The sequence below is a fragment of the Delphinapterus leucas genome, chromosome X (assembly GCF_059928025.1).
Source record: "Delphinapterus leucas isolate spDelLeu-1000000601 "Yukka" chromosome X, BTC_Dleu_Yukka2, whole genome shotgun sequence".
NCBI classification, from domain to species: Eukaryota; Metazoa; Chordata; class Mammalia; order Artiodactyla; family Monodontidae; genus Delphinapterus; species Delphinapterus leucas.
In genome coordinates this window covers 2,683,571-2,823,123 of record NC_143150.1, presented here as the reverse complement: position 1 = coordinate 2,823,123, position 139,553 = coordinate 2,683,571, and the positions used below count along the sequence as shown (strand labels likewise).

Below are 139,553 nucleotides of genomic sequence, written 5' to 3'. Positions count from 1 at the left end.
GGGGCAGCTCCTGCGGAGCTGGCTGGAAGAGACGAGGCCCTGAGTAAAGCGCCAAAGGGCTGCCTACCTAACGGTCTAACCTGCCTCTGCCGGGCCAAGGGCTTTGAGCAAACTGCTACATCCCTGGAGCCCTGTCTGCCAAATATTATTCAGATCATTCACCGGGCTAGTTTGGCACAAGTGATGATTGTAAAACCTGTACGGAGGTCACTAATAGGATGGCACTGGCTTAGAAGGTGCTGAGAAATGTGGGTGGATCTGTAGGGTGGGCTCAGAAAGGCCTGAGAATCCAGTGGCCCGGGTGAGCAAGTGTTTGCTCCAACACTGTCTCCAGGCCCGGGACCAGGGCCTCTGATCCTGGACTGGGCCTTGGGTCCCAGTAGGGGAGGGACTGGGATTTGGACATGCTCTTTGTGCCCTGTTTGGGGCTGGGATTAGCATTCAGAGGAATGAAGCTCAGAGGCTAAGCTAAGGCCAACCAGCCAAAGGCCATCTAGCCATAGCCAACCAGCCAAAGGCCATCTAGCCATAGCCAACTAAAGGGGCTCCCAGTATGGGCCCATGTGGTGCTGATAACAAACCTGTAGAGACTGGGCCCTGCCAGAGAGGCAGGGACAAGACCCAAGGCTCGATGGCACTGCAGGCTGTTCAGGAGAGGGTGCCCCATGCCGCTGCAGCGCCAAGGACTCCAGAGGTCCCTGTCCTGTTAACATGACTGTCTGACTGCTCAATTTTCCAAAGCCAGTTCTGGCTCAGACCACTGGATGTTGAGAGGCTGTTTTCGGTGTGGAGGGGCCCAAGGTAACCTTTGACATCTATGGCCGGGGGGTTCCACGCGCACTCTGCTCAGCCTCTCCCTGGAATGCCTCCTGTCCCCTTTGCCTGGGCTGGCAGCCTGGCCAGTTGAAGGTCCCGCTGTGCCCACCCCCAAGCTCCCACTGTGCCTGCTTCCTCTACCACTGGCACTGGCCCAAGATTCCTGGCTCTTATGCCTGCATCCGTCTAGACTAAGGAGTCCTCCAAGACAGGGCCCACTCAGAACCTCCCTGTGACCCTTGAATTGCCAGTACAGGCATTGGCACCCTGGAGCCTACCTCTCCCCACCTCAGCATGAGTGTTCCACAGAGCTGAACTAAATGGAGTTGAAGAGCAATACAGTAATGAGAAAGTAGTAATTACCCAGGGCCTAGCGGTCTTCAGGGGCCAGAGTCCAGCACCCAGTCGGCTGAGCTTCCTACTCTAGGGTCTGGAACTGAGTGAGGGCACCTAGGTCAGCCCCTTCATTGCTCAGATAAGGGGCCAAGACTCAGGGAGGGCTGAGATTAGTCTAAGAAGAAAAGCCTATTCATGAAAGAATAGCTATTACAATGATAATCCCATCCTAGAGTCTTCTGTCCAGCTCCTTCTAGAAGTCTGTGCTGAGGAAACTAGTGAGGGAGGGTAAGTCACAGGAATAAAGCCCTCACTGGCCACTGGAAACCAGATGGGCACTGTTACCAGTTGCCTTGTGTTCCTCCAAAAGACACGTTGAAGCCCTAACCCCCAGTACCTGTGAACGGGACGTGATATGGAAATGGGGTCTTAGTAGACAAGCAAGTTGAGACGAGGGCATTCAGGGGGACCCTCATGCGATAAGATGATGTCCTAATGAGGAGAGGAAAGAGAGACACACATTGCCATGTCGAGACGGAGGCAGAGCTGGGAGTGATGCGGCCACAAGCCAAGGAAAGCCTAGGGCCACCAGAAGCTGGAAGAGGCAGGAAGTATTTTCTCCTAGAGGTTTCTGAAGGAGCACGGCCCTGCACATACCTTGATTTCAGATTTCTGGTCTCCGGAACTTTGAGAAGATAAATGTCTGTTGTTTAAAGCTCCCCCGCACCCTGCCCTGCGTACGGCACTTTATTGTGGCAGGCCCAGGACACTCCTATACGCGCTTTGACACTTATCTCCTAGTAGCCTCACAGCAAGTCAGGGACAGAAGCCTTGCTTACCTTCCCATTCCAAAGTCACTGCTGCGCCCCAACCGTGAGTAAACAGCGCTCCTCGGCTTCGAAGCACTCCGGACATACTAATTAACTCTCGGTTAATTTGGAAGAAACAATGTGAAGCTCTAATGACATCATCTCCATTCTGTGCCCAGATCTAGCCACAAGTGAAGTCTGGTGACTGCTGGGCTGTGAGCTTCATCTTGTGGTAACATGTTGTACCTTTCACAACCATCCCTGGAACAGCAGTCTGGGAGGCCCCTCTACCCCTCAGCTCCACGGGCTTCAGAAAACCGCCAGCTGTGGGCACTCTTGGTCAATCAAGCACATGTGACCCAAATGGGTTCTGTGATTAAGCGTGTGTGTGTGTGTGTGTGAGAGAGAGAGAGAGAGAGAGAGAGGAAGAACCACAGTCCTGAACTGTTCCACGTCACTGAAATGGTCTTACTGGAGGTTCTAAACAACAGCCTACAAAAATTCAGGTGTATCTTCAAGTATTCCACCACAGGATGGCCTTCTGTTGTTCTGCGACCCTCAGGGTCTGGGCACCCCCTGCCTTGTAGAACCAAAGAGAAGAATCCCTCCACCCTTTATGTTCAGGACCTCAGTGGGTGATCAGTACTTGAGCTGGGCAAGTAGCTGCTTGCAAGGCCTGGAGGCAGGAGCCTGCCCTAAGTCAGTGGGGAGAAACTCAGACCAAGGCCCACTGGGCATAGCAGGGAGGGGCAGGGCTGCGGCTGTCCCCACAGCACTGGGGGCCCCAATAGATTAGACAGTGGGCACGCCACTGATTAACCTGGAGGAGGGAAGCAGCCCTGGCCCAGGTCTCCCTGACTCCGCACAGGCTCCCCTTTGTCCCCCACCCAACAACCAGGGGCTCCGTGCACCAGGCGGGTCTGGTCCTGCCAATCCCCACCAAACACTAGGCAAAGGCTTCCGGCTGCCCTCACCAGTGTGTCCCAGTGGGTGCCCTGGGATACCATCGGTGGTACAAAACCATCGTTGTCCAATAACAAAGGAAGGAAGGCCATCCCTGCACAATTCTTCTGCCAATCCTTCAGATTATTTTTTTAAAAAAACAAAAACTCCAAGTTTGGTGCCCTTGTGTTTTTTTTACTTTGTACTGAAGCAAAATAGACACTAAAAAGAGTATGCATATCATACACAAGTGTGCAGCTTGATGTCGGCTCACAAAGAGGACACTATCTGTACGAAAGCACCCAGATCAAGAAACAGAATATTACCAGCACCCCGCAAGTCCATCTGCCAGGTCCCCTCCCTGAGGGGAACCACTCTCTTGATATCTAGTAGCAGACATTAGGTTTGCACATTTTTATGTATTACATAAATGAAACCACACGGTATGTGCTCTTATATGTCTGGCTTCTCTCACTCAGCATTATGTTTGAGAGCCTCATCCATACATTTGTAGTTCTGTGGAAATGCTCTGATGGGCATTGGGTTGCTTTTGACTATTATAAATCATGCTGCTATGGATATTCCTTGCGTGTGCCTTTTGTTGAACATATATATGCAATTGTGTTAAATGTGTACTGTGTTAGTCTGCTCAGGCTGCCATGACAAAGTACTACAAGCTGAGTGGCTTAAATAACAGAAATTTACTTCCTCCCAGTTCTGGAGACTAGAAGTCTGAGATCAAGGTGTGCACAGGGCTGGTTCCTCCTGAGGCCTCTTTCCTTGGCATTTAGACAGCTGTCTTCTCCTTGTGTCCTCACATGGGCTTCCCTCTGTGTGTGCCTGGGTCCTCCTTTTCTCTTCTTATAAGAAGTCATATTGGACTAGGGCCCTCCCTAGTGACCTCATTTTTACTTAATTACCTCTGTAAAGACCCTGTCTCCAAATACTACAGTCACATTCTGAGGTATGGTGAGTGAAAACGTCAAGATAGGAATTTGGGAGGAACGCTATTCAACCCATAACACTTCAGAGTGTTTGGGATATACTTTTACCTCCTCTTTCCCTGGCCCCCACTCCCAGCTTCTATAACGGTCAGAGAACATGCATATTAAACTTTAGTAGACAAGGTCAAGCAGTCTTTTAAAGTTCTTGTACCCATTTACCCTCTCTCCAGCCATGCATGAGCGTTCTAGTTGCCCTCACATCCTTGCTAACGCTTGGTATCCTCTGTCTTTTTGTTTTTTGTTTTTGTTTTTGTTTTTGTTTTGTGGTACGCGGGCCTCTCACTGTTGTGGCCTCTCCCGTCGCGGAGCACAGGCTCCGGACGCGCAGGCTCAGCGGCCATGGCTCACGGGCCCGGCCGCTCTGCGGCATGTGGGATCTTCCCGGACAGGGGCACGAACCCACGTCCCCCGCATCGGGAGGTGGATTCTCAACCACTGCGCCACCAGGGAAGCCCTCTCTGTCTTTTTTAATTTTAGATCTCATGGTTTTAATTTGCATTTCCTGCGAACTAATGAGACTGACCACCTTTCCATATGTTGAACCATTTGGTTATGCTCTTTGGTGAAATACCTGTTCAGATCTTTTACCCACTCTCCTATTGGGTTGATTGTCTTTCTTGTTGATTTATAGTAGTTATTTGTTTAATATATTCTGGACGAGTGTTTCTCTGGATTTCTGTGTTGTGGAGATTTCCATATCGGGGGTGGCCTTTCATTTTCTTAACAGTGTGTTTTGATGAACAGAAGTTCTTCATTTTCAAGTAGTTCAATTTATCCATTTTTTATTTTATACTTTGCACTTTTCTTGTTGTGTTTAAGAAACCCTTGATTACTCTAAGTTCACAAAGATATTCTCCTATGTTTTTCTTCAAAAAGCTTTGTTGTTTTATCTTTCACATTTAGATCTGCAGCCTGTCTGGAACTAATTTTTTTATGTGATGTGCAGTGGGGATTCATCAGATTTGATTTCCCAATCAAAGTGATAGCCAATTTCTCCCCTGTGTAGTTACACTTTCCCCCCTTACAACTAATAAGCAATCTGCAAGAGACACTTCAGGACCATATGCAAATAATTTTCATGAAACTTGCCCCCCTTCCCCCATATTTAGCACCCATTGATGATTTTTGCAATGATGATTTTGCAAAATGATGAGAAAAGTGTTTTTAATGTCGTGTTACAGACAATATTTATTGGAAAATCCATCCTTTTCCTACTGCCTTGCACTGTGCTGCTAGTATTTCACTAGGTCCTCAAACACTTGCTAAATCTTCTATCTTTAACAATAAGAGAGCAGACCTCAGCCTTAAAGCATTCATCAGATAATAATATTTTAGACGATTTGTCATATTATTTCCTTTTTATTGTAATGTTTCTTTTTATGGCAAAAATTGGTGAAAATAGCATGCAAGTGACTAAAGGGTGGGCAATACTGACCTCCAATAAATGTTCTAGCTCCCCTGTGGCAGGTACCCCCCAAACACCATTACTTATCAGACACATACTATAAAAGGACTACATTTATTATGTTTAAGGAAATGAATGAAAAACTTGAAAAATATCTACAGGGAACAGGATTGAAATCATATGAAGTATATACCCTGTGACAAGAATGCAATTAAGCTACAAATTGGTAGCAAAAATAGCTGGAAAAATTGTGGCATGTTTGGAAATTAAGCAACATGCTTCTAAATAACTGTAGGTCAAAATTTCATAATAGAAAGTTGAAAATATTTTGAATGTTTTGATAGGGAAAATACTACATACCAAAATTTGTGGGATACAGTCAAGGTCGTTGCTTAGAGGGAAATTTGAGCCACAAATGTGTGTGGTTCAAAAAGAAAGAAGGCTAAAATTAATGAGCTAAGTATTCCTCTCAAGAAATTAGCAAAAGAAGAGCAAAATAAACCCCCCAAAAGAATGAATGAATGAAGAGAAGGACAGAAATTAATTAAAAAGAAATGACCCTCAATACAGAGGGTTAACAAAACTAAAATTTACTCTTTGAAAAGACTAATAAAATTAGCAAAACTTTGGTGAGATTAATCAAGAAAAAAGACAGAAAGCCCAAGAATAGAAAAGAGACTGTAATTTTAAATGCTATGGACTTTAAATGATAATAAGAGGAAATTATGAGCCAAAACAGAAAGTTTGAAATAGAATACAATTCGTAGAAAAAAATGCAACTTAGAAAAGTCCAAATAGTCTTATAACCATTTAAAAATTGAATCAGCAATTAGAAGTCCCCCAACCCCGTGATGGCCAATTTTACGTGCCAACTTGACTAGGCTACAGTCCCCAGTTACTCAATCACTCTTCTAGGTGTTGCTGTGAGGGTATTTTATAGATGTGATTAAAGCCCATAATCAATAGACTTTAAGGGAGATTATCCTGGATAATCTGGGTGGGCCTGATTCAATCCATTGAAAAGCTCTAAGAGCAGAGAGTTCTAGCCTGTCCTTCCTCACAGCCTGCCCTACAGATTTCGGGCTTCCTAGCCAGCCCTCAATTCCTGACAATACATATCTTCATATATCTCCTACTGACTCTGTTTCTCTGGTTGAACCCTGACTGATACACTCCCCGCCCAAACACAACTTCCAGGCAAAGATGGTTTCAGTAGTGAATTCTATCAACCATCCAAGGAAAAAATTCCAGTCTGACAAAAACAATACTTTCCAGAGACTAGGAAAAGAAGGAAGCCTCCCTAATAGGAACAGAATGGAAAAGAAAAATGACAGACCAATCCCACTCACCATAAATACACATGCACACACACACGCACACACACACACAAACCCTCAACAAAATATTAGCCAAGTGGCCACAGTCAAAGGATCTTATATCATGACCAAGTGTGTTGGCACCAGAGTGAAGTTGCACACTGGGTCTTGCAGGGCCAATTCATATTAATGTAAGTAATGAAATTCAATTTGGGAAGTAAGTAGCACACCAACAGTTAAACTTTCTAACGAAATGCATTTGAACTCAATGCACGTCCTTTAATTACCTTCATATCCTTGGTATCCTTTCCAACTTCCTGAAACTCCACACGCAGTCCTCCAGGGTTATTTGTTTGAACCCGGTGAGGTGATAGATGTGGAAGTTAGGAGTCCAGGCTCTGGAGACAGCCCAGGCTCAAATCCTACCTCTACCATGCACTAGCTGTGTAAGCTTGGGCCTCCATCTCCTCAACTGTAAAATGGGGATAATCATAGAATTGCCCTCAGAGGTGAGGTTTCAGAAGTTTCTCCTTTTTGGTTATTGAAGTTCAGAGGAGACTAAAATGTCAATCTCAGACTGGATTTAACTCTCCCCTCCCCACCTCCTGCCCACCCTGGCTGTCTGAGACCCTCCTGCCACTCTACCCTCTTTGGGAAAATTAAGGGATGCTGGCACTTTCATGGGTGGGGGGAGGTGTTGTGAGTTCTTTTAAGGGTTCTTTGGGAGCATCTCCACTGTATTGCTACCTTTTGAACATCTCAGTGGAAGGTATCTGGCTGCCACTGTTGGTGGATGCCTTTAGACTGTGAGGACACTTAATGCCGCACGTTTCATTTTCAGCGTGGGGCTAGAAGAGTGCCCGGGTCTTAGTGGGAACAAATCAGTCATTTGCGAATAGTCCCTGGGAGCAAGCAGGTCAGAGCTGCAGGCGTCCTGTTCCCCTCTGCTCAGGCTTCCTGGCAACCGGATGAGTCTTGACAAATGTGACTGCTCATGCCTGATCTCTGACCCCTGCTTCAAAGGCTCTTTCCTCATGGGGGCTCCCTTTCAGTTTAGCTGGGCGGGGCTCCTCCCTGGCCTTCCTTATCATTCTACACACTCAACCCTCCCATACTGCCCAGCGGCCATCGCAAGCTACCTCTGCCCGCACACACTTGGCCTCCACCCTGGACAGTGCCTCCGAGCCCCAGCCCCGTAATATCTGAGTGTCAGTCTTCCCCACCTGGTTGTTGCACAGGCCCCTCAGTCTCACTCCCTTCCTCAGTTATTTCACGAGGCTTCTCTAAGTCCCGAATAAAAGATTTGTGCAAGCAACTGAAGCAAGCAGGCACCCTCTCTGTGTCTCTCCAGTTCCCGACCCAAACCCCCTCTGGGCTCAGCCCATTTCTTGTTCTAATGCCCCCAAACACCTGCCTCTCTCTTTGTGGATGGGCCAAACGGTTCAGCTCCTCTGAACCTAGGGAGGACAGGGCTGGTGGCGGTCTCCCTTGTCAAAGCTGGGAGTGGGGGCCAGGGAAAGAGGAGATGAAAGTCTATCCCAGCCACATAGGAATGTTCCTGCTGCTGCAAGAAACCTGCACCAAAGTGGCCACAAGATGAGCTAATTGAAGACAGACAAATGTGACTCCGCTTTTACTTAGTTTTACATGGAGTCTTGATTTCATAGTGAGGGGGGCCTTGGAAAAGCTGCTGTGAGTCCAACTTTTACATGTAGGGAATAAACAGCAAAGAACCTTGATGCTGGTGGCGTTTCATCGACAGGAGACTTCCCACTTCCTTCCCTTTCTCCCTCTCTCCATCTTTTTGCAAACATCGACCGAGCGGCCCATGTCCCCTGTGGTGTAGCCAGGGGCCAAGACCTATGACCTGAAGGAGCTCTCTGCCACCCCAGGAGGACGTGATTTCACCTGCCATCTCTGTCTCCTCCTTCCCTGAGGCCTGAGGCTAAAGGGAGCTTGGAACTTCTTTGCAAATGGGTCTCTGCCGTGGCCAGGCTCCCCTGAAGTCCACTCTTCCCACGACCATCTCTTTCACTTTTCCCCCAACAGCCCTCTGCCCGCTCCCAACTGGCACTAGTTCTTGCCTCAGGACTCAGTGACTTGTTGCAGTTTTGTCTCCCGTACGAGACAAACGTGCAGGCCACCCGAAGCCTGCCTTCCAATGTCATTTCCCTCTGTCCTGCGTCATGGGGAGAGGGCAGGGGCGGAAGCTCCAGGAGCGCCTTCTGGGGTGACGTCATACAATCCTATGCAATTTTGATATTTTAGAGCAAGTATGTATGACTTTTAAGATGTAACTTGAAAAAGCACAATTTAACCTGTTTTAATAAACATACCAAGTATTTACTGGGCTCCTCCAAATATTATCCTCACACAAGTGTTAAGAGTGGCCAAACCCAGTAATCATGCAAGGACAGCTGAAGGCTGGTTCTGCCTGCCGCCCACAGTGGGGGAGGGGAGGGAGGTGGGCACGGTGAAGTCCCATGCACTTTGTGTTCTGTGTGGCTGTTCCATTAAAGGGGAAGTATATGTTCAAGAGAGTGTCACTTCCTCCAAGCCACTCCCTGGGGAGGGCCTGCTGGACCACCGCAGATTGGACAGTGATGCTGGGACACCTCCAGCTGTGACTCTACCTTGACTTTTGAAAATGAGCATTTGCAAAATGGCATCTCCATTTTCTTTCTATACTGGAGATGATTCCACTCCGTTGACCCAACACTTACTGAGCACTGAGTGTGTGCCAGACCCCGGGCCTGTCGCGAAGAGGGGGGGTATGAATGGGAGCTGGTTTCTGCCTTCTAGAGCTCACGGGCTGTGGGGGAAACAGAGGCAAACCACACGACCACCACGTGACGTGCTCTGTGAAGGGACTGAGCCATGTATGTTGACCTGGCAGTGGCCAGTAGCTCAGAGGGGCTACTGTGAGGAGGAAGTAGCCCCTTCTCGTGGCCCTCAAGAAATGGCAAAGTACCTTCCCACTCGGCCCACACAAACCCACTGCCTAGACGCAGCCGCTCTGATCATTTTCATGTGAAACCTTCCAGAAATTTAATGATGTAGTTTTTGAAAATCACTTTTTTAAACAAAAAAGAGATACGCACATTTTTCTAAAAAATCAAACATCGCAGAAAAACAAAAAAAGAAAGTAAAGGTAACTCAAAATCCATCTCCTAGAGATACCAAGTGTTAATATTCTCCAAGGCGTTTCTCAATGCCTCAGACAATGTTACAGAAATGAAATCACGCTATACGTGCTGTCACGTATCTCATGGAAACTGCTTTTTCCCTCTTGTTCAACAATATGTTTTATAGGCATTTTCCATGGGGTTGAGAGAGAGAACATGTAGTTGCCACCTGAAGATAAATGCCAGTAACTCAAAACCCACAATGAGCTAACACTTCGTATCCTTTACGTTGGCAACCGTAACACCTCTGACCACACAAAATATTGGTGAGGATGTGGAACGCTGAGCGCTCTCGGGCACTGCTGATCGAAAGGAAGATCAGTGTTCCGTTGTGCGGTTGAATATGCACGTACTCTATGACCCAGCGTTTCCACTCCTGGGCATAATATGCCCTAGAGCTGTGGATCTCCAAGTGTGATTTCCCCACCAGTAGCATCAACATCGCCTGGGATCTTGTTAGAAATGCAAATACATTCCTAACCAAATTGGCATCTCTGGGGGTGAGGTCCAGCACTCTGGGTTTTAACAAGCCCTCCAGGGGATCCTGAAGCCCCCGAAGCATGAGAACCACTCATCTAAAGAATCTCTTTCCCATGTGGTCAGATGTGTACAAGAATTCCCGAGCAGCCTTGTTCTTAACAGAAAAACCACCAGATAGTAGAGATGGGGAGAAGTGGCCAGATTTCTGTATCCCCAACTTCGGTGGGGACAACTGTGGAAGGAACAGGTTTGGAGGGGCCGATAAGGAGTTTCATCTGGGACACCAAGTATAGTGCCTAATAGGTATGCATAGAATAGGCCTTGGGATATAGGAATCTGAAATTAAGGGGAAAGGCCTGAGTTGGAGATGTAAATTTGGGAGCTGCCAGTCTTCAGATGGTGTTTAAAGACACGAGATGGATAGAAAACACCATAAAAATGAATATCATTGAGAAGAGTTCCAAGGACTGAGTCCTGGGACCCTCCGAAGTGAAGAGGTTGGACAGGGTGGGGAAAATGAGAAGGGGTCAAGTGAAAAGTGTTTCCAGAAGGAGTGTTTCCTGTGTCCAATGCAGCTGACATATCTAGTAAAATGAGAACTGAAAGCTGACCATTGGATTTCGCAAGATGGAGAGCACCGGTGGCCTTGACAAGAGCCAGTTCTGTGAAGTGCTGGCCACGAGATAGAGGAGTCAGAGACAGGAAGTGTAGATAGTTGTCTCCAGGATTGCTACAGAGAAACGGACAAGGGAAATAAATGGAGAGTAGCTGGAGGGGAAGATGCAAACAAGGAAAAGCTTTCTGATGGCAGGAAGAATTACAGCATGCTTGCATGCTGATCAGAATGATCCAGCCAAGAAGAAATAATTGATGATCCAGGAGAAAAGGAAAAAAATGTTAGCGGGCCGTCCCCGACTAGGTGGCAGGAGATGGAATCAAGGGCCCAAGCCAGGACAGGCCATCCCAAGTACTAGGACAGAGGGCAGAAGGTGTAGGTAATGGCACTGGCTGGTGGGTAGACGTTTAGATGCATCACATTTTATATAATATACATATATGTCATTTCATATATATATCAGATAATAAAAAGATTTTTTTTAATTTTTATTTTTTTAATTTAATTTTATTGAAGTATAGTTGATTTACAATGTCGTGTTAGTTTCAGGTGTACAGCACAATTAATCAGTTTTATTTTGTTTTCTTTTGTTTTTTTGGCCACGCCGCACGGCATGCGGGATGCGGGATCTTAGTTCCCGGACCAGGGATTGAACCCATGCCCACTGCAGTGGAAGCGCGGAGTCTTAACCACTGGACCGCCAAGGAAGTCCCAGAAGGAATTTTTTTTAATTTATTTATTTATTTTTGGCTGTGTTGGGTCTTTGTTTCTGTGCGTGGGCTTTCTCTAGTTGCGGCGAGCGGGGGCCACTCTTCATCGCGGTGCGCGGGCCTCTCACTGCCACGGCCTCTCTTGCTGCGGAGCACAAGCTCCAGATGCGCAGGCTCAGCAGTTGTGGCTCACGGGCCCAGATGCTCCGCGGCACGTGGGATCCTCCCAGACCAGGGCTCAAACCCGTGTCCCCTGCATCGGCAGGCAGACTCTCAACCACTGCGCCACCAGGGAAGCCCCCCAGAAGGAATTTTTGAACGTTGGCATTGCTAGGTCAAAGGGAGTCTTCAACGTTCTTTTTGTTACGTATTTCTAGAAAGGTCACAACAATTAATCCTCCCACCTCTAGGGCCCCTGGGGCCTGAGGGTGACCATTTCCCCACACCTCAGGTAACCCCGGGTTTTGCAGATCTAATTTAACTTTAACTTCTCTGAGTCTGTACTTGTATTTCCTTCACACGAGGTTAATGGAGGCTTCTGCAAGCCTCCTTTTGTGAATTGTCTGTTCCCTTCTTTGCTGGCCCATTTTCCTATTGCTCGCTTTGAAAGGAGCCCTTTTTTATTTTAGGAAAATTAAGTCTTTCACTGTCACATGCAGTGCAAATAACTCTTCTTTGTTTGTCATTTGTCTAACTACAGTTATGATGGGTTTTGCCATACAGAAGTTTTTAATTTCTCTGTCTTTTCTTTTATGGTTTCTGGTTTTCATGACATACTTAGAAAGGCCGTCCCCACCCCAGGATTCCTTCTAGTACTTTTATGGTTTCATTTTTCTTTACATGAAATTTCTGAGCCATCTGGAGTTTATTTCGGTGTGGAGCATGAGGTAGGAAATCCAGCTTGTTTTTCCACATGGCCAGTCGTTCCAACGTCATCTACTGAGTGATACACTTTTAGTTCACTGATTTGAAAAGCCAGTGTATTATTTGATAATACACTACATTTGACATGAACATTTATCCCTTCTTTCATTCATTTGGCAAATATCTCTTGTGTGCCCGCTCAGGAACCCTACCAGGTGCTTGGGTGAGCAGGTGAGCATGAGACATGTTTCCTACATCCAAGTGGGAGGGAGGAGAGAGACAGGAGACAGTGACGCTGCAGGGTAATGAGTGCCGGGTCTTGGTGGTTAGGGATGACTTCGTGCTAGAGGTTTGCACATAGTAGGAGTTAACCAGGGCAGGGAGACCTCAGTCAACACTAAGGTTTGGAGACAGAGAACAAGGCTTATGTGGGGATCAGCAAGAAGTCCAGTGTGACGGGACCTTGGAGCTTGAGAGTTGGGAGAAGAGGCTGGAGGGAGAGAGGGAAAGAGGAGTGTCAGATGGTACCCCAATTCCCAGCTTGGAGAACTGGGTGAATTAAGTCACCGCATCGCTCAGACTGAGAGCACAGGGGGAGATCGCTCTGGCTGATTCGAGGAGAGTAGATGCAGCAGGACAAGAGTGGAAGCCAGAAGACCAGGGAGGAGCTGAGTGAGAGTGGTGGCTTGGAGTAAGATGGCGGTGGCAGTGGAAGCGGGCAAAAGTGGTCAAGCTCTGGGTATATTTTGAAGGTGGAGCCGTGATCAGGACTTGCTGATTGATTGGCTGTCGGAGATGAGGGAAGGAAAGAAAATCAAGTTTGCCACCTGGGCCTTTGGACGTGCACATCTGGGAGGTGCCACTGATGGAGATGAGGAAGACCTAGAGAAGAGAGGTTTGGAGGGTGTGGAATAGGGCACAAGAGCTCTATTTGTATGTCTTTAGTTTGAGTCAACCCTTGGACATTGTAGGGAAGGAAAAAGGTTTCCTCGACTTTCTCAGGGTCCCCGGCTAGGTCTGAAAATTAGACTGACAGAGAAAGATTGACAGGAGGAAAGCACACACGTCTATTTCACATAAGCTTGGGAGCCTTCATAAGGAAATGAAGACCTGGAGGAACGGTCAATCCTGAGTGTTTTGATGCCAGGTTTGATGAAGAGTTTGAGCAAAGTGTAGTAAACTGGGGGGAGCTCAGCAAGGCCTGTTCGTGTGGATTCTTCTTGGCATTACCCCTGTCTTAGAGATAAGGATACTCCTTCTCTCCAGGCATGGGGAGGGCACCTCTTACATGAGGGGCTTATGACCTGCTTCCAGGGAGAAGGGCAGGAGTGTGGGGAAGGTCAGAGAGACCTTCTTGCTTCTGCCATTTTTTCAAACTCCTTCATCTTAAAATATTCAACATGCCAAGGTGCCATGTTTGGGGGTAGTGTGTCTTGAACCCCACCAACGCCCATGTGGTGATTTCATTGAGCATCTCTCCATGTAACAAGCTCTATTGTTAGTACTTTTATCTGTTACCAGTATAACCTTCACAACAACCCCAGGAGGTAGATGCTGGTATTCTCACCTCCTTTGTACAGGTGAGAAATGGAAACCTAGGGAGGGAAAGTAACTTGCCCAAGGTCACACAGCTATTAATTGGCACAGCCAGGATTTGCACCCAGACAGTCCCGTTCCAGAGTTTGTGCTCCTAACCTTCAATACCTTGGGGGAAGTGGAGTGTCAGGGAAGCCAAGAGAAGCATGTTTTTCCAGAACAAAGGAGTGATCAACTGTGGTTTAGAGGTTAAGCGAAGACAGAGGTGTGAGCACCAGGTTTGGCAACATGGAGATCACTGGTAACCTTGACAAGAACGATTTTAAGGGAGAAGTAGGGTTGAAATCCTGATGGGAATGGGTTTATGAGAGAGTGAGAAGAAGCAGGGACAGACAGTGTAGACAGCTCTTTCATGGAGTTTTGCTCAGTAGAGGAGCAGAGAAATGGGACACTGACTGGAGGTGGGGGTGGGGTCAAGTGAGAATCTTCTTTTTTTAACTTTGAAGGGAATGCTCCAAATAAAATGGACCTTCTTATGATGCAGAAGAGAAAGGGATAATTACAAAGGCAAAGTCATTGCGGAGGTGAGAAGGGGTGGGATCCAGGAATTTACATTGGCACCATTCTGCACGATTGTGTGAACTTTGCCAGCACCTTCATCACCTTGGGGCAGGCAGGAGGAAAGCAGATGGTTAGATCTGTCCAGATTTGATGCAGTGTCAGGTGGAGGTGACAGAGGGACAGCAAAGCAAGGGAAATTCAGATGTTAGCAAAAGAGGTGTTGAAGTGATGGGCCATTGACTCTATGCTGGATAGGGAGAGAAAGGAAGGGAAGTAAGGGCTAATGGGTGGGAAGAAAGCAGACCAACGGACAGGAGGTCCCCACAAGCTGGAAAGATAGCTGGTGGTGTCTTTCATCAGGAGGTAGCTGAACAAGCCCAGTAGAAAGAGAGGAGACAGGGGTCAGAAAGTGGGAGCCCCGCATAGAGTCTCCAGAGGTGGCAACAAGATGTAGGCTTTCTCACGTGCAGTGACGTCACTGCAAAGACTTGACTGAACGTTGGAGAGTGCGTTAGCCAGTTGGCCTGAGCCTCGAAGGAGGAGAGGTTTCATCCAAGGACAGACTAGTCTACCCCAAGGTAGGTGGGGTGTGGGAGAAGGAAACGCCTCCTTTGGGTCAGGTTATGGGGGGGGCACCTCGCTTAGTGGAGGGACCCCGGCTTCAGTTAAGGAGGAAGTTGAGAGCTTCCCTCTAAGGAGAAGTGAAGCAGCTAGAGTGGCGATGTCCATGGAGCTAGATGTGGCTATTGTGACTGAAGAACTGAAGGTTCAATTTTATTCCATTGTAATTCATTTAAATTTAAATAGCCACGTGTGGCCAGTGGAGCTCTACAGAGGTGTGCTGGGGAGGGAGCTGCAGTCTTCAAGGTCACAAAGGGGGCAAGCGGGGGAGAAAGGGGAGCGGTAGAGGGCACAATGCCAGGGAGCCTAGAGCCATGTGGTCAAGTTCCTAGTCCCCAAGTACAGGATACTGTCTACGCACACAGGGAGGCTTCTGGAAAAACTAAGGTGAGTCTCGGTAACCTGGCGCTCCCGTGTGAAGGAGTTTCAAGGATCCACTGCATTTCCCCTTCCCAGGTGGGCATTGCCCAAGTGCAAGGTCAATGCTTGACCCAAAGGAACAAATCAGCAACTCTTGGAGCTGGACAGACCTTCAGGTGGCTGTAGCCTCGGCTCCTCCCACGAGTGGTTTAGCCAGCCCAGGCTTAGCAGGGCCCCTGAGCAAGAGAGTCCTCCCTCTCCAGACAGATCTAGCTGTTCAGAAGTCAGTTTCCCCGTGCATCCTGCATCCTCGGCTAGGTCTCCCAGCCCAGGGCCCCAGTCAGGTCTGGGGGCACCTTCCTGTTTCTTGAGCAGGTGGTTGCTTCCACACCTTTCCTCTTCTTGGCCCGTGATCACAATGCCCAGGGGGCATCGGTCCTGCCAGAGGGTCCTGGGGGCCTGGGCGGCTTCTGGGGCAACAGTGGGGTCCCTGGGGGACAGGGCTCGGGCCCAGCTCGGGGGAGGGCCTCCCAGCAGGACCAGACAGCCTCCGGATTCCCCAGGCTGCTGAGCTCAGGGGACGAGGGGGCGCTGGGCAGCCAGCCCACTTTCTCCTCCTCATGATTTCCCTTCCTCTTCATCCCAGGAGCCTCCTTGCCGGCCAACTGTGCTAAAACTCCGGAAAACCATGGCGGGGAGGTTTTCCAATTAGAACATTCTTTTTCCGATCTGTGGATGATTCTTAAAGCAGCAAAAAGCCATTCTTCAGGGCATGTGGGGATTATCCGCCAGCGAGGCCTTGGCTCGGCTCGTGCACTCGTGCTCCGGAGGCCTGGCCTGGGGCTGCTTCAGAGCCAGAGACAAAAGGCAGTCTGCGTTCCGGGGGCATCAGGTCACACAGGCCAAGACTGACGGCTGAGCGTCTCCTGGGCTTATCCAAAGTAGTAGATTCAAAAGGGAGTGGGGAGTCCAGGCTGCAGGGGTGGGAGATGTCCATGTGGCTGGGGAGGCCTGCCTGTACAACCTTCCTGCTCCTGGTGGGGCCACTGTCCACAGAGCAAGAAATCCTCAGGTGTGCATTCTGCCCCTTGGAGCTGAACTGGTCTGCCTTCCCTACCAGACTGGGAGCTACTCCAAGCCAGGACTGGGTCTGACTGGTCTCTGGGTGCAGTGGGGCTTGCAGTGCAGTGGGGGACAGGAGGTCCTAAACGGGGCATTTGGTGAGCGAGAGTATGTATGTTTGCCAGGGAGGGGCGGTTCAGGTTGAGGGTAGGGCTGGGGCCCCAAAGGCAAGACCGGGCAGGCGGGGTCTCAGGCCATGCACTGCAGGGTTGGACCACCTCCCAGCAACACAGAGAGCTGCTTACAGACTCAGAGGTCTGGCCTGCAGGTTCGGGGCTCCGCAGGGGCCCCTGTGGTTTACAACCATGCCTGGGGACCCCTGCCCCGAGGGGACCCACCCTGCTTGGAGCCAATGGAGTCACCCAGCAAGTGGAGACTGGTTGAAGAGCTTAGGAGGATGAGGTGTCAGGGCGGGCCCTAGCAGAAGGGAAGGAAGGAGGGGATTAGGGTGCAAACAGAAGCCCGGCCCTCCCTACACGTGAACCTGAGAACCCTAGCTGGGTGAGGGATCCATCCGCAGCAACTGGAGCCCTGGTTTTAGTCCCAGTTCTGCCTCAGACTGGCTGTGTGGCCGCTGCTGCATGCCGTCCCTCTCTGGACCTGTTTCCCCCTTTGCACCATGACAGGGTTTGGGTCAGCTGTTGGTCTCCAGTCCCCTCCAATGTGGGGACACTCTGCCTGTGTTGGCTTTGGGGCCTGACAGTCTTCAGGGCCTCACCCACGGTCCTCCTCCCTAACCTGGGAACTCTTCGGCTAGACTGGCTTGCCTACATTCTGTTCCCAGCCCTGGAGATCTGAATGGGGCCATCCTGGGGCTGAGGAGCGCTGGTGGCCACTTCTTTCCAGACAGTCACCTGTCCCCATGTCATCTGCTTGCTTCCCGAAGAATCTGCCTCCATTGCCGGCTCAAGGCTCATGGCTCCCCTCAGCATATAGGGGGTCAACACCTGCCCATTCCTGCCTCTACCTTCCAGGCAGCCCAGCCTGACCCTACCCTCCAGCCCACCCTACTTAGAGGCAGCACTTGTAGCCTCAGAGCAGGGCCTTGCTGAGGGCCTGCCTGTCGTGGGGAGACTGCTCGAGCTGGGGGCCTTCGGGAGGACTCCGCCAGAGCCTGGGCGGCTGGCCAGCCTTGGAGCTAGAGATGGGTGTCGAGGCACAAGAGGAGCTGAGAGTAGAAAAGGACAGGGCCAAGCTCAAGCCAGACAGGGGTAGAGCCCAGTCTGGGGGCAGCCAGCAGCCACAAGGGTCTTGGCCCTCGAGCTCTGGGCGAAGGGGAAGTTCATGACGGAGCCAGTGTTATGGGTGGGAGGTCGCCACCAAGGGGACATCTCGTGCAGGGGCCTGCTGGGACGAGAGCACTTGCTGTGTCTGGGTCCACGTGCCCGAGGGCAAGGAGTCAAAGAGGAGGCTGACGGACTCTGGCTGACGTGACTTCGGGTGGCCCTGGCAGGGGCGGTGGGGGCTGTGTTGGGGCAGTGAACAGGTGGGCAGGGCAGGGCAGGGCAGGGCAGGGCAAGGCGCTTACCATTCGAGTCAAACCCGTTTGCAGGCAAGATCAGATGCAGGGCCTGGAAGCCTGGCAGGGAGGGAAGAGTTAAGGAAAGGCTGACTGGCACTGTCATGGCAGATCTGACCTGGCAGGGGCTGAATCACCCGATATATGGGAAGAGCTTGAGACCCCAGAGCAGCCCAGCCCAGGGCAGCCCTCACTCACTGGCCGTTGGTGGCTTTGAACAGCACGCTTGCTTGTAGTCTCCAGCTGGCTAACCCAGACTCAGGGCTCGGGGGTGAGCTTGCCATTTCCTACTGGTGGCCTTAGAGAGAAGGGCCACCCTCTGTCTCGTCCTTCCCTTTACTCCTTCACCTCTTGTCCTCTCCATTCTACCTCTTTAAGCTAGGGGCTCTAGAAGGGTAAGGGGGCCCAGAGAGGGGGGAAACACACGCTAGGTCATATAGTGAGTATGTTTCGGAGCGAGGATGCCAAGCCAAGTCCATGGCCACCAGCAGCCTGGGGTCAGGGGTCTGGAAGGCGTTAGACACTGGCCACCAGACTGGAAGCAGAGAAACGTTTGCTGGCAAGAGACACAGATGAATTGAGGTGACGTTATACTTTATATACGATCCCCACCCTCACACCCCACACACATATTCACACAGACACAGGGCAGTCTCCTCCCTACGTGATAAAGCCCAAGAATAACAAGGACAGCTTCCTGAGTTTCAATCGCCTCTCAATCCCCTCCAACCTGCCATGTTGGTTTCCATGTCCCAGTGATGACTCAGACAGGGCCCTACCCTCCCCAAGCTCATCATCTAGAACAATAAAAGGTGACAGCCGCTATGCTTGATTGATGTAATCAGAGGGAACTGGGGGAGCACACAGAAGGAAGTGATCTTCCCCCCCACCCCGAAACCCGGGTGGCCTGTAGAGTCAGGAGAGGATTTACAGACACTTGAGTAAAGTTCTGAAGAATGACTATGAGTTCACTAACCAGACAAGGGGACAAAGGACATTCTAGGGAGTCTGAGTGGTGCCAGGAGCAAAAGCCTCAAGGAGACAGGATGTATTCAGAAGGCGGAAGGAGGTGAGTGTGGCTGGAATGTATTGAACCCAGGGAGAGAGTGGCTGGGTCTGCAGAGAGAGAGGTCGGCACAGCCGAATCCTTGAGCCCCTTAAAGAGTTTCCTTTCATCTCGAGAGCAGTGGGAAGCCATCAAAGAGCTGCAGGCAGTGGAGCCACGTGTAGTCTTAAAGTGACTTCTGTGTGGAGACTGGACGGGGACAAGGCAAGACCGGAGGCAGGGAAACCACCGAGGAAGCTGATCCTGGAGCCCAGGCCTGGACCAGGGTGATGGCAGTGGGCACGGAGGGAAGTGGATGGATTGGAGGGCCCTCTAGGACATCGATTTGGCAGGGATCGATGAAGAACCTGTTGGTCCATCGTTTTGATCCTGTCATCCCCATAGGCCAACTCTGTTCGTCTCTTGGACAAGCCCCACAGGTAGGATTAGGGGCTTCTTCTGACGCTCCCTCCATCCTAGCCCCCAGCCCAGTGCCTTAACCATCACAAGTACTCCGCAAGCATGACAATGACACAAGTACTCCAAAAGCAGGACTGAATGACACTTATCAAACTGCACTGGCCCTCGGGGTTTGCCTGTGTCTCCCCACCCAGCTTGTGGGGGTGGCCTGGCTGGCTGACAGGATGTTCACTGCAGTGTCTTGGGAACCCCAAGTCCCCCCCGGGATGGTTTTCCAGGGTGAGAACTTCTCAGGCGCGGCCGGGGAGCAGGCTTTTCCACTTTTTTCTCCTTCCCGGCCTCCGGGACTTCCTGCATGATCTCAGCCGACAGCCCCCAGCGCCCCCCCTCCCCGCCCCTGTCTGGGATCTCCATCTGTAAAATGGATCTAGGAACAGTAGTTCTCGACAGAATTAACCCGCAGCATCTGTGCAAGTCATCGCCCCGAGCGGGGGCCAGATCGCGTCGGGCGCGGGCAGGGGCGCAACTGGGCAGCCCGGGCTCTTCACGTGGCGGAGGCCTCCCAGCCCGGGGCCGCGAGCCCGGAGGAATTTGCCTGGAAGTTTTCCACCGCGGCAGAGCCTTCCGGAGCTCGCTTTGGGCTCGGTGCGGGGAACCCGGGCCTTGATTTCTCCAGTAGCCCCGCGGGGCGGGGCCGGGAAGGGGCGGGCGGGCCGAGGACACTGGCGGGAGAATGCGCGGAATGTGCCAGGCGCATCTACCTACCCCGGGAGAGGGCAGAGGAAGGGGGCCGGCCGAGGGGAGGGGCGAGGGGCGAGGCTCGGGCGCAGGAGAAAACCTGTTTGTTCTCCTGCGGGCGGAGCCCAGTCCGCTCCTCCTCGCCGCCCTGCGCGCTCCACGCCGCGCCTCGCACCCCGCGTCCGCTGCCCGGCCCGGCCGGCGCTGCCCACCTGAGGGAGCCCGCGCCCCGCGCCCGCCCGACCCTCCGCCCGCCCCGCGAGCTGGGCACCTGTGCCAGGTAGGACTGTCGAGTCGCCGTTGGCGCGGCCGGCAGAGTCAGCGGGGGGAACCCGGCCAGTGTTGAGCCGGGTGACAGGGACAACTCAGGACCTCAGTTTCCCCATCCATAACCTTCACCCTCTCTAAGCATCCCTCCCGGGCTTCCGCCGGCTGAGGCAGGGTACTTAGTTTTCTGGTTTTCACTTTGAGCAAAGAGACTAAGGAGAGAGGCACCTAAGGCTGGCCTGGTCCCGGCGTCCTCACTCTTTCTGGAAGAGAGGGTTTGATTGTTAGTAAATGGCCTGGAGCCAGGGTGCTATCTCACATCAGCTAGTTCTCCCTGTGTCCATTTTATAGATGAGAAAACTGAGACCCAGAGTCCAGCTCACCCTGGAGCCCAGAGCAGGAGGCTCACCGGTTGCTTGTGATGAGCATGTGCTGGGCACAGGGCAGTCCCTGAAGGGCCACTGGGAAGGTAGCTTCTCAGACAGAAGGCGCCGAATCAAGCGCCGCTGGGTGTTATCGACGGGATCTGCAGTGAGCAGGCTCTGTGGCTGGATTGTTTCATGGGGGCAGGGGAGCCAAGAGCCTTGTCCTCTTTGGAAAGGCAGAGTGATACCTCTGCCTTGGAAAGAGACTGAAAGCTCAGCTGCTCTGTCCACTCTGCTGCTTCTGAGCCGGGGGCACCCAGGCAGCAGCTCCACGGTCCAAGGGATAAGACACTAGGTCGCTTCCCACCCGGGGCTGCTGGGGTCTCAGATGAGGTCGGTGGTGGTTGTGTCTGGGGTTTGGGACATCTGAGGCGCAATAGGAATTGTGTTCGCACTGAGCCATTTGCACTTAGTCTTGACATCGTGGAAGGCCGCATCTCAGGACCACTCAGCGAACCCTGAGAGAGAGCCCCTCACAGCCCACCTAGCGGTGGTTCAGGCCTCTGGCACCTGGACCCAGTCGTGCCTGGGCCTCATGGCCTTTTGGACTTCTGATCGTGGTACCTGGCTGGGGACAGGGGGCAGGGCCCCATGGGCCAATAGGCCTGGACAGTGGGGAGGGGCTCTGGGTTCCCACTCCCTCCTCACCAGGTCACTTAGAGCTGTGGTGGAAGGCGGCAGGGGGCGGGGGAGGAGTGTCCTACCTTCCCAGGGCCTCCACTACCTCATGCATAAAACCAGGGGCAGCTCAGAGGCCCTGCTCACCACTTAGAAGCAAGTGGCCGGGAGATGGATGCACAGACCAGGAGCCAGCTTGCAGGTAGGCCTTGGTACTTGGCCTGTTCACCTCATCACCCCTGGGCCACCCCAGGATGAGAAGGAGAAGATCCACCTCACCTGCCCTACCCCCACTTTCCATCAATTCCCAGCCCCAGCCCGTGTGCCTTCCTGGCCTGGCCTTGAGAAGCCGGGGCCGGGCTGGGGACTCTGTACTCAAGTGTGGGGATCTGATGAGAGGCACCCAGCACAGGGCCAGGCACACAGTAGGTGCTCTGGATCTGTTCATCTCCACCCTCTGGACACGCACAAGTCAGCGACAGAGGAGGCATAAGCACGAGGGGCTGTGGGGGTCTGGGGTAGGGGAGGATCAGAAAAAACTTCCTAAGCCCTCTATGTTCCACCCGGAGCTAGGCAGCGGGGCGCTGGAGAGAAATCAGGTGCAAGCCTTGCCCCAAGGAGACAGGCCGCTCAGTAAAGAAATTGTCCAACCTCCTTTCCTCGTCAACTCGAGTCCAGATTCCAGACGGAGTGCAGTGACCCCAGGAGCAGCCAGTGCTTCACCTCAGCCTCCTTCAGCCTGCCTTGCGTTTCTGCTTAGCGCCCCTGTGGCCTTCTAAGACCAAGCAGGACAGAGACTCTGGGCCCCCAGCAGCGGGCCTGGGACCTGGCTACATAGACATTGGCACCCGGTCCCCAAACTGCCCTCAGCTGCATGCCCCAAAAAGTTTCAGATCTGGCCCAGTGCACTCTGGAAGCTGGAAGCCTGCCGTCTCCCATCCCCACTCAGCCTCCACGGCTGACTGATCCCTTTGGTCTGGATCTTGCTTCAAGCCACAGCTCATAAGGTGCCAGCTCATGCGTAACACCAGCTTGCTTTCTGCTTGCTGAAAGCCAGGCCCCCCTGGCATTGGACAGGACCGTGAGCAGCAACCCACATAGCGCCCCGGGTCTTTGGGCCCCTAAGGTTGGGATCCATCAGGGATTCTGCGTTCATTCCTGCTGCGCCCGCAGAGAGCTGGCTGATGCCAGGACAAGAGCAGCCATGCAGGGACCCATGCGCCTGAAAGTGAGGGTTGTGAAGTGGCGACGGGAGATGGCTGGTCGTAGGGTGTGTGATGGGACACAGAGGCGCCTTTACAGCCTAGCGGTGAGAACGCGGCTCGGAGGTCAGACTGCGTTAAGACACCAGCTCGGCCACTGTCCAGTTGTGCAAACCTGAGTGCATCACGAAAGCTCTGGAGGCCCCAGGTTGTCACCCGTATGCTGTCAGAGCTGTCCTCCTGCAGGAGCCGTGGTCGCCAGGAGTGGGGTTGAGGCCGGATTGGGAGGGTTGTGGCCTCCCCACCTGAGGAGAAACTGTTTTAAAATCCCTGCTAGTCTATGCCGACGATGCATACTGTGTCTACCCACAGTTCAGTGATTTGCTACAGAGCACTTAATTCTTGGGTCATTTCTGGATGCCTACTAACATCTGATTTGCTTTCTTTGACAATTTTCAATGTTTTTCTTTTTAACTTTTATCTTGGATTAATCAAAAGCTCACAGAAAAGTGGTAAAAATGGTACCAAGAACTCCCTTATCTGCATCCCCCAGTGTGAACATTTCTGATCGTTTTCTTCAGGAAGGGGGAAGTTGACGTGGGAGTACTTGTGTGACTGTCACCTTCCAGTGGTCATGGCAGGGTCAGGAGGTGGGCAGGGCTGGTGTCAGTTCATTTTTCCAAAGGGAAACTGAGGCACAGGGAGGAACTCAATACTCATTTGAGGATTAGGAACAGAGCCAGGCTACCTTATCTCACAGATACGCACGTCCGTATTTGGCGCTGGGGCCCAGGGCGGACTGAGGGCTGAGGAGGACAGGGGTAGGGAAGCAGGAGGGGCAGGGCTGGGTGGAGAAGGGACTGGAAAATGAAAGGACGAGAGGCCCTGTGGGTGTCATTCTCAAAGTCTAATGGGGGTGGGGAGAGCAGGAATTTGCAAGGTAAGCACACGTCCCCGGTGACCTGGATGCCAGAGGGACCCAGAGGCCACTTTCAGAAACACTGCCTAGGCTTTTCCTGTGGGGAGGGTGCTCACTTCCCATTTCAAGAGGGAGCCGGGAACTGGGGCTGCTGGTGGTGGCAGCCGGGGTGGCTGTGGGGCTGTGTGGCACACCCTGGGTCCAAGAGGAGGCCTGGCCTCCAGGGCCACCGGTGCGCAGGCCCCACGCTGCTGCTGGTTGTCTCTGGCAGCCCCTGGCCCTGGCCACATCTGTGGGCACAGCTCGGGTGCTCGGTCCAGCAGCCTTGATCTGGTCCCCGTGATCACTGGCTCAGCTCGCCACTTTCTGTTGACTAGGTCAGTTTCCCACGGAGCTTGATGGCGCAGAGAGCAGGCCCGAGGATTCCCAGCAGCAGAACGGGTACCCCTGGCGTAAATGCTTACCTCAGGCAGCGCCCGCTTTAAGACTGAAAAAAGCAAAACAAAACAAAACAAAAAACCAGGACTTGCCTTATCACTTCTGCCCAGTGAGCTCCTACTCATTCTTTCATTCCTTCAGACGGCCCGAGCCAAGGGCACCTTCCTGGGAAACGCGGTGCCGCTCTAGGCTCCTGTCTGCCTGTCTGCCCAGCACCTAGCCTGGCTTCTACTTTCTCTAAAGGCTTATGGAATAAATGAATATGTGGCCTTGGGAAAACACTTTCTCCTCTCCGGGTCTCCATATTCTCACCCAGAAGTGCGGACAGCGATAAGAGGTCGGGGTGGAGCTCAGGGAACTCTGGGTCTGGGCTGGACAGGAAGGTGAGGAAGGAGGGGACTGGGAAGGGAGAGGGCAGCGCCACTCGTGATCACCTGTGACTAGGACAGAAGGCATCAGCCTTGGCCAGTGTCAGTCAGGGGAAAATGGAAGGGACTTCCCTGTCACCGGGCCTGCTCTGGCAAAGGCTGAATGGGTGGCAGTAGAGAGGGTGCAGGGGTATTCCTGGGGTGGGAAGAGTTGTGTGGGGTGGAAGTGGGCTCCAATGACCCCTGGGTCCCTTTCAACCCCCTTGACTGTCTGTGTGCTGATATGGACAGCATCTCTGCCCCACTGGGATGAGCTTAAGACCACCTTGGTTCCGGGCTGCAGAGACAACTGGGGTGTGTGGTGGAAGGGACAGAGCTGGCCCAGGCCCCACAAGACGGCTCCTGGGCTTTGTCTGGGCCCCTTCTCCTGGCACAGCAGGGGAGGTCGCGGCCCTGGGGATAGCTCCTGTACGTGGCTCCGGCAAAGGGTCCTGTGTGGGGTGAGGCCCGTGCACGGGCCCTGCTGTCCCCAGCATGTTGGCCCCGCCCAGCCCCCTGGCCTCCACAGAGACATCTCAGAGGGTCCTGCCGGAACCTTGCTGGCCCTTGAGGCCAAGCCACCTCTGAAATGGCCCAGTTGCCCGAAGCAGTCGCTTGTATCTGGCTGGCTGAGAGCTAGCAAATGGGCACAGGAGTGGCGTGTGGCTGGGTGGCTGTGGCTCCTTTTGTCCTCTTGGGGTTCAAGCTCCCCACCGCCCGGAGGGAGCTGACCAGCCTCAGATGTCTGCCTCCCAGGGCCCCTCTGGTGCTGACGCCGAGAAGTCTAGATTCTGGGGTGTTGGGGGTGGGATGAGGGGAGGTGAAATTCCAGACTTTCATGCAGAAGTCATTTACCTGTAAAGCACATTTACAAATACTCCCCCCCAGTCAATGCATTTTTTTTCCATATTACATTTTCCCTCTCTGGAACCCAAGTCTCCTCCAGCTCTTTTTTCCATGTGGTACGCCTCCTTCCTGCCACCCCTTGGCTTCCAGGCAGGAGGCCTGGGACTGGAGCATCACGGGCCGGCAAGATGCTCCACTCTGTCGCTCGCACAGGCCAGAGAGGCCAGCCAGGGCTCCTGGGAGCTGTGTGCTGTGCAGCCAACTGAGGGGCTTGGGCATAACCCAGATGCTCAGCCATCGATCTGGAAGGCCTCTGAAGGGCCCCTTCCCCCTGGACTGCTGCTGAGAATCTCCGGATCCCAGGAACCCCTGGAGGAAAGCAGCCCGTCTGCTGGCTGTCCTCTTGCCAGCTGCTGAGACTGGGAATCAGGATGTCCTCATTCATGAGACTTGGTCTCAGGAGACTGCCTCATAAAATGGGACGTTTGATCGTTCCAGCCCTTTTGGCCTGGGGAATCAGGTCAGCTGACCCAGTGCTGGCTTAAGTCAGCCTGGGTCCAAACTTTGACACTCAGCCAAGTGTGTGCCTTGAGAAAGGACTGGACGAGGACACCCAAACAGGGGTCCCCAGCCCCCTCATACGTCCTGCCTGGGGCCTCAGCGTCGTTCATCTGGGTCCAGGCCTTTCTTAGCCCAGCGCAACCTGGGCCCTCCCTACGGTGCTAGACCTTTGACCTCCGGGGATGTTGCAGAGGAAGGACAGGAGGCTGTGGCCCTGGTGATGAGCCGCACTGAAGCCTGTGCCTTACCCCCACGGCCAGGTGCAGGGGTCAGCGAGCGCTTTGAAACTGGGGCTTTATCTTCAGCCGGAGGGGGTAAGTGACATGTCCGGTGACCTTTTCTGACAGAGCAGGACTTGGACTCCGTGTCTCTTGCTCTTTCCTTTGCACCTGAGTTGGAAGAAGCAGCATGTGCGCCCCTCCCGCGAAGGGACGGATGTTGGGCCTGGCCGGCTCACCTCTGAGCAGGCAGTGTCCCCACTGCCTCGTCAGCTTTTGTTTCTGCTGCCCCCTTCAGGCTCAAGGGGCTGCCAGGCCAACTGTGGAGGGAAGCTCTCTGAGGACGGACAGGGTGGGTGAAGGCACCTGCTGCCCGTTGGGTAGAGGCAGGGCTCTCCAGCAGGTGGGCTTTGACTACCTTGGTGTCACCCGTCCCCTGGTAATGCAGACTGCCCCAATTCTGGGACACCTCATTACCCTGAAGGACCTTGAGAGGGGCCTCTCACGGGCACTTACACACTAGGGAGGACCCTTATGTTGAAGCTTCAAGGCATTTGCTTGAAACACACCCAAAGAGGGCCCAGGTGTCTCTTATGGGAGGTAGCCACCATCAGCGGGGCAAGTCTTCCGGTGGGTAGAGCTGTTGGACAGGTGAGGAGGGGCACGGCCTGGGAGGTCATGCACAGGTGTCCTCCCTCCCTCCCTCCCACCCCCTTCTCGCTGCCGGTGGCAGCCCCCAGGCTGAATTGGGCCAGGAGGGAGGCGTGGAGGGACTCTGGCCAGGCTGTTTGTCATAGAGGGCCAGAGGGGACAGGTGTGACAGCTGAGGTCCCCCTGGCAGGTTTTGTTTCTTCATGGTTTAGTCATGACACCCTCATCCGGAGCCAAGGCCCCGTGGAAGGAAGGAGTCTCCTTCCTCCCAGGCCAGCTGTCTTCTCTGAGACCCCCCGACAGCACCCAGCTGAAGGCATCAGAACTGGCTGGGTCCGCCCGTCTCAGGAACAAGCTGCTGGGAAGCAAGGGACTTTTCACCACCTCACCTCTTCCCTCCCGCCCCAGATAGGAGTGCTGTGTCTCTGCTGAAGTGATGGGGGAGGCCATATTCGGGGCCCTGCGGCTGTTAGCAGTCCCTGCCCCAGAGCCGCATAAAAATGCTCGCAGACAGAGCTTTACTGAAACATGGCCTAAAGTTGGCCCAGCAACCAGCCCCCGGGGGGCCCAAAGCCTCAGTGACATCTTCCAGATGTCCTCGTCACATCTGTATTTGGTCACTGGGCTTGGCTGCATGGGTCACACTGTGACCACACCTAACGAGTCTGCCCGGAGCTGAGCCGTGGGCTCTGGTGCCAAGAGACAGAATTGCGTCTGATCCCTGCCAGCCAGAGATGGGGTCCCGCAGAAGGTCGATACATGTGAGGAAACACAGCCGGGCTTCCTGTCAGCTCCCTGGGTGCAGAGTGTCACAGCTCACCTCTGGGGAAGAAGCCGTGCCCCTCGCTCTTCTGCCAGTGGCGCACCCACGCCTGCCTGTTCACAGTGGCCAGCGCCCAGCATACACACCTGCAGACAAGCCCCAACAGCCGCGCCCTCTGGCTGCAGCTCCTGTGTGTGAAACGGTGTCCTGTGCTCCTGGAAAGCACGGCTAAAGGTGTTTTGTTCCTCTTCCATCGCACTTTACCTAGGAGGTCCCTGCCTGGCATCCAGCGCTGGCCCCACTCATCTCACTGGGCAGGGACCGGGGGGCGGGGCTGCCCGCATTCTCAGGCCCGTCCTTGGTGTCCTTCCTGTTGTCTGGAAGAAGCCAGCCCGTCCCAGCTGTGCCGGGGGGAGCCGGGAAAGGTGTGGGGAGAGCAGCCCCAGGGGAACTTGAGGGCGCCTCTGGGAGATGCCTCCTGGGCTGAAGCTCGGGGCCATTTGTCAAGTTGGTAGCTGCAAGGGGAGACGCACAGAGGCCTGCTTGGGAAAGTGGATGTGCACGACATGGGGTGTCAGGCAGGCCGGCGATTCTAGAACACTTTCTCTGAGTTAGTTTTCTCATTTTGGAGGCACAGCACGTCCTTGTGGGGTGACAGGGTGACCCCTCCTCGCTGCCTCTCTCTCCATCTCTGTCTCCTCACACATCAGCCAAGCAGTTGCGTCACTGTCTGCCAGCTCTCCCGGGTCCCTCCCTCATGCTAGTCTGCCTGCGTCAGCTCTGTTGGCCTCTCATGCCACCAGGCTCGCTGTGGCCGGGACCACAGGCTCCGTGCACGCCCCTCATTGGCTCCTTGCTTCTGTCTATCCAGTCAGGGCTGGAAGCCCTTTCCCTGGGAGTTAGCACGGGAAGGGGTCCTGCCTAGTGAGGCTACATCTAGTGAGGATCCAGGGGTGTGCCATGAGGGATAGCTGCGGTAGAAGGTGGCACGTAAGCCACCCGTTCCTTTGGTGGCCCAGGCCAGGCCCTTGGGCAAGGCGATGTGAGAATTCCTAAAGAGTCAGAAGACTTCTCCCTCTCAAGGTAGAAGTGGGGCCATCGTCCTGAAACGGCACACAGAGTGGCTGCCCTGACTAGACCGGTGCTCACGTGGGCCATTTGGGAGGTTAGGACACCCACCAGCATCCAGACACCAAGCCACGGCATGGGACAGAACTGGCACCAAATTCCAGCGAGTGGCACATGCTCTGGCTTGGAGGCGTCCTGCCAAGAGGAGACCCGGCGAGTAGGTTCACGGGCTTGGTGGCTCAGCACCACTTCACAGATGAGGCTTAGAGAGTGGGACAACATTGCAGCCGTGTGAGGCCCCTTAGGGACGAGGAACAGAGCCGTGAGCCTGTTGGGCGGGGTTTGCTCTCAGGCTGGGGGTCCCTTCCTGATGGCAGGCCTCGTGCACCAGGAGGGCCTAGGACGGTTTGGGAGAAGCCCAAGTGCCCAGACGAAGAGGAAGACTGGAAGGCCTGGGCAGCTGGGAGGCCTCCTGCCCCACTTTATTTATTATTTTTTTTGCGGTACGCGGGCCTCTCACTGCTGTGGCCTCTCCCGTTGCGGAGCACAGGCTCCGGACGCGCAGGCTCAACGGCCATGGCTCACGGGCCCAGCTGCTCTGCGGCATGTGGGATCTTCCCGGACCAGGGCACGAACCCGCGTCCCCTGCATTGGCAGGCGGACCCTCAACCACTGCGCCACCAGGGAAGCCCTCCTGCCCCACTTTTGAAGGCAGCTGGAGATGGAACGTTCCAGTGATGTAGCGTCCATCTCGCCTCTTTCTCCACCTTCTGTGTGGGGTGAGTGGGGAGGTGCAGAACAGTTTCTCTCTTCCCATGTCTTCTTGAATTTTGCATCCTGCGTCTCAGGTGCAAGCCCTGGGCATAAGAGACCTTGGCACGTTGGACGTGGAGAGGGTAGAGTCCGGGGCTGCAGGGCGAGGACTGCCCAGCTCAGAGAGGGTGCTGGAGTCAGGAGCTCGGAGTTGGTAGTGAGGCTGAGAGTCCAGGCAGGCACCGTGTGCATGGCTGGCCTGAGTCCAAGAGTCTCCTCCCTGCAGCAGGTGTGAGCCAGCTGCTGGGGCCATGTGCCTTGCTTTGCAGGAATCATACTGGTGGTGAGCTGCCTGGACCCCAGGATTTTGCTCCGTGATGTCGTGTGTGGGGTCAGCAGGGCTACTGTGCAGCCACAGCTGGGGCCCAGATTCTAGCTGGGCCCACCACCCTCTGAAAGTGTTGGAGGTGTGGCCTGGGGCCAGTTGCCCAACCTCCCCGATCCCAGTTTGCTCACAGTGAAGCAGGACGATGGTATACTTACTGCTGGCGGGTTGCCCTGATGCCTGGACTAGATGCTGGCACCCCACATCCCAAGGCCCCATGGATGGGCAGGACCAAGGCTCCAGTCAGCCAGGCTGGAGGGGGGTGGTGTGGATCCTCGATGCCTGGTCAGTTCTCCCCAAGTGAGGGAGGGAGCAGAGAGCCTGCGCGTGCAAAGTGCGTTCGTTCTCTGCTACTGTGTCTCTTGTGTCTCTGAGCCTGCTCCCAAGGGTGCTTCTGCAAACTATTTTTGTATATGTCCTTTCAGTTGTTTCTTTTCCTGGGCATTTTTATGTAAATGTATTTTTAAGGAAATGGAAGCATCCTACACATCTGGTTTGAAAAGCTGCCTTGCATTTTTAATGATATATGGAAACCAATATACCTGAAGGCTTGTTGAATATCGCATATATGAATATCATTTGTAACGGGCGTGTGTATTATTTGCTTGAACAGTAGATCATAATATGTTTAAATACAACTATTGGGAATTTAGATTATTGCCAAATTTTCACCATCATATTCTACACTGGAATGACACCCTCTTGTATACTGTGTTGTACTTATGCCCTTGAGTCCTTAGGAGAGGTTACTGTGAGGGCAACTGTTGGATCAATGGGCTTGCCCTCTCCAAAGCTTTTGACACACGCGGAGACCTGTCCTCCAAAAAGATGCCCTGACTGACCTGCCCTCCAGCAGTGTTTGAGAGCCGCCCAGGAAATGCCCTCCTGAGTGGTCCACCCCCCATCCTCCAAAGCTGCTCTTGTCTGCAGTGAGGGTTTTCTGATTGCCCACGGATTGGGCGGCTACTTTGCCCTGCTTTCTGAGAAGGGTCAGAGGAGGGGAGTGGATGGTGGGTCTGAGAGGAGACCTGGCTCAAAGGAGTGGTGGCGCTATTGGATAAGTTAGCAGCACGGCCCCCGCCAGCCTCCAGCCCAGCGGCATAAGCAAAGGCGCGGGGATTGACTTGGCAGGGCCGCGTTCCAGGGATGCCGAGGCATGTGGTCCGCTTGGAGCGCACTGTTGACATTGAGGTGTGAAAAGTGGCTGGGTCAGGGGACTGGGGAGTTTGCCCCCAGTCTTGGAGACAGTGGGGGACCAGCAGGAGGGATCAGGGGCCGATGAGTGCTGCCAGAAGGAGGCACAGATGGAAACCAGTGGACCAAGGAGGAAGGCAGAAGTCACTGCAGCCTGAACCAGCGCTGTTGTGGGGAGGGAAGGCAGGCAGTGAAGTGGAGGGAGAAGCCAGCTGTCCAGCCGGGACATAGGTTCAAATGTCATGTGTGCATCCATCTGGCTGGGACTCATCACCTTAAAGTCTCCTTGCCCTAAAGCGCTGCGTTCTTCTTCAGTCCCATGAGAAGACTCTACTTCCTGACTCAGATTTCTTGTTCCATGAAAAAAGACATTTGACTTCTGAGATGAGGCGTCGGTCCTGGTCTTTGTCTGGCGAGGTGGGACAAGAAGCTGTAAAGCCAGCCCTTGCTGTGGGCTCTCGGGTGCGTCCCTGCCCCTTTGGCTTGGGAGTCCCCAGTGGCCCCTCTGCCTCTGTCATTCTGCATGTTCATGCATCTGCCCTGATTTTGGAAGTAAGTGGCTTATTTGCTTCTGATTTGACAGAAAATTTCTAGGCAACGTGGCCAACAGGCTTGTTGAGGGGAAACTGATGAGCTAAGGCCCAGAGGACGTGAGGGACTCCCCCAAGGCCACGCGGTCAGTCAGCAGCCCCAGGAGACGGAGGGGCCGAGATCTCAGGCGGCCCAGTGGGGCCATTCCAGGGGCTGCCGGGATGGGGCAACTGGGCAGTGTGGTCCGACGGTCACCTATGGAGTGAGCTCTGCTCAATAGAACTCTGACGTGGCATCTTTGGTGCAGGGCTAGGCACGCGGGGCTCCCGTTCGCAGTGATGAGGTGCCGTTCCTGGCACTCAGAGGGCTCGGGCCTGCTGGGCTGCTCGTTCGGTGCAGTTTATGGGAAATCCAGCTCTTGCTGACGGGGCAAATTTGGTTTCCTCTTGGCCCCCTGCCCTGCCCGTTTTAGTATGCCCGTGACCTCCGTGAAAACATTCCCGGGACTCTGCCAGCTGGCAGCATGGCCCGGCTGCTCAGGGCCTTGCCCTGGAGGGGCCCAGAGGGTGGCAGGGCCCTAAGAAGGAGGTCGCTGTGCCTTAGGACTGTGTGGGCAGAGCCAGGGCCCCTGCTTCCTGTCACGCCCACTCGCTTGAGCCTCCAGCCCCTCTCCTGAGGCCCAAGGGGCTGGCTGTGGCGGGTCACTGCTTTGACTAAACCCGTGCTGGGCCAGTCCCATCCTGGAGAGCTGGCTTCCTCACCCCAGCGCCTCCTGGAGCTGGAAGGTGTCGGGGACCATGACGGCCCCCCCCTTCACGGGCCACAGAAGGGCAGCGCCTGGCTCAAGGGCAGAGAGGAGACAATGGGGGAGGGCAGGGAGAAAAGACAGAGAGAGGAAGAGAAAGCAGAGCACAGGACGTTCCCTGCTTCCCCAACATGACCTCGTGCCCGAGGGTCACTAGGAGCTGGCAGTGGGGCCCCAGGCTTTCCCCACCGGAGATGGACCCAACCCCCAAACCACACGGGGCTGACACCTCCAGGCTGTGCTTGTGCTGATTAAGGACCCGCGAGGGTCTCTCCCAACAAGGATAGGTTGAGAGTCACGGCGATCTTTGCTGTCCTGGGGAGTGTTGGGCAGTTGCAAGAACATTGGTGCCTTCTGTCCTCACAGCAGTCCTGAAGGGTAGACACTGGGTCAGGCTGGAGAGGTTAGATGACCCGTTCAAGGTCTGTCAGATGACGACTAAGGAGTGAGAGAGACGGTCCCCCAAAGCGACCGTCCCCCAGCCTGTACCCTTCCTTCCCCCATCCCTCCTCCTGGGTCCACCAGTGTCGGCCACTGCTTCCACCCCTCCCCTACACTCGCTGGGCGGGAGTCTGGCCATCAGAGGTCTCTAAGAGAGTTGGTGGTCTGCCTGTCTCAGCCATCTCTCCAACAGAGAGCCCCTGGCAGGCCATGCCATGCTTCCCAGTGTGCGGCCCAGCGGCGGCCTCTGCCCAGACTCCACCCAAAGGACAGTCTGCATGGTCTCAATTTGCCAAGGACCATACGGTGACCCACGAGCCAGTATAAATGCATGAAGTGACAAGCCATGTGCTTGCCTTTGCCCCCAGGAGCCCTGTTGAATCCACCGAGAAGGGACGTTCAGAGCAAACACCATGAGTATCTCAGCTCTCAGAGGAGGCAGCAAAGGTGAGGCCTGGGTGCCCTCTTGTCCTGGGCTTGGTATGTGGCTGCCTCCTTCCAGGCCTGCCCTGCAAGGCCACAGCACTGCCTGGGCAGCCGAGTGACAGCAACGTATTGGGAGGGCTGGAGAGGAGGCCTTGGGGTCCTGGGGCTGGGCTCCGCTTCTGATGCTGCCCGGCCTTGCCGCCACCAGGGAAGCCTCTCCCGCCAGGCGAGGAGGAACGCAATAATGTCCTCAAGCAGATGAAGGTTCGGACCACGCTGAAGGGGGACAAGAGCTGGATCACCAAGCAGGATGAATCGGAGAGCCGCACCCTGTAAGTCCAGGAGGCCAGGAGGGCTGGCAGCGACAGGCTGGGCGTGGGGTGGCGCTCCATGGGCCACACTCAATCTAAATCACAGGGTGAGAAAGGCGCGGCTGCCAGGGCGTGCGTGGACACACATGCCTCTGCAGTGTGGACGCAGGCCAGGGAAGGAGAAGGTGAGACGGGAACGGTGGGCCAAGTCCCTGGGGTACATGTAGTGCCCGCCCTCTTTTGTGTCCCCTCTTTCCTCAGCGAGCTGCCCTCGGGCCGGAGTCGTGCCATATCTTTTTCTTCAGCTGGGGAGGTCCCGAAGGCCAGGTAAGAAGTGGTGCCCAGGTGGCCGGTGGGTGGGCCCTGCGCTGCAGCCTTTGGCGGACGCTGAGTCATTTGAACTCCACAGGAAGGACGGCTTTTCCACTCTGCTCCTTCTTGGGAAAAGGAGTGCAGGAGTCACTGGGTCCAGATCCATGGCTTCAGCTGTCAACTGGGATCAAAATTGTCACTGAGCATAATAATAAAGTCTTAGCTCCAAAATGCTAAGTTCTGCCAGAGCATATGGGATTATAAAAGCAAATGCGCATTCTGCATTCTGCATAATACACATTATCAGGCACATTTTTTTTTTTTTTTTTTTTTTGCGGCACGCGGGCCTCTCACCGCTGTGGCCTCTCCCGTTGCGGAGCACAGGCTCCGGACGCGCAGGCTCAGCGGCCGTGGCTCACGGGCCCAGCCGCCCCGCGGCATGTGGGATCTTCCCGGACCGGGGCACGAACCCGCGTCCCCTGCATCGGCAGGCGGACTCTCAACCACTGCGCCACCAGGGAACCCCAGGCACATTTTTAGAAAGGCAATACCCACAGGTCTGGACAACTTCAGTTTTATGCAAATTCTGCAAGCTCTAAGACGTGCTTACTTGTCACTTTTTTGTTGTATCAGCACAGCGTCCCAAGTGCCAGGGGAGACTCACACACTTGCCCCAACTGTCTCCCAAGTTCAAGATGACATATCTTGACAGCTGGCCGAGGGGAACCAGCTCTTCTCTCTATTTCAAGGACTTTTGCATAATGGCATCCAGGGAGGCTCTGAAGGGTGGGCACATCCTGCCCATATGGGGAGGAACTACTCCTGAGAAGTGCGGGGTTAGGGTTAGGGGGACCACGCAATTCAGGCTTGATCCTTGCTTCAAAGAGCCAGCAGTTAGCAGTTGAGTGCAGGGCCAGTGCCTTCCTGGGGTGGTGGTACAGGCAGTGGCAGCAGCTGGAAGGCAGGGGTCCAAGTTCACTGCTAGCCACAGGGGCTCCCTCCGGCAACTATGCCCTTGCCCGTAATCTCTCAATGACTCAGCACCTGTTACCTGCCAGGTCCTGTGTTGAGCACAGAGTACACAACCCTCTCCTCAGGGAACTGACATCCTAGCCAGGAACACGGGCACATCCTGAGTAGAGAGATGAGCGTGAAAGAGAGAATTGCGAATTGTGATAGCGGCAGTTGGCCAGAGCCTGAGCACAGTTCAAAGATAATCTATTCGTTGGAGAGTATGTTTACTTTGGGGGTGCAGTTCTCAGCCTGGGCTTTGGTTTGGGAGTATATTTGGAAAACACGTGGGATAAGTGACCTTTCTTTCTCGGGTTCCACTCCAAGTGTTCCTGTAACTTGGTCACCTCCAGGAGGCCATGCCCTGTTAAGGACAGGGTCCATGGGGATGGAGAACACTGGGGCTCTGCACTGCCCTCCCAGCTGCTCCAGCCCCAAGCTCCCCTATTCCTGGACAGAAGAGCCATCTGCCGAGTCTTTGTCTCCTGCCTCTGATCCCAGAACTCACAGCCCTGCTTCCCCAGCACTACCAGCTCTTGCCTGGCCACACCCCTCACCCGAGTCCTCTGAGCCCCCTCCCAGGCGGAAGGTGCCCAGCACATGGAGTCTAATGTTTTCCAGGCACTGACCAAGCCCTGGCCGTGCCCTCCGGTCCCAAACTTCCATCAAGACTTGTGACGTGGGCATCACACGGGCTGGGGGAGGGAGGCTCAAGCAGAGCGGGAAGGAAAGGGCGGCTGGCTCCTGCCTGGGCTCTGCCCTCATGAGTCTTCCTGGAGGGGGCTGGGCAGAGTAGGGCGTCAGATCAGGTTAGGGGCTCTGCCTGACATCACCTCAGCCCCAGACCTCTGAGCACAGAGCCTCCAGCCTGAGCTGGGTCAGCTCTGAGAGGGGAGGTGAGGAGGGCTGTCAGAACAGGGAGAAACCAGACTTTGGAGGGGACAGCTCTGTATAAATGCCCTTCCTGGGCACCTGCTGTGAGCCAGGGCCCAGAAGAATCGGCCTGGGGTACCTTTCTTGGGGGGCATGAGGGAGACAGGCAGAGCAGGACAGGTAGCCCAGCTAGGGGTGCAGGCGTGGCTGGATTTCTTGGGAAGCAGCTGGCCACTGTCGCTCCCCTCGTTCTGCCTGCACTGGGACGCCCAGCAGCCAACCCACTTTGCCGTCACTGGGCAGCCTGGCTTCACACCATCCCTTCTTCTCCCTTGGCAGGCCCCCGAGCACGAGGGCTCCCACCGGCTATATCATCCGGTAGGTGACCACAGGACCCTGCCCACCTCCCCATGCCCGCCCGCACTGCCCCCAGCTTCTCCCAGGGGGGCTCACGGTGCTGCTTCTCCCGGGCTCTCTTTCAGGGGAGTGTTCACCAAGCCTGTAGACAGCTCGTCTCAGCCCCAGCAGCACTTACCCAAGGCCAACGGAGCTCCAAAACGGTGTGTTCACAGGGTGCTGGCCAGTTGGCCCGTGAGAGGTGTGAGGGCCCAGGCCACGCTCAGGCCAGAGAGAGTCCTCTGCCTGTCACTGAGGGGGTGGGGTGGTGGGTGGCAGGTCTCTTCCTGTGTAAGGCAAGGCCCTGGACCACTACCAGTGCCCTTGTCCTTGGGCCAGTCCTGACTGGCCCTGGTCACTGAGACAGAGGCACCGGGAGGAGGCTGGGTGGGAGCCCTGACTCGCTGATAACTGCACTGAGCTGTGTGCTTTAGGCCACCTTCTTCCCAACGGGCTGAGCTGGCACCAGGCTGAACCTGGGCTTCATCAGAAAAGCAGGACCAAGGTGGCTGAGTCTGTCTGTGGCAAGAGGGCTGCCCTGCACAGCTGTTCTGGGTATCTGGCAGGGCTGAGAGCAGAGAGGAAAGGGCGCCAGCACCCCCGTCCACCTGCCACATGCCCGCTGGGCCATGTAGGCAAATCTGGAAGCAAGAGGGCCCTGCGGGTGGACTCACAGAAATTCCTTGCCTCTGCAGCGCTGCCGGGCCTCCCCGCCCCTCCTCCTCTGGCTACAGGATGACCACAGAGGATTACAAGAAGCTGTGAGTATGCAATCACAGACTCAACTTGGTTCCCTCCTCCAAGGACGAGCCGGAACCCTGGGCCCGCTGAGGGCAGCTGGCTGCTTGCCTCTGAGCACAGCCAGGTCTGAGCACAGCCCAGGAGTGCAAGTCCTGTCGGCCTGACATCCCTGCCAGTTGCCACTGTGGCCTGGAACCCACCAGAGGTTGACAAGCTCCAGAAAATTGGACAGTGTGCACATTGTACTTCTGATCTGAAGCAAAGCAGGGGCTGTAGGAAGCTTGTAGAAGGAGCTAGTGGGTCTGGAGAAAGTGTCATGGGTCATGGCCCTAGCTGTTTCCTGGGCTGGGCCGAACTGGGCTGGCACCTGGTGAGCCCAAGCATGCTGCTGGCCCTGGCAGCCAGTCACCTATGGGCACTTGGTGCCTAACTCTGGCCTGCTTCTTGGATATAAACCTTTGGGATTCCCTCTGGAGCTCCCCTTGTGGCCCCTGTCCAAGCCCCTCTCCTGTGTGCCCAGGGCCTGCATTCCCAGGGCCCCACGTCTTTATATTGTTTGTCCCTTGTCACCATCATCCAGTGACACAGAGCAGCTAGGGAATCTTTCTGGAGAAGGGATGAGGCTTGAACTGGGTCCTGGGGTACAGTAAGGGTTGGAACAGGGACAGATAGCAAGTGTAGCTTTCGAAGAGAAAGAAGCGGCGCGAGCAGAGTCAGGAAGCCAAGCCGCTGAGGGGGGCGGCCTGTGACAGGGAGCAGGGGCAGACGTAGAGGGAGGAGGGGTCATAACTGCCAGCTTCTTCACCCCCCCCCCAGGGCACCCTACAACGTCAGGCGCAGCTCAGCGTCAGGGGCTGCTGAAGACGAGGAGGTGCCCTTCTCTTCTGATGAGCAGAAACGGAGGTAACGGTGCCTGCTGGGCGTCCCGTGGACCGGGCGGGGCTCAAGTCTCTGAAGCCTGGTGCACCACATGCGGAGCATCGGTGCTGGTCTGTTGGCTGGAGGGTCGCTGCCAGCACAGGTGGCACTCCTGGAACCCCAGAACTACCCACTCAGTGCTGGGCCAGCCCAGGGGACCCTCTTATGAACCTTCTAAGAGGGCAGAACCTAGGTAGTGAGGAATTTCTATAGTTTGTTAAAAAGGTTCCTGAGCAAATTGGACCAAAATAGGCAGTGCATGGTGCCCTGGGAGAAGCCTCCTGTATGTGCCTGGGGGCAGGGCCAGGCTCCAGAGGTGCCCATGCCCCTTGTCCCAAAGTGAGGGTTGGATGCTTGGGCAGCAGCCCGGCTCCGAGCTCAGCCTGCCCTCACTCCCAACACCTGCTGGCCCCTCCGTGACTTAGGAAACACACCAAAGCCCCCCACGCTGAAGGCCCAGCAGACAGGCAGTCCTAAGGGCAGAGTCAACAGTAGCAGGGGTCCCCAGGCCTCGGAGGTACCGGGGAAGAGCCGAGAGCTCCAGAGCCAGGCTGCCGGGCATCAACTGCCCACTCTGCCGCCCTCTAGGTGTGGGGTCTCGGGCAGCTCCCTAAAGCTCCCCCTGCCTCCCGAGTAGCTGCCTGGCTAGGCTGGCAGAGCAAGCCCCTCCTCATGCCATCAGATGCCCCCTCCCTGTGCCACCCCAGGTCAGAGGCTGCCAGCAGTGTGGTGAGGAAGACAGCTCCCCGGGAGCATTCCTACGTCCTGTCGGCGGCCAAGAAGAGTGCCAGGTGAGTTGTGGCTCAGCCACCAACCCGCTCCCTGCTCTGGGCCACTTCCTTTCCCTTCAGGGCTCTGGTCTTCCTCTGGCTGGTGACGGGCGGGTTGAGAGGGCCCTCCTAACCAGGCCTTCTGGGACTCTCAGATCTACTTTCTGGAAACCTGAGAGGTCTGACTGCCGCCATCAGGGTAGGCAGGGCGCTGGGAGCGATGTCACCTGTCTGTGGGTTCTGCCCAACTTGTCACCTCTCTGCCTTCTTCCAGCAGCCTTGCCCAGGAGACACAGGCCCCGTTCATCGCAAAGAGGTAAATGTCGGCAAAGGGAAGGTCTTCCATTGGCAGGGGTGGAGCGTGGGGAGAGCAGGCGCAGGGTGGGATGCGGTCACTGTCCCTGAGTAGAGGGAGTTGTGAGGGGCTGGTGGCTTCTGTTTGGAAGCCAAGGAAGCACGTGGGTGGCTGTGGTGGCACATAAGACCCTGGCAACCAACGCTGCATAGGCAGGAGCTTGGCTGAGAGAACCCGGCCCCCGACCCAAGATGGAGCTTTAGTGTTTCCAAGGCCTCTGGGGTTTTGCAGCAAAAGTAGCTACTGGGCTACAGAAAAGTTGTCCCTTTGCCCTGTTGCCCACCCTACCAGGGGTGGGCCGGACAGTGCCTTGGTAGGACAGATCATTGGGCTGGAGTCCAGAGGCTTGTCATTGGGAGCCCCTGCCTGACCAGGCCCTTGGAAGTGACCATGACACTGGAGATGGACCCTAAAGGGTGAACAGGGTTCAATGGGCCATGATCGGGATATCAAGACACTCCAGCTGAATGAGGGAGGGATGGCACCATCAGTTGACAGGACATCTTCTGGGAAAGGGGAGTATTTGGGGAGGAAAGGGAAGAAACTTCTGGCCAGTTGAAATTTAGGGGTATTCTACTGGGTAGAGAGGGAAGATATCCAGATAATGCTGTCCTCCTCCTGGCTGCATGAGGTTCCTGGGACTGCGATATCAGAGTACCACAAACCGGCACTTTGCGGGAACTGGCACAAGGTCCAGGAACAGATTGTCTCCCAGTTCTGGAGGCTACAAGTCCGAGATCAATGTGTGGGCAGGCTTGGTTCCTTCTGGGAGCTGTGAGGGAGAAGCCTTCTCAGGCCTCTCTCTCGGCATCGGCTGTTGCCGGCAGTACTTGACTTGTAGACACATCACTCCTATCTCTGCCCCCATCATCACATGACCTTCTTTTCTCTGTGTGTCTGTGTCCAAACTTCCCTCTTATAAGGACAACAGTCATGGATTTAGGGCTCACCCTACCCCAGTGTGACCTCATTGTAACTTGATGACAGATTGATTGCAAAGACTCTATTTCCAAATAAGATCACATTCCCAGGTTCCAGAAAGACATGAATTCTGGTGGGATGCTATTCAACCCAGTGTTCTGCCCTTATCCCAAGCTGGAGTTGCTAAGCCATGAACACCACTGAAAGAAAGCATGTCCTTCAGGGTCTGCAAGCTCCGGGGCAGCTTCGCAGGCCAAAAGTGCCCTGAGGATAGCGGTGCATCTGTTTCTCTTCTTGCCCAAAGGGTTGAGGTGGTGGATGAGGACGGGCCTTCCAAGAAAAGCCAGGACCCACCTGCTCTGGCACGATCCCCTCCCGGCTCGAGCAGGTAATCAATTGCTCATCTCTGCCCAGGGCTGGTGACTGCCAGGTCACCTCCCTACAGGGCCTCAGGGTCAGTGTCCCTGTATGCCCAGTGACAGGATGGGGCCCAGAAATCAGTAAGGGCCTCTCTGGCTGGATGTCCTGGGGTTGAAAGGCGCAAAACAGCCTGGTCTCCTGGGAGACAGTGCTTCAGTCTTGTCTGTTTGGTGCTTATCTGTGTCAACTTAACCCTTCCACCACTGAGTCCAGTGGCAGCCGCAGCATCCCGAGGAAAGGTACCAGCTGTGGGATGTGAGGGGGTCTGTGGCCAGGGCACTAGCCCTGCTATTCTCAGGTGGGTGCCAAGAACTGGCTCTGGCCTCTGAGGCCACCAGGTGGGAGGGTCTGGCAGCGGGGTGACAGGGCAGGGACAGGCTGAGCGTGGGTAATCTCACTCCAGGTGGGGCTCTGATTTGCCCTGATTTCTGAGCCCCAGAGTCTCCGGGCAGATAATGGCTCTCTCTTGTCTGCAGGCCAAAGGCAATCAATACCTCCTTGTACTTTGAGCTGAATCATGCTAAGTCCTGCCGACGGTGCCACCGCCTCTGGGGCTGTTACAGGTCTTGGAATTGCCACTGCATGTCCCACACGCCCCTCCCCGACTCAAGCCCCACAACCATTTGTATGTGACCTCGGTCCTTGGGGCCACCTCTTCTGTGCCAGGAGGGAGACAGGACACCCTAAGAACTTTTGAACAAGTAGGAAAATTTGAGAGCTCTTCACGAGGTAGCACTGATGGGACATGGTGATTGATAGAATATGGGTGCTTAGTTTGCCAGAGCTGCTGTAACAAAGTACCACAAACTGGGTGACTCAAATAACCCACTTATTGTCTCCCAGTTATGGAGGCTGCAAGTCCAAGATCAAGGTGTTGTCAGGGTTTCTCCTTAAGACCTCTCTCCTTGGCGTGTAGACGCCTGTCTTCTCCCTGCGTCTCTTACAAGGTCTTCCTCTGTGTGTCTGTGTTCTGACCTACTCTTCTTACGAGGATATTAGTCGTATTAGATTAAGGGCCACCCTACTCAAGTATGACGTCATCTTTATTATATCTGCAACGACCTTATTCCAAATAAGCTCACGTTCTGAGGCACTGGGGATTAGGACTTAAATATATAAATTTTGGAGGGGACACAGTTCAGCAAAAACAATGCACGTCTCTGAATTCTCCTTAATTTCTCTTTTGGATAAAAGAAAGCGATTAATGTTGGTTTCAGATGCCTTCTGAAAGAACATAGGAGGAGGAAGTAGGTTGTGCTATATTATCATTTGAGAGGCATTTTAACATTTATTCCAGAATATTCCTTTGGATGTTTACTACCCGTCACCTGCTGTCATAGCAAGATGGCTGTCCGTCCTGCTCAGGCTGCCATAACGAAGTCCCCCAAACTGGTGGCTCAGACAATGGAAATGTATTGTCTCACAGTTCTGGAGGCTGGTTTATGGCAAAGTAGGAAAGGAGAGTTTCACAGCCTGGTCCCCAGGCCCCTCCGCAAGCGTGTCCCTGCCCCATCCCCCTTGGCTTGGGTCTGAAGGTCAGCTTCTCAGCCACCTAGGAGGGGCTCCCCTGTCTAGGCACCAAACCCTTTAGGGACTTCAGAGGGGAGCAGAAGGAGCGCCGCACAAGGATGCCCTGTCTTCCTCCGGACCCCTGACCTGCCTGGGTGCCTCACAGGCTTCTCAGCACCAAGTGTACAAATCTGAGCTCCTGTCTCCACCATCATCCCCCTCCCCTCCCCCCTCCACCGCCCACCTGTGGCAATGGCCCTCCCTCCAGGCGCCATGGGGCTGGTTTCTTGGGTTCAGCTCATTTCCCCACCTTCCAAACTGAGCTCACTCAGATACCTTCTGTCAGAGAAACTGGCCTGTGTGAGAGCCCCAGGCCTGGCTGCTGCCCCATCACAGCGCCGCTCAGGCTTTCTTGGCTCTCTGCCCCACCTGATCAAGGTGGGGCCTGGAGGCTGGGCCCCAACATGCTGCCTGGCAGAGGGGCTCAGGAGCAGTGAGTAAGAGCACAGCTTCTGGCACAAGGCAAAAGCCTGGCATTGCCCTGTACTGGCTGTGTGACCTTGAGTAAGTCACTTTACCTCTCTGTGCCCCAGTGTCCTCACGTGTGAAATAGGGAGCAGTGATACGTACCTCCAGAGACCGTCCCAAATCCCATATGAGATAGTACACATAAAGCCCTTTGCACATTGCCTGGGTGCTGGTGTGGTTGGGCGCTTCCTGATTTGCTGGGCCCTTCAACAAATTGAGAGACCAACATCGGCACCTGCTGGTCTCAGAGGGAAATGCCGCTGTGGGTGCCTGAAAAGGAGCTACTGCCTCTGTATGAATTTGCTGGGGCTTCCGTGACAAGGTACCAGAAACCGGGTGGATTAAACAACAGAAAGTTGTCCTTCCACAGCTCTAGAGGCCAGAAGTTAAATGAAGGAAGGTGTCAGCAGGGCTGTGTGCTCCTCCGAGGGCTCTGGGGTAGAATCTGTTCCAGGCCTTTCTCTCAGCTTCTGGTAGTGCAGTCAACCCTTGGCGCCTCTTAGCTTGTAGATGCATCCCTCCAACCTCTGTTTCTATCATCACGTGGTTGTCTTCCCTCTGTGTGTCTGTGTTCAAATGTCCCCTTTCTGTGAGGACGCCAGTCATATTGGATTAGGATGCATCCTACTGCAGTACAACCTTATCTTAACTAATTACCTCCGCAGAGACCCTATTTCCAAATAAGGTCACGTTCACCCAGATACCTGGGTTAGGACTTCAGCATATCTTTTAGCGGGGACACAATGCAACCTGTAAGAGGTTCACCCCTGGAAGAGGTGCCATTTGAGCTGGGCCTTTGAGAAGAAATCGCTCAGGAGCAAGGTGCTGAGGGACAGGCGCCAGCTGGGGTCCCTATTTCCTCTCTGCCATAGCTAGAAATGCCAGGGAGAAGGTATGCTTTACTTGCCTGTGACGTCCCCAAGTGGGACGTGTCCTTGTTCCCTGGCACCACGTGCTTTAGATGGGACAGAGTAGCGACAGCAGCCCGGGGCTTTACGCTGTCTTCGTGGTTATCATGGAGACAGGCGCAGATCAGAGCTACCTGCGTGCACCAGGCCCTCGCTGGTCTTTCATGTGCAGAGAGGCCCTGTCTCTGGCAGCCCTTCCATTTCCTCTGGTCATCTGCAGTGTCCAGGAGGGGCAGAGATGAGCAGCCCACTGACCTGGCCTCCACGAGCTCCTAGTCTAGGTTGGAGCCAGATGCCACGGTCAACTCCAGGGGGACTACTCGGACGACTCAAGTCCCTGTCTCCACCCTGTACCCCCCACCCCTCCTCCTCTTGGGACCCCAGAGTGTCCTTTCTAACGTGCCAGGCTGATCATCTCAAGACCCACCCCGAATCCCCACTTCAAGCCCATCTTGTGGCTTCCCTTTGCCGCACTCAATCTGGTCTCTGCTTTTAAGTCCCCCGCCAGCCTCCACCTCCTACCCTTATATGCCCGCAGTTGGCCTGGGCTGGCCTACTCCTCCATGGAGCTTTTCGGGTGCCTTTGGGGCTGGATTTGTGCACAGCCCATGCCACTCAGCCCTCATCTTGCCCCCTGCTGGGCTGGGGCTTCACCAAGGCAGACCTGGGGCTCACCCCCATCTGTAGCCCAGTGGCCAGGTGCAACCAAAGGAAAGAGTGAGTGTCTGTGATGTGGACCTGGGTAGGTGTGGTTTGGAGTGAGGGGGAACCCCAGAAAGCCAGGGAGTTCTAGATTCTCTCCAGCCCTAGCCATCACCACGGCCCGATTCCTGCTGGGCGTCAGGAGCTGCAGTGGGGGCCCCAAAACACTGGAACTGGAGGGCTGTGTGCAGTCACCCTTGGACCAGCCTCTGAGCGCAGGAACCCTCAAAGGGACCCTCTGGGGGCTGAGACTGTCTGATCCTCCCTGGTCTCAAGCTCACCGGCATCTTCTCTCTGACCTTCATCCCCTGAGTCTCCCACATGCCCCTTCCGCTGGCTCTCACTCCAAATTCGGTCTGTAGGTTTCCTGGGCATTTTGTTCATCACCCGTTCCCATCAGCCCCTGAACTCACAAATAACCACTTTGGATGCTGCAGTGTGGCCACGGGCAGGGCGCACCTCTGCAACTGATCAGCAGCACGGTCTGAAGGGGGCTGGGGTCGAGGATGGGAGACTGGTGAGGGGGTCCTCCAATGCCTTTCCTCTGGGACCTGGAGGTCAGTGGCCCGAGCTCAGCCCAAAGAGGAGACAAGAGAGAAAAAACAAGGGGGAGGGGGGAAGGCAATGGGTCTGGGTGTCCCACTGCACTAGCCAGGAGGCTCCTCAGAGAGGACACCCTTGGATCCCCAGCACAGATGGAGAAGCGGAGGCCTTTCTTACCACCGACTCTCTGACGCTCTCCTTTGGTCACAGCGCAAGAGGTGAGGAGACTGTCCGCCTGCAGATCACAACACCCGGGGCGGGACTCCGCCTGGTGGCCCCAGACCCGGAAGAAATGAGGTACAGGGGCCCTGCTGCTGCCTGGGCTCCTTACACACGATTCTAGAGTTGGGGGCAGCAGGGTCAGGGTGCAAGCGATGAGGCCTGGGGGCTGGTTGGTGGGAGGCATGAGCCACCTGGGTTCTCTGCCCCCATCCCATTTCACTCCACAAGTCCTGGGGAGCGAGCACTTGGTCCATGGGAGACCAGACCCGGCCCTGGGGACCCAGCGGCAGCCACCCCCCGCTGAAGTTGGGGGAGGCAGATGCAGACACAAGTGAGACGCTGAGCGTGTGCCAGGAGCCCCTGGAAGTGATGGTTCACCCTGCTGGGCCCTGTGGATGGGAGCAGCCAGCCGTGCTGGGTGGAGATCTGGGCTTTGCAGAGCCCCATGAAGCCACTGAAGCAGCTGTGGCGGGGGGAGGCACCAGGAACAGGGCAGGGTCACTAGGTCAGCATTGACAGTTCAAGGGACAGGGGAGGGGGTCGGGGGGGCACAACCAGCAGGGAGCACGGCAGGCCCAGCCCCTGCCCCAAGGTAGGGGGCAGACAGTCAGGTAACATGCAGGCAGGGTTCGGGGGGCTGGGAGCTGGGCCCCAGGGAAGCTTGGGTGGGGGCAAAGGGAGATGCGAGCAGGGAGGGGCCGCTTGTTCCCGGAGGGGCTCTGACTCCTGATCATTTAGCTACTCACCCAGCTCACAGCAGTGAAGCCGACAGACTAGGACCCCACCCTGTGAAGCCAGCGTCTGGGGAGGGAGGCCAGAGCATAAGCCCAGGCTAATCCTTGGGGCGGTGGGAGCTCCGATCTCTGGGGCCGTTGACTGTCTTCACTGGCCCCTCCCTCTCTACACCCTCGCCGCAGTCGGGCACTGAGTCCTGTCCATTCTATTTTAGAGATATTTCTGTCCCTAGTGCCTTTCCCCTGGGGCCAGGCCTCCTTCATCACTTGCTCCATCCCAGAATCTCCTTCATATTCCTACCTGGGTGCCATTTCTAAAGGGCAGCAGTAGTCCTATGCCAGTCCCTGGGGGAAAACCCTGCAATTCCCCCTCCCCTTTAGGCTCCGCAGCCTGAACTCTGTACCTTGCCCGGCGGGGCTCATCCACCCCCTCCCCAGGATCCCCTCATACACCCTTCCTCCCTGGGCTCTCCCCACCAGCCTCCCCCAGCCCCATTCGTCTGTGCAGGCTGTAGGATGCCCTTTCCCATCTGCATTTTTCAGTCTCAGCTCAGATGTCTCCCCTTTGTAGCACCTCCTTTACTTGTGTTTCTTTCTGAGGCAGCGCCTATGAGGGGCTTTCCGCGCTGAGCTCATACAGCGCTGTGTTCATCCCTCCACCAGAGAGTGTTCCACACGGAGTCACAGTTGTCCACTCACAGATGGCTCTGCCCCAAGGACTCCAAGCTCCTGGAGAGCTCAAGGCCTGGCTGGCCCAGAACAGGACTGCAGGAGCATTTATTGCTGGAATGATTGAGAAACAGGGGCAAAGTGACCCTGAGAGATGCGGCAGGAAGCCAGGCTGTCTCTCAGGAAGGCCTCCACAACCCATAAGGCCTCTGGCATTTTGTCTGGGAGTGACAAAGCTATAACAGCCCTTGGAGATCCTCTGGAGCACCCCTCCCCCACTTTCCAACAGGAAAGTCATGTTGGAGAAAAGGAAGAAAGAGGGAAAGCTAGAATTCACTAAGCCCTGCCCTGTCCCAAACAACCTAACACGTGTCCCCATGCAGGATGTAGATGCAATCACTATGCCCATTTTACAGATGAGGAAACTGAGACCATGAATGCTTAAGTAACTTCCTCAAAGCCACATGGCCAGGAGTAGGCAGATCCATGACTCCCACCCCACTGCCTGACTCCCTCCCTGCGCTTTTTGCTCCATAAGTCACTACAGTAGTGGGAACTAAGGGGAGGGGGCAGGAAGGGGTGCTATAAATACTTAGTACTTTACAAATGACTATATGATGAGTTTATTTGTAGGCATCCAAATGCAAATTACCAGGAGGCTTTTGAGGGTTTCTGGTTGAGCTTTGGCAGAGAGATCAGGGCTCAAGAGATTTCCATGTTCTGTGCAGAGGGATGAGAGCAGAAATAATGGGGTTCAACGTCGATATTTACATGGGGTACAAAGTCAAGGGACTCGAGGAGAGAGGAGCCAGCAAACTGAGCACAGATAGTATCGTGGAGGTGGCAGCTGCCTGGTCATTCCCCTGAGGGCAGCTGGTGAGGGTGGTCAGTTCTGGCCATGTTGAGGGTGCGGTGCCTGAGGGCCAGTCCCGGAAGCAGTGAGGGTACGGGTCAGAGCACAGAGGAGAGGTGGGAACAGGCAGACGTCATTGGCTGAAGAATGACAGTTGACGCCATGGGAGCAGAGCATTCAGATGGAGAGGGATGCCAGGAACACCAACATTTAAGCCAGTGACACAGAGTCATGACGGACGGATGGGGGAGAGAAGACGGGAGTGGCCCACTGGGTCAGTGGTCCTGAATGGTGAGAATGATGGGAGTGTCTCTGTTGGGTTTGACAGCATGAGGCTCCCTGATGACCTCAGAGAGAATAGAGGGAGGTTGAATCAGGGGTTAGGATCAGTCTTACACCGTAGAAGATTATAGTCTGGAACTCTGAAGTCAGACTGCTTGGGTTCAAATCTCAGCTTTTCCCCTTGTTACTTGTGGAACTCGGGGCAAGTCACTCCAGGCTCTCTGTGCCTCAGTTTGCTCATCTGGAAAGTGGGCATGGATAAGAACAGTGACCATGTTGTGGGGTTGATGTGGAGAGCTAATGCATTCAGAGTCATGAGAATGGGGTCTGACCCTCAGTCAACAGCAGCTGTTGGTAGATTTTGATAATTAGCCAATCCTGCAATGTCAGGCTTTGCGCTCTTTGGAGAAAGCTGGCATTTGGGGATGAGGTAACTGCCCCCACCTAAGTATGGTTGGCTGATGGGTAGTTAACTTACGTTTCTTTCTACCATAGGTCTTCCCCAGGCTCCAAAGACAACGAAGCCCCCAACCCCAGAGAGCCCAAGAGAGACTTGACTGGTGAAAGGGCCTTTAAGGGCCTTGGTGCAGACTCTGAAAGGTAACTCAGTGCAGGGACACGGAGCCCATGTGGCCCCCCCATCCAAGGTCAGTGGATGGAGCTGGGACCAGGACTGTCCCATTCTTCACTGTGTCCCCGGTGTCAGGGGCAGTGCAGGTCCTCAATGAATATCTGCTGAAAGAATGAATGAAGGAATGCATGAGGCCTGGAGAAGGGCAGGCCCCTGCCAAGATTCCTCAGGGAGCCAGCTGCAGAGGAGGACAAAACTCTAGGCCAGCAAGGCCGCCAAGCGGGAGGTTTCAGGAAGTCAGTGACCAAAGGATTCGTGGACCCCAGCAGAGGATCTAACGGGGCCTTCCAGGGTGGCCTGTAGGCGAAGGGAGATGCGGAGGGGGTGCAGGGGTAGGAGGCAGAATGATAGCCGGGGACGCTGAGTCCAGAGGGGCTGCTTGTGCGCCAGCCACCCCCACAGCCATCCCACTGACCTGTCCTTCAAGCCAGACCAGGGGAGCCTGGGGATGGTGACTAGTCGCTCACAGTTGGGCACTTCCTGAACAGGAAGTAATGGATAAGAGCCCACAGCCTTGTCTGCCGGCCACTGTCTTCTTAGTGCGCAGCCCTAGGCCCTGTGGAACCCCAGCACTGGAATGAGGGAAGGGGACCCAGGATTGTTCGGGGAGCCTGTCTCAGCCCTGGGCTCTGTTTCTTGGCTCCACTTTTGCTCCCAGCCCATCAAGTTAGGAAAAAAGGCAGAAATATTGCTGATATCAGCTTGGCTTCAGTTGGAGCAGTGCAGGGTGGCCACTGAAGGCGCCCGCTCTCAGGACATATGAGTTACATTCAATGGAAACCCAATCAGCCAGCAAATGTTTCTCTTCCCACAACAGATCAAGTGATGGCAACGTGGGATCCGGAGCCATGGGCTCCACACCTGAAGGCTTGGCTGGAGCAGACATCAGCTCTGGGAGAGGAGGGTGAGCTACCTGAGGGAGGCCCGTGGCCCCAAGTTGTTGATTCTCTCCTGTTCCTGGTCAAGTCGCCACAGCTGCTTGGGCTCCTGGGGGTGGGGCACTGGCCATTTCCCATAGTCCCGTCTACTGCTTCTCCCATCTCTGGCACTCCCGCCGCCAGCACATCCTTTGTCCCCGGACTTTCCACTTCTGAGATTTACGTCATCCCTTCCAGAAGCCCCAGAGCCTCCTCCACCTTCCTCCTCTGGCCAGCTCTGCTCTCAAGTTCAGTGAGCGGAAAAGCAGTGGCCACAGTGAGACAAAGTAGGAGGCAAGCGTGTCTAGCTGGGCTCTGACTTCTCGGACCTGGGTAGAGTCAGGGGCCATTTTCTCAGGTGATATGCGGAGTGGCAAGGTCCCACTTGTCCCCAGGTGGTTCCAAACCAAGCATGACTCATCCCTGGGGACAAAGGTTAGGTGTACAGATGTTGGCACAGATAATTCAGCTGCAAGCTGTGCTAGAGCCCTTATGGTTCAGAACAGATGGCCAGGGAGGAATGGTGAAGCCGGTGTCTACAGAGAGCCACCAAGGCACGCTGCCAGCCGGCACCCCTGCCCTACAGCAGTCTGGCCGAGGAGAGAATCTCCGCTTTCCCAACTGGCCCTCTCAGCTGCCCCTACTCGCCCAAGCCCACCAGGAGCCCCTTGCCCTAACTTTACTAGTTTGCAACTGATGCCTGGACCGCCAAGGCCCGACTTCCAAATCAGGAGCACAAGCCAACACGGGAAGAGGATGACAGGCCCCAGCGTCTGCCCGCTGTGCCTCAGCCGGTGCCGGGAAACGCCACGGGGCCGGGGCCTCGGTTCTCTGAGCTCCCGCTAGTGGGGAGGACTGTGGAAGAGCCCGACACCCGCGGCCTGCATCACGGTGCCGGCCAGCACGGTCCTGCAGGTTGACTCCATTCTCCGGTCCAACATGACTGGGCCAGAACATCCTTCTTGCCTCTGCCCCCTCGCAAAAATGAAGTCTTTGCTTTCTGCATTGTTTCCTTAAAATGAAGCCAAAGCTCATATTAACTTGCAAAATTATCTTAATATCTTCTAGACTTTTATGACTTTTAACAGTCTTTTACATTGTCTCTTCTATAGACAATGATTTTTAAGAGACTTGCTTTTATAGTCTTTGCAAAGAAAAGGTTGTTTGTCATGAAAAAAAAACACCCACTCTCCTTTTCCATTCATTTTTATGAGTTTACTTAATAATTGAATTCAGTGATTATGGTTGCAAGTGCAACTGGTGTAAGTGGGTGTGGAAACAAACATGAGGAACTCTTAACACGCATGCTATTCAAGTGGAGGGTGCAGGCTCGCACAGGTAACTGCTCGGCATGCTGTGAGTCACAGAGAGACATGGAACTCAGCCTATACCTGGGAAGGCTGCGTAACACAGCACCCACTGAATCTGTATCAAGTTGACGGGCACAGACGGACTGCAAAGGGTTGCTGCTTCTACAAATGGCCACAGGGCCCAGTGATAATCACAGGAGCACTTTAGCACATGTTGGGGCCCAGGCATTTTTCTAAGTACTTGGCATCTATTGACTCATTTACTCTTCTCAGAAAATGTATGAGGCAGACACAGTTGTCACCCCATTTCACTGATGATCCAACTGAGGCCCAAAGAGGTCAGTTGATGTGCCCAAGGTCACATAGCCAGAAGCTTAATAAAGCTGTGATTTGAGTCAGAGTAATGTGCCCCCCAGGGAGTGTGCACTTGACCACGAGGCCACGCTGTCCTGGCGTCACTCAGCTGTGGGGTGTGAGGGAGTACTGTACTCCAAGCATCCATTTGAGGAACTCCTTAGTGCCCATCATCTGTTGGGAACAGAAGCCACCCTCTCGGGGGGTGTAGACATAAAGACGCAAAGTCCTGAACCAAGACCGGGCTTGGCCTCCTTCCACAGGCTGTGCTCACCTGCTGTCTTTACCCCTCTGCTGGATGATCAGGAGGTGCCCAGTGCCAACTCGCAGCCTCATAAGCCCGGACCAGCAGCCACCAGGTAAGGGTGGGGCAACTGCTCAATGACCAATCCCATTGCCAGACGGCCTTAGGCTTCATCCTCACGTCCAGCACCCCAGGGTCCCCCTTGAACCTCTCAGCTCCATGGCATCTTCACATCAGGTGATCACTGCAGGACAGAGAAGGCTGGGAGGCGAACCCACCCACCAGGGGCAGTGGAGGAGTGGGTACAGGTGATAAGTCAGGGGACCCAGACAACTCAGCACCTACCCAGAGGGACCCAAGCTGAGGTGGCAGAGAAGAGGGCATTGAGAAGTGTAGCTTGGGAAGAGACCCTGCTAGGAGAAGTCGGTGGGAAGAATCCCAGGGACAGCCAGCCGGCAGCAGCGGGCTCAGCCCCAGGGAGCGTGTGGAGGTGGCTGGAGAGGTGCAAAGGTGCAATGGGAGGAGGTTGTGCATTCCCAGGCTGCAGGTTTCTGCCCTATTTCCTCTACCAATCCACCAGTGGGAAGTGGCCATTTTGCTGTGGGTGTGTGCAACATTTAGTAAGGAACGATCGTTCTAGATTCCCACAGAGCCCCGGGAGGTGTAGGTCATGCAAGGATGCTGGAACCCCAAACTAGGAGGACACTTCCCCAGGAATTCCAAGCTGGTCACGGCCAGATGTAGGTCCTCCTTTCCTGTGAGAATGCAGCTGGGAAGGGGAAGACCTGGGCTCCAAGTCTCCTTTGGTCTGAGGCTTCAGAAGGTCTGTGTGCTTCCTCCTTCAGCTCTGGTGCCACTTCTGCCTCTGCTGTCCTGGCTGGCAGGAAGAGCAACAGCCCGGCACACCTGGAGGACATGGAGACGGACCCAAAGGGGTAAGGCATCAGCTAACAGTGCTGAGCTCGTGCGGTGGAGAGAGGCGGCTCAAGTGTACATTAGCCTTTGGCTGGGAAGGTGAGGCCAGTGAGGCCCGTGAGCTGGCCCAAGGGACGTGGCGAGGGCTGAAGCCCCAGCTGGAAACCTCTGGCCTCTGCCAGGAAGTCCTCCATAGTCAGGAAGTCGACCACTCTTTCAGTCAGCAACTACTTGGAAGGCACCTGCTCTGTGCTGGAGACGAGTACACAGACAAATCGGACAGGGCTAATGGGGGGCAAAACCTGGTCCAGACTGGAACAGGGGAAGGGGGCCCCAGGACAGCCTCATGGGAGAGGTGACTTTTGAGCTGAATCTTGAAAGGTGAATAGGAGTTCTCCAAGCAAAGGGTACAGGATGTACAAAGGACTCCAAATAACCTGGTGTTTACTGGACACTGTAAGTAGCTAAGCGTGGAACATGAGGTTTGTCAAGGTAGGCAGGGGCTGATTGGCCTTTTCTATCAGATATCGTTAATAATCACCACAGCTACTTCACTTTGGGGCACCTACTGTGTGCACAGCCCTGTACTCAGTGTCTCATACGGCCCTCCCCACAATCATGTGAGCTTTGTGCCTAACTATAATGAATAACAAAGGACTGGAAGTCAGGTCTCTGTGACTCCTGGGAAGAACAGTGCTTTGAAAGAAATAGCCGGGGTGCTAAGATAGAGAGTAATGGTGGTGAGGAGGGTACTACTTAGATGAGTGGAGGAACCAACAACTCTAGGAAGAGCAAGGAGTAAAGAGCTGCAGATAGGGAAACACAGACTTAAAACCCTGCTTCGGGAACACGCTTAGCAGTTCCAAAGCATAAAGTAGCCTGCCCGGTGAGGGGGACCATAGATGGAACCGTGCCCTGGTAAAAGCCATGAGAGGGAGATTGGATCTTCTTTCAAGTTTTAAGCCAGAGAGGAACACGGTCTGATTTAGGTGTTTAAGAAGTGAGTGAATGTTTGCAATTTCACACCACATTACAGCTACGTTTTTACATTTGTCACCCCTACATAAACTGTGATGCTGGGGGTGGGGTGGGTAATGGATCTCTAAGGTATGAGGCCCTATTATGTGACTTTTTTGTTTCAAATCGCCCTGACAATTAACAGAGTGAAAACAAAAACTGACACCTATAGTGCGCTCTGCCAGGTGCTTTACTCTTGCCAGCAATCCTGTGAAATTGATAAGATGGGGAAACTGAGGCATAGAAATGTTAACTGACTTGTCAAGGGATTCCAAATGGCAGAGCTGAGTCGCAACTGAAGAGGTTCTAAGAAAAACCCCAGGAAAAACTTTGAAAAGCTAGTTTATGAACTCTGTTCTTTGGAGCCTATTCTCAAGACCCAGAACCAGTAACTGTCAGATGGTTAATGTGTACAGCATGCCATCTGCACAATCGCGTGTAACATTCCCCAAACCTGGGGAAGGATCTGGCTTCTTATTACGCAGTTTGACAGTGGAGGAAAAGGTGGGCTCCTATGAAGAGCAAAGTTAGGAATAGAGCTCAGATCTGGCTAACTGTAGAGCCCAGGCTTAGAACTAATTTTCTCTGATTAAAAGTTCGCAAAATCAAAACAAACTTTCTTGATCAGTGTTTCACAACTCTGGCTGCACTTGATAATCACCTGAGAAGTGGTTTGTTTTTTTTTTTTAAGTATCCTGTGACCCACGCGGAGCGATTTAGATTCAATTGTTCTAGGGTAGTGGTTCTGAAACAGGGGCATCTCCCCCACCTCCAACCCCCCAAGAGTCACTTGGCAATGTCTGAAGACACTGTTGATTGCCACAACTGGGAAGAGGGTACTACTGGCAAATGGTGGAGACCAGGGATGCTGCCCAGCGTCCTACGGTGCAGAGGACAGCTCCCACCACAGTTATCGAGTCCAAAATGTCAATAATGGTGAGGCTGACAAACTCTGTCCTAGAGCTGTCAGGATGTCATGGGAGGCCAGGAGATTCTGCAATGGGAAGGAAAAAAGGTGGACAGAGTCCCCACCTGCTCTGCGGGGAACTGCGCAGCCGGCACAGAACGTGTGCGCTTGCGCACGAGCGCCTGCACGAACATGTACGCCTGCGCACGCGCGCCGGGACACAACGTTTGCGCCTGAGCACGCGCGCCGGCACGCACGTGTGCGCCTGCGCACGCGCGCCAGCACGCAATGTGAGCGCCCACGCGCGCCGGCACGCACGTGTGCGCCTGCGCACGCGCGCCAGCACGCAATGTGAGCGCCCACGCGCGCCGGCACACACTGTACGCCTGTGCACGCGCACCGGCACAGAAGTGTGCGCCTGCGCACGCGCGCCGTCACAGAACGTGTGCGTCTGTGCGTGCGTCCCCGACTCGCGCATACCTGCACGCTTTTGGGTCTAGACCAGCGTGAGCTCGTCCTGTGTGCGCCTGCGCGTGCGTGCCCCGGGAGGGTGCGCGTTTGCGTTCAGCGAGTGTGCGCCTGCGCTCGCCGCCATTTCCTGCAGCCGCGACCTTGGTCCGGTGTGCGTCGGGAAACGGGACCGTCCACACAGCGAAATGGCTACCGTGGGCGTGAGCGGCCTCGGCGGCGCTTCTCCCGCGGTCGTGCCCGCGCCTGCCGCTAGATGGCGCGCGAGGATCACAATTGGGCCGGGCCGCCCGTCTCGGGCACCCTGGGCTCTCCCTGCCCTTCCCCCGATGGCCTGGAGGACGTGGGTGGTTCCACCGGCCTTGGGGCTGAAGCAGACCCCCCGACCACGTGTGCACCCTCGCCGCAGTGCCGGCGGAGGCGGGAGAGGGGAAGGGAGCTGGGTGCCCGCAAGGAGCCAAAGGGGCTGTTTGGCGGGGTGCCCTGGTGTCGGTGGTCTCTGGGCGCTGGCCTTCAGAGCTGGCCGGGGCCAGGAGCTGTGGACACGCGGGGAGGGCGGCTCGACCCTCCAACCACGAGGGACCTCGGGCGGAGATGCCTGCTCTGGGCGCTGGGGCTCCGTGGGGAAGGGGCCTGTTTCCTAAGAGGTGGGGGAAGGAGGGGAATGGGGTGGGCAGGGACCTCCTGCAGAGCAGTGGAGCTGTCCCAAAGCTGAGGAACTCTACCGTACTCTAACTTGGTTTGCTTCATCACAGTACAGGTACAGGAAGAGGTGGTATAGCATAGTGAGCACGGACTCCTGTGCCTGGGCTCAAGCCTAAGCTCTGTCAGTTACTTGCTATGTGGTTTTGGGTATCGTACTCATCTGTGTGCTTCAGTTTCCTTACTTGTAGAATAGTGGCCTAATAGATCCTACCACGCAGGGTTGTTGTGAGGGTTAAATGCGTTTGCATGTAGGACATTTCCTGGCACAAAGTACTACATAAATGTTGGATTCTCCTTTTATAAGAAGTTACAGCCAAATAAAGCAGTCCCAGAGGACTGTCTCTTTCCACCAGAACTATTTAAGGACACTCAGGAAGCTGGCCTCTGGTCCCCTTTACCAGCCGTATTGGCCTGACTTCATTTAATAAGATAGATTAGCTCACCTTCTCCCCACTAAATTTGCGTTATTAGACTTTCCATCTAAAGCATATGTTGTTTTCCTCTGTGTTGCAAGTCTGGGATTTTCAGGTTTCTGTTCTCTCTGCATTAGGAACAGGTGAACTTTAACCACGTTTGTTCACCGCGGACAACTGTCAACCATTGGAGGAGTGTGATGGAGGTAGCACAAGAGTCGAAGGGGCTGTGTTCTTCCACGTAGAGAGTGTGATTGTGTCCAGAATTGTCAGTAGCTGTATTAGGTTCCTGGATCTTTGGTCTGGTTACAGCCACAAGTATTACCTTCCCTATCTCTAAACACTTGACTTCCAGGCAATTCATTAGGGGCCTGGAAGACCTCTGGGTTGTTACACTGCTCAGCAAGACTTCCTGTGTCCATGTGTCGCAGTGGACATCCAAATTGCTCTTTGCTGAGAATCTTGGCTTTATTCACAGACTTGGTGAGGATAACTTCTATTACCGTAATTCTGTAGGGGATATGGGTTGGTACAGGACTCCGATTAAGTCCATGGTAAAGCTAGCTCAGGGCTTCCAGAATTGGGAAACAAACTCTTAAGGCCTTCTTGGTTTGCCTTTAGCTCAAGCCTGTATGTCACAGGCAGAGGTGGGGTGGGTGTGTCCGGGCACTCTGGGGTAAGGGGCTGGCACTATCTGAGGAGAGCATACCCTCCGAAAGGTGTGAGCTCCACTCCCCTTGCTATTCCAGCTTGAAGGCAGCGAGCCTGCCTGCCTACTAGGGGATTAACTTCCATGAATAGAGCCCCAGGGCTGGAGGTGGCTGGTGGTGTGATCTTGTCCTTAGATGGCCCCACCAGCCATTGGAGGCAGGCTGCTGCTGTTAGGAGGGTTGAGATCGGGATGGGCCAGGATCAAGGTGATGGTGAACTAGACACTCACCTTTTGGAACGCTAGCCTCATGTTCTCAATAATCTCACTCAGTCTTGGCCCCGGCCAGTGGGCATATGACATCTTTGGTGCTTGAGGCCACCAGGCAGCAGCGCCGTCCCACGGGACGTGGAGAAGGCGGCAGCACTGAGAACAAGGCCCTCCGAAGCACCTCAGGGTGGGGATGGTGATGGCAGGGATGTGCAGGGGTAGCTGTGACGTGAGGCCAGGAAGGAAGGAAGAGCTCCCAAAGAGCTTGATGCCAAGGACAGCAGGGAAGGCGCTCCCCCCTTGCTGGACTGAGGGGGTGACAAAAGCATCTGGGCTCAGGCTTCGTGTAATACACGTGAGGACAGCCGTTGTTGGTGGGAGGGGAGCAGCGGCGCTGGGGTCCCCCTGAGGAAGACACGAGCTCTCCCCGAGGTGGGGGCCATGCCGGGCTCCTGTCTGCCCCACCTCCTGGGAGAGGAGCCTGCTATGGCCACGGGAGGGGATATCGGTGTGTAGTCGGTAACCAAGGGCTTATTTTCCCTCAGTACCTTGGCTGATTTTGAGGAGGAGAATGTGGTCACCAAGGTGGGAGACGCCTGGCAGGGGAGGCCTGGAGCCCAGCAAGATGACCGGGGAGACCCAGCTGCACCCACCCATAAGCCGGCAGACCCCAGCAGCCCCGAGCAGCAGAGCAGCCCCAGGAATCCTGACCAGCACCTGGAAGTGGACAGCCAGGCCAGCAGGTAAGGGCCACTCTGTGCTGGACTCCTGCCTGCCTGAACCTGACTTTTGTCAGGGCCCGTAGCCCAGAGCAAGCCCTAACACGCTAGGCATGCCAGCTACCTTCTGCAGGTGTGATGGGCTAGGAGCCCATGGGAGGCTGACAAGCAATGAGTATCCCAGGGTAGATCTCTGTGGCCTTGAGTTTGGAGCCACAGCACCAAATCTGTTACACCAAACCTGACAGAGAGAAGGTGCCCAGAGAACCATGCTATCTGGTAGCCACAAGGAGCGTGAAGACCTGGCTTGGCAGAAGGATAGGGGTGCTTTGCCATTCATGGGGCTGGAAGATTTCTAAGCTGTGCCTTGTATGGTACCATTTCAGAGTTCTCTTAGCTCTACAGAGATCTTTGCCCAAAGTGGTCATGAGTTTGGGAATAACCCAGAGACGATATACAAGTACTTCATATGAACCAGTTGTAGGTAGCGGCCATACACACACTGAACACGATGGCCAGGCCCCCAAGCACGCCCTCAGGAAGCAGACAAATACCACAGCAGTAACAGCACGGAAGGAACCATTAGTATTTGCTGCGTGCTGAGAATGTGCAGGCCTCCTTCTCATGCTTTATGTGTCCTCACTCATTTAGTTCTCACACCAACTGTATGAGAGAGGTGCTATTATTGTATCTGTTCTATAGTTGGGAGGCTGAGGCGGAGGGACGTTGAATAGCTGGCCAGTAGTCACCCAGCCAGGCAGTGGCCTAACAGGGATTAGAACCCGGGCAGTCAGCCCAGAGCCTGTATTGCTAATCACTGTGCTATATCCGCTGCCTCTCCTTTTTTCTTTTCTTTTTTTTTTTTTTTTTTGCGGTACGCGGGCCTCTCACCGCTGTGGCCTCTCCCGTTGCGGAGCACAGGCTCCGGATGTGCAGGCTCAGCGGCCATGGCTCACGGGCCCAGCCGCTCCGCGGCATGTGGGATCTTCCCGGACCGGGGCACAAACCCGTGTCCCCTGCATCGGCAGGCGGACCCTCAACCACTGCACCACCAGGGAAGCCCATCCGCTGCCTCTCCATTTTTGATAAGCCGGCTTCTCCTTGTGCTTCAGGTCTCCTTGCCCCCTCAGCTCTTCTGTCCCCTCAACTATCATGCTGTGTATGGATCAGAGGATGCCAGACACTTGCTATAGCTGTTCAGTCAGAAGTGGATGCTGTTTCCTTCCTCTTGTACTCAGTCGTCTTCTGACTGTCTGGTCCTGTACTTTATCCCCCGTCTGTCTCTCCACGTTCCCATTGGGCCTCCCCTCCCAGCCCGTCCACCTCCTTCAGTCTGCATGGTGCATTCCTGTGTCCTAGAGTGACATAGGACTAGGCACAGGGTGACTGGGCACATTGAGGCAGGGTACCTCACCCAGCCTGGGGTGACAGGGCAGGTACTCTGGGAATGGCTTCCCCGAGGAGAAAGTAGTGTCATGTGCAAAGGTACGAGAGCGATCAGGTCCACGTGACGTGGTCTGGGAAGATGAGGCTGGGAAGCTGGGCAGGTGCTGTCATGATTGTTCTCTACCCTCCCCACTCTTAAACGAGTTGAAGTCCTGGGCACTGGATTCCAAGCCAGGGGCTGTGTGCTACGCCGAGGGGTGGAGATTCAGAAAAACCATTATACCTGTCAGTCTCCTGCTTCTTCTTATGGTAGGTGACTTCCAGAATGAGGTCCATTCACATCTCTTCCTTGGTGACACCTAAATTCATTTGTCCCTCTCTCCCTCAGCCTTGTGCTCTCCAGAAACTTCACTGGAGGTTGGGGGCAGGGAGCTCATTCCAGGAAGGGGCTGCCCCACCCACTGAGGAGGTGAGCGGGGCTGTGTCTGTCAAGTCCTTGCTAGCCCCATAGCTCTGCTGTAACCAAGTGAGTCATAGGCCAAGGCCCTTGGCTGCAGGGATAGTTCTGGGCACACACTGGAAGGCTGGGGTTTTGCCACCAACTTACAATGTAACCTGGGTCACATAGCCTGGGTTTTCTCATCTATAAAATGAGTACTTCTACCCATTGATCTCAGGAGCCTCAAGGAACAAACAGCTGAGTGATTTTCAAGGGTTGTTTAAAAAACGTCAGCGTTCTTTTAAACTCTTTGAAGTGGCAGTCTCGGCATTAGCCCCTGATAACCCGGCTGGACCCTGGAAGGCACCAGCTCTCAGTGTCGACACCCTTGCTGCTCCCTCCACTTCTTTCAGGGTGAGGAACCCCTCAAGCTGTATGGTCACTGTTACTGTCACTGCCACCTCTGAGCAGCCTCAGGTTTACGTGCCAGGCTCCCCAAGTGAATTGGAGTCTAACTCAACCAGGTAAGAAGGGACAATCTGGGAGATGTTCTGTGGGCTATTCCCTCCCTAGAGCTAAAGGACTCGGCTTTTGTCCCACGTTACTTCCCTGATATTAGCTCTAGTACCTGCTCCAGTTCTCAGCAGCCCATTGGTCGAGGGGCCACAGAGTGTAGCCCAAGTTCCCCTAATATAAACTCCTGTGTGTGGGCCTGAACAGAGTCTCCCAATGAGAAGCTGAGGTGGCACTTCCTAGGGCTCTGCCATCCTTTGGACCTTGCTAATGTTTCTTGGGGAACATGCTTGTGAAGTCCAAAGAAATCCCTTTGAGGTCAGGGCCTATGTCTGTCTCTCTCACGTTATCTGTTGTGAGAAGAGGCGCATAACCACTGCCTCACCTGAGCTTCTGTCCTCACCTGCCATCTTAGAGTGCAGGAAGGGAGCCATTACAAGGAGGCTGAGTGAAGTGTGTGTGTGTGTGTGTGTGTGTGTGTGTGTAGGAGAGATCAGAGGAGCGCCTACTGCCATCAAGCCAGCAGGCTGGAGTGCAGAGCATGAAAATGGGGCCAAATTTGGTGTCATGGTGAGCCCATCGAGAGGTAGACCTTGTTCCCAAAGTTGCCAGGGGCTTGTCCAGGGTGAGGCAACTTCCTGAGCTCACCCTGGAGCTCCAAATGTGGGAAGGGAGAGGTTGGACTGCTGCTGGAGATTTGACAGTGTAAGATGAGGCTTAGAGGTGATCTCAGTCCCAGGCAGAAGGGAAGCAAAACGTGGTCAGAGAGGAGAATGGAAAGTCCACTGGACTGAGGTCTCAGGAGGGTAGCGTCCCACCACTGGCTGCGGGGAGCGTCTTTCTAGCGCTCTCACATCCACACACAGCAAGCTGCAGTCATGGGCTTTGAGTTCAGCCCGAGTCAACAGTGGGCTCAGCACCAGCACCTCTGCGCCCAGGCATTCCCATGAGCTCCTGCACTTCCTTCAAACAAAATGGGGGTCCTTCCTGTCCTGGACCCCTGCTTTGGGTCAGGCCCAGTCCCCTGGAATCTTCCAGTATACCTCTTTCTGTTCTGCTGTGTTTTTTTTCTACAGCAAAGGGATTCTCTTTATGAAGGAGTACGTGAATGCTGGTGAGGTATCTTCCGGGAAGCCACTGTCTTCATTCTACAGCAGGTGAGAAGTCCCAGATCTTTCCATGTCACGGCCTTCTCCTGCCAGGCCCTGTGTTGTCCTCATTCCTGCATCCCCAGTACCTCATTAAGTACTTCACCCAGAGTACCTTCTGTGTAATCATTTATTGACTAGGTAGATGATTTAATTGCTCATGGACAAGATTTATGCGTTTCCAGACGTTCTACCTGACTCGGTGCCTTTGCACTCCCCTTTTGTCATTAACTCATCCTACACTCCACTTCCAGCACCAGCTGTTTCTGCCTGTATTTGTTTCTCGGTAGACTACAGGCTTTCTTTTGTGAAATCCTGAGAGCATCACTCATGATAGAGCTGGTGAGGCCCCTAAGAACCATCTAGTTAATTCCATCCTGTTCCAGAACTCAGAGCTCCTCTCTTCAGCTCGCACGCTCCTTCCAGCATGCCAGGCTGCCTCATTTGAACACACATTGCTTGCTTCCGGATGCCACCTCAGCTGAAAACTAACCCACACTGAGACAGTGTATTCCTGGGATTTTTTTTTTATGACACGTCCATCACCCCACTGCTAGGGCGAGGATTTTAGTAACAGAGAGGTGCATCCTGGCCTTATTTCAGGATTGGGCCCCTGGGGACTCCAGACCAGCTTTCACTGCTGCTGCGGAATGATGATCATGGGCGTAGGGGTCAAATTCAAGTGCCTGCTCAACCCCCATTTGTTGGGTCATTTTGGAGAAGATGCTCAACCTTTATGAGCCTCAGCTTCTTCACTTGTAACTCCTTAGAGTGATTTTTCCTAGTAGCTTTATTGAGATATAATTAATATATCATAAAATTCACTCTTTAAAGTGTACAGTCCAGTGATTTTTGGTATATTTACAGTGTTGTGCAATCATCACCACCATCCAATTCCAGGACATTTTTATCACACAAAAAGGGAACCCCAGACCCATTAGCAGCGCCCCCAGCACCACAAGCCACAGCCCCTGGCTACCACTATTTTCTGTCTCTATAGCTTTTTTCAGGGAGGTGGTTTTTTGTTTTTGTTTGTTTCTTTGGGGGTTTTTTTGACATGCCACGCAGCATGTGGGATCTTAGTTCCCTAGACAAGGATCGAACCTGTGCCCCCTGCAGTGGAAGCTCCGTGTCTTAACCACTGGACCGCCAGGGAAGTCCCCTTGTTGTGGTGCCATCTAGCGTTTGCCTCTATGAACTCTGTCCATCTCCTGGTTTTTCTTCTTCCAGTCCCACCAGTATTTTGTTTAATGGGGCACTTAGAGTTGTGTAGTCCAGCGTGTTTTCGCCTTTTGCTTTACCTTCCAGGAGGCTTAGAGGTAAGCTTAAATCTCAAAAGAAATCAGAAGCTGGGCTGAAATTCTGGCTCACCCCTTACTCCAAGCATGACTTAGGCAGGTCACTTAACCACAGAAGGTCATCACACAGCTCCTGTTAGCATGACAGCTTCACTAAGCCATATCCCAGAGCTTGTAGCTAGTTGCCCTTCCCTGGAAATAGTTCTTTTGATCATTACTTTTTATTATAAAAAGTCATATTATTGAAAAATGAAGATGCGAAAAGGAAAAAAACAAATTAAAAATCACCCCTAATTCCACTGTGTAACCCAGCACAGTATTATGTTGGAATGTTTCCTTGTTTTTTTTTGTTCCCATTCTTAGTTGATCCCTGCAGTGAGTGGGCCCCTGGCGATTGTCACATTATAACCGAGGGCCGTATGAGGGGAGAAAAGCCATGGTCCTTTTCGCACTGGTCCGTGAAACTGACAGTTCTCCAGAACCCTAGCCACCCCCTTCTCATCTTCCTCACCACAGCAGGTCTTCTTTGCCCCCAGTGTAAGAGCTCTTCTCTGAGAGAATTATGCCTCGTTGGCACCAAGTTCATTTGGCATAACAGATGATGGCTGGTCATGCAGAGTCATGTGTTAATCAGAAAAGCATTCTCCACTCATGACTGCTCTCCTCTCTCCCATCACACTCCCTGCAGCGTCAGCAGCATTGAGGACTCACGCAACATGGAGAAGAAACTCCCACATGACAGTACTCCATACTCTGAGAGGTAAGTCTGCTGTGTTACCAGGGAGCTCACAGGTCTCCAGAAGGAGAAGCAGGTAAGGGAGATTTACATGCTGAAAGTCCATTTGCTTTTGTCTGCCGCGCTGCTACTTCTGGTCCATTTCCAGATGGGATGTGTCACACCACAGCATAGGGCACTGCTTCCCTCATCGGGGTGTCACACTTGTGGCAATGAAAGCCTTTGAATCCAGCTAAGACCAAAGGGCAAAAACAGTGAGTTAGTGGCAGAGCTAGGGCTAAACCCCAGGGCCCTGAGTACTCCCAGGTAAGGGGTGTTTCCACTCTGCCATCTGACTAACCGTGGGCTGGGACTGGTGGTGGCAAAATAGGAGGGAGGAACAGGGCTGTGACGAGGGCAACACTGTCAAGAGCCTGAGCCCTGGACCAGCAGCAAGGCAGGCAGAGACTTTTGACAGGTTCTGTCTGAGGAGGAAAACCAGGGGGTGACTTGAGGAACAAAGGCAGGGATCCTGGAACTGGGGAGATACTCAATCTACAAGTCGGTGTCTAGGACTTCAGTATGAGGTCCCAGCAGGCTCTACAGCCACACTGATTTTGTGATAGTCCTTGGACCCATGCTGCCTCTGTGATACTCCAGGTAGGACTCAGTGCTCCCAGGCATGAAGAGAAGGGCCATCAAGACAAGGGGCCAGGTAGAGCATACAGAGACGTGTCTCCTGTAGGAGAAGACGTATGTCTTCCTATTCTAGGTGGGAACAGCCCCCCAAGCAGATATGCTAGGCAGAGGGATAGAGACAAACAAGCTGCCTGGAATAAGAATCAGATCGCGGTGTCCAAACATACGATAGAGAGTAGGGTGAAGATACAGGACTGGTTTCTGGAAACAATGTGACGGTCTACAGTGGGCTGCGGTCCAGTCTGGCCCAAGGCTATGTGGCCAGTTCACAGCACAGGAAAAGATGGCAGGCTGGGAATCCTGGCAGCAGCCTAAGCCTGGCTGCGTCAGACCACAGGACCTGGCTGCGTCACAGCAATAGTCTGCGTACCAGCCTGACCGCGGATTCTTGTTTTTCATTTCCCAGAACAAGTGGAGGGGTCTGTACTTACTGCAACCAGGAGATCGGAGACTGTCCAAAGATTACCTTAGAACATCTCGGCCTTTGCTGCCATGACTATTGTTTTAAGGTAAGGAAGACAGGTGGTGCTGCTGAGAACATCATCCAGAGCTGGGGAGCCTTTATGGGTGCAGAGAGTGTGGAGAAGGCTTTATCTCTGTATGAATGTGCTCCATCTCAAAGGCTGTGCAGAACTGGGAGCTGAATGGGCTCCCAAGTCAAAAGGAGTACTATGTGCTTAATACTTTGAGGGAAACAAAAGCGTTCTTCTGGGGAAAGACTATTCCCAGCAGACAGCCAACAAGCGCATAGGCCCTGGGGCAGCAGCATGGAGTATTTTAGCTCGCATGGCTGGAATGACATGAGTGAGGGGTGAGTGGTAGGAGATAAAGTCTAAAGGATGGCTAAGAACTGGATCATGCAGGCCTTTCAGGACACAGAGAGACTTTGGGTTTTATTCTGAATGCAGTTGGAACCTACTGGATGGTTTGGATGGTGGAGAGACAGGGTCTGACTCATGCTTTTCAAGGGATCCCTCTGACTGCTAGGTGAAGGAGCGAATGTAGAGGGGCAGGAATGGGAAAAGGGAGATCAGTTAGGAAACTGCTGCAGCAGATCAAGCTAGAGAAAGCAGTCACTTGATTAGGGAGTTGGCAGGGGACATGTCAGGATGGTGCCTGGATCGGGGATACTGTTTGAAAATAGAGCTGGTAGGTTGTGGCTATGAGAAAATGAGAGGAGTCAAAGGAGAGTGCAAAGTTTGGGGCCCAGGCCATTAGCTGAAAGGATGGTGGCACCTTTTACCGAGAAGGGAAGGACTAGAGGGGAGCAGGTTTGAGCAGAGGGAAGGCGGAGATGAGTGAAATTGAAGATGCCTCAGTGAGAGCTATGTGAGGAGCTCACATGGTCGTTTGGATATGTGAGTTTGTGTTCCAGGGTAAGGCTGGAGCTGGGAGTCCGCAGGGCATGCTTTTTCCCTGAGCCATCCCTGACCTGATGAAATCACCTAAGGTGTGAGTGGGTGGAGAAGGGGGCTGACGCTGAGCCTTGTGGCTTTCTAGCATTTAGAGGTTGGGAAGAGGAGGGGGTCCACGGAGGAGGGTGAGAAGTAACACAGAGTGCAATGCCCCAAGTGACACAGTTTCTCCGAAGACTGCATTGGTCACCCTGTCAGTGGTTGCTGAGAGATCAAATGGGATGAAGCAGACAGTGGGGCAGAGGTGCCAGGCATGGGTTGGTGCAGGTGGGAGCAATACAGTAGTGAGCAGACACTGATGACACAGGAGAAAGAGATGTTGATGGTGATCATGATGTACGTCTGTAGGAGAGAAAGATGGGTACCAGTTGACACATGGCAGGAATAGGAAAGGCCAAATCTCTGCGTCACATACAGAGAGGTTCCCAAGTTGGCTGGTGGAAGAGTGAAGAACTTCAGTACTTGCTTCTGTTTTCTCAGTTGATTAGAAAACATGATCATCTATGAGTGAGGGTGGGCAAGGGTTGTTGGACACTCGAGAAGAAAGGGGAGTCTGTGAAATGTTGTCTCAGAGACAGGGAGGGTGGATGGGCTGTGCAGAGCCCGCTTGAAGGGAGGGCTCGTTCGTTCCTATGGAGACCGGTCAGCACGTACTGTGTTGTTCCCTAGCCAGGCTCAGCCACGAGGGTGAAGCAGGGGCAGTTGCATTTACTGGGGCGGAGATTATGCCAGGTGAGTTGGCAGTGTTTGGTCTGTGTGCAACGGAACAGTAACAGTGAGGCGGTGAGCTGGTCCAGTAACGGAGGTTCCAGCGGTGGCAGAGACCAGCCAAATAAGCTGGAGAACATGGAAGTCAAGCAGTGGGGTGTATGACTTATTGGTTGTAACGAGATCTAGAGCAGCAGTTCTCACTCTGGAGTGTGCATCTCACACTTGACCAGCCCCTGAAGGGCTTGTTAAGACACAGAGTGCTGGGCCCCAGCCCAGTATCTAACTCAGTACGTCTGGGTGGGACCTGAGAATTGGCCTCTCTAACAAGTTTCCAGGCAATGCTGAGGCTGCTTGTCCACATAGAGTCTGGCCAGAGCAGTGGCCGAGGTAGAGAGGGGCCCAGAACATTGGAGGAAAGGAACAAAAGGCCACGTGGTAGGAAGCTCTTCCATCTGCGTGGATCCAGAATTGACTCAGGAGTGCTGCAGCGAGAGACTGTGACATGTCATTTGGCAAAGAACATTCTGTTTCCCTGATTCCTGGACTTACGTGAAAACTTATTAGAAACTATTATGAACAATTGCATACCAATAAGTTGGACACCCTAGAAGAGGTGGATAAATCCTTAGAAACGTACAACCTACCAAGACAGAACCAAGAAGAAATTGGAAGCTTGAACAGACGAATAATAAATAAGAAGATTGACCCAGTAACCAAACACCTCTCAACAAAGAAAAACTCAAGGCGGGGTCTTCACAGGCAAGTCTACCAAACATTTAAAGAAAAATTAATACCAATCCTTTTTATACCCTTCCAGAAATGGAAGAAAGAACACTTCCAAACTCATTTTATGAAGTTAGCATTATCCTGACACCAAAGCCAGGCAAAATATTAGAAATAGAGCTACCAGATGATCCAGCAATCCCACTTCTGTGTATATACACAAAGGAATTGAAATCAGGATCTCAAAGAGGTGTCTGTATTCTCTGTTCATTGCAGCATTGTTAACAATAGCCAAAACATGGAAGCAACCTGATTGTGCGTTGCCTGATGAATGGCTGAAGAAAGTGTGGTATATAGGGACTTCCCTGGTGGCGCAGTGGTTAAGAATCCGACTGCCAATGCAGAGGACACGGGTTCGAGTCCTGGTCCGGGAAGGTCCCACATGCCACGGAACCACTAAGTCCGTGTGCCACAACTACTGAGCCTGCGCTCTAGAGCCCGCGAGCCACAACTACTGAGCCCGTGTGCCACAACTACTGAAGCCCACACACCTAGAGTCCGTGCTCTGCAACAAGAGAGGCCACCGCAATGAGAAGCCCGCGCACCGCAACGAAGAGCAGCCCCCACCTGCACAACTAGAGAAAGCCCACGCACAGCAACGAAGACCCGACACAGCCAAAAATACATTAAAAAAAATAAAATGTGGTATATACACAAAATGGGATATTATTCAGCCTTTAAAGAAAGAAGGAAATCCTGCCATTTGCAACAACATGGATGAACGTGGAGGACATTGTGCTAAGTGAAGTAAGCCAGACACAGAAGGACAAATACTACCTAGTACCACTTATGTGAGGAATCTAAAACAGCCAAACCCATAGAAGAGAGTAGAAGGGTGGTCGCCAGGGGCTGGGGAGGGGGAAATGGGGAGGTGATGGTCAAAGGGTACAACGTGTCAGGTACCCAAGATAAGTAAGTTCTAGAGATCTAGAATATTTTGTCAATTTTTGGTTATATACTTTAATTACAGGGCACCCCTGTTAAACAGAGAGCAAAATTACGGGAGTCTCAGACCTAAGCAACTCTGGGCACATTTGGTCTCACAGAGCCAAGTGTTGGGTGAAGGGTGCAGTTGGAGTGGGTTGGGGTCCCAGGAAGGCTTTGTGAGGGAGGTGGGTCCAGAGTCAGAGGTGAAGAGGTGTCCAAGGGTATTTTCCAGGTGGCTAAACAGGTCTCCATCGTGCGTACAGAGGGAATAGGGATGAAGAGGCAGGCAGGAAGCTGGCAGGCCTGGGAGGAGGAGGCACAGAATGGCAGGGATTTTAAACTTGCCTGATTGGAGCTCACACAGGGCTGGGGAACTTGGAGTTGTGGCAAAATAGGCCTGATATTCTTGGGGAATTCTTGGAATGTGGGCAGGGTGCCTGAGAGCCACCCCTGGGGTCCATGAGCACAGAGGTGAAGAGGATATTATTTTCGTAAGATCACACAGCTGCTCAGAACCGAGGGTGGAAATCCCGGTTCCGATATCAGAGCCAGTGTTGTCTCAGCTACACCCTGCAGCCTCCCAGGATATGCCATTCCATTGCTCAAGTTCATTTGTATAAACTAATCTGTCACTATCCTTAACTGTAGGTTTATCTTACCTTTGTTAGATTGACATAACATTTTAAAATACTAGTTTGGAGGGGACTTCCCTGCTGGTCCAGTGGGTAAGACTCCGCACTCCCAATGCAGGGGGCCCAGGTTCAATCCCTGGTCAGGGAACTAGATTCATGCATGCCTTAGCTAAGAGTCTGCATGCCACAACTAAGAGTCCGCATGCCACAACTAAGAGTCCGCATGCCGCAACTAAAGATCCTGCGTGCCGCAACTAAGACCTGGTGCAACCAAAATAAATAAATAAATGAACATTAAAATAAATAAATACTAAAATAAATAAATAAAATGGAATACTAGTTTGTTTTGTTATATTTAGGAAGAAAGAGCAGACACTTACGGCCACAGCATCACAACAACCTTTTAGGGTCCCTGTTCTCCGCAGTGTGAGGCATGTTGCAAGCCCAGATTTTTGATTTTTTTCCTGTGTTCCCAGAGGTGACCCCCTAAACGGATCAGCACCATTAGCTGGCTAAGTTGAGGTTCAAGTCCTGGTCTACAGTAACTAGAATCACAGAGGGCTGATAAATTTACAGTGAAAAAATGGCCAGGAGGATAGCCTCATCCACCAGAGGGCAGACAGCAGAAGCAAGAAGAACTACAGTCCTGCAGCCTGTGGAACAGAAACCACATTCACAGAAAGACAGACAAGATGAAAAGGCTGAGGGCTATGTACCAGATGAAGGAACAAGATAAAACCCCAGAAAAGCAACTGAATGAAGTGGAGATAGGCAACCTTCCAGAAAAAGGATTCAGAATAATGATAGGGAAGATGATCCAGGACCTCGAAAAAAGAATGGAGGCAAAGATCGAGAAGATGCAAGAAATGTTTAACAAAGACCTAGAAGAGTTAAAGAACAAACAAACAGAGATGAACATTACAGTAACTGAAATGAAAACTACACTAGAAGGAATCAACAGCAGAATAACTGAGGCAGAAGAACGGATAAGTGACCTGGAAGACAGAATGGTGGAATTCACTGCCGCGGAAGAAAATAAAGAAAAAAGAATGAAAAGAAATGAAGACAGCCTAAGAGACCTCTGGAACAACATTAAACGCAACAACATTCGCATTATAGGGGGTCCCAAAAGGACAAGAGAGAGAGAAAGGACCGGAGAAAATACTTGAAGAAATTATAGTCAAAAACTTCCCGGCGTCCATGCCCGAGGCTCGTGGGTCTGCGGCCGCAGCGCGTGGTGCCGGAGCTCGAGGGGGTGGGGGTTGGGGGCGGGCTGGCTGCCGCCATGGCCGGGAGTCAGGACATGTTCGACGCCATCGTGATGGCAGGTGAGAGGTTATGATGGTGCCAGTTACACAGCTGGGCCTTCAAAGTTAGAGCCTTTATTCTACTGCAGGCGCCACAGTCACGGTACATTTTCTGATCATCTGATGACGTTTCTCCTTGCTAGTCTCCTGAGATGTGATGAAAAGCCCGGTTTCATGGGGAAGGTTATCAGGAAGGCTATGAAGAAGGAAGTAGTTTGGGTATGATTGAAGGAAGACAGTATGGCATGTTACATGGAGCTAAAATCGGATCTGAGATCGGGCGCTACCAAGGTTTTGCTTTTGCATGGAGATGTCTCCTGCACGGCTGGGCCACTGAGAAAGACAGCAAAGAGATGAAGGTCTTAGAATTGTTGATTGGAATGATTCAGAAATTCCCTTATGATGACCCTACTTATGATAAACTTCATGAAGACTTAGACAGAATTAGAGGGAAATTTAAGCAGCTTTATTCATTACTAAACATCCAGCCCGACTTTAAAATTAGTGCAGAAGGTTCCAGACTTTCATCTTGAGGATGACAGACGCACAAAGACGAAACATCAGGGAACAGATGTTCATATGTTAAGTGTTTAAAAATGTGATTAAGGGCAAAACAATGATGGGGGATTCATTGTTTTGCAGGGAGGGTTCCAGCTTGGCCACTGAAAGGGCTTCCTTCCCCCGAGGTCTGCCGGGTGGCCTCGATGCCCCCCACGGGGCCCCTCCACATAGGCCCATCCTTTGTTGGGCCCTGTCTGCTCTGCAGCATGAACGTGGCCCTGGCAGAGTCCTCACCGGGCTGCTCTTCTCTGGTCCAGGGTCCAGGCCCCTGGCTCATGGGTTCTCGTCATCTGGCAGGCCTGGCTGGATCTAGACTTGGGTTGGCTCTGGATATGATAAACCTCGCCTTTACCCCCCCGGGCTTTGGTCAGCGCTCAGAGGGATGGTTTTTTAAAAAAATGAGAGCCACAGGGTTGACACGAAGCAGGTTAATGGGAAGGAGCGATGGGTACTGGACATTTATTGACCCTTGAGATGTACCAGTGCTGTGACCTGCTTCTCATGTTTTATTTAGTCCCTTCAGGAGCCCATGAGGTAGGCGTTATTCCCATTATATAGACGAGGAAACTGAGGCCCAAGAGACTGCCTGGTCCAAGGGCAGTGGGCGGCAGAGCTGGGACTCCAGCCCTGTCTCCTGGTGCCCCCTCTGGAATGCACAGTCACACCCACAGTCTCGGGGTCCCTACCCGCAGGTCCCCGCTATGCCCCGTGGAGCCCTGGGGCATCTCATGTCACCATGGACATGGGCGTCTGGCTGAGAGGGGCAGAGGCCAGCCCTGTCCCCAGGAAGCCGGGACGAGCTCTTCCTGTGTCCCCGGGTGGGTGGGGCTCTGCAGCATCAAAAATGGTCAAGGGGAGGAGACTTTAAGGCCACCGTTCTACATGCAGAAACTTTGGAGCCTTACTGCATGCAGCCTTCCTTCTAGTGTGAGTTCTTCTGTCTTCTGCCCGGACTTAAAAGGCATCATCTGTACACGGTGCACGGCCTCAGGTGCGCCTTCGTCACAGACACCAGCAGCGATTATCTCTGGCTGGTGGGATGGAGGGGCTTTTGTTGTCGTTTACCTGGGTGGATTTTTGTGCTTCCTAAGCTATCTGTTTAGATAATGTATTATTTTTATAATTGAAAAAAAATAAAGAGTATATTTTAAAGCAGAAAAAAAAAATCCCTAACATGGGAAAGGAAATAGCCACCCAAGTCCAGGAAATGCAGAGAGTCCCATACAGGATAAACCCAATGAGAAACACGCCGAGACACACAGTAATCAAATTGGCAAAAATTAAAGAAAAAGACAAAGAAAAATTATTGAAAGCAGCAAGGGAAAAACGACAAATAACATACAAAGGAACTCCCATAAGGTTAACACCTGATTTCTCAGCAGAAACTCTACAGGCCAGAAGGGAGTGGCATGATATACTTAAAGTGATGAAAGGGAAGAATCTACAACCAGGATTACTCTACCCGGCAAGGATCTCATCAGATTCAATGGAGAAATCAAAAGCTTTACAGACAAGCAAAAGCTAAGAGAAGTTAGCACCACAAAACCAGCTCTACAACAAATGCTAAAGGAACTTCTCTAAGTGGGAAACACAAGAGAAGAAAAGGACCTATAAGGACAAACCCAAAACAATTAAGAAAATGGTAATAGGAACATACATATCGATAATTACCTTAAATGTGAATGGATTAAATGTTCCAGCCAAAAGACACAGGCTTGCTGAATGGATACAAAAACAAGACCCAGATATATGCTGTCTATAAGAGACCCACTTCAGACCTAGGGACACATTCAGACTGAAAGTGAGGGGATGGAAAAAGATATTCTATGCAAATGGAAATCAAAAGAAAGCTGGAGTAGCAATACTCATATCAGATAAAATAGACTTTAAAATAAAGAATGTTACAAGAGACAAGGAAGGACACAACATAATGATCAAGGGATCAATCCAAGAAAAAGATATAACAATTATAAATATATATGCACCCAACATAGCACCTCAATACATAAGGCAACTGCTAACAGCTTTAAAAGAGGAAATCGACAGTAACACCATAATAGTGGGGGACTTTAACACCTCACTTACACCAATGGACAGAGCATCCAAACAGAAAATTAATAAGGAAACAGGAGCTTTAAATGACACAATAGACCAGATAGATTTAATTGGTATTTATAGGACATTCCATCCAAAAACCGCAGATTACACTTTCTTCTCAAGTGCACACGGAACATTCTCCAGGGTAGATCACATGTTGGGTCACAAGTCAAGCCTCAGTAAATTTAAGAAAATTGAAATCACATCAAGCATCTTTTCTGACCACAACATTATGAGATTAGAAATCAGTTACAGGGAAAACAACGTAAAAAGCACAAACACATGGAGGCTAAACAGTACTTTACTAAATAACCAAGAGATCACTAAAGAAGTCAAAGAGGAAATCAGAAAATACCTAGAGACAAATGACAATGAAAACACGATGGTCCAAAACCTATGGGATGCAGCAAAAGCAGTTCTAAGAGGGAAGTTTATAGCTATGCAAGCCTCTCTCAAGAAACAAGAAAAATCTCAAATAAACAATCTAATGTTACACCTAAAGGAACTAGGGAAAGGAGAACAAACCAAACCCAAAGTTAGTAGAAGGAGAGAAATCATAAAGATCAGGGCAGAAATAAATGAAATAGAAACAAAGAAAACGTTAGCAAAGATCGATAAAAGTAAAAGCTGGTTCTTTGAGAAGACAAACAAAATTGTTAAACCATTAGCCAGACTCATCAAGAAAAAGAGGGAGAAGACTCAAATCAATAAAATTAGAAATGAAAAAGGAGAAATCACAACCGACACTGCAGAAATACAAAGGATTATAAGAGATTACTACAGACAACTATATGCCAATAAAATGGACAACTTAGAAGAAATGGACAAATTCTTAGAAAGGCATAACCTTCCAAGGCTGAACCAGGAAGAAATAGGAAATATGAACAGACCACTCACAAGTAATGAAACTGTGATTAAAAATCTTCCAACAAACAAAAGCCCAGGACCAGATGGCTTCACAGGTGAATTCTATCAAACAATTAGAGAAGAGCTGACACCCATCCTTCTCAAACTCTTTCAAAATATTGCAGACAAAAGAAAACTCCCAAACTCATTCTATGAGGCCACCATCACCCTGATACCAAAACAAGGCAAAGATACTCCAAAAAAAAATTACAGACCAATATCACTGATGAATATAGATGCAAAAATCCTCAACAAAATGCTACCAAACAGAATCCAACAACAGACTAAAAGGATCATACACCATGATCAAGTGGGATTTATCCCAGGGATGCAAGGATTCTTCAATATACGCAAATCAATCAATGTGATACACCATATTAACAAATTGAAGGAGAAAAACCATATGATCATCTCAATAGATGCAGAAAAAGCTTTTGACAGAATTCAACACCCATTTATGATAAGAAACTCTCCAGAAAGTGAGCATAGAGGGGGAACCTACCTCAACATAATAAAGGCCATATATGACAAACCCACAGCAAACATTTTTCTCAATGGTGAAAAACTGAAAGCATTTCCTCTTGAGATCAGGAACAAGACAAGGATGTCCACTCTCGCCACTATTATTCAACATAGTTTTGGAAGTCCTAGCCACGGCAATCAGAGAAGAAAAAGAAATAAAAAGAATACAAATCGGAAAAGAAGAAGTAAAACTGTCACTGTTCGCAGATGACATGATAGTATACATAGAGAATCCTAAAGATGCCACCAGAAAACTGCTAGAGCTAATCAGTGAATTTGGTAAAGTAGCAGGATACAAAATTAAGGCACAGAAATCTCCTGCATTCCTATACACTAATGATGAAATATCTGAAAGAGAAATGAAGGAAACACTCCCATTTACCATTGCAACAAAAAGAATAAAATACCTAGGAATATACCTTCCTAGGGAGACAAAAGACCTGTATGCAGAAAACTATAAGACACTGATGAAAGAAATTAAAGATGATACCAACAGATGGAGAGATATACCATGTTCTTGGATTGGAAGAATCAATATTGTGAAAATGACCATACTGCCCAAAGCAGTCTACAGATTCAATGCAATCCCTATCAAATTACCAATGGCATTTTTTACAGAACTAGAACAAAAAATCTTAAAATTTGTATGGAGACACAAAAGACCCCGAATAGCCAAAGCAGTCTTGAGGGAAAAAAACTGAGCTGGAGGAATCAGGCTCCCTGACTTCCTACTGTACTACAAAGCTACAGTAATCAAGACAGTATGGTACTGGCACAAAAACAGAAAGATAGATCAATGGAACAAGATAGAAAGCCCAGAGATAAACCCATGCACCTATGGTCAACTATTCTATGACAAAGGAGGCAAGGATATACAATGGAGAAGATAGTCTCTTCAATAAGTGGTGCTGGGAAAACTGGACAACTACATGTAAAAGAATGAAATTAGAATACTCCCTAACTCCATACACAAAAATAGACTCAAAGTGGATTAGAGACCTAAATGTAAGACCGGACACTATAAAACTCTTAGAGGAAAACATAGGAAGAATACTCTTTGACATAAATCACAGCAAGATCTTTTTTGAGCCACCTCCTAGAGAAATGGAAATAAAAACAAAAATAAACAAATGGGACCTAATGAAATTTAAAAGCTTTTGCAAAGCAAAGGAAACTACAAACAAGACGAAAAGACAACCCTCAGAATGGGAAAAAATATTTGCAAATGAATCAACGGACAAAGGTTTAATCTCCAAAATATATAAACAGCTCATGCAGCTCAATATTGAAAAAAACAAACAACCCAATCCAAAAATGGGCAGAAGACCTAAATAGACATCGCTCCAAAGAAGACATACAGATGGCCAAGAGGCACATGAAAGCTGCTCAACATCACTAATCATTAGAGAAATGCAAATCAAATCTACAATGAGGTATCACCTCACACCAGTCAGAATGGCCATCATAAAAAATCTATAAACAGGGCTTCCCTGGTGGCGCAGTGGTTGAGAGTCCGCCTGCCAGTGCAGGGGACACAGGTTCATGCCCCGGTCCAGGAGGATCCCACATGCCGCGGAGCGGCTGGGCCCATGAGCCATGGCCGCTGAGCCTGCACGTCCAGAGCCTGTGCTCCGCAACAGGAGAGGCCACAGCAGTGAGAGGCCCGCGTACTGGGGAAAAAAAAATCTATAAACAATAAATGCTGGAGTGGGTGTGGAGAAAAGGGAACCCTCTTCCACTATTGGTGGCGATGTAAATTGATACAGCCACTATGGAGACCAGTATGGAGGTTCCTTAAAAAACTAAAAATAGAATTACCATATGACCCAACAATCCCACTACTGGGCATATACCCGGAGAATACCATAATTCAAAAAGACACATGCACCCCTATGTTCATTGCAGCACTATTTATAATAGCCAGGTCATGGAAGCAACCTAAATGCCCATTGACAGACGAATGGATAAAGAAGAAGTGGTACATAGATACAATGGAATATTACTGAGCCATCAAAAGGAACAAAACTGGGTCATCTGTAGAGACGTGGATGAATCTAGAGACTGTCATACAGAGTGAAGTTAAGTCAGAAAGAGGAAAACAAATATCGTATATTAACGCATATATGTGGAACCTAGAAAAATGGTACAGATGAACCAGTTTGCATGGCAGAAATAGAGACACAGATGTAGAGCACAAACGTATGGACACCAAGGTGGGAAAGCAGCACGGGGGATGGGTGTGGTGGTGGGATGAATTGGGAGATTGGGATTGACATGTTTACACCGAAGTGTATAAAATGGATGACTAATAAGAACCTGCTGTATAAAAATGTACATAAAATAAAATTCAAAAAATACATGGCCAGGAGACAGGAACTGAAAAACGGAAGAAAGAGCCACTAGAGAGGTGCTTGGTGAGAACCCACAGAGGGACTTGGGCACCCTTGCGGCCGCTCTCCACTGCTTTCAGCTGGAAGCCAGCAGCCTTAGCCAGGCTGGGCCTGGAGACAGCTGGAGCCTCGGAAACATGGGGACTCTTGGTCTCCTCTTAGTTGAGACTGTCTGCAGGCCACCCTGCTCTGACTCCTCGTACCAGGAGGGTCTGCTGCAGATGGCTGACTGTTCTCATCCTTTAGACGTTCGCTGGAGAGACACGCCGGAGCGGCTGGACTGCTGAAATATCTTTACCTTTCAGTGGGCCTTCATGTCACCTTCTTTTGGACTTTAAATGTCACAGTTAAAGCCCTCCTGTAGATGAGGAAATGGAGGCTCAGGGAGCCTCAGTAACTTACGCAAGCTCACCTAGCTAATAAGTAGTGGATTTAGGGCTCAAACCCAGGCCCAATTCTGAAACGTGGGCTCCTAACGACTGCGTGATCATTCTGCCTGTTAGGTGTTTTTGTTTCTGTTTGGGTTTTGTCTCTGTTAGCCATTTTTAAATCGTCTGCTTCGAAGTCCAGGATGTGCCATCAGCTTGGAGCCTGCCCACTCCACTCGTTTATATTGCTTCACTTGTGTGCTGACCTCTAGCTTGTTTTCTCTTTCAGTGTGGGATTTGCAGTAAACCGATGGGTGAGCTTCTGGATCAGATCTTCATTCACCGTGACACCATCCACTGTGGGAAATGCTATGAGAAGCTCTTCTAGGTGGGTGCTGGAAACTTACTAGAGGGCAGAAATGTGCTCTGGTCTCTCCCTGAGTCTTGACCTGGGACAGTGCTATCTCTCTTAGCCTTTATGTTCAGGGGACCCCGAGTCCTTGTGTCCCTATGCCTTGTGATACTTTGAAGTCTTAGGTGGCGCAGATAAAGACCCTCCCCATGGACATTTCCAAGTTGCAGGAGTCATTGTCTCTTCCTGTCAAGAAGCACCTCCCATGCAGCACCTCAGCTAAGCCCTCTAGCTGCCCTGAAATGCTGGCCAGGCCTATGTTGTTAGCCTCATTTGGGAACAAGGAAGTAAAGACCTAGAAAGGAAAAGGACATGGGGAAACACCTGGCTTATAGATGGCAGGGTCAGGACCTCAACCCAGGACTTCAGATTCAGGTCCGGGGCTCTCTGCCACATTCCTTTGAGTCGCCTCCAACATTGCTCATATAGCATCAGATCAGGCCCCAGCCGAGGTATTCAGTAAAACAGATACACAGCTGGGTAGCAGCAGCAGGTAAAGGCCAGGATACGCAGGCGTGTGTGGGAGGTGATGGTGCTGTCCCGGCGCCTGGGCGGCCTCTGGGCCACATTGTGAACTCTGCCTGAAGTCAGGTTTGCATGCTGAAAGCCCGTGGGATCGACCCCGGTGTCTGAGCTTCACGGGGCCCAGTGACCCTCCTCAGCCAGAAGCACAGAGCAGAATATCTCCCTTGAAGGCAGTGGGGATCGGTACCAACCGGGCCCTCCACCAGCCACAAGCCTGTTCCGCCTTTTCTCCAGAAGACACATTGACCTGGACTGTCACTCCCGGTGCCTGGAGCAGTCACCCTCGCCAAGGGCTTCTGACTGCTCACTGGATCGGCTGTGTATTTCCAATCTCATGGATACTTCTCTTTTCTTTTAGCTCCTCCAGGCTAAGAAGAAGCTGATAACTCCTGGACAAGTTTGACTGTCCCCACGAGCCCCAAGTTGCTGACTCTTCTTCCCTCACTTCCTCTCTCCTCCATGTGATTGCTTCCCGTTTTTGCTCTTCTTAAGTTGAACTTGCTTACATCCAGTAGCGTATCTTGATGTTATGATAATTACTTGTGTGTGTAGCTTTTTAGAGCTTAGAAAGCACTTCCCATCCATTATGTTACTTCCGGCTCAAGCAAAGAGGATTGAACAGTAATTCCATTTTGGCTTCCCTCAGACTGGTCAGCTTCCTGATGAGTTTAGGTGGCCTGGTACAATAGTCACGGACAAGAGCGTGGGGTGCGGTGTATCCTGACTCTCGGGACAGAGAGCAAATCACATTCTGGTTCACAGCTCTGAGTGTACCTTTGGAACTTGACAGAAGAAGGAGACCTCCTGAAGCTTCTGAGGGGTTAAAGACTGTTGACGATCCCTGGTGGGTAAATTGCAGACGCTGAATGCTAGGGATTGACATAGGCTAATGTTCAGCTTGTCTATTTGCCATATATATTTTTTAAACTTTCCGTATACTTTTACAACTAGTTAGTTGCTTTTGATTGAGTTATGTAGCAGATTTTAATGACCTCCTACCTACCTACCTTTCAGTATAGTTGCGTTTTGTCCTGCAGGCATGTGGACATGTATTAGAAAGTTTACACGTTAGGTTTAAATTCTATAGGATGTGATTCTTAAGAGGCTACTGACCAAAGGGACATCTGTGTCTGAATCTTGCTAGCTAATTAATACCTTTGCCCTCAATGTCCGATCCCTCAACTTTACACAGAAATCCCCTAAAGCAAGTTTTAGGGTCTATAGACTCCAGCAGGATTAAGAAGGGAGAAAATCAGCTAACGTTTCTTGAGGCCTTACTGCGTACCAGGCATTATCACAAAGTGGGGGCGTTAATGCCCATGCTAACCGTGTACAGAGGGTATTCTTCCCCGCAGTTTGCAAGTGAGGGTGTTGAGGCTCAGGGAGGCGGTCATTGCGTTGTGCACAATGCACCCGTGTAACACTCTCCAGCACCCATGCCCTCTCCAGTAACAGTAATGAGAAACATGCACATCGATTTAATGCTGAGTATATGTGAAGCACTGTGTGGAGGTGACACCCTGACGCACACTTTTACAAAGAGGGGAAGGTGGGGAATTGCACCCCTCCTCTGGGCATCCTGGGTCCCCATAAAATACCAGAAGGGCCAAACTGGCCCTCTCACCTCCCTTTTCCATGAAAACACTTCTGGACTGAAATACTGTCAGCTGGGAACAGATTTGACTCACAGACCTTCCCAAAGACGAGCTTGTCAACCCAGGGGAAGCTCCAGTAGGCTAGCCGATCTGGGCACAGGGCCCTCAGTGACCTCCCATTTTACAGTCCAGACTCTGTCCCATGCTAGTGGCAACTACTGAGACCCCAGGTACTTGGAACAGGGATACCTGTCGGCCAGCTGAACAGATGCAGGCCCATTCGTGCAGTCAGCTGATGCTCTGCTCAGGTTCGACTGGGCCCCTCTGCCTTTGGGACCAGCATCACTGTGTAAGTTCCTCGAAAGGACAACCTGACGGTTTTTCTGATGAAAAATGAGGGCGTTTTCTCTTGGTTTAATTAGAAAATGCCTCTCCATCTCTCTCCAGTTTCTGAGCCCTGTGCACGTTGGCTGGTGGACGACTTCTTCCTGCCAAATGATCAGAGAGGAATGTTCCATTTATTTCCATAGATGTGCGTCAGATTTGCTGTGGAGTGGAAAACTGGCCATGTACTCGCACAAAACATGAGCTGGTTTTCCTCACGACGGTAGGGACTGACACATAGGTGCTGAATGAATGAGTGAAAGGGAAAGAAAGGTCGTGCCTTTGGGTGGGAGGTAGCACCCCTGAGTCTTGGCAGGATCAAGAGGTGCAAGATAGGCTGGCTTCCCCGCCTTCTAGATACACTCTGCCTTTAAGAGAGTTTTAGAACCAACATGCAAGATATTGACTCCAATCTGAAAAAGTCTCTTTCATGTTTAAATGGCACAGAATTCTTCGGACTTAAGGAAGAGAGGTGGTTGCATTACACTTTCGCTTCTTTTCATTTGCCTAGAATTTTTAATCATACTTGCTTAACTCATTAATGTACACAATTATAATAAATGGTAAGATATTTCATGTGTAAATGTTAAGGTTTCCTTTTATAGGTGTAATAACTTGGTGTATTTGGCTGTGTGATTTATTTTCTCCTATTACCTGAAGCCACTCTCTTTACAAAAGCAAATAAATACTTTAAGGAGTATCAAAGTTTTCTCTACAGAAGCAAATACTTTTAAGAAGTATCAAATCTAAAGAGAAAACAACAGCATTATCTAGAAACTATGCATGCACAGCGAGTGTGCAATTCTAGACCTGTCAGATCGAATGAAGGAGATTTTATTCTTTCGGGCCCATCCTTCCTTTCATTGTCGACAGTCCTTATTGAACTCTTGCAGTGACCAAGAGCTCAGTCCCTTACAAGCCCATTCTGTCTGTGGAAATGCGTTCCTCAGCTGACTTACAACCTGTTCCCTTTAACTATCACCCACTGGTAATCTGTAATCCCTCTTTTATATGCCAGCCCCTAAAATCGGTAAATACACTTGTTGGGTTCTTCCTCTGTCAACTCTTCTCCCATTTAAACACCCCTGGTCCCATCAACTCTGACAGGAATTCTGCGTATGCATCTCTTAACCCTCAGAGGTGCCCCCAACCGCACGTCCGAACCCATTCCTCCAGATGTGTACCGACAGGCAGGACTTTCACCTTGCTCATTAAGGCTGGTGCCCAAGCGGTCAGAATCCTGTGGAACAGCCATTCTGCCTATCACGTGATCCATGCTTCCAGGTTTTGTTTCCGAAAATATAGTTTGCATGTCATCGATGTCTTGATCCAGCCTGGGGCCAAAAAGGGTGGTCAGGAAGTCAGTCCAAAGATAGAAGACATGACAGAGAAATCCCTCTACAACTGAGCAGGGACGTTGCGACCCAGCATTCAGTAGGTATTGAACTAGTGTCCCTGTAGCTACTTTCTCACCCCAACCTCAGCCACCATCTTGGCTACATGAGTACATTTGGGAAAGGAAAAAGAGGTTTTACCACTTCAAAGGCAAGAACTATAACAGTAGCTCCTAACCAGGACCTGGAGTCTCTGTTGGTGATAGCATGTGACACAAAGACCTAGAAAAAAAATAGGGTAGAGTTATTTTGAAAAATGGCTTAGCAGACCAGGTTCCCACCAAGCCGGTTGATCCCCAGTACCCAGCCTCCCCCATTCCTCCTTCCCCTTTATAGGTCCACACCTGTGAGGGCCCCCAACCCATACACCCATTTCTCTTGTGATGTTTCTCTGCGCAATATCCTTTTCCCATGAACTTCCCAAGGGAGGAAAGCTTCCACCAGGGGACCCAACACTGGTTACATTGAATTCAAAGTTGAGATCACTACGTGGCCATTTGGGGCCCCTCTTGCCACTGAATCAACAAGAAGGGTATTATTTACCTGCCGGCTGAGCGCTCCTGACGATCGAGGGGAAAAGGGTCGCTGCAAGGACCACATAGCAAACCCAGGAGGAGAGTCTTCTGGGAGTGTCTCTTAGTGTTCCCACGTCCAATAACGTAAGATAACGGATGACTGTGATGACTCATGCAGGCAGGACCACTAAGGGATCAGATTGGTTAGGAATAGAGGTTTGTATCTTACTGCCTGGTAGACAACCACAGCCAGCTAGACGAGGCCATAGGGAACTGAAATGCTAGTGGAAAAGGAAGTTACAAATACTATGACCTCATGGCCAGTTGCAAAAATAACAGCTACAGAAGCTATGCATACTTCGTCTTGCTTTGCTATTATATATTTAAATCTGCCCCATTACTTTTCTTTCTCCCATTTCCAAATCTCGCGTTTAAATTGTGTGGGTGGTGCTTAATCATATAATTTAACATCCCCCAGAGAATGAGAGTGTATCTAATGGGACTTTTGACGTCCCCCCTTCTTGAAGAAGGCAAAGGCATATTCATGTATATGAGGTATGGTTGCGTCATGCTAAGCAGAAGCATAGTGTCACTGTTGTTATCATTTGTAAGAAAAATATGGGGTGTCAAAAAGAGGCTACACCTGGCTTTTTCCCCGGTGCCTTCTGGGAAACCTCCTGCGAATTATCCATGACAGTCCTGCGGGTGGAATCGCTGGGGGCTTTTTCCTCGTGTACCAGCAGCAGAGTCTCCCTGACCTTCACTGCTCCAGCCTTCTACTGCTTGTGTAAGCCACTGATTCCTTGTTCTCAACCCTTCCTGCTAGGGAAGGAGTGGCACTGCTTTCCTGATGGGCTTCCCTGTTAATGCTGTCTCCACCCAACCTCCTTCTGTACGGCATGTCCTGCCTGTGAATGGCTTCCGGAGCATGCACTCTACCTGTGAGTGTTTCCCACCATGCCATCTGTCCCATGAAGAATCCCTGCTCCGGCCCTTCCTCACTGTACACTCTGTCTCTGAACACCTTCTGCACAGTGCTGTCGCCCAAGGAGCACTTTGTGTGCCAGGCCCGTTATCTAATGCCATCTGCAGGATTCCTTTCCTTTTGAACATCCTCTGAACACTGAGCCCTGCTCATGAATGCTGCCCGTGTTCCCTCCCCATCCCACCCCCCACTGCCCAGGAACTCCTGTCTGCTGCACTCTCCATAACGTAATCAGCGTGACCTCCTCCTCCGGGTGCTTTCTGCGTCTAACTCTCTGCTTGGGAATGTGTGGGTCTCTTTCTAAAGCCCTCTGGCTGTGAGACATTGCTACAGGCCATTCTAGTGAAGATTGCCTGCACATTCATATTTGTAACAGCTTTATTGAGATATATTTAACACACAAGAAACTGCACACATTAAAATTGTTCACTGGGCTTCCCTGGTGGCGCAGTGGCTGACAGTCCGCCTGCCGATGCAGGGGACACGGGTTCGTGCCCCGGTCCGGGAGGATCCCACATGCCTCGGAGCGGCTGGGCCCGTGAGCCATGGCCGCTGAGCCCGCGCGTCCGGAGCCTGTGCTCCACAGCGGGAGAGGCCACAGCAGTGAGAGGCCCGCGTACCGCAAAAAAAAAAAAAAAAAAACTGCTTTCTGCTACTGTGCATTACTTTGTATTTTAAAGCATTTTACATAAAAAGTTTTATATAAAGAGCTTTACATAAATGGAATCATACAGTATGCACACTTCGATGGAGGGATGGAAACATTCTAAACCTTGATTGGGATGGTGAGTATATACGAATGTATACATTTGTCAAAACTCATCATATGTACACTTAAAATGGATGTGTTTTATTGTCTGTTAAGTATTGTCAAATAAAAAACAAATACAGACTCATTAAGGAGAGACTTTTATTCAGAAGAATTGTTGAAAGAGGGGAAAGGGACTTTTGCAACAGAGGGAGGGGGACTTTTACAATAGGGAGAATGCTGTGCTAGTAAATTCTGCAAGCATCTGAAAAGTTAGGAAAAAAGTTCTTCTTTTTTAAAGAGTAAGCAAGGTTAGAAAGAATTGGATGTGGGGAAGTGGGATGAAGTGGTGGCATGATTGCGTAGCAGATCAGAGAGGCCAGTCTATTCTCAGGAGGGGCTGTCTGCTGACTCAGGCTGGGGGTGGGCCAAAGTTCAGGGGCCTGGAGGAAGGAGAGAAGCTGAACCAAACGTTGATTAACAAGCATTTTTTTTCCAGTTCATCTATGCTTAAAGACAACTTAGAGTCTTCATAAGGAGCTACGCAGTCAGCTTTTAGGTCTGTGGTGCCGAATCAGGAGGGAGAGAGGAAAATGAGAAATGTTAGTTTGGAGGGTTGTAGCCAGATATTGAAAGAAATTGGAATAACTGAAAATTTCTTAAGTGTTGACAATGTGCGCAAGATTGCAGGATTCAGTCCAATTTACAAATTCTTACATGGTAACAAAACCATGAAGTTTTACAAAGAGGGGCAAAATAGCTCAGAGACAATGAACAGGACCAGAATGTCATAACCCACATCTCATAGTATTTTCTAATGAAATGCAAAATTTCTGTCAATGGTCACCCTCCTTTTGATCAAAGATCATCTCAAATAAGGTTATTCTTTTTTTTTTCTTTTTTTTTTTTTAAGGTTACTCTTGATTGCAAACTAACACTGGTCTTACTAGATTTGACCTGATTATTTGCACAGGTGCAGCAAGGATGGTCATTGGCCATACAGGCCTTTTAAAGTTTGCTTTGCTGAAGTTTTTATGAAGAATTTCAGCTTGGACTTTTAAAGCCTCTCGAGGCTAGTAAACCAAGCCAAGAACTCACCACCAGATGTCACCCGTGGTTCCTATATATACATATTGGTGAATTCCTCTCTTCTCAAGGTACCCAAAACAACCTGAGTTTCCTGGACTTGCCAAGAAGAGACCTTCCTTACTCATCTATGAGGCTGGGAACTCTGTAAGCCAAGTACCAGGTTCCCAAGGGAGTTTTATAAGACTTGGCTTCATAAACTCAGCCCGAGTTCCTTAAAATTGTCAGGTCATATGTGATTCTATGAACATCATTTACAAATATGACATTCCAGTCAAAGCCTTGGTTATATAACCAGTGTTTCCAATTATGTCCTGTTAATAAGAAAGGCAGGTTCTTATTGAACCTAGGCATATAACTGTATGACCATGAAAATAAGAGTGCTGAAAAATAATTTCCAAATTCTAGAGGGATTGGGCAGGGAGGAAAGAATAAATGGTTTGTGTCCATTTATGAAAGTATAGTCTACTAAATTGTTATCAGTTATGGATAGCTTAAGAGAAATGAGAAAGGGTTCCCTATATCCAGAATATAGAGCATGAAAGCACTGGCAATATTCCAAACAAAACCCATAATCATCTTTCATGAGTTCATTAGGTCCTATGTCATTAATTCTTGTTCCGCTCAGTCTCATGAACCCATCAGCTTCTTCACCAGAGTTCTGGGAATTCTGGCTTAGTCCAGTGACAGGATTTCAAAGCTATTTAAGTAATGGCGTCAGAACCTTGTGCCTCAGAGCATCTGGCGTAGTCCTTTCCATGGGGGTCTGAGACAGTCTCTTTTTCTTGAAGGTGAAGCATTCTGGCCTGTAGCTGATTGCAAGCACTTTCAGGGAAGCCTTAGTGCATGACAAAAGATTTTAAATGCTCATGGTTAAAGATCTGATGAGAGCTCATCGCAAAAATGATGCAATTGACAAGGAAATTTTGTTGTTTCTGTGGCATGCAACATTTTAAAAGATAACTACAATTATGATTGATAACACTACACTGTTTAATATCAGGCAAAGCAATACCAGGACGTATCATGAACACTGAGGGCATTGACAAACCGCCAGGAAATTAATATGGTTTCTGAAACATTTATATTAATGATATTTCGCTCACACAAACGTCACCTAGAGAAGGTTAGGCATCTCTTATGATATGACAAAGCCTCCCATGAAACTCAATATATCAAATAAACCTAATTATTTCTGGCACCTCTGTTTTTACAAGGGAAGAGATACTTTGTGATTTTCCAGGCTCTATCTGGGAAAACTCAAATAAGCTTTGAGATCAAGAATATACCACTCAGGGGAATTCGCTGCCGTTCCAGTGATTAGGACTCAGCACTTTCCCTGCCGAGGGCCAGGGTTCAATCCCTGGTCAGGGAAATAAGATCTCACAAGCCACCGGGTGCAGCGAAAAATAAAGGAGAGGGAAAAAAAAGAATATATCGCTTAGGATTTGAGCGTGGGGAAAGTAAGATAAAAAAGTTGTCAGGGGGCTTCCCTGGTGGTGCAGTGGTTGAGAGTCCGCCTGCCGATGCAGGGGACACGGGTTCGTGCCCCGGTCCGGGAAGATCCCACGTGCCGCGGAGCGGCTGGGCCCGTGAGCCATGGCCGCTGAGCCTGCGTGTCCGGAGCCTGTGCTCCGCAACGGGAGAGGCCACAGCAGTGAGAGGCCCGCGTACCGCAAAAAAAAAAAAAAAAAAGTTGTCAGAACGTTTGAACACTTGGTTAAATAAGATCATGCGTCAGTAAGAAACACTACTTGTCTATTTAACCAAAGTGACAAAATATTTTAAAAGTAAATCTTTGGAAGTAATGCAATTATAAAGAACCTTAGTTCTTTCAAAAGTGACAAGACTTGGTTGAAGGCCATGATAAAGTCAACATAAAGCAAAAAAAATTATTCTGATGAGAAAGACTCTTTGGCCAGAGGTGTGCCCCGGGGCCGCGGGACAAGCGGGCGCAGAGGTCGCCCGTGTTGGGGGGCGGGGCTGCGGCGAGGTTCCAGCGGTTCTGCCGGAGCATCGTGGGTCCCGGGCTGGGGGCGTCCGGGCTTGCGATGCTCTCTGCACTCTCCCGGCTCTGCAGCCTCGAGAACACGGCTAGGCAGCGGCAGTTTAGTGGGGAGATGGCCTGCTGGGAACTAGGGGCCTGCTGGGGTCTCAGTTCTTGGCTGGCCCCGGAACATGAGGTTGCCAGGCGTGTGACGGCAGCAGGTAGGAGTGAGCCGTTGGTGCGGTGATGAGCAGGAAAAAAAGGACACTGGCTGTTGGCCTGTGAACCTAGGCAAGAACGAGCAGCCAACACAATCCAGACCCGGGTCCGAGGGCCCAGCTCGGTCCTGTGCGGCTGGTCGGTGGAATAGACCTGCAGGTGTGACTCTTGTCACTCTAGGACTGGCTTCTGGACAGATCCTGTCGATGAGCCCAGGGCACTGTCCTCAGCTCTCCAGGAGAGTGCGCCGGAGTGGAGCCAAGGAGGGGTGCCTGACTCAGCACGGCGACCACGCACGTCCAGTCTGCTGGCAAGGGCAGTGGGGAGCTGGGGGAAGTCATGGCCTTGGGAGTGTCCTCTGATGAAAAAGAACCTGCAGGCTTATCAAATAACTTTTGTGTGGAACGTTGGTGTGTTGAAAGCAGTTCTGTGTGCTTTTCCCCCTTGGTGTGGATCAGCAGTGCTGAGGCAGCAGGTGTGATACAGAAGTGTGAGCAGAGACTGTCTGGAATCCCCAGACTCCAGGGAAACTAAAGGTGACAGCCAGCCTAGTGAAGAGGACGGGGGTCGGGGGCGGGGGCGGTGGGGCAAGAAGGCGCCCAACGGCAGCGTGGCCCATCTGTGGTGGCAGCAGCCCAGCAGGCGCCCCTCGTCTCAGGGCCCTAATCCTGGCTCCAGCCGGGTGGTCAGAGGAGCTGCAAGGCCTTCTGGGCGAGCAGAGCCCGCGGTCCTGAGCTGTTCTTCTCTGTGTTTGGGTCATCTCTCCCCATCCAAGGGGAGAAATCTAGATGAGGTTTAAGAATCAGTGCTTTAAGAATGTGGATCTCGTAGTTGAAACCTTGGAACACGTGTTTTCAGCACAAGGTGTTAAAGCGAATGGAAGGATTTAGCGCCTTTTCAAGGAGGCTGTCTCCATGTGGGCAGAACTAGAGAATAAAAGGGTCTTGAATAAAAAAAAAGAAGAAGAAAGAAAGAATCTTTGCTTTCTAGGCAGATTACGCAAAAAGTAAAGAAAAATCTTCTACTACCTCTTATGAAGAGCAGACCAATAATCTAAGGAAATGTTTCCATTTTAACAGAGAAAATCAAATTCTAGTTTTGCATCAGTGTACTATTTGATATTATAGCTCATTTTTTTAAATCTTATAAACAAACCCACTGAACTTTAGCCAGCTTTGACCACAAGAGATAAAATCTCCTCTGAGAACCATATCCATTCAGGTTTTGTCCTACACTTCCATCTTTTTCATTCTGGAACAACTAGTCATTTTACTTTAGTCTCTTATTTAACAAAAAGACATCCTGCATAGTTAATTTAGTATAAGTGTAAGGTTTTAAGTGAGCAAAAGATCTTGGAAACTATCTTTAAGACTGACATACCACATATGAAAAAATTACTTCTAAAATAAAGTTTTGTGAGAACAAATTCACTGTCACTAATTCCTGAGAATTTTGAGTATTCAATTTATAAAAGCACTTAAGTATCTCTAAACCAATAATAATGGAGCTCCTTGAAAGACTTTTATAATCTAATTTGGTAATACCATCAGGGTAGGAAACATTATATACACATACATACACACAAAAACATAAAATAAATAAGTCCTGGGGATGTAATGTACAGCATGGAGACTGTAGTTAATAATACTGTACTGTATATTTGAAATTGGCTGAGAGAGTAGATGTCTAAAATTCTCCTGATAAGAAAAAAAAAACTATGTGTGGTGATAAATGTTTGCTAGACTTATCATGGAGATCATTTTGCAACATATACAAACACACCTGAAACTAATATAATGTTATATGTTTTCAAACATATTTCTTAACCTCCGCTGTTTTCCAGCATGGCGGTCAGAACCACTCTTCCCATGGTATCACCCTTTATGACACCTTCTCATACCTGTAATGCTACGTGGCTGAGTGGGGGCTTCATGGAGCCACAGTGGGCTAGTGTTATGAGATCCCTCAAGCAAAATGTCTCACTTGGAGTCCATAACTTTCTGACACCAGCAGGTAACCCCTTTATCTTGGCATGGAAGGAGAATGATTTAACAGCCTCTCAATAGTACGTTCTAATTAAGTAAGGCATGTTCAGGTCTGTGTTCTCCTTCTCTGATATAGGAAATATCTGGACTTAAAGGTAATCTTTAATTTAAAATTTTGTCTGCTTTTAATATTTTTATTAAAACGTTATCGAAAAGCCTCTTCTTCTGTGTCCCGAATAAAGCAAAAGAAATCTATTCTGTCACCAGATGACCACAACTTCTGGTCCGAAAAGTGACTACAGGCTTCAGAGCCTTGGTACTCCAAGCGTAGTCAGGGATCTGCAGGGATCTGCAGTCACCTAGCTTTCGAGAAACGCAGAATCTCAGTCCCACCCCGGTCCTCCTGAATCAGAACTTTCATTTTTACCAAGATCTACCAGATTTGCAGATTTCCAGTGCGATAACCTGAGCTCCCCCCCCACGCCGTTCTCTGGAACAGCGAGTCCCGCGGGCCACAGGGAAAATATTCCAGTCTTCCTTCTGTGGAAGAAATTTTCTTTGGAAAAGGGCGGGAAGCAGTTTGGGTACTAGGTGGGTAGTACTAGGTGGGTAGTACTAGGCTGTGAAGTCAAGGGAATAATGGGAGAATGTAATTCTTTGAAAGCTTTCGGTCTCTTGGTGAATACGAAAAATTTTCGTGCCCTTGCATTTTTACCGGAAGCAGCTGTATTTCTGCTGTCCTCCCCTAGAAAACAGACCAATTAAAAAAAAAATCAGGGTTTCATTTAGTAAGCACCCACCGGGTTTTTACTTTTGCACCCGGCCCTACGCTGACCTCTTGGAATATTCAAACAGGGAGAGCGACTGGTGACTGTCACGCCACAGTTCCCGTTCAATGCGGACTAGACATGCTAAACAAGAGCCAAGATGGCTGCTGGGCCTGGCGTGGCACGTGGTGGGTCTGGCGGTCTCCTTCCAGGGACCAGCCTAGGAATTGCAGGGGACCCTATTCCACACCTAACCCCGCGCACAGTCCAAGGCTGGAGTCTGTCCAGCTCTGCAGTTTAAGGTGCCCCGGTTTAATTCGAACTCCGTCCGCCTAGTTGCGCACACTGGCGCAGGGCCGGGCGAGGGCTTCCCCTTCCGAGGGGGGATGGTGGGCGCCACGCTGCTAGGGCGCAGCCGCGAGTGGGCCGTGTGCAGCTCTGCAGGGCGGGGAGCGGGGGGGAGCGGGGGCGGGGGAGCGGGGAGCGGGGGAGCGGGGGCGGGGGGGCGGGGAGCGGGGGCGGGGGGCGGGGAGTTTGTAGCCCGACAGCCCCTTTCCACGGGCTGCCGGCCCAGTGTGCACCGCGCGAGCCGTGGTAACGGACGCGTGGTGGTCGTGGTGCACAGGCGCTTCGGCCTGTAGGCATCTCCAGCAGGTACTGGTCGGGGCCCGGGGCACAGAGAGCCATCCAAACCGCGTGGGGTTCCGCACAATGACCCTTGCCATCTCCCTTGGCGTCCCAGGGGTTGGTGGCTACAGGTTTCCCCTGAAAATGGGATCCCATTACATCAGGCATGGCACCGCATCCATTCCGTGCCACTTCCAGGCACCGCGACCAGCCTAGGAATTGCAGGGGAACCTATTCCACACCTAACCCTGCTCACAGCCATTGCGGTCAGGACTAGTGGCTCTGGGCCTTATCCTAGAGGGAAAGTGGCTTCAGCCCTTCCTCCCCTGGCCTCCACCAACTTCCACTGACCACGTGTATTCCTGCTCTGGAATGAGGGATGTTTGAGGTAGCGGGTGTGTGAGGGGTCGTGGGGACTTAGGGAGGTGGGCTTAGGTGTGGGTGGGGACAATGGGAATGAGGGCGGGAGGCTTGGGGACAGTAGTTGGACTTGAGTGAGGTCAGGGCTTGGGACAGGGATGATGCTTGGGAAGGGGTGGGACATGGCTTGAGTGGGGGCAGGGATTTGGCTTGGGTGGAGGCAGGGCTTTGTTAGGCATCGGACTTGAGTGGGGGATGGGACATGGGAAGGGGTGGGGCTCGGTGGGGGCAGGGATCGAACTTCCGTAAGCGTGGGGCTTGGCGTCAGGGGCTGGGCTTAGGTGGGGGTGGCGCTTGGGTGGGGGTGGGACTTGGAGGGGGGACAGGGATCAAACTTCCGTGAGGGGAGGCTTGGCGTCAGGGGTGGGGCTTAAGTCCTACGTCGTGCGTCAGTGGGGGCAAAGTTTGAGGGAGGGGGTGGATTTGAGGGCGGGGCAATAATCATACTGTAGGATCCCTCCCGTACTAGCACTGTATACCAGTTGAGAAGTTTCTTTTCTTTTTTTGAAGTTCTGAATTTTATTTTTTTTACAGCAGGTTCTTATTAGTCATCCATTTTATACACATCAGTGCATACATGTCCATCCCAGTCGCCCAGTTCATCCCACCACCACCCCCCTCCCCCTGAGCAGTTTCCTGTATCCCTGTACCAGAGCGCCTCTGTAGGCTCAGAATTGGCACAGCCTGAGCAGGGGCGTGTGGGGTAGAACCATAGCAAAGTACCTCTGCCTTGCCTTGGACAGATGCAGTGAAGCAGTACCACCTCCCCAGCACCAGGAACTGCCTCTGGGCCGAGCTAGAGGGCAGGCCTGGTGTTGAGTGTGGGTGGAATCCCCGCACCTGCACTGCCGGTGGGTCCCTAGTCAGCATGGTGAACAGCTGTGACGTAGACCTATGTCGGGAGAGGCTTCTGTAACTTCCTGGCAAAAAGCAGGAGGGGTGGGGTTGCCTGCCAGGGTTTACAGGGTCTACAGGGTAGGGTCACACCTAGGGTGAGGGTTGTCTGTTTCAGCAGTGTGGCACTGTAGACCCTTTTTGGGTCCCTTTTCTGTCCCTGATTCTAGCTTCCACACGGTTTGAAACGGTAGGCTACTGTTTTTCAGCACGTGATCCTTGCCGCCCACCCCCCATGTCCCCTCCCCTCCAGCGACAACAGGACACTTCTTTGGTTGGAGGCCAGTGGCATCCCCTGTTGCCCCTCAACCTTTACCACATAGCACCCCTCTGCAGTGGAGACCCGTGGTCCACGCCGTCCTCAGTACCCACGGCAACACTGCAGCTTGCCACACGTTCTCCACACCCACCAGTTTCATTGCCTTGTGCAGAGAGAGCTCCAGCCATCTTTCTCATTTGTCAGACATTCTCTGAGAAAGGGGGAACTGCACATCTCCGTCCTCCAGCCTTTGCCCCAGAGAAGTGGGTACCAGGTGCCCTGGGCCTGAACAGCCCTGAGTCAGGGAGTGGGACAGCCTGCTGTCCTCTCCCGTTTGGCGGGCTTTGTCAGGCCCCTCCTCCTGACGCTGACCTTTTCACCACAGGCACCTGCAGTACACACGGAGGAGTCCTTGGACTTTGAGGAGGAGTGCACGGCAAGCCGAGGTCAGCAGGGAGGGGAGCTTGGCCTAAAGACACCTCTCCAGCAAATGACTGGGGAAGCCCTGAAAAGCAGGGCCTGAATGTCTGTGACCGGAAGTGGGGGTAGTGCGTGGGCTTTTAGTCGGGGTGGGAGGGTGGGAGTTAATGATGCTCTCACCCCATTTGCATTATAGGCTGTGCAAACCCGGAACGATTCTGCCTCCATACTTGGCGTTGACTCAGAATTCCCTGAGTCCCGGTCAGACTCTGTGAGCTGACTACTGCCCCTAGTATTAGATCAGTCCATAGGTAGTGGGAGCAATGCCTGTGAATCTGTTGGAGGATTGGTGCAAGGGGATGGACCTGGACCCCAGGAAGGCCCTGCTGATCGTGGGCATCCCTGTGGAGTGTAGTGAAGAGGAAATTAAAGAGACCCTGAAGGCGGGCTTACAGCCCCTGTGTGCCTACAGTGTGCTGGGCAGAATGTTCAGAAGGGAAGACAGCTCTAAGGCAGTTCTCATTGGATTGGCCGACCAGGTCAATTATGCTACGGTGCCGAGTCAGATCCCAGGAAAGGGAGGTACCTGGGAAGTGGTGGTGAAACCCCGTAGCCCAGATGATGAACTTATCAACAGACTGAACCATTTCCTGAAAGCTGAGGGCCGGAGAATGGTAGATGTGGTCAAAACCCTGGGGTATAGCACTCGCCCTGAGGAGGTACAGCCAAAAGGCTTGGCCCAAGTCAGGCCACCAGACCTGCAGCCTCTGCAAGAAAGCATGTGGTACCGAAAACTGAAGGTGTTTTCGGGAAGCACTTCCCCAGGCCCGGGCGAAGAGAACTTTGAAGCCTGGCTAGAGCAGGTGACTGAGATGATGCAGATGTGGCAGGTGTCTGAGGTAGAGAAGCAGCGGCGTTTGCTGGAAAGCTTGCGCGGCCCCGCCCTGTCCATCATGCGGATGCTCCGGGCCAAGAGTGACTCCATGACCGTGGAACAGTGCCTGGACGCCCTGAAGCAGATCTTCGGGAATAAAGAGAACTATAGAACCTCACATTTTAAGTTGCTCCAGACCTTGCAGAAGCCCGGAGAGAGAGTCTCTGCCTTCTTGCTACGGTTAGAGCCCGTGCTTCAGGACGCTGTGCGGCACAGCCCCTTGTCAGTGAGAAGCACAGACATGATTCGCCTGAAACACACCCTAGCCCAGGCCCACGTGAGCACCGGCCTCCAGGGCAAGCTCAGGCTCCTGGATCAGCGAGGCTGTGCGCCCACCTTCCTGGAGTTGATGAAGCTCGTTCGAGACGAGGAGGAGTGGCAGACCGCCGTGGCAGTGACCAGGGAGAGGCAGAGGCAGGTAGGAGGGGGCCACAGGGCCTCTGGCACCCAGGTAGTGGCAGAAACCAGTGTCCCAGTCCCTCCGGTCATGGTGCGGGCAGGGCAGTTCCATGACATCAGCACTCAGACCGTCCAGGAAGGGGCCACCCTGTCACTGAAGCGCAGGCAGGTGCCATGCTGCTCCGAGACTGGGGAGGAAGACCACAGCCAGGCAGCGTGTCCTAGGGCCGAGGACCAGCCCCCGGCAAAGCAGGCGCCTCAGCCTGCAGCAGAAGAGTCGGGAAACGAGATGCGGGCTGGGGCCGTGAGCCACCCCAAGCCCTAGGAAGCATAGGCTCAAGATATCCAGGCACCCCCTCCCCTAGCAGGCAACACAACTGTTTTAACGAGGGGAAGGGGCAGTCCACAGAAACAGTGGGGGCCTTGACTGGGGCACAGGGGCAGGGCAGCCAGGCCGAGGCCCCGCCCCAGCCCCCTCAGCATCTACCAGCTGTTAGGGACTCCACCAACCAAGCCAAAATCAGCTCAGGGAGGCACCGGCGACACAAGCGGGGAGCCACCATACGCAGCACGAGGCGTACCCGAGCCTCAGACAGAGACCCCAACACAGCAGAGGCTGAAGAAGGTATAGTCGGGGGCTCTGGCGTCAGCCCTGTCTTCTGGCCACCCTCAAACGCCCACCCTGGGGGCTCTGAGCTAAGGGTGTTGATGGGCCCCCAGGCCACGCGGGGCCTAGAGGCGCCTCCCCCGGGGCCGCCCCTGCCAGAAGGAGCCGGCGCTGGCGAGGAAGGGCTGTGGGGCAGAGAGGAGATGCCCCGGAGGGACACCGCAGGGTCCAACTTCAGGATCATCTACAGCGCTCGAGGGGAACCCCGGGAAGGCAGCACCCTGGAGCCTCGCGCAGGTGAGGGCAGGAGCAAGTGTCCTCCCCCTGCAGCCTGAAAGGGCAGTAGGGGCAAGGACAGCAAACACTGAGGAGGCGATCCCATGCGAGAGCGTCAGCTCAGCTTGGCAGGCAGGGCGCTGAGTACCTGGTTGCCCAGTACCCCACAACTGGCTTTGGTGTGAGTGGGGGTGCAGGGAAGCGTTTGTTCCGAAGGAGGAGGAGGAGGAGACGGAGGAGGGAGACTTGGAGAAGAGGGGGAGGGGCAGGAGGGGGAGGGGGTCCGGGCAGGGTCCAAGAGAATTAGTTGGCGGGAGGAAGGAGTGTTTTGTTCTCCCTAGGTTTGTGCATGGCCACTGGAGACCTGGGACTGGCCTGGAGAACCACAGCTCACCAGCTGCCAATGCCAAGGCCAGCCCCAAAGCCTGCCGCCTGGGAGCAGCCCTGAGTGGCCAGCCCCGGCCTAGGTGAGGGGCACCTGCAGATGGCTGCCACCCACACTGGCCTGGGAGTCGTTAGGGGCCACTCAAGGTGCCTGGGCCTCCCTCCTGAGAGGGGACCCCTATTCATCATCCCCTGGGGCAGGTTGCTCCCTGTACTGGCAAGCCCAAATGTGTCCCTCTAGGCCCCAGAGGGACCCAGGTGTCAAGGAACCCCCCAGCCCCCGCTCCCCTCCCCCCAACACACACCCCCTAGCCATCGTCCCCCCGCAGAGCCCTGAGGTGCGCCACGTGCCAGCCAAGGCTCTGGTCTCTGTGGGCCAGTGTCGTGAGCTCAACGTGTGCTTTCTGGGCATAGATTCAGGCCCAGCGCTGCCTGTTGTTGTGGAAATGTGCGTGTGTTCCCCTCTGAGCAGTTCCCCCAAACCCTGCGCGGCGTGGAGACCCCGAGCCCAGTCCCAGGAGCCGGCGCGAAGGACGGGATGGACGAGGTCAGAGCCAGCACCCAGCCCAGGACCTGGGATCCCACCTGGGACCTTGGGAAGGAAGACCTTGACCGTGGCTGCAGGAGGTCTGCGGGAGGCCCCCAGGGCTTGGGTTCTGCCGGGCCACCCCGTTGTTCCTCGGGACTCCACGTCCCCGGCTCGGTGGCGCGCGCCCTGCTGTGGGACTGTCCTGTGGCCGCCATCGGGCAGGGCCGGGCCCCAGGCATGTGGGCCAGAAATGGAGGGTCTGCCCTGGGGGGAGCGGGCATGGCCGGCGCCCATCTTCCTGGCGAGACGCCACCCGCGGGGCCCTCAGGAAGGGAGACTGTGGGGAGACGGAGGGCCGCCGGGTGGGGTGTAGCGGAGGCACCTTTTTGAGGACCCTGGGGGGGGGGCCGGGACCCGTGGGCTCCGGTGGCCGTTAGAAGTTTCTCTGTGTGTTGTTATGCCCTCTGTTCAATGGTTTCAGTCAATGTTTCTGTTTAATAAATTTCCCTGAACGTTTCATCTGAGTCTGGCCTCTGCTGTGGGCAATGGAGTGAAGGGGCTGCCGTGGTGGGGTCATGGTTGGGGGCAGCAGCAGTGGCCTGGCACCCCGAGTCGGCACGGAGGTACTGTCCGGGCAGGGTCCAAGAGGGTCCGTGTGGTCTCCTGGGCTGGATGGAGCCGGGCGGCAGGGCCTTGTGGGCACGGGCCATGGCTGGTTGGGTGCCCGGGAAACTCGGGGAGTCCCCGGGAACCAGTGGGTTAGGCGTCAGGGGGAGGGGGAGGGGGAGGGACGGCAGGCAGGACCGGAAGCTCCAGGATCCCTGGCAGCTCTGTGAGGGCTCGGGGCACCCAGACGGTTCAGAGAGGTCACGTGTGCCCTCCCAAGGACCAGCCGGCCACAGAAAGGTCCGGGCGTGAGGTCAGAGGCCCCTGCCAGGAACGCAGTGCAGGATTCCGGGGTGGGGGGTGTTTGCCCACCTGCCTGAGCTCCGTCTACCCCTGCCGTCCCGCAGCGGCCTGCCCTGGTCTAGGCGCTGAGGGACGTTTGGGGATCTGGGGCTATGGGGTGGCCGAGGGAAGGAGGGCCGCCCAGCAGGAGGTGCAGAGCCCTCAGGCCCTGGGTGGGGGCACAGAAAGGCAGGGAGAGCTGTCCTCCACTTTAAGTCCCGGGCGGGGCGGCTCCCCGAGGAGCAGGGGCGCCCCCTCCCTGTCCCACTCCCCTGCATCACTCCTGTGTCCTGGGAGCAGGCAGGAGGCGGGGGGGTGGGGGGGGGGTGGGGGGGGGTGTCCTGTGAGTGGGAGGCTGTAGATGGGGCCCGGGGATGACCCCTTCCTGCCGAGAGGCTGGCTCTGGACCCCCGGGGCCCTCGGTGCCACCTGAGGGCATCGGCCAGGGTTGGGGGCCCTAGTGATTCAGGAGAAGCCTCCCTGACCCTGAGACCGTGCCCTGTGGTCCTGCGCGTGCGTGCCCCGGGAGGGTGCGCGTTTGCGTTCGGCGAGTGTGCGCCTGCGCGCGCCGCCATTTCCTGCAGCCTCGAGCTTGTGTCCGGTGCCTATCGGGAAACAGGACCGTCCACACAGCGAAATGGCTACCGGGGGCGCGAGAGGCCTCAGTGTCGCTTCTCCCGCGGTCGTGCCCGCTCCTGCCGCTAGATGGCGCGCGAGGATCACAATTGGTCCGGGCCGCCCGTCTCGGGCATCCTGGCCTCCTGCTGCCCTTCCCCCGTTGGCCTGGAGGACGTGGGTGGTCTCGTCGGCCTTGCAGCTGAAGCAGCTCCGCCCCCCGACCACGTGTGCACCCTCGCCGCAGTGCCGGCGGAGGCGGGAGAGAGGGAGGGAGCTGGGTGCCCGCAAGGAGCCAAAGGGGCTGTTTGGCGGGGTGCCCTGGTGTCGGTGGTCTCTGGGCGCTGGCCTTCAGAGCTGGCCGGGGCCAGGAGCTGTGGACACGCGGGGAGGGCGGCTCGACCCTCCAACCACGAGGGACCTCGGGCGGAGATGCCTGCTCTGGGCGCTGGGGCTCCGTGGGGAAGGGGCCTGTTTCCTAAGAGGTGGGGGAAGGAGGGGAATGGGGTGGGCAGGGACCTCCTGCAGAGCAGTGGAGCCTTTTCCTAGCTCAGAGTTCATGGAGCCTTTCCTTGTTCTGTGGTCGAAAGTGAGTAGAAGAGGACTGAGGGGATTGTCCAGGTTACCGAGTTTCAGAGCTATAGGCTTCTTAAGTCTGGGACCTGTGCTGCTTTCATCACGTTATGTATTGCTCCCAGTTCGTGGGTAGTTATTACCCCTAAGGCCTTGGTGAGCCTGGCGGACCCATACTGATAGCTCTGGCAGTCTGTCCAAACGTGAGGGAGGGGTGCCTCTTAACCTGTCCTATTTGTCATCTAACCTCCTGCCTCCCAGATGCTAATGATGGTGCGCCAACACCTCTATTCTATGTAGACATCTAGCATTACTATTCATGCCAGACAGACCCTCTGTGTCATTTAACTAAAACTCAACTGTTACACTCTGGGTGACATGATTGTGGCTCTCGTTGTCTCCCTTTCCACAGTCAGGTTGTGCCTTTCAGCCTTATTTGATTTTTATTCTTTCTAGCAAAACCTCTCCCTGAATTAAGGCCAGGCACAGCACAGGTAATTTTGAGGTTTATATTTCAAGTCCTAAGAGCCCCCATTTCCCATAGCACCAGCAGTTCAGGGAAGAGTACCGCCCCCATCCCTTATTCTTGGAAGAATCGGGCCTTTCCTTTTCAGCTAGCCCTCAGTCTTCCCCTTGTGCCCGATATCTGGGCAAGCTGGTAAGAAAGCCTGGGTGCGCCTTCCTTTGGCACCAGAGGGAGATTAGAACCATGTATGCCCCTGACCACATGTGAGAACTCTCACCTCGGCCCCGCCCCCTCACATGGTAAAATCCCAGGCCACTCTCTATCCTTTGTTCTCACAAGTCACTTTACAACTGGTTGAGAGGCTTGCCCCGCTCTCTTGAGAACCCTTGATTCTGTAAGTAATGAACCATTTCTTGACTTCTTGGTGTGTGTGTGTGTGCGTGTGTGGTGTCATTGGTCTCCATGTCCAAAGCAAACTTTGGGTGGGGGTCTGTCTGTCTCTCAGGTTACGTTGGTGGAAATTATGTGCAAGTCTATGGAACTGCCCCCCCCACCCCCCACACACAACCAAGAGAGTCAGTTACAGACAGTATCACAGGAAGCATGGCAGAGATTAGAGCTGCTCTGAAAGATGTAGGGGTGGTGGTCCCCATCATATTTCCATTTACTTTGCCAGTCTGTTCACTGCAGAAATTGGATGAATCCCATAGAGTGACGGCATACCGCAGGCTTCGCCAACTATTAATTCCAGTTGTGGATGATAAGGCCTTAGGTCCGTGTTACGTGGCCATTGATCTGATGAATGCATTCCTTTCTACTCCAACCAATCAAAGAAAGAGGATAAGAAGCAGTTCACAATTATGTGGACATCTTTACTTACAATTCGGTCCACTACCATGTTAACTCTCCTGCCCTATGTCATATCTGTACTCTCTTATAACATAGTACAAAGAGATGTGGATCATCTAGACAGCCCATAGAACATCAGTCAGATCAGTTACACTGACACCATCATACTGATTGGACAGGAAGAGTAAGAGGCCTCTCTAAGACACATGGCCTCTCAAGAACATGGGAGATAAACCCTATGAAGATTCAGGGACCTGACATTTCAGTGAAGTTTTTAGGAGTCCAGTAATCAGAGGCATGCCAGGATGCCCCCTCCAAAGTACAAGACAAATCATTGCGTCTTGGATCCTCCAGCACAAAGAAGAAAGTAGCACACCTGGTAGGCCCCAGGATTATTGCTGCGGTCCATATATCAGGTGACACAGAAGGCTGAGAGCTGGGGTGCAGGAGACAAACCTGCATCAGAGGTGGGGTGCAGGAGAGGAGCCTGCGGCAGAGGTGGGGTGCAGGAGAGGTGCCTGCATCAGAGGTGGGGTGCAGGAGAGGCGCCTGCATCAGAGGTGGGGTGCAGGAGAGGCGCCTGCATCAGAGGTGGGGTGCAGGAGAGGAGCCTGCGGCAGAGGTGGGGTGCGGGAGAGGAACCTGCAGCAGGTCCAGGCTGTGGTGCAAGTAGCCGTGTGGACCATCTTATACGGCAGACCCCATGGTGTCAGAGGTATCAGTAATGGGCAAGGATGCAGTGTCAAGTTCAAGGCCAGCCCCTGTAAGAGAATTGCCACTCAGTCCCCTGGGGTTCTGGAGGAGGGTCATGCCATCAGCATCAGAGATTCTATGTCTTTCTAGAAATAGCCTCTGGTGTGTTTCTGGGCCCTGGTAGAGACAGATGCTTGACTATGGGACACCAACTGACTCTGTGTCTGGAACTTCTCATCATGAGCTGGGTCCTGCCAAGTCAAAATCAGATGGCAACTCACTGTAGGATGGCAGTGGTGCATCTGGAATGCAGGCTGGGCAGGGACAGAGGTGTGAGTAAGGTTTGTGAGCAGTAGCACAGGCCCTCATGTTACGCATCACAGTCATACCAGAGCTCCTCCCTCAGCTCACACTATGGCCACATGATCCCATACAGCCAGATGAAGGAGGAGGAAAAGGTCTAAGCTTGGCTTTTGGATGGATTTGCTTGGTCTTTGGATACAAGTTGAAAATGGATGGCAGTTACATTCTAGCCACACCTAGGGATGTCCCTGAAAGAAAAGGGGGAGGGAAGATCTAAACCCCTACGTGGGTTAGGGTGGAGGGACAAAGGGTGTTTTTTGTTTTTCTTTTGTCTGTGTCCTGGTTTTATTGTTTTGCAGCAGAATGCCCAACATTGAACATAACTGCAAATATGTGGCTGTGCCAAAGATAATAATGCTTAAGTACAAATGGGAGACATGGTTTTTTAAAATAAATACTTAAATAGAAGTTGGTCCTATGACAACCTGAAGTCTAGGTCTGGTAGGAGCTGCCTCACCTGTGGACCCATGAAGACATCACGATTCCACTCCCTCCCTAATCAATACATGGACACAGGGTGCCAATGGTCGTGATCACAATGAGCCTTTTGCCAGAGCCACCTCCAGCTCTCCACAAACATGGTGAAATTTCTCGAAGGTCAATGGTCCATAAAAGTTAAGTATTCTATGTGGTTCTCTTGGGTCTGTGTGTCCAGCGGGGTGGGGCCTAGATGACCTCCTTCAGGTCATCGTACAGGACCAGCATGAAGGCACCACCCATGAGGCAGAGGACGTTGGACAGGCGCCCTTGAAGAAGGCTTTGCCCCTTTTGTATTTGAAGACCTTCTGCTAGCAGTTAAGAGTCCCCCTGTACATGATGTTGGCTCCTTTGTGCCCTGACTGCATCCATCTGCCGCCACTTGGTGTTGAAGGGGCAGGAGACCATGCTGGCCACCACTGTCATGTTCTTGGAATCAAGGAGCATGACTTTGGTGCTGTCGTACATGCCGAAGTATGTGGCCTGGTAGATGACGATGCTCCGCACGGAGATGCTGAAGCCCTGGCATAGACCCCGGATGCTATCAGACCTGGTGATCTTCACCAGGCTCCTAATCCTTTGAACTCGATGTCAGATTTCCCGAAGTCAGCCGCCAGGTGGGTTCTGGTGAAATCCAGGGGGTAGACGAAGCAAGAGGGAGGTGGCTCTGGCCGCCCCACCAGAGGCCAGATTGCCAGCAAAATAATTCCAGAACTGCGTGTGCTTGTCCAAGGCCCCCAGGAAGATCTGCTTGTACTTATCCTTGAAGGCGGAGTTAAGGACTTGAGTGGGAAGTAGTGTATGACCCAGGCTGTCCGTCCAGAAGGACAGCGCACCCTGCTCCTTGGGGCTGCGCACGATGCAGTCCACGATGCCCTTGTACTGCTCGTCGGCTGTGATCTGCTTGCTGGTGTATTGTACCTGCACAGCAGTTTTACCCACTCCATCGGGGCCACAGCCATCTTGGAGATGGTGGCGGCAATGCCTCTGGCCAGGAAGTCCTTGGCAAAGGAGAGGGCCTGTTTCGTTGTGGTGGCAGAACGGGCAGCTCAGTGAGTGGAAAACAGAGTGGAGGCACAGAGAGCTGGAGGGTGGGCACTACTGGTCAGCCCTGTTGCCGCTGGGACCGAAAATGCAGGCCTGGCATCCCATACAAGATGGTATACTGTCAGGGGATATACTTCAGACTGAAGGATGTGTCTGAGTGGGCGCATGAGCATGGGATCCTCTGGTATCACACATTCCATCACCCAGCTGAAGAACATGCTTAGAGGCGATCCTCTGCAGTGATGGGGTGCCATCCTCCAGAATGCAACATATGCACTGCATCTGAGACCTCCATGTGGCACTGTGTCCCCAATAGGAAGAACACGTGGGACTGGGATCCGAGGGGTGGAAGCCAGAGTGGCCCCACTTTCCATCTTCCCTAGTGACCTACTTAGGTGGACATTGTGTGTCACATCTCCTTAGCTCTGGACTTTGCAGGAGAGGATATTCTGGTCCCTAAAGACAGTGCACCCTCACCAGGAGACACAGCCAGAGTCCTGTGGTGCTTATAGATATGACTGCTGCCCGGCACTTTTTTTGTCCTCTGTGTCCAGAGACCAGCAGGCAGGAAGAGTCGCCATTTCAGCAGTAACCAACACTTATCAAGGAAGAGAGAGAACTGCTCTTACAGCTGGAATATGTGCGGAACACAGGTGATGTGCTTAGGTGACTCTTGGTACTCATTTGCCCAGTTGTGCCTGTGAATGGCCAAGTGCAGCAATTCTGCCCTGAGAAGGGTATGGATACCAGGGACTCAGACCTCAGGGATGAAGGAAAGTGACCAAGACTGCGGAGGTGATAGCAGAGGGTGAGGGAGACCTAGAATGGGCAGTGGAGGAGGGAGGTAATGAGTAGCTGTCACAGCTGCAAGACCAACTGCATCAATGGCGTTGTACTGTGTCCCACCAATTTCTCTCTTCTAAGTGGACACTCAAGAAGACAGGCACATGGGAACCACAGAGAAACTGCTCCCTGAACATATGTATATGGAATAGCGGATCTGTGTGGCACAAGGGGTGGACCGGGGCAGCTATGGAAGTTCACCACTTAGATGTCACTTTAAGACAGGAGTGCAGTCAGCTGACAGCACCCAGATGCAATGCTTTCAGGATCCACTGCAGCATTTGCACAGAGGTCATGCTATTCCCAGGCAGCACCCAGTCTACGACTTAGCACAGCAGGGCTACTAGAATTATTTCTGCTCAATGTGGGACTCCTCAATGGGCCGTCTTTGCACCAGAGCTCCCAGTGGGCTGGCCAAGACTTTCTCAAAGCTGCACCATCGTCTAAGGCGCTCCCTTCCAGCCCTTCTTCCATCTCCCTCCTTCCACAGGTGTCTTACATTCACTGTGGTCTGAAGGCTCTTCCTGCCTACCCCCCTTTATCTTTCTCAATAAATCTTTTGCACTTTCTAACTCCATATTGGCTTCCTGGCGGACCTGAACTGACACATTTCATTTGAGGCTAGAGAGTACTCCTCTTCTTTCATGGTGAAGGTAGGAGAAAAGCCAAAACACTCTTTCCTCCTAAAAATTTCCTTTAAAAATTACCTTCGAAATATTTTATCTTCTCTTAAATAGCATTGATGGGATGGTGCTTGCTGAAGTGGCTTTGCCATATTTTAGTAAATTCAGCACTGTAGGGGGTTTGTTTGAGGGATTTGGGAGCTGCTCACACGCAACAAGCTTTATTGGGTTGCGTGTGCTCCGTAGCGTGAGACCATCCAGAGGCTTATGGGTGGGCTAAGGAAACACCACCCAGAAGGAGAGGAGGGTAAGGTAACTGTTAAGGGAGAGGAATCAGAGAGGAGGCTTAAATGTCTTGGTGATGGCACTCAGCAGCACGGCAGGGAGTCTCTAGGTCAGAGAATTCTGAAGGGCAGCAGTGGCTTGGCGTCTTATCAATGACCAGCGGTTGTGGGGTAAGGTGTCGTGGGAATTGCAAGGCAGGCAGGCCCTAATTGACTAATAATCTGCTGGCTTGGGCTATTTTAAAAATAATTTAATGTGTAAAAACTGGAGTTTGGCACCAGTGGGATTTTGAGCTAATGAATCTCAGCCTGCAATGAAGAAATAGAAAACTGAGGGGCCAATACACAGAGGCCATCTGAGGCTGATTTATATAAAAAGCATTTTGATGTATTTCTGTTGAGAACGGAGACCGTGCAGGGACTTAGCACCTCCTGTCCTCAGGTTTGGGCTAAAACCCTGAGGAGATGGGCAACATTCCATTTAACATCCTGTTACATATTTAATAAATATGTATTCAATAAATATGTATATAGCTATGTTCTGCCATGCATTGCCCCAGGTGCTAGAAGTACAATGGATAGCGAAACCACTCATGGTTCCTGCCATCATGGAGCTTTGCATTGCGGGAGGAATTGCACAAATACATATGTAATCATTATGTTAAGTGCTTGAGAAAGGCAAGTACTACGAGACTGCTACAAGAGTGTGTTAGAGAGGAACTTAAGTTAGATGGAGGCAGGAGCGCCACTTGAGGTGCCCTTGGTGAAGGGACATGGATGCTGAGACCTGAAGGATGAGTAGGAGTTGGCCAGGCAAAGAGTGAGGGAGGTTGTGCTCAGGCAAAAAGAACAGAGTATGCAGTGGGCACAAAAGTGACCTCCAACTCAGCCACCCACTTCTGCTGTCACTTTCCAGGCTTTGTCATCTCCTGTAACTGCCCCCACCTTGATAATCAGTGATTCAAGCATCCCCGCTGTGGTCATTTTCCAACCTCTTCAGGGCCTTCAGGCATTGCCTTTCTCTGTCTCTACCTGTCAGCCATCTCCTTTTTCACTTAATCTTTATTTAAATGACTTTACTCAGGTATAATTAAAATGCACATATTTAAAGTGTACAGTTTGATAAAGCTTTCTCATATCCTTTTTTTTTTTTCTTTCTTGCGGTATGCGGGGCCCTCACCGCCGCCGCCTCTCCCGTTGCGGAGCACAGGCTCTGGACGCGCAGGCTCAGCGGCCATGGCTCACGGGCCCAGGCGCTCCGCGGCATGTGGGATCTTCCCGGACCGGGGCACGAACCCGTGTCCCCTGCATCGGCAGGCGGACTCTCAACCACTGTGCCACCAGGGAAGCCCTTCTCATACCCTTTTGAAGTCCCTCCCTCCTGTATCCTGCAACCTCGCTAAACTCACTTATTACTTCTAGCAGCTTTTTCTTGGTAGATTCTATGAGATTTTTCTACACAGAAAATGTTGTCTTCAGATAACAGCAGTTTTCTTTTCTAATAATGAATACCTTTTATTTCTTTTTCTTAACATGAGACAAAACTCTTCTCTGTCTTAGAAAGGCTTTCTGCTTAGCTCCTTAGCTTCTGACTCAGTCCTCTATCTCTTCTTTGTCATTGCAATCTTGGCTCCTTAAATCTCCAATTTTGTGTCTCCAGGCCCGTGAGACCACTGAAAGCTGTGCTGTTTTTTTGGTCCCCAGATATATCCATCTACCTGGATGAAACCTGAATTCTCAGCCTCCTTCACTGCCCTAGAATTGGCAAATGTCCCCAGAGGAGAAGCAGCTGCAAAATACCAGTGTACCTTTCCATGGTTCTCCTCCTGCACGGTGGCCCCTTAAGTTCTGATCACTTCAGGAGGTCTCCAGTGGTTTAAACTGATCTTTTTCGTCATATTTTTAAAAATTGTTTTTGCTATTTAGAATGTTATTATTAAATATTGCATATATACAAAAGAAAGATAATGTATCATGTACATTAACAGTCCAAGAAATAGTAGAAAACCAAACGCCCATGAATCTGTAACAGAGAAGAACAAACCTAACTCCATATTCGATCTATTCCTTTAGCTCTAATCTCTGTGCTTAGTCATGCTGGCTCTGAACCTTTGTCTCTTCAATCAGTAAAAGAACATTGCCTATAGCCTGAAATATACAATAGTCTTTTCTCAAGGCTCTGCCTCCCAGGCTTAACCTTTAAAGCCGTAACACTTTCATTCATATAGACATAAAAAGTTATAGAACAGAAAGTAAAATTTGTCTTATTGAAGGTTTACAGGAACTTCGTGACCTGACCTACCTGGACACCTGCGAGAACAAGGGACTATCACGTCCTCTCTGAGGTCTGGCCAGCACCGAGAGGTCTGCAACAACCAGCCACACCCCCTCCCCTTTCAGTATAAAAGGAGCCTGAATTCTAACTTGGGTAAAATGGTTCTTTGGGATATGAATCTGCGATCTTCTCAGTCTGCTGGCCTTCTGAATAAAGTCGCTGTTCCTTGCCTCAGCACCTTGTGTCTCCATTTATTGGCCTGTCATGTGCCGAATAGTATGAGCTTGGACTCGGTAACAAATCCACCATGAAGGTAAGCTTTAGGTACAGGGCCCCCTGACCCTCCTCACTTATATTCAGTCCCGGTCAACCCTCATGCAACTATTCTACATTATTGTTATTTTTAAAAATTCATATAAAATGAGATATAATTGACGTATAACTGTGTAAGCTTAAGGCGCACAATGTGTTGACTTCATACATTTATATGTTGCAATGTGTTACCACCTTAGGGTTAGCTAACATGTCTGTCACATCACATAATTATCATTTATTTTTTGTGGTGGGGACACATGTCATATTTTAATGGGATTTTCCTGTTGTTCTCTATAAGAGCGTTTGTCTGCCAAAAACTACCCTGTCGTACCCATAAGCAGAAGTCAAATCAATAAAATCATGACACCTTCAATGTTTCTCAAATTTTACCACCTTTTCTCATCTCTTCTACCACATGTAGTCCAAGTTATGACCATATATCCCCTATACTAGTCCAATAGCCTCCTACATTGATCTTGTATCCACTTTGCCTCCTTCTTATGCATTCCTCATATAGCAGCCAGAATTATTTTTAAAAAACAAATCATATTATGTTACTTCCATGCTCAAAACCCTTCAATTCTTCCTACTGCTTTCTTAGCATAAAATGAAAAACATTTTTAATCACAATAAATGGCATTGGCTGAGTTGTGATAATGCTCAATGTACCAGGCACAGTACCGTTTGAAATGATTATTTCCATTATTTCCCTTGTTTATACCAGTGAGTAAGTAGAAATCTATAAAGCTGAATTTAATTGGTTAAGGACACAGTTAGAAGTGGTGAAGCTGGAATTCCAAGCCAGGCCTTTTCAGCTCCAATGTACGTGTTTGAAACAGTTTAGATATAGATATATAGATACCTGACTTCTTCAGGGCAGGCAGGTAGACTGGAGACCCAGGGAAGAGTTAATGTTACAGCTTGAGTCCGAACGCAGTCTGCAGGCAGAATTTCTTCCTCTTTGAGGGACTTCAGTCTTTTCTCTTAAGACCTTCAACTCTTTGGATGCAGTGCACTCAGATTATGGAAAATAATCAGCTTTATTTATAGTCACTGATTCAAATGTCAATCACATCTAAAAATACCTTCACAGCAACATCTAGAGACATGTGTAACCAAGCAACTGGGCAGTACAGCCCAGCCAAGTTGACACATAAAATCACCCACCATACTACCTGACTGTATTTTCATTGTAAAGAATTCAAACAGTGGGAAGTATAGAGAAGAAACACTGAGAGTCACACTCCCACCTCTGTCCCCTTTACCTCCACAGAGATGAACACTGTCAACCTCTCAGTGAACATCCTTCCAGAGCGCTGCCTATTCCTTTAACATTCATACATATAAATATATATATATATATATATATATATAATTTGGTTTATTTTATTTAAATGGGATCATTCTATAAGTATTGCTTGTGTCTTGTTTTCCCTCTTGATTGGTAAGTCACATATATTTATCTTTTATTTTTTTACTTAGACAAACAAAACATTTATTCAGTGCTTACAATATTAGGTGATACAATTGAGTGAAAAGCAAAAGTCCATCTTTGACCCCCTTCCTGAACCTCGCTCTCTTCCTCAAAGGTAAACACTGTTATCGTTTGGTGTGTACACATGCAAACTCTGGACACAATATTACACACGGAGCTGAAGATGACAGAGTGTGACTCTGCATCCCCTTCATGTGCTCTATTCTTCTCCATCTTTACCCCTGCATAACTTATGTCAAGAATGGCATGTTATGACATTGAGATTATGTCATGAGACAAAGTCTATATTAATAAGAGAGAAGGTTGTTTGTCTTGCAAGTGTGACACTATGAAGCATATGAAAAGTTTAAGGCTATTCCTATGGAGGACTGTCAGTGGCTGACGGCTGTAAGCATCACCCTTTCCCTTCAAACTTGGGGCCAGGAGCTATTAGCTCCCAGGTTGGGGGATGGGTATATAAAGGTCAAGAATAATTTTTCAACCAGAAAGCCAAGTCTTTGTTTTACTGTGTGGATTTATTACACAATTATCTGCAGGAACTTTCCAACAGAAGATATCAGGGGAAGGGAGCATTTTGAGATGGGGAGCTTATCCTGGGTTATCAGGATGGGCCTTAAATCCAATCACAACTGTCCTTATAAGACAGAAGCAGAGGGGATCTCTCTCTCTCTCTCTCTCTCTCTCACTCACACACACACACACACACACACACACACAGAAGAGGAGAAGGTGATGTGAAGCAGCACAAAGAGATTGGAAGATGCTGACCTTGAGGTGATGCAGACACAAGCCAAGGAATGCTGGCAGCCAACAGAAGCTGGAAGAGGCAAAGAAGAATTCTACTCTAGAGCCTCCAGAAGTAGCTCAGCCCTGTCAACCTTGGATTCAGCTCAGTGATAATAATTTTGAATTTCTGGCCTCCAGAACTGTGATAGAATAAATTTCTGTTGTTTTATACCACCCAGTTTGTGGTAATTTGTTAGAGCAGCCATAGAAAACTCATACGGGACCAAGTCTAACTGTTTAAGTGTCAGCCACAACTTCCATACACACCTAGTGTGCCAGTGCTAAATGTCAGATGGTCACAGAGGAGGTAGGAGCTTTGGAGAGGCAACTGCCAACATGCTTGGATCCACAGGCTCCAGCGGTAGGAACAATGCATAAAGATTTTGACCTTGGGGATCTCCCTGTGACTGAGGAATGGAAAGAGAAATTAAAGGGGAATCTGAGGACTTGGATCAATGTTTACTCCCCTGTGAGTGGTTTGTGAGGTAGACAAAGGAAGGCAACAGTGAATAGAGTTACAGGGTCCTCATTCTTTAAGCGAGCACTCTAGGGGAGAGGCTTGGTCAGAGGCCAATGATTCGAGGGACCATATTAATAAATTCTTAATTAATTAGTGGCACTTTGGCAGAATCTTAAAGCTGTAATGAATCTGCCATCACCGTGGTGCACAAGAAATCTAGGGGACATGGGATGGCTATGTATGGCAGGATGCTGGGAAAATGGAGACAGAGACTGACTGGAGATCAGGACGCCCTAGACCACGTCAGAGGCCGCCTATGGTTGTATGTAAGGTTCAGGGGAAAGGGGGAAGACATAGAAATAGTCACTGCTATTTGTACCCTGTTTAATGCCCTTTAAATCAATCTTATGAACTTTAAAGCAACCAGTTAATAATAATAACTTTAGAAAGACAAATGGCCAAGATTCCTCTGAATGAATATTCCCTTGTGAGTTCTGGATTTGACAAAGTAACTTTCCCCAAACCTTTAAACACTGGCTACAAAACTAATCAAACACTCCTAAGCATTTAAGGAAAATTACCTGTATATCGGACTGTCTTTACTGTTTCAAATACCCTTAAAAGCCTGGAGGAGAGAAGCTTTAACTGTCAGACTCTCAGAGACAGGGGGCTAGATTCCAAGTCTGTGACCGCACTAGGACCTCCCACCTGCAGGGGGCAGTGGTCCAGACAGCGCGGCCTCTTGACTGGCCGAGGGGGGAAGGCTCTGAGAAGTGATGAGGATGCTGCTAAGCTTGTTGCAGCCCCTCACAAGCCTGAACGGCTCAGGAAGTGCTTTCCCCACAGTATGCTGGGGAACAGAAGGTGTTTCTCCTCGATTCCTGCAGGGAACACGTGTGTGCGGTACACATACCGTCCAAATGGGGGCGGATCACAACCAGTCCGGATATCCCAACCAGAGTTAAAGTGGGCTTGCCGAGGCAGCTCTGGGGAGTTGCTCTGGGCGGCGATGGATTCAGCCAGGTTATAAGGCTCTGGAACAGCTTTTTCCCGTTGAGAACACTCAAGGAGGAAGACAAGATCCGATGGAGCACTGCAGCTGGAGAGGCGTGGAGGCGGGAGGAGCGGAGACACGCAGTACAGGGAGCTCTCCACATCCCAAGGGAAGAAGTTGTATTCCTTTTTCCTTTGTTTCTCTTTTGGGAAATCCTGTTAGTGCTCTTTTCCTCACGGTTTCCACTTCTTTGTCTTCCTGGGAGAGTTACTCAGTGTTAACTTTCAGCTATCTAATTTAGTCATCAATGGTATCATTCCTTCTATTGGAATATTTTATTTTATTTTTTTTATTTTTGCCTGTATTGGGTCTTCATTGCTGCGCTGGACTTCCTCTAGTTGCCACTAGCGGGGGCTACTCTTCCTTGCGGTGCGCGGGCTTCTTGTTGCAGTGGCTTCTCTTGTTGTGGAGCGCGGGTTCTAGGCGTTCAGGTTTCAGTAGTAGCAACACGCGGGCTCAGTAGTTATGGCACGCGGGCCCTAGAGCATGCAGGCCTCAGTAGTTGTGCTGTGCAGACCCTAGAGTACGCAGGCTTAAGTAGTTGTGGCGTGCAGGCTCAGTAGTTATGGCACACGGTAGCTTACCTGCTCCGCAGCATGTGGGATCTTCCTGGACCAGGGATTGAAGCCGTGTCCCCTGCATTGGGAGGCAGATTATTAACCACTGAGCCACTAGGGAACCAGAATATTTTCTTAATTCAGGCAACAGAAGTTTTAAATTTCAAGAATTCCCATGACTTCTTTTCAAATTAGCCTCTAGTATTCTCCAGGTTAGTTAGATACGTCCCTAGTCTGTGGTTAGTGGCAAAAAAGACACTGCACCCAGAAGGCTTCTGGAGTGAGCATTAACCTTTGCAGCAACCTGTAGGAGACTCCCGGATTTGACATTGCAACCCATGCAGGGATAGGGCACTAAAGCTGTCACTGCACAGAATGGACAGCTAATGGTGTTGGTGCGTTTAAGATTTTAGTTCTTTGACTAGCCTGTCCAGGGCATAGAAGATGTCTGGGCTGGCTACCTATTAGCTTCAAGGGCCCAAATACCTGTGGCCATAGAACCTCAATACTTAATTTGCAAAGTGAACAAACATGCTGAAAGTGAAATCTTTTGGAGGCTAACCAGGTCTGCAATTTTCAGACTTGCCTGAGGAAATACTGTTTTGTCCTCCCGCGAGCACACTCAGCGCCAGGGGCTCTCGCTTCTCGTACCCCAGACGCACAGCCCACCCGTCTTGCCCCCGCCCACCCGGGAGCTGGAGCCCCCTAACTGCCACGAGCGCCCGCCCCCCCCACCCCACGCCCCGCCCCGGCGGGAGCTCCCCTAACGCCTACCGCACCCGCGCCCGGGAGTCCTCCCCATCGACCCCCGCCTCAGCCAGGAGTAGCTCCCCCTTCCTCCCGCCACACGCAGCAGCCGTTAGCCCTCCCCTCCGGTCTCGGCCCCGGGGCTGGGGCCCGCCCGGGCCGTCCTCCCCACCCCCGCAGCCAGTCGTCCTCTCCTCTGGCCCCCAAAGCCGGCCCCACCCGACCGGCAGGAAGCCCTCCGCTCCGGGCCCCCCCCCACGCTTAGCCATTAGCCCCACCCTCTGCACCCCGACTCCAGAACGCCCCCCACCTGCCACCCCAGAAGCCATTGGTCCTCCCCTCTGACCCGCTCACTGGGGGACCCTTCCCTCAGCCCCCTTCAGCCCGCTACCCTCCGCCGCCGCTCCCCCACTCCCAACCGAGCAGCCCGTAGCCCTCCCCCGACCTCCACTCCTTCCCAGGGCCCCCGGTACCTGCGGAGTCCAGCCCCCGGCAAAGCCCCCGCCTGTCTCCTGACTTGCTCTGACTCTGTGGATGGCTCCGGAGTCCCGCTCACGAGGGGCTGAAGAGCTCGTCTCAGCAGAGCAGCCAGGAACTGTGCAGCCGACTGTCCCAGGCACTCTGTGCGAACGCCACGTGGGTTTCCGGGTGCTCCCGGAAGCCCCAGGAAGATGAGGGAGAAAGTTCTAGACGTCGCTTTACAGGGAAAGTGGTTGGATCAGAAGAGCACGCGAGGAGGCGCTTTGCTACGGAAGCAGCAGTAGCCATGCGCACTGAGGGCCTGAGGTCCCAAGGCTTGGCGCCTCCGGAAGCAAAAGACACGCCCATTGGCCTTCCACCAATAGGAAGGCCTCCCTGCAAGGCTGCGGAGTTGGGGGAGCAAACTTGGCGATGCAGAGCCCATTGTGGCAAGTACGTCCATTTGTCTTCACAGGTGGTTTTCTACTGTGATTGATAACGTCATAAACCTATTCTTATTTCTTTGGTTTGTTTTAATTTTTGAATTTTATTTTATGTATTTTTTTATACAGCAGGTTCTTATGAGTTACCCATTTTATACATATTAGTGTACATTTGTCAATCCCAATCTCCCAATTCATCACACCCCCCGCCCGCCCCCACCATTTTCTCACCTTGGTGCCCATATGTTTGTGCTCTACGTCTGTGTCTCTATTTCTGCCCTGCAAACCGGTTCATCTGTACCATTTATCTAGGTTCCACATATGTGCATTAATACACGATATTTGTTTCTCTCTTTCTGACTTCCTTCACTCTGTATGACGGTCTCTAGATCCATCCACGCATCTACAAATGACCCAATTTCGTTCCTTTGTACAGCTGAGTAATAAATAATAGTAATAAAGCTCTTCTTCATATGGACTGATTTCTTGTCTAGTTGTATCAACTAGCCATCTTCTCACAAGGCACAAGAGAAAGAGGCAGCCGTCTGGGGCCTCTTTTATAAGGGAGGTAATCTCACTCCTGAGGGCTCCCCCCTCATGGGCTAATCACTTCCCAGGGCCCCACCTCCAAATCCCATCCCTTTGGGGGTTAGAATTTAACAGGTGAATGAGGGGGAGAGGTTTACAAATATTCAGTCCATAGCAGTGTCTGTCCAACTATTGTTGCTCCTATGTTCCCTTTTTCCTGCTGAGATAATCAATGTTTTCATTTACATTTTAACTTCTCTACTGCCTTTTTAGGCAATTATCAGTTTTCGCTAAAACTTTACAGTTCACCTATGAACTGGAAGAAAAACCCTCACGATGTCTGGGTCTGCAAAGTGCCTACCTTACCCTCTCCCTGGAGAGGTGTCCCATGGGTGCTGAGCAGGAATCGGACTCTGGACCCCCGCCCTCACCCGCAGCAGCCCTTTCCCTCCATTGCCCACAGCAGAGGCCAGACTCAGATGAAACGTTCAGGGAAATTTATTAAAGAGAATCATTGACTGAAACCATTGAACAGAGGGCATAACAACACACAGAGGAACTTCTAACGGCCACCGGAGCCCACGGGTCCCGGCCCCACCCAGGGTCCTCAAAAAGGTGCCTCCGCTACACCCCACCCGGCGGCCCTCCATCCCCCCACAGTCTCCCTTCCTGAGGGCCCTGCGGGTGGTGTCTCGCCAGGAAGATGGGCGCCGGCAATGCCCGCTCCCCCAGGTCAGCCACTCCCCCTCTGGCCCACATGCTTGGGGCCTGGCCCTGCCCTCTGGCTGGAACAGGAAAGTCCCACAGCAGGGCACCCACCACTGAGGGGACGACGAGGTGTCCCGAGGAACAACGTGGTGGCCTTCAGTTGTAGTGCTATTTACTTTCACATTTCCAAGTAAATTCCTATTCCAATGCCATGTTATCTTGTTCACCATCAAAAAACAATATGGGAATCCTACAATTTGTTTTACACAATTGCAAAACTCTTGTCGTTGAACTGAATTAGTGCAAATTACATGTGTGATTAATGTCATTTGCAAACTTAGATACTGAAGCTTATTAAGCCTTCTTTCAAATGGAACAATATTTGAAAAATTCCTAAAGAAAACACAGATGATATTCCATGTCATCTTACACAACAGGAACCCAAAGATGCGACACACCATGTTCCCCCCACTCGCAGGGGCCCTCACTACTTGGAAACTCGACCGCTCTCTCTTCAAACTCAGAGTGAAGGACCAGCCTCACTTGCTACCAGTGAACTTGGGCCTGGAAGGAGCCTGGCTGCTGCTCTGGCTCAGGCTCCCTCTTCCTCGTCGCTCACACCCTCTGCACACAGGGATGGGAAGGACCTGGGATCCAAGATACTGACCCTGAGCAGATGCTCCAGGACCTGCCACTTGCTGGTCTCCGCGTAGGCCCGGGCACCCCACAGGAACTCGTAGCGGGCAGGGTCGCTGTGGGGCGCCCGCCGGTACTCCAGGTAGCCCTCCTGCACCCACACTTTGGTGAGCAGCTCCCTGGGCTCCCCATAGATGCAGGGCTCCCTCCCGGCACACACCCCCATGTTGCCGAGCACTCCCCACACCTCCTCCTCAGGGGCGCGGTCACCGAACAGGGTGATCACGCCCAGGACCAGCACCGGGAGGCCGGCCTCGGGCGTGCTCTGCCCGTCGCTCAGCACTGCATCCCAGGTGAGGCCCAGGGTGGGGACCAGGACGTAGGTGCGCTCGCGGGGGTCCACCTCCTTCACGTCCAAGCCAAACGCCAGCTGCAGGCACTCGCAAGCGTGGCTGAAGACCTCGGGGAAGTGGTCCCGATGCCCCCGGAGGACCATACTCAGCATCTCCGCCTCGGAGGTCGGCGGCGATACACGAGCAGCAACGCCACCAGGTCAGCCATCGGCACAGCAAGTGCCTCGCGGGGCAAGGGCTCGGCATAGGCGGAGACGGAGGGGGCGCCAGGGGAGGCGGAGGACGAGCGGGATGCGGCCTCCTCCCCCGCAGCCCCCAGCAGCGGCGCCTCCACCGGACCCTGGGCCGGGACTGGGGCCTGAAGGTCGGCCTCAGGCTGGCGGAGCTCACTCATCTCGACCAGGGGCCTGATCACTGGGGTCGGGCAGCCCACGGGAGTGTGGGCAGGGGACCTCGTGCCTGGGGTAGAGAGGGGGTGTGAGCGGCCTCGGCAGAGAAAGGCACCCTGGGCAGCTCTGACAACGGCCACGTACAGGTCTCGTCTTAAGGGCTGCCCTCGGGCCTAACAGGGGCGCTCCTCCTGGGCGGCCTGTCCCCTGCCAACCTGAAGAAGGAAGTGAGGGGGCTCCTCAGGGTGCAGCCAGCACGGCCCCAGGTTCTGGGGCTGTCAGGGGGGTGGGGTGACTTGGGTGTTGTGGGGTCCCCTCTGTTCTGGGAGGGGGAGCCCCTGGGTACACACTCAGGGCACGCACCTCCCCTTGACTCCTGGCGCTGCCTGGGCCTCCTCTGCTCTGTGCCCTGAGGACACGGTCCTCAGACCTGGGCCTTCGCCTCCCGGTTCCTGGAGCCCCTGTAAGAGGAATGGAGGGCGCACCTCTTGTGTAGACTGTGGCACAGCTCTGGGCCTCGGTGCTGGTAGGAGGATTGGGCCGGACTCTGTGAGGTGCCCCAGTTCTGAGTTCTGGGGTGGGTGGTCCCCTCGGGGCTCGCTCGTCGTGCTCACTCTTCCCCTTAAGGGCCTGGACCCTCCCCTTTGCAGGCCGGAGGAGAAACTCAGAACGGGACCCCGAATCTGAACAGAAAGCAGTGAGGGGGCCCCACAGGTGGCCGCACCTGCCCAGGGCCTCCCGAGGATCCTAGGATGGGGAGATGCTGGGTCCTCACCTCCTCCTCACATCCTGCCTGGCCTCCCAGCGCTGACCACAGGGGCAGGTTTCTGTTGAGGCCCCTGTTCCAGGGCTGGGGGTCCGCTCAGTCCTCCCTCGGGGTCCTGGGAGTCCACCCTCTGCGGACCTGAAGGCTCACCCCTCACACCAAACACCTGACCTCCTGAGGACCCCGACCCAGAGGTCAGAAAACATCTCATCTGATGACCGTGCTCTGGCGCCTCCAAGGCCCCCGCGGAAGGGCAAAGGATCCCTCCCTGTGTTGGGGTCTAACGTCCTCAGTCCTTCCTTCCTCGCGTGCAGGCTGGACTCTGGGCAGGACCTGGGATTGTCCCGTCTGCCAGTGTGAGTCCCTGCTCCTTATACCAGGTCTCCAGTCTCTCAGAGACCCTGACGTCAGGACGTCAGGACAGGCCTACCGTGCTCATCCCGCCCCGGGGCCTCCCACGGCCACCTGCAAGGGCGGTGATCTGGTGGGTCCCTTTTGTCCTCCCTCAGGGTCCCCTCAGTCCTGCCTAAGGGCCCTAACCATAGTCCACCAGGGACGTGACATTTTACCCTCTGCGCTCATGAGACCCCGCCCCTTACCCCAGGTCCCCAGTTTCTCTGAGACCCGGAAGTCAGGAAGTGCTGATGTGTTCATCCCGCCCTATGACCTCACTGGGCCAACTCTGTTCTGGGGTCCACGTTTTCCTCAGTCCTCCCTCAAGGCCCTCACCTTGACTCCACGCAGGACCTGGGATTCTAGCCATAGCACACCTGAGACCGGACGCTTATACCTGTTCCTAAGCCTCTCTGAGACCCGGATACGTAAGTGAGGACTCGCTGCCAAGTGCTCATTCCGCCCCAGGGCCTCCCAGGGCTGAAGGCAGGGAAGGGTATAAGGGTCAGGGTCTCACAGAGACTGCGGAGCGGGTATAAAGGGCGGGGTCTCATAGAGGCTACGGAGGGGTATAAGGGGCGGGGTCTCAGGCGGGCACAGGAGAGAATCCCAGGTCCTGCGTGGAGTCAAGGTGAGAGCACTTAGGGAGGATTGAGGGGAGCCTGGGTCCCAGAACAGAGTTGGTCGTTGGAAGCCATACGGCGGGATGAGCACATGCAGCACTTCCTGACGTCCAGGTCTCAGAGACGCTGGGGAGGGGGTGTAAGGGGCGGGGTCTCAGGCGGGCACAGGAGAGAATCCAGGTCCTGCGTGCAGTCAAGGTGAGGGCCCTGAGGGAGAACTGAGGGGAGCCTGAACCCCAGAACAGAGTTGGCCCTGGGAGGACATAGGGCGGGATGAGCACCTCCACCACTTCCTGACATCCCAGTCTCAGACTCTAGGGAGGGGGTGTAAGGGGCGCGGTCTCAGAGAGGCTGGGGATGGGGTGTAAGGGGTGGGGTCTCAGGCGGGCACAGGAGAGAATCCAGTTACTGCTTGGAGTCAAGGTGAGACCACTGAGGGAGGAGGAGGGGAACCTGGATCCCAGAACAGAAGTGGCCCTTGGAGACCACAGGGCGGGATGAACACGTGCAGCACTTCCTGACATCCGGGTCTCACAAAGGCTGGGGAGGGGGTGTAAGGGGCGGGGTCTCAGAGAGGCTGAGGATGCGATATAAGGGTCGGGGTGTCTCGTGGGCACGGGAGAGAAGCCCAGGTCCTGCGTTGAGTCAAGGTGAGCGCCCTGAGGGAGGACTGGTGGCAGCCTGGACCCCAGAACAGAGTTGGCCGTGGGAGGCCATAGGGCGAGATGAGCACGTGCAGCACTTCCTGACATCCGGGTCTCAGAGACGCTGGGGAGGGAACTAAGGGGCGGGGTCTCAGAGAGCCTGGGGAGGAGGTATAAGAGTCGGGGTGTCTGGTGAGCACAGGAGAGAATCTCAGGTCCTGCATTGAGTCAAGGTGAGCACCCTGAAGGAGGACTCAGTGGAGCCTGGACCCCAGAAAGAGTTGGCTCTGGGAGGCCATAGGGTGGGATGACCACGTGCAGCACTTCCTGACATCCGGGTCTCACGGGCGCTGCGGAGGGGGAGCACGGGGCGGGTTCTCACAGAGGCTATGCAGGGGGTATAAGGGTCGGGGAGTCTGGTGGGCACGGGAGAGAATCCCAGGTCCTCCGCGGAGTCAAGGTGAGCACCCTGAGGGAGGACTGAGTGGAGCCTGGACCCCAGAACAGAGTTGGCCCTGGGAGGCCATAGGGCGGGATGAGCACGTGCAGCACTTCGTGACATCCGGGTCTCAGAGACGCTGCGGAGGGGGAACAGGGGGCGGGGTCTCAGATAGGCTGCGGAGGCGGTATAAGGGTCGGGGTGTCTGGTGAGCACGGGAGAGAATCCCAGGTACTCCGTGGAGTCTAGGTGAGGGCCCTGAGCTAGGACTGAGTGGAGCCTGGACCCCAGAACAGAGTTGACCCTGGGAGGCCATAGGGCGGGATGAGCACGTGCAGTACTTCCTGACATCCGGGTCTCAGAGACGCTGCGGAGGGGAGCACGGGGCGGGGTCTGAGAGAGGCTGGGGAGGCGGTATAAGGGTCGGGGTGTCTGGTGAGCACGGGAGAGAATCACAGGTCCTGCGTTGAGTCAAGGTGAGCAAGCGCCCTGAGGGTGCACTGAGGGGAGCCTGGATCCTAGAACAGAGTTGGCCCTTGGAGACCATAGGGCGGGATGAACAAGTGCAGCACGTTCAGACATCCGGGTTTCAGAGACGCTGGGGAGGGCGTATAACGGGCGGGGGTGTCTGGTGGGCATGGGAGAGAATCCCAGGTCCTGCGTTGAGTCAAGGTGAGCACCCTGAAGGAGGACTGAGGGGAGCCTGGACCCCAGAACAGAGTTGGCCCTGGGAGGCCATAGGGCGGGATGAGCACGCGCAGCACTTCCTGACATCCGGGTCTCAGAGACGCGGGGGAGGGGAGTATGGGGCGGGGTCTCAGAGAGACTGGGGTGGCGATATAAGGGTCGGGGTGTCTGGTGAACACGGGAGAGAATCCCAGGTACTGCATTGAGTCAAGGTGAGCCCCCTGAGGGTGGACTGACGGGAGCCTGGACCCCAGAACAGAGTTGGTCCTGGGAGGCCATAGGGCGGGATGAGCACGTGCAGCAGTTCCTGACATCCGGGTCTCAGAGGCGATGGGGAGGGGGAGCACGGGGCGGGGTCTCAGAGAGGCTGGGTAGGCGGTATAAACGTCGGGGTGTCTGATGGGTACGGGAGAGAATCCCAGGTCCTGCGTGGAGTCAAGGTGAGGGCCCTGAGGGAGGACTGAGGGGAGCCTAGACCCCAGAACAGAGTTGGCCCTGGGAGGCCATAGAGCGGAATGAGCACGTGCAGCACATCCTGACATCCGGGTCGCAGAGACGCTGTGGATGGGGAGCACGGGGTGGGGTCTCAGAGAGGCTGGGGAGGCGTTACATGGGTCGGGGGTCTGGTGAGCAAGGTCCTGCGTGGAGTCAAGGTGAGGGCCCTCAGGGAGGGCTGAGGGGAGCCTGGGCTCCACAACAGAGTTGGCCCTGGGAGGCCATAGGGCGGGATGAGCACATGCAGTACTTCCTGACATCCGGGTCTCAGAGACGCTGCGAGGGGGAGCACGGGGCGGGGTCTCAGAGAGGCTGGGGTGGTGGTATAAGGGTCGGGGTGTCTGGTGAGCACGGGAGAGAATCCCAGGTCCTGCGTTGAGTCAAGGTGAGCGCCCTGAGGGTGGACTGAGGGGAGGCTGGACCCCAGAACAGAGTTCGTCCTGGGTGGCCATAGGGCGGGATGAGCACGTGCAGCAGTTCCTGACATCCGGGTCTCAGAGGCGCTTGGGAGGGGGAGCACGGGGCGGGGTCTCAGAGAGGCTGGGTAGGCGGTATAAACGTCGGGGTGTCTGATGGGTACGGGAGAGGATCCCTGGTCCTGCGTGGAGTCAAGGTGAGGGCCCTGAGGGAGGACTGAGGGGAGCGTGGACCCCAGAACAGAGTTGGTCCTGGGAGGCCATAGGGCGGGATGAGCACGTGCAGCAATTCCTGACATCCGGGTCTCAGACACGCTGCAGAGGGGGAGCATGGGGCGGGGTCTCAGAGAGGCTGGGGAGGCGGTATAAGGGTCGGGGTGTCTGGTGGGCACGGGAGAGTATCCCAGGTCCTGCGTGGAGTCAAGGTGACGGCCCTGAAGGAGGATTGAGGGGAGCCTGGACCCCAGAAGAGAGTTGGTCCTGGGAGGCCAGAGGGCAGGATGAGCACGTGCAGCACTTCCTGACATCCGGGTCTCAGAGACGCTGGGGAGGGGGTGTAAGGGGCAGGGTCTCAGAGAGGCTGGGGAGGGGGTATAAGGGGCGGGGTCTCAGGCGGGCACAGGAGAAAATCCAGGTCCTGCGTGGAGTCAAGGTGAGTACCCTGAGGGAAGACTGAGGGGAGCCTGGACCCCAGAACAGAGTTGGCCCTTGGAGGCCATAGGGCAGAAAGAGCACGTGCAGCACTTCCTGACATCCGGGTCTCAGACACGCTGTGGAGGGGGAGCATGCGGCGGGGTCTCAGAGAGCCTGGGGAGGCGGTATAAGGGTCAGCGTGTCTGGTGAGCACAGGAGAGAATCCCAGGTCCTGTGTTGAGTCAAGGTGAGCACCGTGAAGGAGGACTGACGGGAGCCTGGACCCCAGAACAGAGTTAGCCCTGGGAGGCCATAGGGCGGGATGAGCACGTGCAGCGCTTCCTGACATCCGGGTCTCAGAGACGCTGGGGAGGGGACTAAGGGGCGGGGTCTCAGAGAGGCTAGGGAGTGGGTATAAGGGTCGGGGTGTCTGGTGGGCACGGGAGAGAAAACGAGGTCCTCTGTGGAGTCAAGGTGAGGGCCCTGAGGGAGGACTGAGGGGAGCCTGGACCCCAGAAGAGAGTTGGCCCTGGGAGGCCATAGGGCGGAATGAGCACGTGCAGCACATCCTGACATCCGGGTCGCAGAGACGCTGTGGATGGGGAGCACGGGGTGGGGTCTCAGAGAGGCTGGGGAGGCGTTACATGGGTCGGGGGTCTGGTGAGCAAGGTCCTGCATGGAGTCAAGGTGAGGGCCCTCAGGGAGGGCTGAGGGGAGCCTGGGCTCCACAACAGAGTTGGCCCTGGGAGGCCATAGGGCGGGATGAGCACATGCAGTACTTCCTGACATCCGGGTCTCAGAGACGCTGCGAGGGGGAGCACGGGGCGGGGTCTCAGAGAGGCTGGGGTGGTGGTATAAGGGTCGGGGTGTCTGGTGAGCACGGGAGAGAATCCCAGGTCCTGCGTTGAGTCAAGGTGAGCGCCCTGAGGGTGGACTGAGGGGAGGCTGGACCCCAGAACAGAGTTCGTCCTGGGTGGCCATAGGGCGGGATGAGCACGTGCAGCAGTTCCTGACATCCGGGTCTCAGAGGCGCTTGGGAGGGGGAGCACGGGGCGGGGTCTCAGAGAGGCTGGGTAGGCGGTATAAACGTCGGGGTGTCTGATGGGTACGGGAGAGGATCCCTGGTCCTGCGTGGAGTCAAGGTGAGGGCCCTGAGGGAGGACTGAGGGGAGCCTGGACTCCAGAACAGAGTTGGCCCTGGGAGGCCATAGGGCGGAATGAGCACGTGCAGCACATCCTGACATCCGGGTTTCAGAGACTCTGCGGAGGGGGAGCACGGGGCGGGGTCTCAGAGAGGCTGGGGAGGCGTGATATGGGTCAGCGGTCTGGTGAGCAAGGTAGAGAATCCTAGGTCCTGCGTGGAGTCAAGGTGAGGGCCCTGAGGGAAGACTGAGGGGACCCAGGACCCCAGAACAGAGTTGGTCCTGGGAGGCCATAGGGCGGGATGAGCACGTGCAGCACTTCCTGACATCCGGGTCTCAGAGACGCTGCGGAGGGGGAGCACGGGGCGGCGTCTCAGAGAGTGTAGGGAGAGGGTATAAGGGTCGGAGTGTCTGGTGGGCACAGAAGAGAATCCCAGGTCCTGTGTGGAGTCAAGGTGAGGGCCTTGAGGGAGGACTGAGGGGAGCCTGGACCCCAGAACAGAGTTGGCCCTGGGAGGCCATAGGGCGGGATGAGCACATGCAGTACTTCCTGACATCCGGGTCTCAGAGACGCTGGGGAGGGGGAGCACAGGGCGGGGTCTTATAGAGGCTGGGTTGGCGGTATAAAGGTCGGGGTGTCTGATGGGTACGGGAGAGAATCCCAGGTCCTGCGTGGAGTCAAGGTGAGGGCCCTGAGGGAGGACTGAGGGGAGCCTGGACCCCAGAACAGAGTTGCTCTTGGGAGGCCATAGGGCGGGATGAGCACGTGCAGCACTTCCTGACATCCGGCTCTCAGAGACGCTGGGGAGGGTGAGCACGGGGTGGAGTCTCAGAGAGGCTGGGGAGGGGGTATAAGGGGCGGGATCCTAGGCGGGCACAGGAGAGAGTCCCAGGTCTTATGTGGAGTCAGGGTGAGAGCACTGAGTGTGGACTGCGGGGAACCTGGATCCCAGGGCCGAGTTGGCCCTTGGAGCCATAGGGCGGGATGAACAGCTTCAGCACTTCCTGACATCCGGGTCTCAGACACCCTGGAATGGGGGAGCACGGGGCGGGGTCTCAGCGAGGCTGCAGAGGGGGTATCAGTGGTGGGGTGTCTGGTGGGCACTGGAGAGGATCCCAGGTCCTGTGTGGAGTCAAGGTGAGGGCCCTGAGGGAGCACTGAGGGCAACCTGGATCCCAGAACTGAGTTGGTCCTGGGGGGCCGTCACGTGTAGCACTTCCTGACTTCCGGGTCTCAGAGAAGCTGGGGACCTGGGATAAGGGGCGGGGTCTCATGAGCGCAGAGGGTAAAATGTCAGGTCCCTGGTGGACTAAGGTTAGGGCCCTTAGGCAGGACTGAGGGGACCCTGAGGGAGGACAAAAGGGACCCACCAGATCACCGCCCTTGCAGGTGGCCGTGCGAGGCCCCGGGGCGGGATGAGCACGGTAGGCCCGTCCTGACGTCCTGACGTCAGGGTCTCTGAGAGACTGGAGACCTGGTATAAGGAGCAGGGACTCACACTGGCAGACGGGACAATCCCAGGTCCTGCCCAGAGTCCAGCCTGCACGCGAGGAAGGAAGGACTGAGGACGTTAGACCCCAACACAGGGAGGGATCCTTTGCCCTTCCACGGGGACCTTGGAGGCGCCAGAGCACGGTCAGCAGATGAGATGTTTCCTGACCTCTGGGTCGGGGTCCTCAGGAGGTCAGGTGTTTGGTGTGAGGGGTGAGCCTTCAGGTCCGCAGAGGGTGGACTCCCAGGACCCCGAGGGAGGACTGAGCAGACCCCCAGCCCTGGAACAGGGGCCTCAACAGAAACCTGCCCCTGTGGTCAGCGCTGGGAGGCCAGGCAGGATGTGAGGAGGAGGTGAGGACCCAGCATCTCTCCATCCTAGGACCCTCGGGAGGCCCTGGGCAGGTGCGGCCACCTGTGGGGCCCCCTCACTGCTTTCTGTTCAGATTCGGGGTCCTGTTCTGAGTTTCTCCTCCGGTCTGCAAAGGGGAGGGTCCAGGCCCTTAAGGGGAAGAGTGAGCACGACGAGCGAGCCCCGAGGGGACCACCCATCCCAGAACTCAGAACTGGGGGGACCTCACAGAGTCCGGCCCAATCCTCCTACCAGCACCGAGGCCCAGAGCTGTGCCACAGTCTACACAAGAGGTGCGCCCTCCATTCCTCTTACAGGGGCTCCAGGAACCGGGAGGCGAAGGCCCAGGTCTGAGGACCGTGTCCTCAGGGCACAGAGCAGAGGAGGCCCAGGCAGCGCCAGGAGTCAAGGGGAGGTGCGTGCCCTGAGTGTGTACCCAGGGGCTCCCCCTCCCAGAACAGAGGGCACCCCACAACACCCAAGTCACCCCCATTGCCCTGTCAGCCCCAGAACCTGGGGCCGTGCTGGCTGCACCCTGAGGAGCCCGCTCATTTCCTTCTTCAGGTTGGCAGGGGACAGGCCGCCCAGGAGGAGCGCCCCTGTCAGGCCCGAGGGCAGCCCTTAAGAGGAGACCTGTAAGTGGCCTTTGTCAGAGCTGCCCAGGGTGCCTTTCTCTGCCGAGGCCGCTCACACCCCCTCTCTTCCCCAGGTATGAGGTCCCCGCCTGTCACCCATGCCCACACTCCCGTGGGCGGCTCGACCCCAGTGATCAGGCCCCCGGTCGAGATGAGTGAGCTCCGCCAGCCTGAGGCCGACCTTCAGGCCCCAGTCCCGGCCCAGGGTCCGGTGGAGGCGCCGCTGCTGGGGGCTGCGGGGGAGGAGGCCGCATCCCCCTCGTCCTCCGCCTCCCCTGGCGCCCCCTCCGTCTCCGCCTATGGCGAGCCCTTGCCCCGCGAGGCACTTGCTGTGCTGATGGCTGACCTGGTGGCGTTCCTGCTCTTCAAGTTTCGTACCGGGGAGCCGACCTCCGAGGCGGAGATGCTGTGTACGTTCCTCCGGGAGCATCGGGACCACTTCCCCGAGGTCTTCCGCCTCGTTTGCGAGTGCCTGCAGCTGGTGTTTGGCGTGGACGTGAAGGAGGTGGACCCCCGCGAGCGCACCTACGTCCTGGTCCCCACCCTGGGCCTCACCTGGGATGCAGTGCTGCACGACTGGCAGTGCACGCCCGAGGCCAGCCTCCCTGTGCTGGTCCTGGCCATGGTCACCCTGTTCGGTGACCGCGCCCCTGAGGAGGAGGTGTGGGGAATGCTAGGCACCCTTGGGTTTTGTGGCGGGAGGGAGCTGCTCACCGAAGTGTGGGTGCGGACGGGCTACCTGAAGTACCGGCAGGTGCCCCACAGCGACCCTGCCCGCTACGAGTTCCTGTGGGGTTCCCGGGCCTACGCGGAGGCCAGCAAGTGGCAGGTCCTGCAGCATCTCCTCAGGATCAATAGCATGGATCCCAGGTTCTTCCCATCCGTGTCTGCAGAGAGCGTGAGCGATGAGGAAGAGGGAGCCTCAGCCAGAGCAGCAGCCAGTCCCACGTCCAGCAGCTTCTCCCGTGGGGCAGGAAGGGGGGCTGATCCTTCACTCTGAGTTTGAAGAGGGAGCGGTCAGCCTTCTAAGCAGTGAGAGCCGGGCGAGTTGGGGGAAGCCAGTGTGCAGCATTTTGGGTTCCTGTTGTGTATGTTGACATGGACTTCCATGTCTGTTTTCTTTAGGAATTTTTCAGATGTTGGTTCTTTGAATAGAAGACTAAACAAGCTTCAGTGTCTAACTTTGTGTATGACGTTAATCCCACAGGTATTTGCACTAATTCAGTTCAAGAACAAGAGTTTTGCTGTTTTGTAAGAGAGGTTGGGAAATCTCCCAGTTCGTTTTGTGACCGTGTACAAGATAACAGGGAATTGGAATCAGAATTGCTCTGGAAACGTGGAAGTACTTAGCAGTGATATAGATGGGGGAAGAAACAGAAAAATAAAAGTCATTGTTGTTCCAATTCTTGCTTCCCTGTCTTGTCTGTCATTCTGTAAATAAAACGAACTATCTCTGTTGAGTTGGATTTGCACGGGTATTTTAAGAAAGTAGGAGAAGGTTCATCCGGCGTCAATAAGCCCCCTGCCCACTGGCTTGTTTATTCCGCAGACCTCCACGGAGCCTCTGCTCTCCGGAAGGGCCTGTGTTAGTAGCGGGAACGCTAGGAAAAGCAGGACACACCCACACCTAGAGTGATGGTCTAGGAGCCACTGTCACATGAGGAAGGTGGTGAGACGTCCCCTAAGTCCCACAGAATAAGACAACATGGGACGAGGCGGTGGGGCTCCAGGAGCGAGCCCTGGAGTGTTAAGTGCCCCGAGCCAGGGCACTTTGGGCCTTTGGGAAGTGGGGGTTCCTTCTGTGGGAGGTGATGGTGATGAAGCTGGGCGGTGGCAGCAGCCAGACATGCAGAGGGTGTGTCTTGGGTTGGAGGGGAAAGTCTGAAATGGGACATTGCTGTGAGATGTCCTTCTGGGTCATGGATAAAGCCGAGAGAAATCTCGCCCTGGGGCAGGAAGGAAGGGGTGCTGGCTCTTGTTGCATTGCAGTGGGCCACAGTGAAGAGGTAGGTGTTTCATACCCGCCATCTGCAAGGATTTCCAGAGAAATGAGGGTCTTGCTCTTTGAAGCCCTGCTCGGTATTCCCGGGGCTGGCCCTCCTCTCCCTGCCCTGGGAGAGCCAATTACCAACTGTATGGAAACGACCATTTTAGTCACCTGGAGTTTACTTTGGCCACTTGTGAGCAAGGTCTAGATTTCAGTGGGATGAAATGAATGAAAATAGGGGGTTTGAAAGAAGAGAGGCTGCCGAAGTGGAAAGGAGTCGCCGTGTGACTGGAGCTTTGCGTGAGCTGCCCCCAGCTGGGGAAATCACCACCCTTCCCTCCATGCCGACACACACACACACACACACACACACATCCAAATTGAATAATATATCCTGCAGGAGTAAAACACACAGAACAGCAATTTTGACTGGTTTTCTATTCCGTTTCCTATGGAGCTGCAAATTCTCTGAGATGTCATGAAAAGAAAGCAATTTCCAGAGGAGAGAAGGACAGAGTCTGGGATCAGAATAATACTAGAAATAAGTCCTAGCCACTAAGAAGCAACGTCCGCCAGTGTCCCCGCGTTCAGGCAGGCGCAGAAATATGGCGGCATCAGAGACCCACAGGTTTGGGCTGTGACCTGGCATCGAAAGGAAGGAGCAACTTCTGGGCCTAATGGGATTGGGAGGTCACTGCAGTGGGAGGTGCAGACGGTGCCGGGGGCTAAAGAGGCGGCCCTCCCTGTTGAGCGCCGTACGACAACGTGAACATTACGTGGGATCCTGGATTTGAAGCACCTGCCATATTGCAGGTGGGCACTTGGAAAAGGTGGAGAACTTCAGGGCCAATGTAACCTGCTCAGACACTCCTGCCGGAAAAGAAGGGGATTTTGTCATCACAAAAGGTAAGCCCTGCTTTTGTTGAGCCTCTACTAGGCAGTGTGGCATTGGAGAGCCGTCAGGTGCTCGTCCCCATCTTGTCTTCCTCTCCTCCCCGCACAAGTGGGGACACAGCACTGCCAGAGTCCTCTTCACTTAGGAGGGGTCATGTGATGACCCTTTGCCACTGAATTCTGAGCAGAAGCATTTTTGTCACGGCCATCTGTATCGAAGGCACACCGGGGTCGGGGGTTAGTCCTCAAGCCATGACAACACAGACACAGACCACTGTGTTTCCTCCCCCAGGGTCTTAAGTCCTGCACCTTTGACCCTTAGATGTGAGATGCCAGACTCTGTGCCTTTAAGGCCCTGGGCAGGGTTGGAGGTGTTCCAGAGAGAGGCTGCCCCACAGGGAGCTGGCGGAGGGCATTTCCCTCACGCAACCCGCACCCTTAGGTCCCTGAGCTGCACCCATCCGTCCCCGCGGGGCTGTGCTGAGTCTCTGTCAGGAGGGCAGCCGCCAGCTGCCGAACGGCCCTGTTGGGGTCGGGGGCGTCCTCGTGGGGCCCAGCCCCGAGTCCCCCTCAGGGGTGACCCTGCTGCCCACAGCGCCCACTCTCTCCGGAACCTGGCCTCGGTATGCACAGCCTGGCTTTTGCCCTGCCTGTCCCCCGACTAAGAGCCGCTTAGGCCCCGGTCCTGATGACCTCGTGCATGTATGTTTATCTGAGAGTCCCAGAGAAGCATCCCCCCCCCCACCAATATCATGGTTCGGGTGGAGCTCACAGGACGTGATGTAGCCACTCGGCGAGCCTCCTCGTGGTTGGTAAGTGATAATCATTGCCACGTGGATGTGGGGCGAATCTCTGTGCTTCCGACTTATTTTGAAATCATTCCCTACGTAATGCCCAAATGTTTGAGTACACTGATGGCCTTCTGAATGTGACCGTGAGGTTTTGGTTTTTGAGCCTGAGTGCGAGAGGCACAGGCGTGTCCTGTCAGCCACCCGCAGAGCCGGCTAGGACTCTGGTGTCCCCGATCAGGGTGTTTGAGCAGAGGGACAGGCTGTAGCAGATGGCAGGGGTGGTCCCCAGGACGCTCCCCCAGGCCCCAGCCACCCGCAGACCCGCATGAGGGTTTGGAAAGGAGCCAGGCAGGAGAGGGCTTTGGGGTCCCGGTGATGCAGGCTGTGAAGAGGGTCAGCCGCCCCAGAGAGGTGGAAGGAACAGCACCCACCAGATCCCATCTGACCGGTCCTGGGCTGGCCGGGGGAGGCAGGTGGGAGCAGATGCCTCTGCCGGTGAGCTGCAGCCCTGGACCCCAGCAGGAAATGGGTGCTCTTGGGACAACGGGTGCTCCAGGACCAGAGCCCCGTGGGGCACTGCCGGGGGAAAGCAGGGATTCCTAGTGCCCGTTCGTGCAGTGAACTGACTGATGGGGGACAGTGCTAGCCCAGGGACGGCCGTGGCAGGCAGCGCAGCAGCGGCCGGGACACACCAAGAGCGCCCCAGGGACATTCAGGGAGGCACTTTTCAGGGGGGCAGCAGCACCCTCCCCAGTAGACTGTGGACGAGCACACACCACCCCGGCACCCAGCCAGTCCTGACCAGGGCGGGGCAGGGCACACGGGAGCTGCTGCCCGTCAGCGGGAAGCTCTGACGTTCTCCACGTGCGCTGAGTCTGCCCCCTGAGGGGCTGGTGTGAGTCGTCTCAGCCGTGGCCCTGTTTCCCGAGAAGCCCCCATTCCCCAGCCCCAGCTAAAGTCTGCTCTGAGCTCCAGCCTCCTTGGCAAAGGGCTGACCTCCTGCCTGGCTCTCGCCTACCCTCCTCTGTGGCAAATATCGCCGGCTGCTGCTTTAGGGGCCTTTGTGAGCAAGTGCGGGGGCCCGGGCCTGTGCCTGTCCGTGGTCCCTGAGCTGGGGCTGGGCACAGGGATAGGGCTGGGTTGGTGGCGGGATGCAGGGTGTGAAGCCAAGTGACATTCAGAAGACAGCAGCAGGGTGTAAAGCCACGTGTGAGCAAGCATCCAGGAGGAGGTGCATCCGCAGGGCCCTGAAGGGCACAGACACTCACGCCCCATGGGGATGCCGAGAGTCCAGCAGCCCGGTGGTCCCCGTGCTTTGAATGCAGGCTTGCCGCCTGCCTGACAGCCAGTGTGCCCGGGGAAGTGAGCCTGCAGGAGAACGTGGGGCCACCACGCCGCTGGGACAGAAGGGAGCAGAGTGGGCAGTGGAAGGAGAGAGCAGGGCCCAAGCCTGAGCATAGGAGCCGCCTTCAGAGGGCCGTGCCTCGGACCCCCACGTCCAGGACCCTTCTCCATCCTCACGCCCTCAGTCCTAGACCCTCACCCTCCTCCCTGGCCCTCGTGTCCATTTCACGAGAGATGGTGACCTGATGGGGCTGGGGAGGCCACGTGGGCAGAATCCAGTGTCAGGCTCCCATGGGCACTAATGCCTGGCTTCCCTGTGTTTTCTCCATTATGTGGCCTGAGGCATCCGGTAGTAGGACCCCGTGGAGGACGGCTGAACGCCCTTGACTGTTGGGGAGACAGGTCAGGCCAGTGCGGGGATGGGGCTTTGCACACATATGATGCTTAGCTTCAATAAGAGTCCTTCTAGTGACAAGCTGCTCAAATCACGGAGACTCCCTATGCCTCGATTTCTCCATCTGTAAAATGGGCCTCCTAATAGTACAAGGCAAAAGCATCGGTGTGGGTTTCCCCATGATGTGACCTGCTTGTAAAAAGCCTGGGCCAAATGAAGTGGTCGGTGGATGTAGCTCTTGTTACTGAGCGTGTAAGAAAGATGCGCCCTCCCCCATGTTGTGAGGATTCCCAACCAGTAAACGCCTTGTGATCCCCGCGTACGTGGATTAGCGCAGTTTTTCTTTTCTCGTGAAAATTTGTTGTCAGGATGCTTGGGCTCGCCTTCCTCTTCTTCTCGCTTGTCCCTGTTCAAGATGAGGCTGTTGATTTGAGGTGTCGCCTCCATTGGAACAGGGGTGTTTGCAGCTTTAGGTCCCAAGTGCCTCTTTGGCCGCGTGCCATAAGTCCTGGGGGCTTTGCTATGTGTTTTCTTCATTTCAAAGTATTTTCTAATTTCCCTTGTGATGTCTTGTACGTTCCCTGGGCTATTGTTATGGACTGAACTGCGTCCCCCCAAAATTTGCATGTTGAAGCCCTAATCCCCTAGAACCTCAGAATGTCACTGTGACTGGAGTTAGTGGTTCTTAGGTTGAAATGAGGCCATTAGGATGAGGTCTAATCCAAGATGGCTGGTGCCCTTGAGGGAAGAGCGGATCAGCAGACGCAAGGAGAGAAGGCAGGGGCTGGGGGTGCGTGCACAGAGGGTGACCACGTGAGGGGCGGTAAGAGCACGGCCAACTGCAACCAAGGAGACCGGCCGCAGTACGAATCACCCCTGCTGGACCCTCCCTCTCGGCCTCCTGGTCGGAACCACCGTGAGAATCTGTGTCTGCTGTTTCAGCCCCTCACCCTGTGCTGTGGGATTTGGCATCGTCCCAGACTAATGCGGTTATTTGGGGACGCACGGCTCAATTTCCCTCTATTTTCAGATTTCCCACATTTCCTTCTGTTATTGAGGTCTAATTTCACTCTATTTTGGCCAGAGAACGTACTTTGTATGATTTCAGCCCTTTTTTTTTGTATCCCCTTAAGTTTACTGAGGGATGCTGTGTGGCCTGACGCGTGGAGTGCCCTGGAGAACGTTCTAGGTACGCTTGACGAGCACGTGTCTATTCTGTTCTTGGGGCTAATAGTCTACACATGTCATGAGACCTAGCCTTTGTACAGTGCTGTTCAAATCTGTGATTCCCTTACTGCGGTGCTGTCTGGTCGCTGTACCCATAATGAAAGCAGGCTGTGTTAGTCTGCTTAGAGCTGCCATAGCAAGGTCCCACAGAGGAGGTGGCTAAAACTACAGAAATGTACTGGGTCCCAGTCCTGGTGGCTAGAAGTCCAACCTCAACTTGCTGGAAAGTGCAGTTTCAGGTGAGGGAAGGCGTCTCTTTCTGGCTCACAGACAGCTGGTTTTCTCTTGGTCCCTCACTTGGCTGCTTCTCTGCACAGGTTGGGGGGGGGAGGGAGGGAGGGAGAGAGAGAGAGAGATAGAGACAGGATGGAGGGAGGAATCGAAAGCAAGAGAGAGAGGGACGGAGGGAAGGAGAGAGAGAAGGGGAATGAGGGAGGGAGAGAGGCGGTAGGGAGTGAAGGAGAGAGGAGAGAGAGAGATGGAGGGAGTGATAGAGGGGAAGGGAGGAAGGGAGAGAGAGAGAGAGAGGGGAAGGGGGAGGGAAGGAGGGCAAGAGAGAAGAGGGGAGGGAGGGAGAGACAGGGAAGGGAGAGAGAGATAAGGAGCAGGGAAGGAGGGAGAGAGGGGGAGGGAGGGAGAGAGATAAAGGGAGGGGGGCGAGGGAGGGAAAGAGAGAGGGGGAGGAAGGTAGGGGGAGAGAGAGAGAGAGAGAGGGAGCGGGGAGAGGGGGCAGAGGGGGAGGGAGGGATGGAGAGAGAGAGGGACGGAGGGAGAGAGAGGGAGGGAGGTTGGGAGGGTGGAAGAGAGGCTGAGGGAGGGAGGGCGGGAGGGAGATCTTCGGTGTCTCTTCCTCTTTTCCAAAGGACACCGCTCTTGTCGGACTAGGGTCCCACCCTTGTGACCTCATTTAACCTTACTGACTTCCCCAAGGGTGCTATCTCCAAATACATGCGCCTTGGGATTAGCACTGCAACAGGTGGACTTAATGGTTGGGGTGGGAGCTGGGGGATCCATTTGAATCCATCACAGGGGGGACCGAAGTCTCCCACTTCTATTGTAGACCGGTTTCTTCCGTCCCTTCTGTCCATTTTTGCATCGTTCATTTGGGGCACTGCTGTTGGGCTGCTCAAGAGACCCCCCTGACGTGCACTAGCTGTGGCACTGTGACGGAGGGGAGTGGCAGACGGGACCACCCCTCACCCGGGCAGACCCGGGGCTCCTCTGGCTGCTGGTGCTTGGATCATTCCTGGTACCTTGGGTCTACTTCCCCTCCTCCCCCAACCCACCTTTTTTTTTCTTTTCTGTGTTTTTGGCCACCCCACAAGGCTTGGGGGATCTTAGATCCCCGACCAGGGATTGAACCCGGGCCACCGAAGTGAAAGCATAGAGTCCTAACCCCTGGAACTCCAGGCAATTCCCGCTCCCCGCCCCCTCCTTAGCAGTGTTTGGGAGAGGATGTCGCCCTATCGCTGTGACAGCCACAGAGTCCTGGCCAGGTCCCCTAGCCCATCCCCCACACGTGGAGGCAGCAGCTGTGAGCTGGGGGTGCGCCCTGGCCTTCAGTGCTCTGTACACACCACTGGGCACTGACCACAAGGACTCGCGGTAGAAGCTCGACACCCCAGCGCCCAGAGGGTGGTGGAGCATGGCGCCCTTGAAGGGTTTAGCTCGAAAGGCAAGGAAAAGAGAACCAGGAAAATGTCTCCAGACGCAGGACCCGCAGTGAAAAGCAAACCTCAATCCTGCTGTCCAGACACCAGAGAGCACCCCCAAACTGAACACCCGCAGGCCCCTGCCAGGGACCGTCACCTCCACACCTGTGCGTCTCAGGACAGTAAGGGCTCTTTTCAGGCCTCTGACCAGGGGAGGCCTGAGCTCTTCTCATCTGTCAAATCGAGACCCTGCTGGACACGATGCCCCCGCAACTGTGAAGCCGCGGGTGCCAGGGCCTTCCTTGTGTTTGTCCAGCCCTTCAAGTGTCTTTCTAGTGAGTGGACACAGGGCGTCTGAGGGGCTTCTCCAGGTGTCTGCTAGGTGCCCGCACTGTGCCGGGGGTGGGCTGACACCCGTCATCGTTTCCTGCTGAGGGGACTCAACTGCTCAGCCACGCCCAGGACGGAGGCGCCAAACACGTGTTGGGTGGAACATCGCTCTCAAGTCCCTGTGCTCTTTATTGCCCTGCAAGGTTCTGGCCGCGTCACCACCTCCGTGTGTCTGCAGGGTCTGCCTGGTCAGGGTCCTCTGTGGGCCTGCCTGGAGGGGCCGGGTATTCCAGGAAAGAGCGGGAGCCCACGCAGCGATGGTAGAAGTGGCTCAGCGGCCGATGGATCAAGGTCAGGGAGGCGGCAGGCCTGGCGGCCACCTCAGGCATCCAGGGTGCACAAGAGGCAAAAGCGCAGACCCCGGGAGCTGTGCGGGGGGGCAGGCTGAGGACTTGCGGGGGCGTGGCGGCCAGGCCCGGCACGGGCCAGGGAGGACTCATCTGGGCGGGAGGCCAGGCGCAGCAGAGCCAGGGGACCTCGGCTGGCTGGGCCACCTCTGCCAGGACAGGGACTAGAGGGACCAGAACCTGCGCGCTGGGATGCGGCGCGGGGGGCTCGGCTGCTGTCTGAGGAGGGGCCCGAGCGACAGAGTCAGTCCTGGCCAGGGCGGAGGCATGATCGAGTTGCGGGTAGCTCGGGGTCCCCTGGATGTGCTCAGGATACGGTGGGAGGCCGTGCTGCGGCTCCGCGGCGCTGGGCGCCGGGCGGTGCCCCGGGGCTGCCGGCTCGCCGTCCACCTGCCCGGATGCTGGTTTAGTGTGCACTCTCGGCTGCATCCTCACCAGGAGGTGCGGGCAGTCTCTCTGGAACAGGGGACTGTGGTAGAAGTGTAACTGAGGTCGCAGTTGAGAGAGGAAAGGAAACCCCGAGTCACAAAAGAGCTGCTCGCAAGCAGCAGCCGCCTGGCTGGGCCCCTGGGCGCCCTCCCCGAGCCGACCCAAGGCCTCTTTGCAGAAAGCGGGACCCGGTCCCAGCAGGACGCTGGGCCCCAGCGTTTACACCCCCGAGACTCGCTCACTCACCATCACCTCTCACCCTTGGAAAAGGACTGAACGTGGCCCCTTAGTATGAGCACAAGGCCCACGAAAGGGGACGTGGCGTTTGCAGGTACGAGACTGCAACAAGGTTCGGTAGCTTTCTAAGGAAGTGTCCGAATCGCCCCCTGGCCAGCGCCTCCAGGGGCCAGACCGGGGACGCTGACTGCTTCCCAGGAAGGGACCTGCGCCCCCACTCAGGTGATGCTCTGGAGCTATGGGAGTCAAGGGGGCACACAGACCTCCCCCCTCCCCCCGGCGGGCCACTGTCCCCGAGCAGGAGGACGGGAAGGGCCAGCGTTGCAGCAGTGTCCTCTTGTCCCCCGGTGTGACTGCGTGTCAGGCACGAGCGGCACTGCCCACGTGTCAGGAGTACAGGATGACGCCTTGCCCGCGTGTGCTGTGAAATGATCACCACAGGGGGTCCAGTTCACACGCATCACCTCACACAGACACACCAAAGGGAAAAGGAGGAGGGAGAGAAGTGACGTCCCTGTGCTGAGAACGCTTCGGGTCCCCCCATAACAACGTCCCAACACAGCGCGCGGCACTGCCAGCTCCGGCTGTCACGCAGGTCCCCAAGTACCACCTTTAAAGGAAGCTCTCCTGACATGCCTGCCGCCGTCCCAGGCGGCCCGGGGGTTGGCACCCGCCCCCCCACCCCACCCCCCGGGCCCAGCGGCTCAGCCCCTGGAGAGGGCTCCTCCCCCGCCGTCCCCCGCCCTCCTTACCTCGCTCAGGACGTGGGCTGGCCGCTCCTTCGTGGACAGGTTGGTCACGCAGCGGGACGTGTGCATGTCCTGGTGTACTTTGCTGAATCCGTAGAGGTTAAGCTGGCGGATGAAGCTCTTCATACATTCTGTCTTGAACACCTTGTCTACGCCGTCCCTGTCCAAAACCTCCTTTTGAAACAGCGGCCTGTTGATGCCTATGCAAGTCCCGTCCTCATTCCACCAAATGGACGCAAAGCGACTGCTGTTGACGATCGTCCACAGCTTCCTGGGAAAGGGGTGGAAGAGCAGGCTGCCTTCCCACACGGCCTCGCAGGCGGTGCGAGGCCTTTTCAACAAAGGCTCTTCCGTCAAATCCTGGAAAGCGGCTTCTCCAGGCAGCAGCCTGAGGTCGGGGTGCCCCGCGGGCACGGGCTGGTCCAGGGCGAGGGACTGGGGGGTGCAGCTCCCTGAGCCGAGGGCCGGAGCCGCTGTGTCGGGAGGAAGAGGCGCCTCGCCGAAGCCGGGCGCCCTGTCCGCGGCGGGGCCCTTCTGGTCCGCAGCCATGCGGAGCGCGGCGTGTCCCTCCGCCACGTAAACGGGACAGTGCAGCGCGGCCGGCAGCACCCTGGGCTCACACTCCCGCTCAGCCCCTCACAGAAGTGCTCCGGTTGCTCGGGGGTGACATCACAGCCCAGCCAGCAAGTGACATCATAAAGGGCAGGCCCGTCAGCATGTCAGCCTCCTGCTTCACGCCCGTCATCGCAGGGGGCACGAAGACACTCGTGCACGGGTGCAGAGCCACAGGCCGAGCGCTCGTGCAAACCGGGCACGGCCTTCTGGTCCCAGAGCCCCCGGGCCAGGCAGACGTGCACGGACCCACGTGTGACCCACGAGGTCAGAGGTCCTCCTGTGTGTCCCCTGGCCTTCCGGGCCGTGCACAGCACCCATGATTTCAAGCACGAGCATCGTCCGAGACGCGGCCCACGGTCAAGGGCACTGAAACTTTACAATTCACCTATGAACTGGAAGAAAAACCCTCACGATGTCTGGGTCTGCAAAGTGCCTACCTTACCCTCTCCCTGGAGAGGTGTCCCATGGGTGCTGAGCAGGAATCGGACTCTGGACCCCCGCCCTCACCCGCAGCAGCCCTTTCCCTCCATTGCCCACAGCAGAGGCCAGACTCAGATGAAACGTTCAGGGAAATTTATTAAAGAGAAACATTGACTGAAACCATTGAACAGAGGGCATGATAACACAGAGAGGAACTTCTAACGGCCACCGGAGCTCACGGGTCCCGCCCCCCCCAGGGTCCTCAAAAACGTGCCTCCGCTACACCCCACCCGGCGGCCCTCCGTGTCCCCACAGTCTCCCTTCCTGAGGGCCCCGCGGGTGGCGTCTCGCCAGGAAGATGGGCGCCGGCCATGCCCGCTCCCCCCAGGGCAGACCCTCCATTTCTGGCCCACATGCCCGGGACCCGGCCCTGCCCGATGGCGGGCACAGGACAGTCCCACAGCAGGGCGCGCGCCACCGAGCCGGGGACGTGGAGTCCCGAGGAACAACGGGGTGGCCCAGCAGAACACAAGCCCTGGGGGGCCTCCCGCAGACCTCCTGCAGCCACGGTCAAGGTCTTCCTTCCCAAGGTCCCAGGTGGGATCCCAGGTCCTGGGCTGGGTGCTGGCTCTGACCTCGTCCATCCCGTCCTTCGCGCCGGCTCCTGGGACTGGGCTCGGGGTCTCCACGCCGCGCAGGGGTTGGGGGAACTGCTCAGAGGGGAACACACGCACATTTCCACAACAACAGGCAGCGCTGGGCCTGAATCTATGCCCAGAAAGCACACGTTGAGCTCACGACACTGGCCCACAGAGACCAGAGCCTTGGCTGGCACGTGGCGCACCTCAGGGCTCTGCGGGGGGGCGATGGCTAGGGTGTGTGTGTTGGGGGGAGGGGAGCGGGGGCTGGGGGGTTCCTTGACACCTGGGTCCCTCTGGGGCCTAGAGGGACACATTTGGGCTTGCCAGTACAGGGAGCAACCTGCCCCAGGGGATGATGAATAGGGGTCCCCTCTCAGGAGGGAGGCCCAGGCACCTTGAGGTGCCCCGTAACGTCTCCCAGGCCAGTGTGGGTGGCAGCCATCTGTAATTGCCCCTCACCTAGGTGAGAGCTGGTCACTTAGGGCTGCTCCTAGGTCAGCCACCTGAGCTGGCAGGCTTTGGAGCTCGGGCTGGATGTGGTGCTGCCATGGCAAAGCAGGGGGGCATCTCTCCCTGCCTGGTTTGGTGTCAAACATGGTCATCTTGGTCACTTGGAAGGACTGATGGTGGTGGCCAGGGCCCCTTGGGGATGGTGGGGGGGACCCAGGGGCTTGGTCTGGGCTGAGCTGGGCTGGGCTGGCCCTTCCCTCCACCCTGCTCCCCATGTGGGGCCAGGAGGCTGCCTGGCCTGGCCTCCTCCTGCCTCCGGGCCCGGGGGCCCCCCGGGGCCTGCTGAGCCTATTGGCCACATGAGGACTCGGAGTTGCTTCTCTCCGCAGCCCCGTCCTCATTTCCTGGCTTGTCTGGGATGGACTTGAGCCCCTCCTCGTGCTCCCAGCCCGGACCTCCTGGGCCCGCCGGGGAAGCCCTGCCCATCCAGGGAGCAGTGGGGCCTCCCGGGGCCTCTGAGGGTGCCGCCTGACCTGGGCGCGCAGGTGTGGGGTCCTTGTCGTCGACGTGCACCTCCCCCCGTTCCTCCTGCACACTGTCATCCTCTGCCTTAGCTCTGGCTCTGGCATCAGCCTGGGATTGGCCCGGGCAGCAGCCCCTTCCCCTGCCTGGGCTCTCTTGCTCCTGGCTAGACTGGCCTCCCACGCCTCAGACTCTCAAACGCTCCTCAGCATCTCCATGAAACGTGGAGACCTCCCAACCATTCTCAGCTTTGCTCAGTGCTTCATCCAGGGGCTCAATGTGGCTGGCCCGAGTGAGCACCTGCCTCTTCCTCCTCCTCTCCCTTTCCAAAACCCCACGCCACACATGCAGCATGTCAGAGGTATGGTCTAGCCAGACCTCAAAGGACTCCTCCCCGGGGTCTGGCTGGTCCCTCCCGGAAAACACGCCCAGGCGCTGGTACCGCAGGGTCTTCACCCAAGGCTGGACCGCCTGACTGATGGATGGGAGCCAGCACACCCTGCGCAGCCCCAGCCTCAGCCCCAGGGCACCGGCCACACTCTCCACCGTCTGCCCCTGTTGCCACAGGAAGGGGAACACGCGACCTAGAAACTCCTCTCCTGAGCATCGGGGCACAAAGACCATGTTCCAGGGACCTCTAGTGCTTGGGATTTCCCTGGGGACCAAAGCATAATCGACTTTCCAGCGAAGCTCGACCAGGGCCGCAGTGGCATTATCCTGCTGTCGAAACACTTTGCGCAGCACGGTAAAGTGGCCCACCGGCCACAGGGCGGCCTCCAGTGTTCCGGGATGCCCAGGATGAGCAGGCCCCTGTGAGCGCTGACGCCCATCCACCTGCACCGGTCCTGCAGCATCGTCACCGCCACCGCCCGCAGTTTCCTCCGGTGCGGGGCTAATGCTAGGGGTAGGAAACTTTTCCCGGTGCAGACCAGGGTGGCTGGCCCTGGGGGGTGGGGGAAGGGGAATGAATTGGGGCGGGGGTCTAGGACTCAGAGAGAACCGCCCAGGTCTCCACAGCCTGTGAACACGAACAGGACAAGAGCGAGGTTAAGGCCGACCCGCCCCCCCCACCTCACCCCACCCCCACCACGTGCTGCCCCTCCTCTCCCCCGTGCTGCCTCTGCGGTCCAGGCTTGACCCCCGCCCCGCTCTCCACCTGCCCTCAGGGGCCACAGCCCGCTCCCCACGCCGCCCCCCCCGCTCCCCACCCCCGCCTACGGCCCCGCGGGCTGCCGCTGTCCTGCTGGGGCTAGCGGAGGGTGGCAGGGTCTCCCGGAGCCAAACGCACCACCCCGGGTCTGGTACCTTCTTCGGGTCGGGGTCTTTCCTGGCCGAGGTCCCAGCAGAGGGGCGCGAGGCTGCGCTGAGCGGCGACGGGGTCGGGCGCCCCTCTTTCCCCGGCTCTCTCTCTCCCTGTCTCTGTCCCTCTCTCAGCGCTGCACGTGGGCCAGCGCGCCACGGCCTGCCTGCCCGCCCGCCACCGCTCTCTGCAGTGCGGACTCACTCGGGGCGGGGGCACAGTGGTAGCCGAGCGCGGACCCTCCGCGGCGCCCCGGTGATGGCCGGGCCATTGGCGCGCGCGGGTCACGCGGCCTGGCTGTCGCCACCGCCGCGAACGCCCCGGGACCGCGGGTGACGTCACCTGTTCCTTCCCCCGCCCCTGACGGGGCGCCGGCACCGGTGGGGACCCTCGGGGTCCGGGGGTCGGCGCCCCCACCCGGGACCCAGCCCAGTCTCCCGCCCCTCCCGGAACGAGCCCTCGGGGCGCCGGCGTGGGGAGGGCTGCACACCCCGGGTGCCCGCCGGAGAGCGGCTGGATGGCCCTGAGGTGCGCCCGCGGACAGTGCGTTCCGACCAGGAATGGGGAGCAGCGGCGTGGGGGTGGCCCTCTGGGGCTCCTTTATCAGTTCTCCCCCTCCCCCTCCCCTCCCAGGACTGGTCCTGTCCCCAGGCTAGGCGAGGAGCACCTCGCCCAGCCCAGGTGTGATTCCTCAGAGTAGATGCCACAGGCGCACACGGGCGTTCACACACACACCGCCCCATCGGAGGGTCTGCGGTCCACACGCTGCCCTCCCCGCTCGCCCGGGAGGCCGGAAGCCGCAGGCTTCAGCCGCTGTGGGTGCACGACGGGCCAAGGCGCTCCGCCACCCCAGTGCCAGTAGCCAGTCCCCAGGAGGGTGCCACGGTTTTGCTCGCTGCCGAGTTCAAATCCCAATAGTGGGCTTCTGCTACTTAGAGCTCAACTCCTAGCGCCTGTGTCTTACTCTGTTTCCTTGGGCAAGTCCTTGCCCCTTCTCCGCGCCTTAGCGGAAGGACAGAATTGGGGTCTCCACCCGAGGGTGTGTACCAGAGAGCTGCTGTGCTGGGAGTTGGGTACTCAATATGTGCCTTGCCCTCACCAGCCTAGTGGGCTCTGGGACATTGCTCTCTTGGCCCCTCAGGGCAGCATGGGTGTTGCACCTCCCCAGAGACCTCCGGCTCTCTGGCCCTGAGTCAGCCTTCTTCCCTAGGTCCTTCCCCTTTCCTTTGCCACCTAGGCTAGATGGTGCACCAGGGCAGTGCTGCCTCTGCTGGAAACAAAGGTCAAGTCCCTGTGGGTTTCGCCACCCTGCACCTGTCCCTTCACGGGAGTCTGGGTCCATGCAGACAAGCTCTCCACTGCTCGGGTGGCAGGGAGTTCCTCTAGGGGTCACACCTCCGGATGTCGTTGCTGCCCCTCCCCCCTTCTCTTTTCTTGCCTGGTATCCGGCCAGCCATCTTCTTCTGCGATTTGCTTTTCCTACTCAAGGTTTACTGGTCAAGACTTCTCCGAGTGTCCAGCTCCTGGTTGAATCGCAGCCCTGGTTTATTTGTGCATGACCCCAAGGATGGGCATTCAGGCTGTTCCTGGTCTTTGGCTGTTACAGACACTGCTGCCATCAGCACCCTGCACATGCCTGTCTGAGCCGCTGTCAGCTCAGAAGTGGTTTTGCTGGGACTTGGGCTGTGCCCATGACCGGGTGTTGCTAATCCGTTACCTCCCATGAGCGGCTGAACCCATGTTCACTCCTACCAGCAGCGTGGGAGCGGTCCTGTGGACCCCACAGCCTGAGCAGCCTTGGGTCTTGTCCAGCCTTGACCATTTGCCCACCGCACAAGGAAAAGCAGTGCCTCATTACTGTACACCTTGCCTTTCCCCGGTTGGCGGTGAGAGCGGGTATCTTCTCAGAAGTTTGCCAGCCGTGCCCGGGTGCTCTTCTGTGAATCGCCTTTGCTCATTTCCTCCCCACCACGGAGAAGCGTTGTTGGCCTGTTTCTGGGAGAAAGTTCCTGGCATCAAGGTTGAAGGCACTCTCATTTGTTTTACACTCACCCATCACCCAGAAGCAGGCCACATTGGAGTTGGCCTTATAGCTGGACCTTGGCTTGCCCACGTGGCCTTACTCTCCCAGCTTTCCTATCTCGCAGGTGGTAAGTGCTGGGTAAATGAAGAAACACGGGTGTTCTCTCAGAAACCATCTTTCCCAGTTGGCCTCATGGGTGCGTGCACTCCCCGCCCTCCCACTGCTGAGGGCCGAGACTGTCTGCTCTTAACACTTGCCGTGAGAATTTCTGTCTAGGGAACCTCGGCCCCAGTCCTGTCACAGATTCCACCCCACAGTGTCCTCCTCCTTGGTTTCTGCCATGATTTGTCTGGGGTCCTTCCTCAGAGAAGGTGCTCCCGTGGGAGCAGATGCGGGACCCTTGCTGCCAACTGGCCAGCTGGCCTGCAAGCAGACTGTTGACTCATTTCCCCTCTTTTCAGCCTCCTCCCTTCCTATTCTCCCTCCTTCTATACGTACTGACTCCAGTTCCAGGACTCTCCTCCAGCTCTGCCTCCGGACACCAGCTCCGCGCTCTGCCGGGGGCTGGGCTGCGATGCCTTGACTGTCTTCACTTTACCACCTCTCAGCCTAACTTTGACTCCACCTCCTAACACAGCCGACCATCCTACCTTCTCAAAACACTTTCCTTTGTCTCTTGGCTTCTGTCAGCCCCGCCCCCCACCTTCAGGCTGACCGCATCAGTCTCTGCCTTCCTGTTCTCCTTGCAACTCCCTCCTCCTCCTCCTTTGCTTGGAGCTCAGTGTGGTGGAGGTGGGCTCCCAGCCTCAGCTCCGGGCCCCTTGGCACCTCTGACACCACTCTCACCGGAAGGATCTGCCTGCCGATGGCTCCAAACGTTCTGTCTCTGGGCAGGAACTCTTCCCTGAGCTCTGCGTGTGTTCATCAAACTAACTGCCCACTTGGATGCCCAAGGGGAACTTCAGAATGAAGATGTCCAGACTGGAGCACTCTATGCCCCTCAACACGCTTGCTTCTTCCCCAGGCTTCCCCAAGGGCTCTGCCTTCTACCCGGTTGCTCAAGCAGAGGTGCCAGAATTCTTCCTCCCCTCTCCTGGGCTCCTCCTCCCCCATCTAACCCATCATCAGATTTTAGTGACTCTAGTCGGCGACTGCTGCCCCCGTCCACCTCTCCACGGCCCCTGGCCCTGTCTACTGCTCTCCCTTCTCCCACTCTGGCCCCTGTCTCTACTTCACTCCCACTCGCATGGCAGCTGGGGCAAACTCTGCAACGCCACCAGACCCCACTCCTCCCCGGTGATGTGTCCTCCCTGTGGCTCCCCATCTCCTTAGAGTAAACTCCAAAGTCCTCTCCCTGGCCAGCAGCTCCCCCACCCGCGCCGGGGGCTGGCCTCCTCTTAGGCTCTCCTTCCCATGCCACCCATCTGCAGCCCCCTCACCAGACTCCTGC

General features: G+C 54.1%; 6 protein-coding genes and 1 pseudogene across 17 annotated transcripts; 3 read left to right on the top strand and 4 right to left on the bottom strand.

The window, feature by feature from the left end:
- The first annotated feature begins 20,508 nt into the window (after positions 1–20,508).
- Positions 20,509–79,137, top strand: ZNF185 (zinc finger protein 185 with LIM domain). Of its 12 annotated transcripts, none has more exons than XM_089903996.1 (24): positions 20,509–20,685; positions 33,266–33,344; positions 33,532–33,655; positions 33,896–33,961; positions 36,170–36,208; positions 36,313–36,390; positions 36,922–36,987; positions 37,784–37,870; positions 38,593–38,676; positions 38,933–38,971; positions 40,236–40,319; positions 44,752–44,838; positions 47,797–47,901; positions 48,750–48,836; positions 50,777–50,872; positions 51,603–51,692; positions 56,647–56,844; positions 58,595–58,675; positions 59,059–59,169; positions 60,235–60,315; positions 62,293–62,364; positions 63,425–63,527; positions 75,927–76,025; positions 76,933–79,137. In XM_089903996.1, the coding sequence occupies exons 2-23, from the start codon at positions 33,311–33,313 to the stop codon at positions 76,023–76,025; spliced, it is 1,911 nt and encodes a 636-aa protein (XP_089760122.1). In that variant the 5' UTR covers positions 20,509–20,685; positions 33,266–33,310; the 3' UTR covers positions 76,933–79,137. The 12 variants fall into 12 exon arrangements, with proteins under 12 accessions (XP_089760122.1, XP_089760127.1, XP_089760129.1 ...); XM_089903997.1 differs by having other exon boundaries at positions 20,510–20,685; positions 38,930–38,971; positions 44,694–44,759; XM_089903994.1 differs by having other exon boundaries at positions 20,511–20,685; positions 38,930–38,971.
- A 10,476-nt stretch (positions 79,138–89,613) lies between these two features.
- LOC111170619 (paraneoplastic antigen-like protein 5) lies at positions 89,614–93,245 on the top strand. Its single transcript, XM_089904006.1, has one exon. It carries the CDS (start codon positions 91,183–91,185, stop codon positions 92,515–92,517), a length of 1,335 nt encoding a protein of 444 aa, XP_089760132.1. The 5' UTR covers positions 89,614–91,182; the 3' UTR covers positions 92,518–93,245.
- Positions 93,246–99,161: 5,916 nt separating this feature from the next.
- Positions 99,162–109,727, bottom strand: LOC111170613 (ADP/ATP translocase 3 pseudogene; annotated as a pseudogene).
- A 2,461-nt stretch (positions 109,728–112,188) lies between these two features.
- LOC149744130 (melanoma-associated antigen 8-like) lies at positions 112,189–112,752 on the bottom strand. The gene has a single exon (XM_089904014.1). The coding sequence runs from the start codon at positions 112,735–112,737 to the stop codon at positions 112,189–112,191; it is 549 nt and encodes a 182-aa protein (XP_089760140.1). The 5' UTR covers positions 112,738–112,752.
- Positions 112,753–121,842: 9,090 nt separating this feature from the next.
- LOC149744129 (melanoma-associated antigen 10-like) lies at positions 121,843–122,691 on the top strand. The gene has a single exon (XM_089903915.1). The coding sequence runs from the start codon at positions 121,843–121,845 to the stop codon at positions 122,689–122,691; it is 849 nt and encodes a 282-aa protein (XP_089760041.1).
- A 7,281-nt stretch (positions 122,692–129,972) lies between these two features.
- On the bottom strand, positions 129,973–132,837 carry LOC149744128 (heat shock transcription factor, X-linked-like). Its single transcript, XM_089903914.1, has 2 exons — positions 132,136–132,837; positions 129,973–131,314 (listed from the first exon to the last, which is right to left on the bottom strand). The coding sequence occupies exons 1-2, from the start codon at positions 132,679–132,681 to the stop codon at positions 130,526–130,528; spliced, it is 1,335 nt and encodes a 444-aa protein (XP_089760040.1). The 5' UTR covers positions 132,682–132,837; the 3' UTR covers positions 129,973–130,525.
- Positions 132,838–134,565: 1,728 nt separating this feature from the next.
- PNMA6A (PNMA family member 6A) lies at positions 134,566–135,640 on the bottom strand. Its single transcript, XM_022565961.3, is given in 2 exon segments — positions 134,566–135,562; positions 135,565–135,640. Coding segments are annotated over 2 exon segments (666 nt in total). The 5' UTR covers positions 135,635–135,640; the 3' UTR covers positions 134,566–134,966.
- Between the last annotated feature and the right edge of the window lie 3,913 nt (positions 135,641–139,553).

Coding starts and splice junctions, on each gene's coding strand:
- LOC149744130 (XM_089904014.1), bottom strand. CDS start 112,737: ATGCTGAGTATGGTCCTCCGGGGGCATCGGGACCACTTCCCCGAGGTC.
- ZNF185 (XM_089903994.1), top strand. CDS start 33,311: ATGAGTATCTCAGCTCTCAGAGGAGGCAGCAAAG. Junction 33,962..36,169: donor GGGGAGGTCCCGAAGGCCAG/GTAAGAAGTGGT, acceptor CTCCCTTGGCAG/GCCCCCGAGCACGAGGGCTC. Junction 51,693..56,646: donor ATGGAGACGGACCCAAAGGG/GTAAGGCATCAG, acceptor ATTTTCCCTCAG/TACCTTGGCTGATTTTGAGG.
- LOC149744128 (XM_089903914.1), bottom strand. CDS start 132,681: ATGGCTGCGGACCAGAAGGGCCCCGCCGCGGACAGGGCGCCCGGCTTC. Junction 131,315..132,135: donor CAGCCCACGTCCTGAGCGAG/GTAAGGAGGGCG, acceptor TTCTGCAAAGAG/GCCTTGGGTCGGCTCGGGGA.
- LOC149744129 (XM_089903915.1), top strand. CDS start 121,843: ATGAGTGAGCTCCGCCAGCCTGAGGCCGACCTTCAGGCCCCAGTCCCG.
- LOC111170619 (XM_089904006.1), top strand. CDS start 91,183: ATGCCTGTGAATCTGTTGGAGGATTGGTGCAAGGGGATGGACCTGGAC.